The sequence below is a fragment of the Salminus brasiliensis genome, chromosome 2 (genome assembly GCF_030463535.1).
Source record: "Salminus brasiliensis chromosome 2, fSalBra1.hap2, whole genome shotgun sequence".
Lineage (NCBI taxonomy): Eukaryota > Metazoa > Chordata > Actinopteri > Characiformes > Bryconidae > Salminus > Salminus brasiliensis.
The window spans coordinates 8,512,986-8,657,164 of NC_132879.1; the positions used below are offsets into that span (position 1 = coordinate 8,512,986).

The window sequence follows — 144,179 nt, forward strand, 5'->3', positions numbered from 1 at the left end:
CATCAGAGGTCAGGAATAATGACCCAAAGCATACTTTAAAATAGCACCTAGAAGTGGTTTAAGACAAAGTGCTGAAGTGGCCAACATTGAGTCCAGATCTAAATCCTTTTAAACACCTGTGGATGGATCTCAAAACAGCAGGTGGGAGAAGGTACCCTTTAAATCTGAGGTCCAGAATTCGAGTAGAAAGGTGTACAAAACTCATAGTTACAGCAAGTGAGTGATTTCATTTATTGTTCCCAAAGTGTGCTCTAGTTATTGGTGCCAATAATTTTGTCCATTTCTGGAGTTCTGTATGGAATGATTTCAGAGTTTTGGACCATCAGAATTTAGGTGTGACATTATCTTTTGGCCATGACTGGATTTTCATTATTCATTATTTGTTAACTGTTTGATATTGAAAGTTAAAGCAGCATTATGTAAGAATTACAATTCCTTTCTCCTGGGCTCTCCCTACAGTTGGGAAGTGTAGTTTGTGCTTGAGCCACCTCTCATGGACACACTCATTGACACTTTCTTTATGTATGACAAACAATGCAACCACCACTGGCCACATACTGCTGTGCATCCTTCATGTTGGCATGTTAAGAAATACATCCACTAGAAATGTTTCTTATACTAACTAGCATGGCGATGGTGTGTGTGTGTGTGTGTGTGGGGGGGGGTGATAATGCACTACATAAAGAAGTGATGTATGCAGCAGTAGCCATGTTTAACTTGAGCAATTAAGCCCAGAAAAGCAACGATAAAGGGACTACTCTCCCTATTATGTCAGTAGAGCACTAGCATGATGTTGAAGCTGTTATTTGTTTTTGTTTTTTTGTTTTGTTTTCACCCATTTCCTCCTCAGTTTGGATCACCAATTACCCAAACCGTACATACTCCACCCCCCATCACACATGATGCCCCCAACAGTAGTGAGGGCAGACCAACATACGTCCCCTCCAACGCATTCGCAGTCGAGCCACTTATTTTTCAAACTGCAGCCATTGCAACATTACCGGGCAACTGCCAGTCTGCAGTGACGCCCCCCTGTATAGAGCAAGGCCAATTGTGCTCTCTCAGGGTCTCAGCAGCAGCAGCTTAACATTTATTAAATGTTTTTAACTTTTTAATATATTCACCTTTCATTGGCTTGTCAATAATGGATGATATACAGATACTATTTCTATATTTTTTATATTTATGTTTCTGTATATAGTTTTTTTTTCTTATCTCTACCTGTTTCTTAATTTTTAAACATGATATTTTTTCTTATCTTCTATCTTGTTTTATATGATCACCCAGCCAGCAGAGAAACTTATAGGAACATTCGGCAGCCTGTAATGTTACAGGAACGTTCTCAAAACATGTGACGTAATAACATAACATAACATAACATTACTGGAATGTTCACTGCAACACTAACATTTTATAAACATCTGAAGGAGTTTTCCCAAACCTAAAAAATACAATAAATAAAATTCAACATAATAAAAACTGATAAAACATAATACATATTTTCAATAATACATAATTTCAATAATGAATAATATTTACTCACTGTGTCATTAAACATTTTCCAAAATTAGAAATTAAAGCATTTATTGAAACACAGAATTCTATGAAACTTGTTGAAATATGAGTACTAAATGAAAATAAAAATCTGTTTAAATAAATGTAAACAAAAAAAGTTAAATAGAAACATTCTAGAAACCTCCAGAAAACTTGACAGATTGAATTTTTAAATCATAACGTTGAGAACGTTCTGCCTACCAAAAATGTTCAGCTTGGCGGACAGTTATCAAAGCATTTTACTATGTTGTCTCTTGTATGGCTATTGTATGTATGTATGTATGTTGTGTTGTATGTATGTGACCAATAAACATTGATTTGATTTGATTTGATTTGATACGCAATGAATTTGATTGCAGTTTGTGACAAAAACAAACTTAAAAAATGAAGAATTCTCGGGCTTGTAGCATTATATTTTACATCAATCAATGCATCAACACCTTTTCCGCACCCACCTTAATATAAGACATGTAGAAGGGAAACAGCCAGGGAAAGCTGGTATTGGTAGGCCTAAATGACCTGGTCCCAGTTTTCCAATAACATCTTACTGTTAGGATCTTCTTAACTGGAAGAGGCAGTGCTCAGTGTGATGTGTGATTTACCATTTACTTCATGTTAGGATGCTTTTGGAAAACCCAGCACTGAATGTTGGGCACATCCAGAAATGCAGTCTTACCGTGTGTGTATATATAAATGAGAACAGAAATGTCATTCAAATTTTTGAACACTAGTGTAACTTCCACATGGTCTTTTGCAGGAACTAGTGGAAACAGAAGGATCTGTGAGTGATGTGTTTACGACAGGACTCCTGCAGTGAACGGGATCCTCCTTGAGGCACGCCGGCATCCGTCTCCTTTTCAGATCATCAAATGTGATGTAATTGATACCCTATGAGAAGATTTAGGAGGCACCTGTTTTAAGGCCTATAGGGAAACACACTCCTGCATCTCTATCTGCAGAAATATGCAATTACAGACATCTTTAATCCCAGAGAGATTCTCTGACAGCCTCATTCGTCATTTTGACATCACAGACTGAATGATCATGAAACCCATTTCTCTGCTGTAAACATAAAAACCAAACCGCACACAAAGCCTCCAGTCTCCATAATTTTAAGGCTCCTCAACCTTTCAAGTCGAGCTGAGAGTCAGACGAGCTGCTGAATGAAGAATGCTGAGTGATGAGGGGAAAGAGCCTACAGTGGCCACCACAGAGAAGATTTACTACCTCATACCTTTTACTTTCTACACAATCACTTTTTCTGCTTTAGCCTATATTGTGGGTGATAAGCGACAGAAGTCGTTTCACATTCAGATATAATTTACCACATTTATGCAGTTTTTAGTTCATATATCATATATAGTAAAATATATAGTATATCATATTCTACAAATCCTCATGCTTGATACAAACAGATCAACAAAGCATAGTCAGGGAACCTCGGTCCTTCACTGGTGAGGTGCATTTTCGCTGTGTTTTTGCAAGGGTGAGGTGACTCACGCCTCATTTAGGGGGGCCGAGCTTGTTGTCACAGTAGCATATGAACCTCCAATGTTATCGCCAATTTTAATTGTTATGCTGTTCACGCTCACATCTGTTTAACGTGACCTATATCGGAACTGAACTCTTTTAGACTTCAGAAGCCTGCTTGCACTGTAGTCATTTACATTTACATTTACATTCATGGCATTTAGCAGACGCTCTTATCCAGAGCGACTTACAAAGTGCTTTGCTATTTACCCAAGAAAAGCCTTAGCTAGTTAGAATAGACTAATAATACAAACGATACCACCAAGCTTAGACATTGCTAAACACAATACAATAAGGCGTCCATAGAACTATTATGGACGCCTATTATGGACTACTACTAGTCACTCCTTATGCCCTCACAACAGATCTATGTACTCAAGGCATGGACTTCACAAGACCTCTGAAGGTGTGCTGTGGTATCAGGCACCAAGCAAACATTAGCAGCAGATCCTATCCAGATCAGATCCTATAGGTTGTGAGGTGGGACCTCCATGGATCGCACTTTTGGTGGGTACTGACCACTGCATACTATGAACACTCTACAAGACCTGCCTGATGCTGTGGAGATGTTCTGACCCAGTCGTCCAGCCATCCCATTTAGTTCTTGTAAATTGCCCATTTTTCCTGCTTTTACCTTCTTCATCGTCTTCAGGAACTGACTGTTCACTTGCTGCCTATTATATCCACCCCTTGACAGATGAAGCCACTGTAGATGAAGACAATCACTGTAATGAACTTCACCTTATTTTAACCACTTACCTAAAACAGAACCTAAATCATCATCCATCTCTTTAAAACTGGACCACAAGGGTGTGTTTTACACCAGAACACAACTAACACATGCTAACATACATGCTAGCATTGCTAAATGCTAACATGTATGTTAGCATTTAGCAATGTGAGCAATGAAAGCTAGAGGTTGCATGGAGAGACACCACACACTGTGCTAACTCCACTGTTCAGCTCTATGGAGAAGCTTATGTATGTGCGTATGGACTAAATTACACTATATGTCCAAATGTTTGTGGACACTACTTCTAATGAATGCATTCAGCTACTTTAAGTTGCACTCAATGCTGACACAGATGCGCGAATGCACACACACACACACACACACACACACAGCTCATCCAGACCCTGTATAGAAGTACTGCCAACAGAATAGGACTCTCTGAAGCAGATAAACATGAGCGAGCAACTGTTTCTACTGTCCAGTGAAGTCTTTCTACTAAATTGCTGTGAGGATTTAATTGCAATCAGCAACAAGTGTGTGTGTGTGTGCATTTGCACATCTGTGTCAGCTTGGGTGCAACTGAAAATAGCTGAATGCATTCATTAGAAGCGGTGTCCGCAAACATTTGGACATATAGTGTAATTGAATTGAGCTGCGAGAGACAGACAGACAGAGAGAGAGAGATAGACAGAGCTGGAGAGAGAGGTAAAGAGAGAGAGAGAGGGGGGGGGCGGTGCTGAAGACAGAAGGTGCTTCATGAAGAGGACAACAACTTGTGATATTTGGTCCCATGACTGCGCAGCTCAAAACCCTGTGACACTAATTCTCTCTTCTCTGCATGTGTGTGTGTGTGTGTGTGTGTGTGTGTGTTTGTATTTATCTCTTATGATAAGAACATGAACAATCAAATGTCTGTGATCATTGCTGAATTTGGACTGTGTGTGTGTGTGTGTGTGTGTGTGTGTGTGTGTGTGTGTGTGTGTGTGTTTGCATTTAGTGTGCTACATGGCTGCAAGTCAGAAAGGCCTGAACACCAGAACTGACTGATCGCTGCACAGGCCCTGTTGAAGCCCTCCACAGCCAGTCCTGAGTAGCTAATACTGAAGCTGAGGGAATTCCTCAGGAGTTGCAAACATACAAGGTGTACTGTCCATCTTTATAAGTGAAAAGAAAACCACCAGCTTTAACAAAACCATACATTTCTTATTTGAGTTTTAGAAGAATTGTTAACGTCAGCTGAGTTGATGATGGGCCGGCCTTTAATTACTAATGAAGTTTCCCACAGTCTTGGACATGAGCACAGACTGAAAGCCACATAATGTAGCAATCTTACCTTAAAATAGCAGCTTTACACTGTTATAAGTATAAGATCCTTAAGAAACCTTTGAGGTTCTTCAATTTAAAAACTGGATAATGTGCTTTGAGGAACCTTCCAGAAAAGGTTATTAAAAGAAAGAGGTTCCTTTTAGGTTCCTCAAAGCTCCTTAAAGGGTTCCTCTACAGATTAAATGGACTTTCCTACTGGAGAGTCCCAGAGCTGGATGCTACTGAAAACTTTCAGTATTACAATATTTATCAAACATAACACGGTATCACTGTATCATATCATGTTTAATAAAAAGTGAAAGTTACTGTTAATAAGAAAGACTGAACCCAAGCTATCTATGGTGACATGAATATGAGCTGATGGCTTTTAAAACTGGGTGATATCTAAACATAACCACATGCTTTCCAATACTTAGAAATATACAAACTGAACAGGCATTGTCTCAATGAAGATTTGCTACCCTAAAATATTACATCATAAATCCAAAATGACAGATAGCAGAAGACGTTATCATGTTACATCTATTGAGAAACTGGAGAAACCTCATAATGTGCTTTGAGGAACATTCTAGAAAATGTTTTTTAAAAGAAAGAGGTTCCTTGTAGGTTCCTCAAAGCTCCTTGAAAGGTTCCTCTACAGTTTTTAAATTAAAGAACTTCTAAAAGTTCCTCAAGGAACCTATTCTTTTAACAGCATGATTTAACAGAATCATGTTGATGCTCTACTGACTGTAACAGGGGGAATGTCATCTTTGTCATTCTCACTTTTAATTGAAATGCTGCTACTGGAGCCACTTGGGAACTTTGCTGGAGCTGCAGGAGACATATGTAAACATGTGTAAAATCCTGTAATTTTACTCCACCGCCTCAGTTCACATGCTTCTTTCACTTTCCAATGCCGGTCCCGTAGTTCTCAGCTTGTCAAAAGCGTTAAAGCATGATTTGTATTTACTGCAGTGGAGTAAAACTGAATTACACTCTCCAACTGTAGGGGGAGCCCGGGAGCAAAAATACCAATTCTCGCCTAATGCTGCTTTAAGTGCAATTCAGAAGGATTTGTTTGTATTCGTTATCTGTGAAACTCTTAAAGCAGCTGAAGCTGGTGGTGAAAGTCACTGTTCTCAGCTGTGTCCCAATACTTACATGAACCTTCCTTTCCTGTCGGTTTTCCTTGATTTGGCCTGATCTTGTGGCTACCAGATCAGAAGAATCACAGAAAGCAGAAAGGAAAAGAGAGGCAAAGAGAGGAAAACAGGAAAAGAGGTTTTGCTCAACTATTTTGACACAGTCCATAAACAGCCATAGATCTGCAGTGATGGGGGCTGTGACGTATGTACTGTACACTTATGAGCCAAAACATCATGGCCACCTCCCTAATATAATGAATTTTGTAAATAGATTAACACAAAATAAATTACCAATTATTATTATTATTATTAATAATATAATTATTATTATTATTAGTAGTAGTAGTAGTAGCAGCAGTAGTAGTAGTACCATTGTTGTCATTGGTGGTGGTGTTGGTTGTGTTGATGTTGTCAATGTTGTTGATGTTGTTATCTGAGTTGTTGGTGGTGTTGGTTGTGTTGATGTTGTCAATGTTGTTAATGTTGTTATCTGAGTTGTTGGTGGTGTTGTTGGTGCTGGTCTTGTTGGTTGTGTTGGTTGCGTAGGTTATGCAGGTTGGTGTTGCTTTTGTTATGTTTGTTGTGTTGTTGCTGTTCTTTGCTGCATTGTTGTTGGTTGTGTTGATGGCAGTGTTGTTGCTGTTGTTATCAGATTTGGAGGAAGGGTTGGCAGTGTTTGCTGCATTGTTGTTGATTGCATTGATGTTACCAATGTTGTTGATCTTTTTTTGGGTGTTGTGTTTATGTTGGTGGTGGTGTTGATTGTGTTGCTTATGCAGGTTGGTGTTGGTGGTTGCTTTCATTATATTGGCTGTGTTGTTGGTGGTGTTCTTTGCTGCATTGTTGTTGGATGTGTTGATGCTGTGAATATTGTTGCTGTTGTTATCTGAGCTGGTGGTGGGGTTGGTTGTGTCACTTGTGTGGGTGGATTTTGTGGATGTTGTTGTTGCAGTGTTGGTGTTATTATCATTATTATGTTTTGTTTATTTATCATACATGCCCAAAACAATCAATATTGTCATGCAAAATCAAAAGTTTTATTCTCTTCTTTAGAAAAATGAAATTGTCTTCTACATAAGTACACACACACACACACACACACACACACATTCACTCCCGCTGACTCATTATCACCCTCATTGTTGTTGCTGTTACCTGTGACTGCTTGTGTCTGCTGTGAGCTGGGATACAGGCGTCACTGTCACTAACGTCACTGTTGAGCTTCAGTCATCAGTCAGAAACGCCTGCCTGTGTGTGTGTGTGTTTGTGCAGTGTGAGGCTGTGTGTGATAGACTTTTCTCTCTGCAGCCTGTGGCTCAGAACACGTACCTACAGGAAGCTACCTGTGCAGGAGCAGATGGTGTGGGACACTGTGAATCACACGACACCTCACACACCTGATGGCTCCTGAAGAGCCTCAGAAAAATGATCAGTTCAGTGAGGGGGGGTGGGCAGCATTCATCAGATTACTTCGCCCTGAAATCAGGTCTTTCTGACAATGAAAGCCAATGGACTTTCCTACTGGAATAACTATCTGGTTTGGTTCCTCCACCTCACAAGAAAGAACCAAACTCCAGCGCATCATCAGGACAGCAGAGAGGATCATAGGATGTAACCTGCCATCACTTCAGCAGATCTACTCCAGCAGGATGAGGAAGCGGGCTGGCAAGATTACATCTGACCCCTCACATCCTGGACACCTCCTCTTCCAGACACTCCCCTCGGGTAGAAGACTGCGGTCCATCAAAACCAGCACAACACGTCATGCTAACAGCTTCTTCCCCAGAGCTGTAGCGCTCCTCAATCACAGTGGTCACCTCCCACTGTAAACCTCTAAACTTACAACTGAACTGTACCAAACCGGACTGAACAGTTATTTGCACTCTGCCTATTTTGCACTATGACTATTTGCACACCTGTACAGATGTTCTTTTCTTTTCTGTAAATATATTTTTCAGCTCTTTATTACCTTTATTACCTTTAGTACTTTCTACTTTTTTTTTTAATTTATCCCCTACCCTATTTATTGTTTAGTGTAATTTTCCTTTAGTTTAAGACTGTGTTCTGTGTTTCTTTGTTACTTGTCATACGTGTTGCTCTCACCAAGACAAATTCCTTGTATGGGTAACATACTTGGTGAAATAAAGAGATTCTGATTCTGATTCTGGAGAGTTGTGGAGCTGGATGCTACTGAAAACTTTCAGTATTACAATATTTATCAAATATAACACGGTATCACTGTATCAGATCATGTTTAATAAAAAGTGAAAGTTAGTATTAATAAGAAAGACTGAACCCAAGCTATCTATGATTTCTATGGTGATATGAAGAGCTGATGACTTTTAAAACTGGGTGATATTCAAACATAACCACATGCTTTCCAATGTCTTAATTAAGATTTGCTACCCTAAAATATTACATCACAAATCCAAAATGTCAGATAGCAGAAGACGTGATCATGTTCTATTCAATCATTTTACATTTAGATTCAGTCTGATTAATTAAATCCTAGAGTTTTACAGGTAGACACTCTCACTGACCACTGACGTTATGTTTATTTGGGTTTATTCTAATGTTATATAGAGTTTTACAGGTAGACACTCTCACTGACCACTGACTTTATGTTTATTTGGGTTTATTCTAATGTTATATAGAGTGTTACAGGTAGACACTCTCACTGACCACTGACTTTATGTTTATTTGGATTTATTCTAATGTTATATAGAGTTAATTACAGGTAGACACTCTCACTGACCACTGAATTTATGTTTATTTGGGTTTATTCTAATGTTATATAGAGTTAATTACAGGTAGACACTCTCGCTGACCATTGACTGTATGTTTATTTTGGTTTATTCTAATGTTATATAGAGTTTTACAGGTAGACACTCTCATTGACCACTGACTTTATATTTATTTGAGTTTATTCTAATGTTATATAGAGTTAATTACAGGTAGACACTCTCACTGACCACTGACTTTATGTTTATTTGGGTTTATTCTAATGTTATATAGAGTGTTACAGGTAGACACTCTCACTGACCATTGACTTTATGTTTATTTGGGTTTATTCTAATGTTATATAGAGTTAATTACAGGTAGACACTCTCACTGACCACTGACTTTATGTTTATTTGGGTTTATTCTAATGTTATATAGAGTGTTACAGGTAGACACTCTCACTGACCATTGACTTTATGTTTATTTGGGTTTATTCTAATGTTATATAGAGTTAATTACAGGTAGACACTCTCACTGACCACTGACTTTATGTTTATTTGGGTTTATTCTAATGTTATATAGAGTGTTACAGGTAGACACTCTCACTGACCACTGACTTTATGTTTATTTGGGTTTATTCTAATGTTATATAGAGTGTTACAGGTAGACACTCTCACTGACCACTGACTTTATGTTTATTTGGGTTTATTCTAATGTTATATAGAGTTTTACAGGTAGATACTCTCGCTGACCACTGACTTTATATTTATTTGAGTTTATTCTAATGTTATATAGAGTGTTACAGGTAGACACTCTCACTGACCACTGACTTTATTTTTATTTGGGTTTATTCTAATGTTATATAGAGTTTTACAGGTAGATACTCTCGCTGACCACTGACTTTATATTTATTTGAGTTTATTCTAATGTTATATAGAGTGTTACAGGTAGACACTCTCACTGACCACTGACTTTATTTTTATTTGGGTTTATTCTAATGTTATATAGAGTTTTACAGGTAGATACTCTCGCTGACCACTGACTTTATGTTTATTTGGGTTTATTCTAATGTTATATAGAGTTTTACAGGTAGACACTCTCACTGACCACTGACTTTATGTTGATCTGCGTTTATTCTAATGTTATATAGAGTTTTACAGGTAGATACTCTCGTTGACCACTGACTTTATGTTTATTTGGGTTTATTCTAATGTTATATAGCGTTAATTACAGGCAGACACTCTCACTGACCACTGACTTTATGTTTATCTGGGTTTATTCTAATGTTATATAGAGTTAATTACAGGCAGACACTCTCACTGACCACTGACTTTATGTTTATTTGGGTTTATTCTAATGTTATATAGAGTTTTACAGGTAGATACTCTCGCTGACCACTGACTTTATGTTTATTTGGGTTTATTCTAATGTTATATAGAGTTTTACAGGTAGACACTCTCACCGACCACTGACTTTATGTTTATTTGGGTTTATTCTAATGTTATATAGAGTTTTACAGGTAGATACTCTCGCTGACCACTGACTTTATGTTTATTTGGGTTTATTCTAATGTTATATAGAGTTTACAGGTAGACACTCTCGCTGACCACTGACTTTATGTTTATTTGGGTTTATTCTAATGTTATATAGAGTTTACAGGTAGACACTCTCACTGACCACTGACTTTATGTTTATTAGGGTTTATTCTATTGTTATATAGAGTTTTACAGGTAGACACTCTCACTGACCACTGACTTTATGTTTATTAGGGTTTATTCTAATGTTATATAGAGTTTTACAGGTAGACACTCTCACTGACCACTGACTTTATGTTTATTTGGGTTTATTCTAATGTTATATAGAGTTTACAGGTAGACACTCTCACTGACCACTGACTTTATGTTTATTAGGGTTTATTCTAATGTTATATAGAGTTTACAGGTAGACACTCTCACTGACCACTGACTTTATGTTTATTAGGTTTTATTCTAATGTTATATAGAGTTTTACAGGTAGATACTCTCGCTGACCACTGACTTCATGTTTATTTGGGTTTATTCTAATGTTATAGAGTTTTACAGGTAGACACTCTCACTGACCACTGACTTTATTTTTATTTGGGTTTATTCTAATGTTATATAGAGTTTTACAGGTAGATACTCTCGTTGACCACTGACTTTATGTTTATTTGGGTTTATTCTAATGTTATATAGCGTTAATTACAGGCAGACACTCTCACTGACCACTGACTTTATGTTTATTTGGGTTTATTCTAATGTTATAGAGTGTTACAGGTAGACACTCTTACTGACCACTGACTTTATGTTTATTTGGGTTTATTCTAATGTTATATAGAGTGTTACAGGCAGACACTCTCACTGACCACTGACTTTATGTTTATTTGGGTTTATTCTAATGTTATATAGAGTTTTACAGGTAGATACTCTCGTTGACCACTGACTTTATGTTTATTTGGGTTTATTCTAATGTTATATAGCGTTAATTACAGGCAGACACTCTCACTGACCACTGACTTTATGTTTATTTGGGTTTATTCTAATGTTATAGAGTTTTACAGGTAGACACTCTTACTGACCACTGACTTTATGTTTATTTGGGTTTATTCTAATGTTATATAGAGTTTACAGGTAGACACTCTCACTGACCACTGACCATGTTTATTTGGGTTTATTCTAATGTATACAGGTAGACATTTCGTTTAGCTTATTTTTATTTAGACTTAACCAATAAACCAATAAAATGCTGTAAAAATATATATTAACATAATATACGATATATAACATATTAATCAGAAACTCAGAGACGCGAGAGCTGAATGATAACCATGGCAACAACAGCAGCAGCAGCAGCAGCCGATATTTTCTTGAAATGATTTTTATTCCACACCCGTTTTACGACAAGACCCGCCTCTTCCTCGCCGGTATTGGCTGCTCGCGTCTTGCCCACTGTTCTAGCCCCGCCCTTTGCGCTCTACGATTGGCTAGCTTTTTATTTTCGCAAGCTCTCCGCCAATCAGCGACCTGCTCGGCAGAACAAACTCACGAATACGGGTGGGCTGAAGTCAAATAAATAAATAAATGAATTACGGCCGTTTCCAGTGAGAGAAGTGGCCGTAGTGGAAAAACGCAGCAGCTCGCCGTGACAAAAACGCCTTCCCCTCGGCTTTTGTAGCCTCCGGCAGCCGGCAGCCTGGAGCTTAAATGACAGCAGGGGGAGAGCCAGAAGACGTCGTCGTGTCGGGTAAGATGAGAAAACGGTCATTTCATTTTAATCCCCTTTGTTCATCTCATCGTCGAAGCGGGGAAATGTACCGTCAGCTGCTGCGTCCGGCGACACAGGCGTTAGGATGTTAATCCCCGGTGCTGCTGCTGCTGCTGCTGCTGGATTTACACACACTGCGTTTTATTGAGACACCCACAGAGATGAAGAGACCGTTAATGCGTTCATTTGCGCCTCTCCAGGCTCACATCTGTGTGGAGGCATTTGATCATGGGCGATTCTGTGCTCACCGTGACACCCCTTAATATCCCCACTGTCTGTTTTATTATTATTTTTATATATATAGAGAGAAGTGTCATTAGCTGTCAGTGGTCCTAACAATGGTATGGAAACTTTGTCCATTGTGGAAGAGGGGCTGAATGACATTGCGTACATCTCTGATATGACCATATGGGATGTGCATGCTGCCAGCGTAAAGGACAGGCCATCTGTCTCGCCCCGGCTTAATATCTCCCTGTTTTCCAGCCTGCAGACACCCAGCTGATGATGAGGCGATAGGAGTCCTAAGTGGAGGTAGTAGTAATAACACAGACACAATGCAGCCGGAGGAGCCGTCCAGTGTGATTTGTTTGTGGCATGGCACACTCAAGGCTTCTTCATGCACCAAAAACACTCAAAAGGTCTTGTTACTCATAATATGTAAATATCCTCTGTTCTGATTGGCTGGAATGGGAGGACAGACAGTAGGAAGACCTATTAGGTACACCTGCTCGTGCAGATGTGAACCAGCGGTTTCACGCAATTTTCAGCACAATCCAGATACCGTGCCCATGTGGGGCTTGTGTGGTTAGCTCAACTGGGAGCCTGAATGTACCATGTTCCATGTGGGCCCCACATATGGATGCCCACCAGGGTCAGTGACGGGACCAGGAGGGGTTAAACATGGGACTCGTCTGGGTTGTACACTGCACATGGGGCCTAGATGGGACCTTAGATGTGAGATTCAGGTGCACTGTAACATTGAGACCCATTTGGGAAACTCAACTAGGTCCCAGTCACAATGCATGTACAAGGCCATTTTCAGAGCCCATGCCCAACTGGAACACACCTAGCCCATGTTCCACCTAGCGTATGTTGGCTGAGAACTAGTCACTAGAGTTTTCTCAGAATGGTGGAATAAAGGAAACACATCCAGTGAGCGGCAGTTCTGCAGACTGAAACACCTTGTTGATGAAAGGTCAAGGTCAAGTGAGAGGTTGGAGCTGACAGAGTGGCTACAGTAACTCAGATAACCACTCTGTACACTCTCAAAAAGTCCAACCTCGAGGCGGATGGGCTACTACAGCAGAAGACCACCTCGGGTTCCACTTTTGTCAGCCAAGAACAGAAAGCTGAGGCTGCAGTGGGCAAAGGCTCATCAACACTGAGCCTGGTCTGATGAATCTGGAACTGTGGAGTCAGAATTCGGCACCAACAGCATGAATCCATGAACCCAACCCACCTTGTTTTAAACAGACCAGGCTGGTGGAGGTGGTGAAATGGTGTGAGGTATGTTTTCTCGGCACACTTTAGGCCAATCAGTACCAATCAATCATTGCTTGATGCCACAGACTGTTTGAGTGTTGTTGCTGACCATGGGCATCCTTTCATGACCACTGTTCACCCATCTTCTAAAGGCGATTTCCATTGTGATAATGCATTATGTTAAAAAGTTGCCTCGAACTGCTTCAGTGGCCTTCCCAGTCACCGGACCTGATTCCAGCAGAACGTGTATGGAATGTGAAAGTGGTAGGACTGGAGACTCTCGGTATTGAAAGCGCTGCTGCCTGAAAACAGCAAGAATTGCATGGTGCAATCATGTCAACATGGACCAGAATCTCGAAGGAAGGTTTCCAACGTCTCGTGGAATTCATGTCATGAAGAGTTATGAAGGCTGTTGAGAGCAAAGGGTGGACTTCCCCAGCATTACTGTAGAGTTCATAATTATTTCTGCTTTAATAGACCCAGCTTATTTTCCGTCGTACGGTTTGAATGGTCGATGCCACAGGCTTTTGTGTTTGTGTTCTTATGATTTGAGGCTCGCCAAAGGTGATTTTCTTTCTGCTTTGCTTAATTTAATTGTCTCCAGTTCTCATGGATGAGCACCTCGTGTCCATCAGAGTCCTGCGGTCGCTGATTTTCCAGCTATTTTTATACCGTGTGGAGTGGGAGCGCATTGAGCTGTCTGAGCTGCCTCAAACTGCTTGCTTCGATTCAAGAGCAGTCAGGAACTCAGGCTTGCATAATGAAGGGGAAAGGAAATCTATTCTGGCCTACAAGCTCTCAAACAGGAGATATTCATGTGGACGAGCCGTATTCGAATTTGCGCACCAGCTCAAGGCTGCCTCAGGAATTTGGTGTTAACTGTTCACCTTGAATAAGTCAAGCTGACCTCTGAGGAGAAGGACTTTATTATGCGTGGGGTATAATAAAGCACTGCTCGTTCCACTGCTGCGTTCAGCGAGATGATTTTGGAGTCCTTAAGATGATTTTTTTAATCTGTTACTGGATGGAAAATGCTGAGTTATGAGCAGGCCTGTTAGAACTGCACACTCCACTGTTGTTCCAGAGGTATCAAGAACACCCTGCCTAATCAGTGGATAAGCGTCTTTAAGGTGCATCCATAGCGGACATACTGAAAACACAGCTGTGTGATATTCAAAACACACACACACACACCTAAAGGCTCATTTATACTCCCTGTACATACTAAAAAGACTATGTCTGTTTCACTATGTCATTTTCCTGTGTTCTTTACGGCAAAAAAACAGCCATGGCGGCGTTGGAGGAGGCCGGGATAATGTACTTCCTACAAAAAAAGACATAGCAGTGAAAATGTTCCTAAAGGCAGTGTAAAAAAATCCACCATATGTGTCTTTTCTACCAGAGATCCTTTCCCCCATGTCCACATGGCAGCGGTCGTGACTCACGTGAACTATTGGCTACACTGCCCCAACGGTTTCCATTGGTACTGCTCTAATGCCATCCGTGTCCACAAGCTTTCACAGTGCGAGCACAAATACACACAAAATAAGCGAATCCGCTTTTAATGTAGAGCATAAACATGGCCATGAGTCTTAATACAGAACCACGGGCCGTGGGCAGAACCACACCACGGCTCAGATAAAGGATTGTAAAGCTTCTAGCTGGGACTGTGAAGCAGTCAGCCATATCTGAGGTGTTCAGTTAAGCCTCATTTTTCCAAAGATGTCCAGTGAAACCGTGTGAAAAATTTGATCTGTTACAATAAAGCAATTCATGCCGAAATGAGTGAACCTAATGGAATTTATTTGCAACCACTTACCATGTTTATATAATGTACATTTAAAGTGCCTTTTTTAAATGTGTAATTCTGTAGGGTTTTAGACTTTGGGATGGATCTGTATCAGCAGATAATTGTTTAAAAGTGATCTGTATCAAATAAATGTATCAATGAGGCTGGTATGTGAGGAGGTATTTATTAAACTCCAGAAGAACAGAATGTTCAGAAGATTCATTTTACTGTATTTGTTATCCTGAGTTGGAATGATGAACTCTTTTTTTTTTTTTGATGAGTTGGAGTGATGAAGCTTCACTGAATCCCTTTTATTTGATGAGTTGGAGTGATGAAGCTCCACTGAACTTCATTTTGAGATGAGTTGGAGTGATGAAGCTTCACTGAACTTTTTTTTGATGGGTTGGAGTGATGAAGCTTCACTGAACTCCTTTTAAATGATGAGTTGGAGTGATGAAGCTCCATTGAACTTTTTTTGATGAGTTGGAGTGATGAAGCTCCACTAAACTCCTTTTTTTGATGAGTTTGAGTGATGAAACTCCACTGAACTCCTTTTTTGATGAGTTGGAGTGATGAAGCTCCACTGAACTCCTTTTTTGATGAGTTTGAGTGATGAAGCTCCACTGAACTCCTTTTAAATGATGAGTTGGAGTGATGAAGCTCCACTGAATGCCTTTTATTTGATGAGTTGGAGTGATGAAGCTTCACTGAACTTCTTTTTGAGATGAGTTGAAGTGATGAAGCACCACTGAACTTTTTGAGATGAGTTGGAGTGATGAAGCTCCACTGAACTTTTTTTGATGAGTTGGAGTGATGAAGCTCCATTGAACTCCTTTTTTTGATGGGTTGGAGTGATGAAGCTCCATTGAACTCCTTTTTGTGATGAGCTGGAGTGATGAAGCTTCACTGAACTCTTTTTTTTTGAGGAGTGGGAGTGATGAAGCTCCACTGAACTCCTTTTTGTGATGGGCTAGAGTGATAAAGCTTCACTGAACTTTTTTGATGGGTTGGAGTGATGAACCTACCTCTGCTGAACTCCGCTGGAGTGATAAAGCTCTACTGAACCCCTTTGGAAGGAATTGGAGCGATGAAGAAGTATACATTGGCACGATAAAGTGATCTTCTTTTAGAACTTCTGTTGGAGAGATGCAAGTTCATTGAATCTCTTTGAGATTGAGTTGGAGTGGCATTTCTGAACCCTATTAAAACCCTTAATTTTAGAACAAATGTCGAATGATGGTTAAATATCTTTGGACATGCAGTGTGTGAACGTACTTGGTTAGCAAGGTTATGTCCCTTTGCTGGGACCCTAGTTCTATTCCCAGTGGCGCTGCAGACTCCATGAGAGTGCAATTAGTCTCTTAGTCTAAAAGAATATAATGGCTTAGTTTCTGTCTCGCTCTAGACAAATAGCAAGTCTAGTGTGTATGTCTGTTAGGTGATGTGTACAGAGTTGGACAGTTAGCACCTTCTTTCAAGCCTTCTCAGCTGGCCTACTACACATTGCGGGAGTAGCAGTTTGAAAAGATGCACATGCTTGTAGCTACAGTGGTGTAGGGAAGACCTACATAACAGGGTAGGCAAGGACTAATATTGTGGAGATCAAACTCAGCATGGTTTGGTAGTTAACCCTAAACCTAAAGTAGGTTCACATTTGTCTGCAGATGTATTTCATGAACTGAAACAAGTTTGTGGTTATGCTCATTGACACTGCGGTTTAGGCTCAAACCTGGTCGAGATTCATGTCTGTCTGTGGTCATGCATTTATCTTTGTGCTTAGCTTTTCTACAGAAACACATTTAGCTGTAAAATGAGCCTGTCTGTGTTTACGCTAAAACCCGCCTTTGTTTAGGCTCATATCTGTCCATAGTTTGGGCAGTAATACACTGTTGTTTGTGCAAATCTGAGACCATGAGACTCTGATATTATTCAGTCTTAATCTCGATTAAACTTCAGCAAGTCTGTGGTTCGACTACAACCCTTCAGTGGGTAGTAGGGGTGTAACGATGCAGCGAGACATTGTGATATTGCAGTGGAATATTGTGAGAGTGTGCATTGTGGAGAAGTGACAAGACATTTTTAAAATATGCATTATTTTTTATTCTAAGTATGGTATCTAATATAGCCTCCAATACAACCATCAGTTTTCTTCATTACACCAAAAATTTTTAATCCAGTATCATGAATCAACTCAATGAGTCAAATCAAGGTCTTGAGTGTATTGTTAGTGTGTTAGTAACTCCTAGTGGTAAATCTCATGTCTTTTGGTGGTTAAGATAAAAACCTGTTTAGTGTGTAAGAGTCTGTGGTTAATTACCCTGTGGTGTAAGCTATTGTTAATCTAAACCATTCTGTGGTTAAATCATCTGTGGTTAATTAGTCTACATCCATATCTGACTACCAGCACCTGTCTGTGGTCAGTCTGAAAGAGTCTGGGTATAGTTAGTCTGTGGTTAGAGCTGTGTTTATCTAGCTAAAACCTGCCTGTGGTTAGTCTGATATGGCCAGCAGTTAATTAGTGTATAGTCAGAGAAATTTGTGTCTAGCTAAAACCTCTTTGGTTAGTCTGAAATAGACTCTGGGTAAATTGTCTGTTGATGCAGCTACATTCGTCTAGCTAAAAACTGTTTGCGGTCATTCTAAAATTGTCTGGTCAGTATAAAACTTAAAAGTCAACAGCACCCTTTCTTTGGTTATCAGAATGATTGCAACTGCAGCCAGGCCACCAATAACAAATGCAGTCTAGTCTATGGTGGCCAGACACGAGCACACTCCACCCCTCCTTACACTAACCCACAGCACGTATTTACTTTAATAACACACATACTAACAGTCCAACCCCAACAACGCTCGGTTAACAACTACTTACGGAGTCCCAGCTGGTGTCACACTTTGTGTAGTAAGTCCAGGTGAGCGAAACCTGTTTGTGGTCAGTCTAAAACCATCTGTGGCTAGAGCTATGTTGCTCTAGCTAAAACCGTTCTGTGGTTAGAGTAAAACAGTATGTGTTCAGTTAGTCTGTGGTTAGAGATATCTTCGTCTAGATAAACCTGTCTATGGTCAGTCTAAAACTCTCTGTGTTCAGTTAGTCTGTGGTTAGAGATATCTTCGTCTAGATAAACCTGTCTATGGTCAGTCTAAAACTCTCTGTGTTCAGTTAGTCTATGGTTAGAAATATGTTTGTCTAGTTAAACCTGTCTGTGGTCAGTCTAAAACTCTCTGTGTTCAGTTAGTCTATGGTTAGAGATATATTGGTCTAGTTAAACCTGTCTGTGGTCAGTCTAAAAGTCTCTGTGTTCAGTTAGTCTGTGGTTAGAAATATGTTTGTCTAGTTTAACCTGTCTGTGGTCAGTCTAAAACTCTCTGTGTTCAGTTAGTCTGTGGTTAGAAATATGTTTGTCTAGTTAAACCTGTCTATGGTCAGTTAGTTTTTAGGGTTAAAGAGCTGTTTCTCTAGCTACAACCTGTGGTCTGTGGTCAGTAACTGTTTGTGTTTAGTTAGTTTTGTGGTTAGAGATATTATTCTCTTGCAAAAACCTCTGTGGTTAGTCTAAACTGTCGGTGCTCATTTGGTCTGTGGTTAGAAAAATGTTTGTCTAGTTAAACCTGTCTGTGGTCAGTCTACAACTCTCTGTGCTCAGTTAGTCTGTGGTTTGAAAGATGCTTGTATAGTTAACACTTGACTATGGTCAGTTAGTTTAGAGGTTAAAGGGCTGTTTCTCTAGCTACAACCTGTCTGTGATCAGTATGAAACTGTCAGGGAACAAATAGTCTGTGGTTAGAGCCGTGTTTATCTAGCTAAAACCTGTACTTGGTTAGTCCGTAAGGGTCTCTGTTTAGGTATATGAAACCCGTTAGTGATTAAGCACCTGTCTGTGGTTAGACAGATATGTCTGGTAGGAATACAACTCCCACATCACTTTCACAGGTGAACAGAGAACATGTCTTTGGTCATTTATTTTTAACTAGATCATGTTAGAGACTCCATTCTCTAACATGTGAACTACTTTTTAATATCCTCCCTGTCAGTCTTCCCCCCCAGGACTTACATCCTCCTGCTTTATGTAGGTTATTCGATGCAGACACATGTACGCTACATGCATATACACTGGCCCACATGTGCAATCAGAAATCTGCTTTCACGTCATGCGTTTGAGAGGGCCAGAACATTGGAGAAAATCAGCTTGTGGCATTTGACTCAGCGTCCTTGGCATTTACAGCCTGGTATTTAAAAAAATGAAATGTTTTAGAATTTGAACAGCTGTTTTGAATAATGCAATGATGGGAGGTTGCGCTGAATTACTACTGACATCCACATTAAGCATTGTGTGTCCCCCAAGACCTGTCCACTGAGTAGCATGCTGCCCGTGCCTCTAAACGCACACAGGTCACGCTTGCCAGTGCTGAAAAAGGCCACCGATACCAGCAAACCATTTCTGATGTGGGGAAGCAAGGATCAGCTAGGTCAGGCTGACTGCTTCGGGCAAAATGCCGACCAGTGTTGTGCTCTCCCAGCTGTGTTGGACCACACTACAGCACATGGTTTAATGTTTCCCCTTTCTAAGATACATCAGATCATCAGAGGCTTGATCATATCAGAGGACTACAAGATGAGTTAAGGCATGAGTGTCAGAGCATGGAAAACCTGTAACTCTGTAGAGCCGCGACCCTCTAGACCTAAAGTGAGGAAAAGCCCTCATACTCTGGATGTGCCGTGCCCAAAAAAAGGATTCTGGGCACTGTTTAATTCCTCAGTGCGCCACACAGCATGTTTTCATTATAACATTAAAGTGGCAAAGTGATTTTTTTGGTTAATAAATGTAATCTGTGTCCTGGTGGGCCCTTCTCTGCACCATCTAATATATTAATTTTTTTTAATTCGAGTGGTATAGTAGGTTTTCGCTGAGTTTTTCTGGCCACGTCACATGTCTTTACATACTTACGTCACATGCACAGCCTCTGAAAGAGGATCTAGCACCGTTTGCTGGGTTTTTGCAGAACTGTTACTACGAACAGGAAGATACCAGAGTGGCAAATTCAGTCTTCATCTGCTCATCCAACCACTGTCAGACCAAAGAAACATAGAATTAAAACTGAAGAGAGTGTGACAGAGTCCTCGCTAATACCAGGATAAGCACTGGCTAGGCTTTTGAAAAGAATTTGTATTACCTGTATAGCAACTTAGCTTGCTAATGCTGTCTGATATATAGAGCAAGTGAGCACACAGAGAGTGGTGGGCAGCCAACTCCAGGGCCCGGAGAGCAGAGAGGGTGAAGGGCCTTGCTCAAAGGCCCAACAGTGGCAGCTTGCCGAGCCCTGGTATCAAACCCACAACCCTGTCATCAATAGACTGGAGCTGTAACCGCTGAGCCACCCCTAAGCAGAATAACAAGAATAACAATTGACCAAAAAACAACAGTGAATTAAGAGCCTTGGCAAACATGACATCAAACCATGGATGTTGAAAATGAAATGTGAAATGTGAAAGTCCAGTCATTTATACAGCTCTGCAGTGAGGACCCAGAGCAGGACAGCAACGCTGTGGGCAGCAGGGTAGTGGAGAGCCAGGTCTGGCAGTACTGGGACAGAACAGTCGGAACAGGGCATATCAGTACACAAGAAATTGTAACTGGTTCGTTCCACCACTTTGTTGCAGGACAGAAAAAAGTCTGGACGCTTGTCTTCCATGGATTTTGAGGGATGGCGGGTCGAGCCGAGCCGTACTTGAAGCTTAAAGGGCTCTTGTTGCAGATCAGTTGTTGACCATTGCCATCAAGTACGGAGGCCCTCATGTTGACCCCTTTAATGTCCCCACCAATGTTGAAATCAAACCTACGCCCTTGTTGTCTGGTGTCCTGAACACTGATATAGTTTCTAGTTAGGAATGCCACAATCAAGGCCAATTGAGATAGATTGAGAAATAGATACAGAAATTTCTATGTTACACCCAATCTAAATCTGATCCTTAGTTTTTACATATAATTCACAACCTGAATTGCGAGGCATGTTTTTGATTACGAAGTAAAGTGGTTAAAAGTCTGCAGTGTGAAACTATATTACAGTTTAACATGAAAATCTGTAGTATCTACAGTTCTAGCGTTTTGACTGTATTTTAGGGAGCCACTGTTCTTCTAGACATGGGCGTGTAATCATGTGAGACAAGTCGCTCACCAAACATGGCTAAATTAGCGTGTGTGTGTATCTAACATGTGGTTTACCAGCGTGATGAAAGCTAAGATAACATAGTCTGCATGTCAGAGCAATATGATTGTAACTGCAGTTTAACAGATGCAGCCTATAAATATGCATCAGATCACAGTGTAGCGCACTACGCCTGTGGCCTATAAAAATGAATGATGCTATTGTGGCATGTTAAAGTGATTGGTAGCCTTGCATATTTAACCTAAATTGTTTTCATTTAAAGACATTAAGGTATGTCAAGGATGCACTCATACATACATGCATACATCTTCACATATGTGCGTAATTAAGTGTGCATTCTCTTTCTGAGACCCCAGTTTTTAAAAAACGCTCAAGCATCAAGATGTACATTATTAGATGTAGCATTTTCCATCTTCGTACAGTGCATTAAGAAAACCGGCTCATGGTGATGTCAGTGTATGAAGCTGTGGGCAGGAACAGGAGGTTTTGCGCAGTATCACGTTGCTGAATCTAGACAGCACAGACAGGTGGGATGTGGAGAATGTCATGTTTACCCTGACTGACAATGATCTCATGCTTAGTAATGATAGGTAGGACAAGGCCAGTCTAAGGATATTTCTGTGTGAAACTTAAGATAAAACACTGAAGCTCCATGCAAGTCTCTAGTATTAGCTGGGTCTATACTGGAAAGGTTGATTTCTAATTGTTCTGAGATATATTTTTAAATCCCTACCCTGACTCATATACATCTACAGCAGAGGTGGGCTTTTGCAGTCTAGGTTCCTGAACTGCTTTTCTTCACCTTATTCAATTCGCCTGTTAAGCCTGGCAGGTTTAGTAGGACTGTTAGAGCAGGAAAATCAGCAAGCGCTGCTGGTCTCCTGGCACCCGGTGCTCACCCCTGATCTACAGCCTTCTTTCTGAAGGCCTCAGAGAGCTCTTTGGATCTGGCCATAGTGATCTTCACCACTCATTTCAACAGTCAAGAGCAAACCAAACTAAACATCTGAGGGTTAAATAAGACCCTCCAAGGCTCCTCCATGTCCAATCTTCTCTAACTTTGTTCTAATCATTTGCAGTCATCACAGCTACTGTCTTCTCTTAGGCTACTGTTGTGGTCAGTGATAGGACTGCACAGTATATTGCTTGGTAATCACTTCTGCAATATTTAACTCATTAGGCTGCTCTTCCAGAGAGTTTCCAGGCTCCAGGCTAATTGTCCACTGTCATAAACGGTGCATTTTTTCGTGGAACCAGAAAAAAATGGCAGTAACTTAATAGTGGACTTAATACTACAGTTGTTTTTGGCAAAAACTATTGCCAGCCTTAAATCATGTTGTGTTATCCATTCTCCACCGCGTTCTTAAAAAGGATATGTTACTTTTTCGGTGTGCGTTCAAGTATCTTTTGGTATCTGGAGTGCCTATCAACTCGCAAACTGTGAAAGAACACAACCATGCATGGCATTCAACCTGCCAGCCTTGAAAAATAATAGAACTGAGTTGATAAAGTTTATTTTTAATGTCGACATCCAGCTACATTTAGCAAAGACCTCTAGGCTATGTGTGCGCTAACCAACTTCAGGACTGGCAACAAAGCATTTCCTAAGGAAGGATCAATGAACTGTCCTTGGCAAAACTGTGTCGTAATGAGAACTGATTATACTAGCTGTGTGTTTCTTTGGCTGTTTATTTGATATAATAGATATAATCATTATTAGTTTGTTAATAGAATGTCTGAACAGCTGTGGTCAACCTATTGCCCTGATAATAACAGGCCTAGTTTTATTAACATTAACATTAGCTTTCTGAGCTAATGTAGAACAGGCTCTCTTAGTGGGGCTAACACATAAATAAAAGCTACTTTCAAAGTAGTGGAGTTACAAGGTTTCTGTGTTACCTTCACTGTGTAATGCCGTGCTCGGCCGGCTGGTGGTCATGATTTATGTGACTGGTCATGATTTATGTGACTATATTTGGTCTTTTAGCGCAAACAGTCTTAAAAAGCTGAACACGTATGATCTGATCTGACATTTTTGACCTTCCCTTTGCTGGACACAACCACAACCTTACCCCACCCCCTCTCCTGAGACAGACTGCTCAATGAGAGCAGTTATTATTAATATACAAAATCAACAGTGAGAACTATAATAAATTGGCAATAGAAAAAAAGTGAAATAGGTTTCGTATCAGGTCTGCATGCAGGTCTGGTCCGTGTTGGTGTGCTCCGGGCTTTTGAGTAAATAAGGCTTGCAGAAGTACAGTCCCATGATTCAGCCTCTCATGTGATCTCTATAATCTCCCTCACTGGCACATCAAATCACCAGGGTTGAGCATTTGCCATATGAACGCTCGAACAGGGCCGTGGTCTGGTATAGTGACACTCGGCTCCCCTAGATGCTATTACTTTCTATTGTAATGCTCCACAGTGAAGGTATAGCTTTCACACAAGCAGAGTGAAAAAGCAATTTAGGAGCAAGAGGGAGTCTGTAAATAGAATTCATTGAAATAATATCATATACAGAGAGAGCGTATACTGTAAGGCCTCTTAGTCATTCGAAGTTGTGGACGTGTGTTTGTGACTAATGTCTCTAGAAACAGGTTTTGGACCAATGGGCTGCAGGAGAGAAGACAAAGCTGTTGTTGCTCAGTCGGTCCGGCCTATTTTTAGTGGCAGACATAATGAGGCATTTCTGCTCCAGCCGCTGTGCGTCCGTTGTTTTGCCGCCTCGTCTTCGTGTATTATCAAACCAAACACCAACACATTTCCATCCAAGTTTCCACTGGATTAGTCTAGATTAGCCAGACGCTGTCGTGTAATGCGTTTGAACCGCCGAACTGAAGCCAAGACACCCCCAAACAAACGCTTTAATGGCAGTTGTTTAGACAGTATTTTATATTAGTCCGTTTTTTGTTAAATGCAGGTAAAATACATTGTCAGGACTTTTTAATACATAATTAAAAAATAGAGTATTGAATTCGTTTGCAAATTGAAAATCAGAAAAGTACAGAATTCACTTTATTAGAAGCCCCTACCTTGTATTATCAAACCAAACACCAGCCCGCTCCTGTCCAAGTTCCATTGGATTAGACTCGGATAGCTGAGTGTCACAGTGTGAAGAGTGTTTCGTTCAGAGTCAAGAGGATTTGTGAATTCCATCTAACATCATTTAACATCAGCAGCATATATCCATCCATATAACATCAGCATGTTCATCTTAGAAGTTTTATATTAGTCCGTTTTTTGTGAAATGCAGGTAAAATACATTGTCAGGATTTTTTAATACATAATCAAAAATGAGAGTATTGATTATTTAGCAAATTGAAAATCAGAAAAGTACAGAATTCACTTTTTTTTGCATTTATACTTTAACAGGATCTATCATATACTGTAGATTAAGGCTGTTATGGAAATGGCTTCGTGTTTACATTTTAGGCCACTATTAGTGAGCATGTCGGCCATTTGTCTTAGAGTCTCTGAATCATGAGGTGGAATTTGAATGAGATTTTTGGCCATTGTAATTTATAGTAAACATCGGAGCACACTGAATGAATTTGAACCAGCATGCATTGCGAGTCTTTTGTTACTAAGCAACAGGCTGCGGGATGAACTGGGGCCGACAACATTTGCTCATATAAGCCAGCGATGGTTATGGATCACTGAACGCCGTGAACTTCACATATTTTCCCATGGAGTTTGTTAACAGGGGGTTTTACTGATTCAGAATTCTGTACGCACGATAATGTCGCGGAAGTGTCAGAATTCACTTGTGCACTACCACTAGTTAGTAAACGAAATAGTCCCTCCCTATGTAGTGTGATAACAATGAGGGAGTAGAGCTCCGTTTCGCTCACAGCCTAGGAGTAGAGATGTCTCGAATCGATCTGGTAATAATGATGATAACATTGAAGCATTCAGGACTATGTATTAATATGTATTGTTGTATTACATCATATTCTTCCTGACAGCTTTATTAGAACCCCCTATTTCTACGTACTGGCCACTTCATCAGAAACTCCTACGTTCTGCTTCCACTCACTGGCCACTTTATTAGAAACACCAGCCTTGTACTTCCACTCACTGGTCACTTTATTAGAAACCCCTAACGTGTTTTCATTCACTGGCCACTTTATTAGAAACACCTACCTTGTACTTCCACTCACTGGCCACTTTATTAGAACCCCCTACCTTGTACTTCCACTCACTGGCCACTTTATTAGAAACTCCTAACTTGTGCTTTCATTCACTGGCCACTTTATTAGAAACACCTACTTTGTACTTCCACTCACCGTCCACTTTATTAGAAACACCTACTTTGTACCTCGTCTCCTGGCCACTTTATTAGAAACCCCTTCCGTGTTTTCATTCACTGGCCACTTTATTAGAAACACCTAACGTGTTTTCATTCACTGGCCACTTTATTACAAACACCTACCTTGTACTTCCACTCACTGGTCACTTTATTAGAAACCCCTAACGTGTTTTCATTCACTGGCCACTTTATTAGAAACACCTACCTTGTACTTCCACTCACTGGCCACTTTATTAGAACCCCCTACCTTGTACTTCCACTCACTGGCCACTTTATTAGAAACTCCTACCTTGTGCTTTCATTCACTGGCCACTTTATTAGAAACACCTACTGTGTACTTCCACTCACCGTCCACTTTATTAGAAACACCTACTTTGTACCTCGTCTCCTGGACACTTTATTAGAAACCCCTTCCGTGTTTTCATTCACTGGCCACTTTATTAGAAACACCTACCTTGTACTTCCACTCACTGGCCACTTTATTAGAAACTCCTACCTTGTGCTTTCATTCACTGGCCACTTTATTAGAAACACCTACTTTGTACCTCGTCTCCTGGCCACTTTATTAGAAACCCATACCTTGTGCTTTCATTCACTGGCCACTTTAATAGAAACCCCTACCTTGTATTATCAAACCAAACACCAGCCCGCTCCTGTCCAAGTTCCATTGGATTAGACTCGGATAGCTGAGCGTCACAGTGTGAAGAGTGTTTCGTTCAGTGAAAGTTAAGAGGATTTGTGAATTCCATCTAACATCAGCAGAATCGGACTAAGCAGCTCTCGCGCAGCGCTGAGGAAAAACACTCATTGTTTGGCTCAGAATAAACAAAGACATGAAGTGATAAGATTTGTGAGTCACATCTAAATGTCAAACTGGTTAGTGTGAACACGGCTGATCAACATGTTCATCTTAGAAGTCGCAGACGAACTGCTAAATTGTGCTGATTCATTAGTGCTGCTTTACATTTCTGGACTCGTGGGGAAAGGTTTGAATAACTGTAGTCCTGTGTTCCAAGGTCCACAAATGAAGTGGAGCAGTAATCCAGTGAATCATTAGCAGACCTTTAAATGGAGGTTAGGTGTTTGTTAACAGGGGGTTTTACTGATTCAGAATTCTGTACGCACGATAATGTCGCGGAAGTGTCAGAATTCACTTGTGCACTACCACTAGTTAGTAAACGAAATAGTCCCTCCTTATGTAGTGTGATAACAATGAGGGAGTAGAGCTCCGTTTCGCTCACAGCCTAGGAGTAGAGATGTCTCGAATCGATCTGGTAATAATGATGATAACATTGAAGCATTCAGGACTATGTATTAATATGTATTGTTGTATTACATCATATTCTTCCTGACAGCTTTATTAGAACCCCCTATTTCTACGTACTGGCCACTTCATCAGAAACTCCTACGTTCTGCTTCCACTCACTGGCCACTTTATTAGAAACACCAGCCTTGTACTTCCACTCACTGGTCACTTTATTAGAAACCCCTATCGTGTTTTCATTCACTGGCCACTTTATTAGAAACACCTACCTTGTACTTCCACTCACTGGCCACTTTATTAGAACCCCCTACCTTGTACTTCCACTCACTGGCCACTTTATTAGAAACTCCTAACTTGTGCTTTCATTCACTGGCCACTTTATTAGAAACACCTACTTTGTACTTCCACTCACCGTCCACTTTATTAGAAACACCTACTTTGTACCTCGTCTCCTGGCCACTTTATTAGAAACCCCTTCCGTGTTTTCATTCACTGGCCACTTTATTAGAAACACCTAACGTGTTTTCATTCACTGGCCACTTTATTACAAACACCTACCTTGTACTTCCACTCACTGGTCACTTTATTAGAAACCCCTAACGTGTTTTCATTCACTGGCCACTTTATTAGAAACACCTACCTTGTACTTCCACTCACTGGCCACTTTATTAGAACCCCCTACCTTGTACTTCCACTCACTGGCCACTTTATTAGAAACTCCTACCTTGTGCTTTCATTCACTGGCCACTTTATTAGAAACACCTACTGTGTACTTCCACTCACCGTCCACTTTATTAGAAACACCTACTTTGTACCTCGTCTCCTGGACACTTTATTAGAAACCCCTTCCGTGTTTTCATTCACTGGCCACTTTATTAGAAACACCTACCTTGTACTTCCACTCACTGGCCACTTTATTAGAAACTCCTACCTTGTGCTTTCATTCACTGGCCACTTTATTAGAAACACCTACTTTGTACCTCGTCTCCTGGCCACTTTATTAGAAACCCATACCTTGTGCTTTCATTCACTGGCCACTTTAATAGAAACCCCTACCTTGTATTATCAAACCAAACACCAGCCCGCTCCTGTCCAAGTTCCATTGGATTAGACTCGGATAGCTGAGCGTCACAGTGTGAAGAGTGTTTCGTTCAGTGAAAGTTAAGAGGATTTGTGAATTCCATCTAACATCAGCAGAATCGGACTAAGCAGCTCTCGCGCAGCGCTGAGGAAAAACACTCATTGTTTGGCTCAGAATAAACAAAGACATGAAGTGATAAGATTTGTGAGTCACATCTAAATGTCAAACTGGTTAGTGTGAACACGGCTGATCAACATGTTCATCTTAGAAGTCGCAGACGAACTGCTAAATTGTGCTGATTCATTAGTGCTGCTTTACATTTCTGGACTCGTGGGGAAAGGTTTGAATAACTGTAGTCCTGTGTTCCAAGGTCCACAAATGAAGTGGAGCAGTAATCCAGTGAATCATTAGCAGACCTTTAAATGCAGAATATTGTTTTGCTAATGGCAGTTTCACTGAAAACCTTTGCCTTTCTGAACATACACTACATGGACAAAAGTATTGGGACACCTGCTCATCCATTGTTCCCCTAAAATCAAGGGTATTAAACAAAGTTCATCCTTATTGCTGTTTAGAATTTGATTGCATTCAGCGACAAGAGCATTAGTGAGATCAGAATGTTGGATAGTCACCACCACACCTCATGCCCAACTCCTCCAACTTATCTAAAAAAGTATTGGAAGGAGCACCATCCATCATTCCAGAGAACACAGTAGTTCCACAGTAGTTCCACAGTAGTTCCACTGCTCCACAGCTTAATGTTGTGTGTATAATTATTTGAAAAAACTGACCAACACGGCCAGGTCAGACCTAGCAACTCACAAGTAGACTTCCACTCACTGGCCACTTTGTTAGAAACCCCTACAATGTATGTCCTCTTACTGGCCACTTTATAAGAAACCCCTACCTTGTACTTCCATTCTCTGGCCACTTTATTAGAAACCCCTACCTTGTACTTCCTCTTACTGGCCACTTTATTAGAAACCCCTACCTTGTACTTCCTCTCACTGACCACTTTATTAGAAACAGCTACCTCGTACTTTCACTCACTGGCCACTTTATTAGAAACAGCTACCTCGTACTTTCACTCACTGGCCACTAGAGATAGACTGATTAGTGTTTTTGGGGTCGATACCGATCATCTCTCTGGTTGGCCGCTCGATCACCGATACTGATAGAGGGCGGGGCTGGACGCCACTTTAACCCTCCTAGGCAAACTTGGTAATGCATCATCGTTCAGGGCTTCAGTAATGTTACATGCACTGTCTCTCCAGATGAAATCTACTTTACTTTTTGGAATCAACTACATATAAAACGTTATCGAACTCCGGGCACTCGCTAAGAGAGCCCGACAATTCCTGTACATGCAGAACAGCACTGTGTAGCTCAGAGTGTCAGTAGCAATGTTTGCTGCCCCTGCTGTGAGTGATGTACTCACAAGAGGGGGATCCGGTTAGTGGTGTTTTGCTAGTTCGGACCATGCCGTCAGGATAGATGATTTGGGAAGAGACTGAAGAGAGGGGAGAGCCAGTGGAGCCAGGAATGAGAGATGATAGAGGTAAAAGGGTGGAGACGGGGCGGTGGAGGGTTGCAAAGACTTGTCATAGACGCAAAAGCAAGGCAGAAATGATGTAAATAGGACGTTAGATTGGGAGGAGGGGCTTTAGGCATGTTCCTCCTCTCAAACTTCATAAAAGCACTAAAAGCCCTTACTCTGCTTTGTTAGTTTTACATATTCTACAAATATGTGAGTATGGGTCGCAAATTGGGGTTGAAAAACAACCGACCCTACCATCTCTACTGGCCAATTTATCAGAAACACCTACCTAGCACTTCCACTAACTGGTCAGGTTATTAGTGAGTGTTTACAGTACAATCCCATATATATTCAGAGATAAGTGAGCAGTTTACCTGTGACTCCACATCGTTCACAAAGGTATGGTGTTTATTATGTAGGCTGATTGCCCTGACTACCTCGTTTCCTCTGTAGAGACATTATGAAGGTGATGTGTGCATTCGACTCCACGACTCCACCGCTTTAACCTTCCTGAGGTGAAGGCAGATGGTCCTTCAGTAATGACTAGTGTGTGATGAGTTTAGCTCTATTTGAGGGGTAATGCAATTAATGTGAATACAAGGGCACAGACAAGCTTTCACACACGCTTTCAAGGACTCGCGCACACACACACACACAAACAAGGACACAGACACGCGCACACAGAAACACCTAGAAGGACGCATGTTTATACACACACACATACCCTGTGCTTGCATAAGGACATGCAGACGTGCACACAACCATGTATAAACAGCTACTCACAAGGACACAGACACATGAGAGCACACACACACATTACTCATTATGCATACTCAGGCATCCATCATTCCACAAGCTTTACCTTTTCTCATGTTAATGTGGTTAGTACTATTTGATGCTGCAGATTAACCCACCCGTTCTTAGCCCCCCTAATACTAGCGATGCTCCTAGGTACACTAGGAGGGTAAGGCCTTAAACACGTCTCCTCCAATACATGCAAAGCCAGGCGCCGCTTCTTTTTCAACTGCTGCCGAAGCTATCGGGCCATAATGTGGCGGCACATTAGAACCCTGAGCCACTCATTGCCCATTCAGTTTTATGGTGGGTTTCGGGTTTTCCCATTTGTTTATCTGTTATCTATCTTTTATGACCTTTTATTAATGCAGCTCAAGATGATACAGTGGTGTCTCCCTTTAACCCCTTAAAAAGCCAGTGGTTCGTCAGCAATCCGAAAGCAAACTTCTATTACCAAAGAACAGCCCCACCAGAGAACAGCCCCACCAGTTTGTACAGCTGTTCTTGTAGTTACTGAGTAATACACCTTAGTTTGTAATAAGAGTGTAAAGGGGGATATAAAGGGGTGTGTGAAAATGTGCCCTATGTTTACGCCCCTGAGAACACATTTTAATATATTGGAGATTTACATTGAGGCTATTTAGTATTTTTGTATGAGCATTTTTAGCATTTTGAGCATTTTAGGATTTTATCATTTTATCATTTTTGTATGATTTTTGTATGAGACTAAATTCAGGTGTTAAGTGAAGCGTTCAGCAAAGTTTAAATCGAAAACACAAAGCAGAAATAGGATAAAACACTCCTCAAAAGTCACCAAAATGCTCTCCTCAGTCCTCTCTGAGAATGGCCCGGTCTTAATATTCTTATGATATTCTAACATCGATGGAAAATGGCAACACACACACAGCCTTGAGACAGAAGTCTTTAGCTATTCTGAACTGCGGTTATGGTTTCCCAGATCTGTAGCGTTTCCTAAGGTTCTGATATTATTAACCAAGTCACAGCCCATATGTAGCCCATCTATCATGGAGCTTGCTTCGAGCTTCAATCTTCAAGCTTGGACTTGACCTTACAGAGCTGCGTTACATCTAGACCCGTTTAAACCTGGTCTTTTTATGCGATCAGTATCTGGATTGTATCCTGATAAATACGATTTCAGCCACGTGTTTACACTTGGTAGACAAATCCAGTAATGCCGAGTTCATACTACATGACTTTAGCCCTGATTTGCCGCTCAACGCAGCCCGACCCGAGTTAAAGCAGTATCTAGCATGCTACATATCTGGACCTGTCGGGAGTCGAAATCCTACAGTATGAAAAGTGTCACGACCAGGTTATGACTGACAGTGAGTGCGATGTCGCGCTCCAGTCAATGAGAACGCAAGGGGAGAGGAAAGCCGAGAAAGAAGTGAAAGGACTCCCTAAATCCAGTCTTATCAGGCACACTACACTCTACATGAGTGTGTGTGTGTGGCGCAGGGGCATAATATAGTTTCTATCAGAACACACTGGCATACACTCAACCATAATACCTACGATTTCATTGCAAAAATGTGTATATATTTACTTCCAGCTCCCTCTCCAGAACAGACCATCCCTGCACGCTATCACGTCATCCTCCGTCACTTCACGCGTGTCAAAACGAGAGCAGACACTCATCTGTGATTGTTCCTGGAACAACGGCCGTGTAGTGTGCAAACCACAGCCACTTAAACATTCCCGATTACAAGAGATCGAGTTGTGTGGTCTGAACAGTGCAGCAACCTGACGATGCTACAAGACGGTAGTGTGTCGAAGCCATAAGTCAGGCTGAAATCTGATTGCTGTGTGGGAGGGAATATGTAAATGCGCTTGTTGTATGGCAGTTACTGGGAGGGGTTTTGCTTGTCGAATGACAAACTAAGACGGATGTGTTTACACTGCTATTTGTGGCTCAGATGCGCCTCAGGCCACCTCATGAAGTAGCACCTTTATTCTTAAGAGTGTGACTTGGTTCTCTTGGTCCAGACCAAGTAAGAAAATGACACAAAGTTTTGGTTTGCTTCTTGTTCATACTGACATACACATGTGAACAAAATTGTTGGTTCCCCCCCAGTTAATGAAAGAAAAATCCATCATTTTTGTCCAGGCCTATTTTATGAGTTTATTTTTCTAAATAATTCTGTTGAAGCATGGTTCAAAATACATGTCGTATTTTCATTTGTTCATTTTCATAAAATTTCTTTCTATTTTGTCAGATTTTATTAATTTCACTTATTTCTGTGACCATTGTGGGTTTTTCTTTCATTAACCGAGGGGTACCAACAATTTTGTCCATGTGTGTATTTGCAATCAAACCAAATGGGGGGGGGGGGGGTGACATATGAAACACAGAAACATAATTTTACCAATATTTTGTTGCCTAGATTTCATTTTCGAAGCCTTTCAAAGGGTTTTTTATGACCAGTATAATCGATACCCTGATTCTGGAGTGTAGGAAATTTTGAATATAACTCATTATATTAATTCATTATCATACCATAAACATTTTAAACCGCAACACCCCTAGAACAATAGCTTGTACCTAGAACCAAACTCCAAAATACACATTCCTCAAATGATTCACTGTGTAATTTCCTTACGCTGTTCAAAGTCCCGGGCTGTTTGTAATCCCATTTCAGCTGACGCAACGCTGCAGTGGCCTTCACTGGATCTCTGGCTTCAAAAAGTCACGGCAAGAAAAATTGGCCTTGTCCTGTAGCATGCAGAATCGTCTATTCACCAGCACTCATAAATATGTCCTCGCTGCGCCGGCCAACGTTCCGCTCGGCTTCAGACGGACTGCGCTGTTTGTGGGAGTGTCAGCAGCCTTTTAAATTAGCTGTAATATCAGAACTGTAGCCTCTGGACCAAATCCAAGCGATGTCCAAATCATGCTGCAGTCGCACGTGGCAGGGAAGCTTCTCTAGATTTTTTTGAAGGTTTCAGGAACGAAATTATGGCTTGCTTTCAGTTTATCATGGAGAGCCTGACATGTGTATCAATGCAGTAATGGCTATATCAATATATGTATATTTATGAATTTACCTTTACATGGACCATTTGCACGAGCGATAATGTGTTCAGGCCTTAGATTGTGTTGCTTTTGACATCCAGCAAATGTAAACATGCTGCAGTGGTTTGGAGTTTGCTCTTATTTATTGCTTATTTATTGTCATTTGTAGAAAAGGTGGGTCTGCACGGTGGTGCAGCAGGCAGTGTACACAACACAACAGTGCTACAAGCAGAGGCAGACCCAAATACGGCCTTTTATACACCAATCCATCCATCCAGCCTTCCATCCTATGTGCTTTTTCCTGGTCATGGTCAGGGTGGGTTCAGATTCCTACTTTCCTACTTACTGTTAGGCACGGGGCCGGAATACCCCCTGGACAGGACGCCAGTACATCACAGGGTATAACATAAGGTTGGGTGGGCTCATTCATGTGTATTAAGGAGAATCACAGGGTGGGGGAAACCAAGAAAAACAAGCCCACCATAGTTGTGAGGTTAGCAAAGTTCGATTTGAAGGAAAAGGAAGCAAACCTGGATGTACCAGTCTACTAAATATCACTCAGGTGCTCTCAGGTATGAGACTTCATCCTCTAAACGTGGGTGATTTAAGCCTCACAGTTGGCTGGAACATGGCCTGTGCTGTGGTGCTGAGCCTGCTAGCTCACTTATCTAGGCCTACATGGCCGGCTACGAGTCCAAACATGTATTTTGCCTTTCTTTTACTCCCAACACCAGTCACTCGACTTCGCTCTCTCAGACAGGAGGGTTTTTTTATCATGTGTCGGTAGCTTAGTAGTTCATCAATAGTAGCAATAGTATCATCTAAACGTTTAGTCAGCCAGGCTTGAAGTTGGTGAGCAGACTACTACCCTGCTATCTAAGCTAAGGCTAACCAGCCAATCTCTTCTGATTTTGCTGATTTAATGTTTGCAGTTGTTATCAGACTACTGCTTTAACATTTGCTTCACAGTTTACTCAGAAAATATCCCTAGTTAGTTTGTATAGGATAGGATCCAGTTGCTGCCGAATACTATACATACTACACTTCGCCTGAATGTCTACTAGCTAACTAATTAAGTAAGACATGGGTACAATTGTAAAATCTTAATAAGTTCAAGAGAACTGTTGATTTAAGAGGATTTGGGTCTTCAGTCTGAGTTTGAAGACAGCCAATGACCACTTTGTTTCAGGGACAGAAAGAAAGTCTGGGTGTCTTCTATAAAGAATTAAAGAATGATGGGTCAAGCCGAGCCGTACTTGAAGCCCAAAGAGCTCTTAGTACAAATGGGGTTTTGACCATTGCCATCGAGGACGGTGAGACTGGACCATTCTTGGCTTCGTAGGCCAGTGTTAGGGTTTTTGTGTTTGGGTCTGTAAGGAGAACACAGCAGAGGAGTCACATGGCTGAACTTTGAAACGCTGAAGACAAGCTGTGCTGCCGCATTCTGGATATGGATTTGCAAGGGCCTGATAGGAAGGGCATGTAGGAAAACTAGCTAGAAGGGGGTTACAGTAGCCAAGTCTTGAAATGACGAGAGACTGAATAAGCACCAGGCTGGCCTCTCTACAGAGAAAAGGTTGGATGTCGCAAAAGGGAAATTTCCATGACCGAGTCAGGTTTGCAACATGAGTCAAGAATGAGACTACACCATATACTTGAGAGAGGGAGGTGAAAGGGAAATTGACAAAGACTGCAGTTGCTATAGCAATAGCCCTAAACCACTACAGTTCCCATAATACCATTCCCACAAATCCATATTTCTTACAGCTTAACGCTGCATTTTATTTTCATTTAGGCATTTGGCATTGGAGTCTACCACAACTTGTTTGACAAACCTTTACCAGTGGCAAATCTAACTGAAATATGTCCCACTTTTATGCTCCAGGTTAACATTGTTAGTATTGTCCCATTGTTTGCTATAGTTTATAATGCATTATGCAGCATTTCGCACATCCAAACATCATGGGAACATGCCAGCACATGGAGGTTGGACTGTACTGTGTGCACAACTGATTTAAAGAGAGATTTAATAGATAGATAGATAGACAGATAGATAGATAGACAGACAGATAGATAGATAGATAGACAGATAGATAGATACATAGATAGACAGACAGACAGACAGGCAGACAGATAGATAGATAGATAGATAGATAGATAGATAGACAGACAGACAGACAGACAGATAGATAGACAGACAGACAGACAGACAGTTAGATAGATAGACAGACAGACAGACAGACAGATAGATAGATAGATAGATAGTGCTAATAAACTGTATAATACTTTTGTATTTATTACAGTTTAGGTGTAGTGCATCCAACTCAGATTTGAACTCTGGGTTTTGTATGCCTCTCCCATCTTTCCAAGTAGGAAATCCCACCTGTTGGGGCATTCCAGTAGAAATTTCGTAATTCTGACATCCCAGTACAAATGGAACGCAGCTTAGGGTTTCAGAGTGGCATGCACGCTTTCGAATGACCATATTTACTCTAACAGTGTGTAACATATATTCCCCATCTGCCAATACATGTACCGTTACATCCCTAATCGCTTCTGCAGTGTTTCTCGACCTTGGCCCTTGAACATTTTAGTGCACTCCCTGCTTTTACACACCCACTGCAACTCTGAAAGGGCTTGTTAATGATCTGATTAGTTGAATCAGTTGTGTTGGGAGCAGGGAAAGCACTAAAATGTGCAGGGCAGGACGCCTCCATGACCGGGGTTGAAAAACACTGCACTACTAAACGTGGCATGGACCTCAAAAACAGTCGTAGCTGCAGCGCTTCACTTTTGTTTAGCAGTTTTAAAATGATATGAAGAAATGAGAGATAAAGCTGCGCCACTCATGATTGAGATTCAAACGACATGTCAAGTCTTACACACACGCATGCACATGTGCTGCCTATGGGCCTGTAACACACCCTCCGCAGAATTAAACCATGGATCACTCAGCACAAAGCCGCAGAGCTTTTATTGATTGAGCCGCAGCTCAGGCAAGTATTTGGCATCAGAAAGAATTTTATTATGACATGCACGTACACACACACACACACATGCGCATAAAATATCAGAGAAGACATAGAATTTCATCATTCTCAGGTCGTTCTATATGTTAATCTGACCTGACCACAGGCCTGCTTTATTTGTAGGCCTAGTCCCAGTCCCACAACGCCCCTTTCAGCACTATTTGCTCTGCTTTAATGCACATTCAGATACATTGTTTACACCCATCAGCCATAACATTCAAACCTCAACATTAAAAGCTGATGATCTTGTTACAGTGGCTTTTATCAAGGGGTGGATGCATTAGGCAGCAAGTTAACAGTCAGTTCCTGAAGGTGATGTGTCTTCAAACATCAGGCAGGTCTTGTGGGGTGTTCCCAGTATGTACTAGTCAGTACCTACCACAATGCCCAAAGCTCATAGGCCCCACCTCACAACTTACTGGACTCGTGACACATCTTGTGGAGTCCATGCCTTGAGTCGAGCTTTGAGGCGACGAGAGCTATATAGTATAATTGTCTACTGTTCCTTTTTTATCCCAGTGCTTGTTAATGCGATCTGTAGAACCCCCACCTCACAACTTACTTGCTTCAAAAATGGATAAAAATGGGGCTCAGAGTGTCTCAGTGGTCTGATCCACTACCACTATGCTGCTTTACTATCATCGGTCAGAGTCCGAGAAAGCGCAGGCGATGTTGGTGGTACGGTGGAGCAGGGGACCCGGCGCTTTCCTGTGAGTGTGTCGGCTGTCGGTTTAAAAAAAGAGGCAATGGCAGGCTTCACAAGAATCAGAGGAGAAGTCCTTACTCTCATAGTGTCAGGAGCACTGCTAGTTATGAACAGGTGAGTTAATTGGACGTACCAAATTGAGAGAGAATGGGGGGGTCCTCAGACATCTCTGAAGACCAGTTTGAGAAGTACTGAGGTAACTAACTTCACAAACCTGCTGTTAACCAACTAAAACTGAGAAGGTGAAATAAGGATAGACTAGCAATGGCTAGCTCATATATTTTGTTCCTGAAGTGTTACATTTCTGTTTTGTAGTCTTTTGGTTAATAAAGTCCTTTTTGAACTTCACTCTTACATCCTGTATTCAAAGCCTCCAATTCGTGAAGAAGAACAAAAAGTACACTGGAGCAGGACTAAAAGGGAATCAGCAAAGGCTAAATGCAATCAGGACCTTGAGCAAGAAATGTAGACTTGCATTACAGCTAATAATAAACAAATGACATAGCTAAGGCTGAGTTAGGTTAGGTTAGGTTAGGTTAAGCTAAGCTACACTACATTAGACAAAGGTATTAGGACATCTACACTTTACACCTACAGGGGCTTTTTTGACATCCCATTCAAAATGCTTAGGCATTAATATGGAGTTGGTCCCACCTTTGCACAGCAGCTCCACTCGTGGCGGAGTTGCTGTGGTTCCCAAACACTTCTACTTTTCAATAATACCACTCACAGTTGATGGATTGATGAGAAGGAAAACCATTTCACCTACTATCTTGTTGTAGCAATGTTGGCATCCTATTACATACAGAACCACGCTGGAATTCAACGAGAACCACCCATTCTTTCACTAATGTGTGTAAAGGCAGACTGCATGGCTAGGTGCTTGATTGTATATACCTGTGGCAATGAGACTGAATGAAACACCTGAATGAAATGTATGAAATGAATGAAAGCCTGTGCTTTCTCGGACTCTGACCGATGATAGTAAAGCAGCATAGTGGTAGTGGATCAGACCACTGAGACACTTGGAGCCCCATTTTTACCCATTTTTCTGTACCCATTTTTGAGAATTTCCCCACTGCGGGACTAATAAAGAATTATCTTATCTTAATTGAATGATTCAGAACTGCGTAACTCTGTCCCAATACTTTTGTCCATACAATGTATGTTTAAAAGTAAACATTGCTCTTGGGTTTGAATGGCTCACCTTGACACCTCCATAAAACCTGAGTGTGTCGATTCTGGAGCAGGGGCTTCGTTCTTGGACGGCTGCCTCTCAAACCACAGTGTTGTAAAACTCGCTTGACTGTAGACAGTGCTTAGACTGTAGACTGTGCCTTGGTGGTTCTTGGGTTGATTCTGGCCATCTGAACCAATTTCCTATCATCTGAGGGTGACACTCTGGTCTTCGTCCAGACCTTGGTTCTCAGACCTTGACAAAGTAGCTACACCTCCCAATAACTGGCCCTGATTTTTATGCCCGTTGTGAGTGTATGCAAACCTCTGACCGCAACTGCGTACTCCTTGGAACTGCCAGTGGACCTCCTCACTATTATAACTTGTGGCTCCTGTTGGGTCGGTGTTCCCTTTGCTGCTTTTTGCGACAAGATCTGTGGCCCCCGTCTTGTCAGATACGTGCAACAGATAGTGGCAGGTTCTGGCAGCAGTTAGCGCAGAGTGTATTTCTCATTTCAGGCTGTGTTTAAAACAGTCACTAAGAGCATTCTTATGAAAGTTGAATCCTAGTTAAAATCGACCTGACTTTGAGGCGAACATCATCGCTACCTGATCTTCCCATCACAATCACTCGTTAAAAGACAACTGCCACACAATGCCGTTACTCTGCCGCTACTGAATATTTGAAGGAGATGATGAATGATGACAGCGGTGTGAGCGTTCAATACTGACGCAGCGAAGGAAACAAGAACTCCCGAAAGATGTTCTAGGAGCGGACTCCTCCTCAGCTGTCGCGGACATGAAGAACCGTAATGGGGACGAGCATTGTTAAAGCTGCTCCACTTCCAGAAGTGAAGAGAGCCACAGGGGTCATTAATCAGTTCCTCCAGTACACAATAGGAGCGTTCAGCAGTTCCGTAAGTGCTTTAGCGCTCACGGGTGTGTGAGATTTATTACAGGTATGCATTTTTAAAATCCTTGTGTGATGATATGTGGTATAATGACCACAAGCAGTTCTTGTCTTCTTCATAATTGATTCGGTACCTTTACCTGTAAAGCTACCACTGTCTGCAGTACAATGTAGACCCACCTTGCTGGTGTTCAGTTAGAGACAGAAAGTAGCTCATCTGTTGATGTACAGTCGGGTCCACCACCCAAAAACATCTGTGGTTTCCGACCACATAGCCAATCTTGTCTGGATGTTTTTGGGTGGTGAACCCACTGTCAACCTAGCAGTGATGCCTGTACCAGCACCTCACACATGCACTACCATTAACACTACCATGTCAGTGTCATTGCTGTGCTGAGAATGGACCACCAGCCCTCAACATTACCTGTCCACAGGTTTCTGGACACCCCGTTTAGTACTGTAACCCACCCAAAACTAGGAGGATAAGGACGCATGGCATTACGTCTGTTAGGTGACTCCAGCTGCTGATGGCAAAGCAGCATGGCTTAGGATTGTAACCCCCTCCAGGCCATACCATACCCCTCAAGGGTATTAACCTCTGCTGCAGTGACAGCCTCTACGTTTGTGAGAATGCTTTACACTACATGTTGGAACATTGCTGCTAGGTCAATTTGATTGCTTTCAGATTCACCAGAGCATCAGGTAGGGCGGGTACTCATCCTAAAAAATATTGGACGGAGCGCCAATCAATCAATCAATCAATCTGTCAATCCAATCCAAGTTTTGCAGTTACACAGCCCAATGCTGGGGAGCATTATAACTTTCTAGCCCATGCTTGGCACTGGACATGGTGACTTTAGGCTGAACTGAGAGATGATCTACAACCTTCAGCTCCAGCTATGATCTCATGGTGGGAGAGAGGATTTGTCTTCAGGCCAGAAGTCAACTTTAGTAGTTGCTTATCAGAAGCGAAGCAGGGGACAGAGATAAAGGTAGAAGTACGCAAGGAGAAACGGGCCAAAAGATTTGCGATTTGGTAAATAAGGAGAGCACAAGAGCACAGTAGAGAAGGACAGAGGGGACTATGTGGTCAGACACAATCTGAGTCTGTGTTTGATTGGAGATAAGCAGCTCTCTCTCTCTCTGTTCGGACAGATTTTTTCCCTCCCTCCCTCCCTCTCTGCTGGAGGAAAAGGCGTCCACCCAGGTACCTTGGGCCAACTGGCTCTTGTGCTCCATCTAAATGTCCCTGCTCTGCTGGCGTGTACCAGCCTGGACAGTTGCCAGTCCAGCAATATTGTGATTACTAACAGCAGCAAGCCTTTCAGAGTAGAGCTGGTTCTGGAGTGACCGTGGGACACAAAGCCTGCCAACCGAGAGTGCAGGGTACCTTTAAGCGCTGGCACCTCGGCAGGGAGACAGTGGTGTAACAGCTTTGTTGGCAGCAGGGGGCTATTGATCAGGCTCGAGTGTTCAGAGAAATGTGGCCCGACCCTGTAAGTGTATGTGTTTGTGCCAGTTTTCCTGCAGAATCAGACACTTATCTAAAGTAATCTGAAAAGATAAGCTTGCGTATGCTCTCATGTTTTTTCGTAAATAGAGCACGTGGGTATGCTTGCCTTTGTGGCTGACCCCGAGAAATGCAGGCTTTTAAAGCATTTTGCAAATCTGCAAATCTTTATCAGATCTGAGCCATGTTTAGGAATGGACCTAAACACAAAAAATGACAGGACTTGCTTCTACAGATGTCCATTAGCATTACGCTGTATGATAATGTGCAAGGAGACTGTGAGAGAGGGGAGAACTGAAAGAACTTTGAGCTGAGTTCAACCGGCTTCTGCCTTGTGGTAGAAAAGACCAGACCAGCCCCCTCCCATTATAACCTAGGAATAAGAGATTTGGCAGAGTTTAAGGAAGGTGACGGGGTGATGGGTTGGGAAATCTTTGCAGTAAATTCATGAACAAGGTAGAGATTAAATTTATTGGACTTTAGATTAGGAGCAGGAGGGGCTTCTGGCTTGTTGCTCCTCCCAAAATCCAGGTGTTCCATTACTCCACTTCTATATGTGTTTTAACAGTGCTTATATCTTCTCGCACTGGGTCTTGAAGGTTAGACTGGGTTGACACTGTGTCATGTGTCCTTCAGGGACCTTTAGTTTGTATTACAAGCCTTAGTAAGTAGAAACATCTTATTTACACATCTGTACATAAAGTGACAGATTTCTCCAGTATCTCAAATTATTCTAAAATATCATAAGATCAACCAGAAAAGGATGTACAACAGATTTACTGCATCAGTGCAGCGTGGCATGGAGGCAACTGGCTTGTAGCACTGTTGAGATGTTATTGAGGCCCAGGTTGCTTTGATAGTGGCCTTCAGCTTGTCTGCATTGCTGGGTCAGATGTTTCTCATCTTCCTCTTGACAATAGATTCTTTATGAGATTCAGGTCTGGTGAGTTGGCTGGACAATTAGGCACAGTCATATCATGGTCGGTAAACCATTTAGTAGTAGGTCCTGCTGGAATAGCATCTCCATAAAGCTTGTCAGCAGAAGGAGGCATGAGGTTCCCTACAACCCTTCTTGTAGACGGCTGCGTTGACTACATCAGCGGATGACATGGCACCCCAAACCATCACAGACTGCAAAAACATCACACTGGACTTCAAATACCCTGAATTCTGTGCCTCTTCAGGTTCTTTAGACCTTTAAAATGCTCTTCACACTCACAAAAACCTAGTACAACCATGGTTCTTTATTTTGCAGTCATCTCTAATAGACTTGCTTATGTGATTTCTGACACCACATGACTGACTGACATGGCTGTTATCTGTAAACGTGGATGGAAGGACGTTGCATAGCTGAAAACAGTAGCAACCACATTTAGGCTAGAATTGTCTCTGTGCTTCTGTCCGTTGTTCATTCAATGGTTCCATAATCTAGTAGAGATTACTTAAAGCAACACTACGTAGCATTTTTACCTTAATACCTCCAGAATCGTGTTGATGCTCCACTGACTGTAATAGGGAGCATAGCACTGCTATTGTTGCTACTCCAGGCTCTCCTCCTTCATATTGTCATATTGGTGTAAAATCCTGTAATACTACTCTCCCTTGCCTCAGTCCACATGCTTCTCTCAGTGTTCAGTGATGGTTCTGTATCTATCAGCTGTCCAGAAATGCAAGTATAGAGTAACTTTAGTGGCGGCTTAAAGCACAAATGGAAATTCCTGACAGTAGGGGGAGCCCATGAGCAAGAATTGCCAGTTCTTACATAGTACTACTTTAACTTTACACAGTTTTAGGTGAGTGTGTGATACATTAGCCATGCACTTTGCTGTTAATTAGACAATAGATTTTGTTACCAATATTGCTATTGAAACCGTAAGTCCTGGCTGATATGGATCAGGCAATTTTCTTTGAAAACTACCACACTCTAAATAAGCTGTTTTTAATCAAAGCTTAAGTAGAAAAGTAGAATAGATTTGTTACAGGACTGGAATGGATTCATTCCTGGACTCATTACTGATTTCCTGATAGAAAACACAGCAGCACTTAGAAAGATGTTGGTCCATTTTATTATGACCAGTGTAGACATGCAGCCCACCCACTACTCCAGGGACACGTTTAAGAGTTGTGTCTGAACGTATCGCTGGTGAGACATTCAGTTTGAAAAGGTTAATTGGGAGAGTTTGTTTCATTGAACTAGAAGCAAGACCTGGATGGCTTAGGCCTTCACAGGTGGACCCTTTCATTCATCTGATTGTTCCTTGGGCTGTGTTCTCCGCTCCGTTGCTATGAAGCAGAGCTCCTGGGACACGGCTGCATCTGTCAGGGCAAATATCCCCTTCAATGACTCATTGCTCCAGCAATCGGAGTCAGAGGCGGAGGCGGCCCCAGTCTGAGGCTGGACACTGTGTGTGCTGGGCCTGTCTCCTCATATGGCCTTTGTCCAAGCCATTGTTATTTCCGTAAAGCCAACAAAAGGTTGCTAAGGTAAACATACTCCTTAACGATGAGCAGACAGCGATGATGAAAGTGGCAGAACAGGCTGGCGATGGGCGGGGAGCGGGAGCGGGAGTGGGGGGTGCTGGGTTCTGCTAAGCATTCATAGGTTTACTTACTGCGACTTCTGCTTCCTCACATTTTTCTGACTGTGCTTCTGACCTGACCTGCTGGGTAGGTGATGATAAATCTTTTGTCTGAACTTTGGGTGTGAGAAAATTTGAATTTATGTTTTGCAATACTTTTAGTATTGAGTCTCAGAAACACATTGATGAGTGGTTAATATGTAAAGACTGGTGGCAGGCAGTGGGTCACTTCATGCAGTGCTTAAATCTAGCAGTAGCAGAGCTGGACACTGCCTTCTGATCTCACTGTGTCTGCAGTCTGATTTATAGTAGTCTTAATATTTTATAAAAATCTTAATATATCGCTATTTATTGTACCGTAACCCCTGTATCATATTACGTATTGTATCGCCAGGTTCTCTGCAATTCATATATATATATATTACCTGATATACCTGACTCTTATCGGTATAGCGTGTTGGGGGGCTTGTCCAGCTGGGGAATCAAACCCTAGTTTGACACAGGGGAGGCGGAGTTGTTCCCCACTACATTACACCAACAACAACCTCTCGTTAAAATCTACAACGCTTCGTAACCAAGTCAGATTTGTGTAAAATCCTGTAATGTTTACAGTGAAATCTGTAAAATCCATGAGAGGGCACTATAAGTGTAATTGGTATTTACTGCTGTGGAGTTAAACTGACTTACACTCTTTAACAGCAGGGGGATCCCGGGAGCACAAATACCAGTTCTTGCATAATGCTGCTTTAATATACATGATATGGGCAAAAATATTGGGACACGTTATACATACAGGAGCTTTTTTGACATCCCATTAGAAATCCATAGGCATTAATATGGGGTTGGTCCCCCTTTTGCAGCTCTAACAGCAGTTCTGGAGCTATGCAGTTATTGAGTGAGCAGAGCGCTGGAGACGTTTCACAGTCTGCTCTGAGCTCAGCACCCGGCCCCGACCCCGCTCTGTAACTTTACATGGTCTGACAGTTGGTGGCTGGGTTGCTGTGGGTCCTAAAAGCCTCCACTGTTCAATATCACCGCTCACAGATTATGTCCATATTGAAGAAATTTCACCAACTGACTTGTTGTTGCAGTGGTGGCTCCTTTTACACACAGAACCACTCTGGAGTTTAGTGAGCTCTTTAGCACCACAACCTATTCTTTCACTAATGTGTGTAAAGGCAGACTGTATAGGTGCATAGACTAGGTGCTTGATCTTATACACCTGTGGCAATGGGACTGAATGACACACCTGAATTTAAGGATTAAGAGGTGTGTCCCAATAGATTTGTCCGTATAGTTTGTATAGTAGCAAATATGTTAAGGATGGCAGGCTAGTATTTAGATGCTGATAGGGGTCTTCACAATGAAAAATGTGCATTGTGGACTGTATGACTGCGCTTGGTCAATTCATACAGCTGCTGTCGACACGATTATTCTAATTTTAATAGTTGGAATTCAACGACAAGTTAATTTGATGTTTTAAGTAATTAACAGTAATCATAAACCCCTCTCTCTCTCTCTCTCTCTCTCTTGCTATCTCTGTAGGTGATGGAATAGGTGATGTCTGAAGTACAGGGCACTGTGGAGTTTTCTGTGGAGCTGCATAAATTTCACAATGTGGATCTCTTCCAGAGGGGGTAAGTTCATCTACATACAGACCCACTGATATAAAAACACTGGCCTCTTTTCCACTGCAGGACTGAGTAATTCTAAACACGAGGGGAACCGTTCCAAGGGCTTATCTAGCTAACTGTATGTGGGTCCACAGAACTGTTCTGTGGGACGACTTAATGATGCAAGGATCCTCTGATTGGCTCCATCTCTCCACATCGAGATCCTGGGTCTTCATATTTCCAGTACAGAAAATGGCAGAGGCTGTATCTAATAAGTACAAGAATAGTTGTTCCAATTTAGCTTCATCAAGTGCACTGATCATTAGTGTGGCGACAAGTAGCATACATGAGTTGGTAATGGGCCTTGCCTGACATCATTACCGCAGTCCTAGCACAGCCTAGCTGCCTAGCTTGTCCAGCATCGCTGCCACAGTATTAGCACGGGCCAGCTACTGGGCTCGTCTAGCATCGCTGCAACAGAGTTTGTATGGCCCGGCTGACGGGCTTATCCAGCATCGCTACTGTGGCGTTAGCACCGCCTGGCTACGGGACTATTTTTACCTGCAGAGGAAAAAGGCCAATAAAACGGACTGGGACCAGTTTCAAAAGACCATATCTTACATTATTTTATATATTCATAGCTTATTGTATTGTTGTATACCCAAATATTTCATTTTCCAATTACCAATACTGATTTTGAAGTCCAAATATTAAATGTATTGGTCGATCTTGATCCTACTCTCCTAGGAGAGTAAGACAGTTTATCAATAGTGTGTTAATAGATAAGTGCTCTGATGTTTTTTTAAAGGTCATCAGGAGCCTCCTGCAAATTCAGTTGCAGTCGAAATGATTCAACCCCCACTACAAATTAGGTTGCTTAGCCAAATGTACAAACTTCTAGCTGTTTGCAATTAACCAAGCAAACAAGATCAATTTAAACAGCCCAACACAACTAATATAACAAAACAACGCAAAACTGCTTCTCTCAGAATTATTCAGCCCCTTCATGACAAGCATCTTTAGTCCTAATAGATCACCCTTCTGCTGATATGACCTGCTGTAAACATGGTGCACAGCCAGACACCAGGTTCTGGCAGCATTCCTGAAAAATCTTAGCCCACTCCTCATGGACGTCACGTAACCGCAAGACCACCCCCGGTAATACCGTCTATCGCTGTATTATTTTGAGACGGTGTAAGGTTATGAAAGGAGTGAAGGCCTTCAGCATTTACTATGCGCCTCGGTGCCGGCTGCCACCAAATCTTGGTGCAAGTCATATGCAATCACTCTAGGGTTTCTGACCACCTGTCTCCTCAGGAATCTGGCGTCAGCCGGTGATAGCTTCCCCTTTCTGCCATGTCCAGGTAGTGTAGCCAGTGTTCCTTTCAACATTGCTTCCAGCTGTGTCTCTACGAACATTCAGGGCCTTTTCCTTGTCTCTGCAATGCAGCGATCTCTGCTCTGAACTTTCTTTTGGACAACACTCTGGAATTGCCATATTTTTACATTCGATCAAATGTCACAGTCTGCAAACCCCAGTAGCCAGTCCAGGTATTAGGAGTTTTTAGCTCAGGCACACCTGATGAAGCCCTTGGTTTGCCACCTGGTTGGCAGTTGTGTGCTCTTTTCAGGGATTCTATTCAGGGGGTTAAATAATTTGGAGACTGCAGTCGTCATTAAAAGGGGTGTTTTGTGTTGAATTTGGAGAATTGAGCTATTTAAATTGGTCTTGTTGGATTGGTTTAGCTGAAGGTTTGTACATTTAGCTAATAAACTGTTAGCAAAGGATCTTTTTGAATGAATCCTTTCGACTGCAGCTGTATTCTGGCCTACACTGAGCTGTGAATGTATTTTAATCAAACGTGTCAGTTAGCTGTGTGTGAATAAATGTGCTACCTGAAGTCAGTAAACCTAAAGCTCAGTGGCTGTGGCGATGTTCACATTTACTTCCTGTGTAACCGACTTTTGAATCCTGTGAACTCAGAGCAGCAGTGTCTCAGTGGGGGGTTCTCCTGCAGTCTCGGCTTTATGTGCATAACCGATCCGCCCTGCAGACAATCGCATTATTATCTCTTTTTTTATTTGCGGTATTTAAATCCGTCCCGGTATAGCAGGTGTCAATATTACAGAATAGCACCCTCGAACAGTGGGTGTGATTTCCGGCGCGCTCCTCCTCCTTTTCTCTAGCTCTCCTCTCTGCTGAATCCAGGCCCTGTTCTCCTGACAGCTGGGTGTAATATCACACAACTGATGCAAACTAAAGGTCACCCATAATGCCATGCAGTGTGTGTGTGTGTGTGTGTGTGTGTTTGTGTGTGTTCATTCGTTCAGAGATTAAAAGCTGGCATCTAGCTTTGGCCAGACTCAAATACCAGCTCAGGAGAAATTTGAATGTATTCCCTCTCCCTCTCTCTCTCTCTCTCTTTCTCTCTCTCTCTCTCTCTCTCTCTCTCTCTATCTCTCTCTCTCTCTCTCTCTCTCTCTCACACACTCTATACCTATCCCTCTCTATATCTCTTTGTCTGTCACCCTTTTTCTGCCTTTCTCTCTCTATCTATCTCAAATTTTAACCTCTCTCTCTCTCTCTCTCTCTCTCTCTCTCAATCTGTCGCTCTGTTCATTCCTCTATTTCTCTACCTCTCTCTCTCCCTCTTTCGACCTCTCTCTCTCAATCTTTGTTCATCCCTCCATCTCTCCACCTCTCTCTGTCTCTCTCTCTCTCTTTCAACCTCTCTCTCTCTCACACTGTCTTTGTTCATGCCTCCATCTTTCTACTCTCTCTCTCTCTCTCTATCTCTCTCTCTCTCTCTCTCTCTTTACACACACATACACACACACACTCTCTGTCTCTCTGTTCATTCCTTCATTTCTCTCCCTCTTCCTCTCTGTTAAATTCTCTTTCTATGTCTTTCTCTCTCTCTCTTCCTCTCTGTCTGTCTGTCTGTCTGTCTGTCTGTCTCTCTCTCTCTCTCTCTCTCTCTCTCTTCCTCTCTGTCTGTCTGTCTGTCTCTCTCTCTCTCTCTCTCTCTCTCTCTCTCTCTCTCTCTATCTCTTTCACTCTCTGTCTCCCTCTCTCCCTTTCTCTAATTGGGAAAGCTAAACCGTTTATATGGTCAAATCGCCCAGAGAAAGAGAGTGTTTTTGACTCATTCTGCTCACTGTGTGTTTTTGCCCAGGAGCGTCGCTACAGTGGAAATGTAATATTCCTGATATGATTCCCTCAGTATAGCAGAACAAACCAGACTTGAATGAGGAATGCACCACTGAATGTGGCTCCTGATTTACAGCAGAGCAAAGCTTAAATGGAACAGATTGCAGTTTAATCTATGAAGAGGTATTGCAACCATGCACTGTGTGCTGTACATCGTGGTAGGCTGAATGACTGAAAAGTAATTGGACAGTTAACTGCTAAGCAGTTTCATGGTCAGATGTGACCTGTCCCTTCGTTATTTCATGAAAAATCAAGGAGATAAAATATCTGGAGTTGATTCCTGTGCTTGAATTTGGATTTGGTAGCTGTTCATCAGAATGTCGTAGCAATTATATTGTAATATTCATTTCCCAATTATGTAAAAACAATCAGAAATGTAATATAATATTGCATTTACCTGGTTAAAAAGTGTAATACAAGAATTATAGTGTATATAATGGTATGCCCATTATTGTAATACCATTTTTACCAATAATGTAACATCTCAGCCATAACATTAGTACCACCTACAAGCATAAGAATCTGAGCCAGACTGTGATGGGTAGACGACTGGGTCAGAACATCTCTAAAACATCTGGCAGGTCTTGTGGGGTGTTTCTGGTATGCAGTGGTCAGTACCTACCAAAAGTGCTCCAAGGAAGGACAACTGGTGAACCGGTGACAGGGTGATGGGCACCTAAGGCTCACTGATGCGATCCATGGAGGCTCCACTTCATTCTAAAATAGCAGAGCCTGCCAGATATCACAGGCCGCCTTTAGAGGTTTTTTCTGGAGTCTGTTGTGGTGGCACAAGGGGGACCTACGCAGTATACCTGTACTGTAACTACTGTGCTATGACTTTGGCACTCAACAATGTAGTAGTCTTCCCTTCCCTTCAGGTGAGAAATCTGAGTCTCCTTGATCCGACTCTTTCACTTTATGCCGATGTCAGCTCCGAAAAGCATCATTTTTTTCATCTGCTCAGTAGAGCCAAAATTCACTCATTCCTCTCTTCGTCTGCAGCCGAATCTCTCATTCATGCTTTCATCTTTAGTCCATTAGACTGTTGTAATTTTCTTCTTGCTGGCATCAGCTCTTCCTCTCCTCGTAAGCTTCAGATGGTCCAGAACCCCCACCTGACACCCACCTAATCACTCATACTCGCTGTGACAACCCCATCACTCCTGTTCTCCATGATCTCCATTGGCTCCCTGTCAAATACCTCATCCACTTCAAAATTCTCCTGCTCGCTTACAAAGCTCTTAATAGCTGTCTGTCGGAGCTTCTCCTTCCTTTAAACCCACCCGTACTCTGCTCTTCGCATCAGCTGATCCAGTAACCATCAATTCAGTCACATGAACATTAGCTTATTTTTGAAACCCTTACCTGGTGTTTTACATTAGTACTGCATTTATTGAACCTAACAGATGAGAACCAAGTCTGTTCTCATGTATTGGACTTTCTAGTGTTTGACCGTTTGCCTGGCTACTGACTCTGGATTTTGCCTGCCCTTTGATAGTTAATAGTTTAAATTCTCTGCTGGACCCTGAGCTGTTTCTTGGATATCCTTTTGTGATTTGAGGTTCAATAAAGCCTGCACTTGTATCCTGAAAAGTGTGAATCGTTACGAGTACAGGCAGATTTTGGTAGAACACAGGTTCTTTAGCCTGCCTCGACTTAGTTGGTCGGACTTGTAGTTGGTCAAAAAGGCTGAACAATCCATAAAAAGTGTTTTCACGCTACAAACAAACCAATCCTTGGTCAGTTGGTCCGAACGGAGACCACTGCTTTTGGCTGGGCCAAATTATGGTCCTTTGATCCAGAAGGTGGTCCACAGCACCTTTCACACCTGCTATTTTGGCTTGGCCCAAAATGAAAGGTTTAAAGGTCTGGACCAAACAAGCTAGATGTAATGGCACCCTAAACAGTTTCAGGTCTTAGCTCTTGGACTTCATCACCTAGCTCTGGTCTTCAACATACAAACTGTGATGTATTAGAAATATGTTCATATGTCTATGCTGATGTAAATGACTAGTGCAATAGCTGTAATATAGAAGGCTAGCACCAACAGTGCTGTGAAATGAGTCTAATTTCTTTGGTTAATGACCAGTGTACACTGCCTCAGTGTTAATTCGGTTCTCTGGTGCGTCGCATACAGTGGATTGGGTTGCTCTGTGGTTTTAGGTGCAGAAGGAAGTGATGAAACAAAGAGACAGAGTGGAAAAAAATCAATATTCAGACATTTCATGCTGACCGCAACGCAGTCCCAGACAGAGCTTGAGGAAATCCCTTTGGGGAGAGTGTGGTGAACCACTCATTATCCACACAGGCCAAAGAGCTTTCAGATACACCCATTTGACGTCAACCATCCGCATGCTTGGACAGCAGATCATTACATCAGTGCTGAAAAAACGTCATTTTAATTTACAGAATGACACTAGGTGTATATCCACCCTCAGACCCTTAGTGTCCCCTGATTCAGCTTATCGGCTAATTGTGACGGTCAAGCAAATGTGTTCTATTGTTTAGACAGGCAGATGCTAGGCTAACATTGCTAACAAAAGCTGGACTTGGTCACCAAAAACACCCTGGGTCAGTTTTTGAAATGTGAAATGTGACTTTGATTTTCAACCAAAATTCTAGACGATTTTGATTTTCAACTAAAATTCAACATCCATCCATGTCCAGTGTCACAAATTGACGACCAGAGCCTGCTGGGATTTCTGTTCATCAACTTGTTCATGAAACTGAAATGAGTAAAATGTCTATATACAAGCTCAGATGTTTGGACTTAGGAGTAAACGCACATTCACAGTTCACATAAAGTGTGAAGAAGTAAACTCTTTGCCCTTGCAGACTGAAGCAGTAATAGCACCTCAGTGTTAAGAAGTCCAGCACGGGCCGTGGTCTGAGCCTGCAGCCCCGCGAGAATGGGGAAAGTGCTTTCACATCAAATCACTTTCACTCCGCAAGAGGAGGTCACCCCTGCACCTTCCTGGCTAACTAGCAGCATACGTAGGACAGAAACGCAGCGGCCATCACTTTTTATGATTCAATTCCAGCCCATACAGGTACCATGGACAGTTCTACCGAGATTGCTGGTTTGTTCCTTGTCTGAGGAGTAATGTGCAGTAGTATGTATAATTCATGATTTATTGCCTGTAGGGATTAATAATTCAGTTGCATTTGTACAGTGCTTTGTGGGTTTGGTTTGCACATGGAGAAGTTCAAGGTCAGTGTCTTGTATTATGAAATGCAGTTATGTGAGCAGCGCTTTCTGTGGATGTGGGTTTACTGAGCAGTGGGCTGAGGGAACTGATAAGATGCAGCCATGGTGGAGCTAACCTACATATAAGGCCTTGTTTAACATTAGATGTCTGTTTGTGCAGCTCGCTCTCTCAGGAAGGTGATCTAAACCTAGACTCATCTTTTCTGTATTAGGTTCTGCTGTGCAGTCATGTGAAAAAAAATTAGGACACCAAATGAAAAATCGTTATCTTTTTTAATATATTTAAATAAACTGCGGATGCACTGCACCAGGATGATTGAGCTATAAATATCTGCGAGGTGTGCGATGGGGTTTATAGATTGAGAAGAAGTGGTACAGTGCAGTGAATGTCACGTCTGCATCGCAAAGCAGATGTTAATGATTGGCAAAAAGGAACAGTTGCATTTGGGCATGTCAAAAGCCATAGTGTGAAGGAACTAGCTGAATGTACTGTCATACAGGTCTACCAGCAGTGGCAGAAATCCCATTGTACAGAAAACCTCTAGCGGCGAAGTCTACAGGAGCCTCCTGTCAAAGTCAACTCAACTGAGAATCGACTCACAACGGAGAGTGATCCAACATTACTGTAAAAAAAAACCCTACACCTAAACGTAATCTCAATGTAAACTTGACCCACACCTTAATCTACACCCAAAACAGTCGTATCCCTTATTCTAACCACACTGAAATGATGAATCCTGACAATTTATCCAGTAATTCCAGTCCAGTAATTGTTTTTATCTTATATAAGATCATAAACAGCAGGATTTTCTCCATCATAATCTCTCAGTACTGTTTATCAATTCTTCTTCGTGCATGTGTGTGTGTGTTTGTGTGTATTCTGCTGAACAGTGCTACTAGTGGACTGTGAAGAGGTCAGCAGAAGGCCTGCCTCTTCACCAAGATTCTGCTTAATTGAACTGTGTTATTGGGAAATGAATCTACCTGGTCTCCCTGTAGGAGTGGCGGCCCAATCGGCTTCCTTCCTTATAGTAGCCGAGGGTCGTAAACCCATTTCTACATGGGCGGGTTAAAAAAACCCATATTATTTATCATATTTTTGGACTGAAACAATCTGCCTGTATGGTCACTTCTATGTGAGATAATTTTGGAATGAGCAGGTGTCCCAATACTTTTGTCCTTACAGTGTATCTGTGTGGTCTGGAGACTTTGGCCTATATTTATCACGCTTCTTAGAGTGAGAATGCTGATCTGGGATCAGTTAAAGTTCACTGAAAAACTTGTGTGAAATGTATTTTTGTCTAATGGCTTCAATTCCTGACCATTTGTATTACATTGTTTAAAAAAATGTTTAAGATCATGTTAACTAGGGATGTTCTGATCAGATTATTTTGCCCCCCAATCTGATCCGAGTCTCTTCATTCTGATTATCAGTCGATACCTGATCTGTGTGTTTGTATAAATGACATAGCCCCACAGTTTAGATAAGATGAGCTGCTAATTAATACTAAGGTACAATCACTTTATTTTGCCCACCATTGGAACTGTTCTGCACTGCTTACAACCATATGTACTGCTGCAAGATTTCTCCTGTACAACATCAGGAGAATTCGACCCTTCCTTCCTAGAGAGTCACCCAGGTGCTCGTTCAGTCTCTCGTCACTTTGAGACTTGACTACTGCAGCTCTCTTCAACGTTCCTAAGTTCAGCCATGTTACTCCACTGCTGCGTTCTCTCTTCACTGGCTTCCTGTAGCTGCTTCCCACATTAGATTCAAAACCCTGACTCTGGCCTACAAAGCCAAGAAAGGACCAGCACCTCCGTACTTGATGGCAATGGTCAAAAGCCGATCTGCACCAAGAGCCCTTCCAGCTTCAAGTACGGCTCGACTCGACTCGCCATCCCTCAAAATCCACGGAAGACAAGCGTCCAGGCTTTTTTCTGTCCTGTTTTTTTCGCTCGCTGTCTTCAAAAGCAGACTGAAGACCCTCCTCTTCAGAGAGTACTTGGGCGAATAGTAGAGTATTATGGTCTCCTTATTGTCTTGTGTTTAGTAGTAGTATTCTAATTAGCTGAGGTTTTTCTTGGGTAAATAGCAAAGCACTTTTGTAAGTCGCTCTGGATAAGAGCGTCTGCTAAATGCCTTAAATGTTAAATGTAAATGTAAATGCTGTAATAACCCCTCCCTATTTCTGTGATTGGTTGCAGGTTCTATCAGGTGAGGGCAGGGCTGAGGGTGTCTCCACGAGTGCCTCACAGGTTAATTGTCACAACACCTGGATACACAGGTAACAACATGATCGAATAATCTATCCATCCAACCAACCGTCTAATCATCCATCGATTCATTCATCCATCCATCTATCCCATCGTCCTTCTACCAATCCATTCATCAGTCCATCCATTCATCAATCCATCCATCCAACCAACCATTCAACTATCCACACATCCGTCCATCAAATTCATTCAGCACTGATCCATCCATCCATCCATCCATCCATCCATCCAGCCAGCCAGTCAATTCATCAATTCATCCGTCTCTTCATCCATTCATGCATCCAATACATCCATCCATCAGTCTATTTATCCATCCATCTGTCCACCGACATGGTATGTCCAAAAGGTCAATTCACATTGGTCAATGTAGCTGCTTTTAGGGGCTCTATTGCTGTGGTGTGCTCTATAACATGGTCTAGAGGGGTACTGGAGGCACTTGGCACTGGGCTGTGGAGTAGTTGAGCTGTGTTCTCTGCAGTGACCAAGCTTTTGATCTTCAGTAATCAATGATCTTGTGGCTGAATGCAGTAAAACCCTCACAGCAATACTGTCCCCTGTCCCTTTGTCTACAGTATCTCACCCTACCTGTATATTTCACACTTTTGTGGTGCTAATGAAATCAGGCGGTGTTCTGTCGGCTGGTGCAGGCTTGGTGGAGCGTGTGCCCTGTGCTACTGCAGTGTCTTACAGCTCAGCATGGTGCTGAGCGTGCACAGCTGGACCTGTGCGCTCCCTCCCTCCTCTCTGCTTTAAATGAGTGGCAGCGTACACACACCAGACCCAGCTTTACACACTGAGGCGTGAACACTGAGGAATAGCAGCCTTCAGTGCTCAGAGAATACAGCCACTCATACAGAGCCAGAGCTGACCTTGTCTGCCCAAGTTCTGGTACGGGTAAATACACGGCAATAAATGAAACCTTAGAGAGTAATAGTCATCTTAAATCCAGTCAATATATAGTTCTATGCAAAAGTATGGACACCCCTGTTGAAATGATGCGTGTTGTGGACAAATAAATATGTAAATATGTGGACAAATCTTCTGCGGAAAACAGTTTAATCTGTCAGTAGAGAGGCGTTTCTCTACCCTGGAGAACACTGCACTGCTGCACTATATGTCCAAAAATATCCAAACACCCCTTCTAATTGGTCAGTTCAGCTACACTACATTACTGCATATTTTTTGACCCAGGTTTTAGTTTATTTGCTGAATTAGCAGGCCAATGTGCTTGGTTCTATTATTATTAGTTTGTTATAAGAATATTATAACAATGTTTTATATATTTCTAGACACAGTTACTGAATTACTTATTCTGGTAGCAGATCATTTGTTTGTTTAGGCATTTTTTAAACAAGCATTATCAATCATACTGTGAACAAATCAGACTGTAAGTTATGATAACACACTTTTTTCATTCAACTTAACAAATTCATCAAGTTTGGTTTTGAGATTTTAAATAGATTTAATGAGTTGGCAGTCTTTCTAATTTTGTTTAATGATTTAAAATTAGTCAAATGAACCTGATGCTGTAAGTTTATGAATATACTGTACATAAGACTGGACATATCCCACATATTACTTAACTATTCTGAATTAGGTGAATATTTGTGATCATCATCCAGAACATTTTAGCCCATCTTCAAATCTTTCAATGACAAAACAGCCCATTTCCCATCTCATTTATCTCCTCTGAACTGTCTTTCCATGTCCTGTGTCAAAATCCAACAGTTAGTTTTCCTGTGCTAATATTGGCTTATATTTTATTTTATTTTATTATAATTTATTTACCCTTATTCTGCTAAATCGTAAGAAGGCAGGGTTAGACTCAGTAATGAAGTGATTGACAGACAACATATTACTTAACTATTTTGAATTAGGTAAATATTTGTGATTATTTTCCAGAAGCTTGCGTTGAATCAGCTTATAATAATTGAGTTGAGTCTGAGGCTTTGAGTCAAACTCACATCTTTCCTATTGGCTCCTGACACCATCTGTTTGCATAACGATGTGTCCTTCCCCCCGACTCACACCAGTGTGTGGTCATTCCCCCGGACTACTTTCTCTATATATATTATTTTCTATATATAAGACTGTCAATCTGACTTCAGTGTTAAAGTCTGTAAGAGCAAGTTATCCAAGGCTGTGCTACTGAGTTTGACCATACGAGTTTTACTTGTGCATAAACTTTGAATACTCTTGACTTCAGAAAGAATAATGAACAAGCAGGTGTCTCAATACTTTTGTCCATATAGTGTATTGGGCAAAAGTGCTCTGCACAGTTTGCTGGCTTATTTATTTTATGTTAATTGTTTTTGCTAGTTTCTTATAATAATCAGAGTGGTGGGTGGTCAAAATAGTAACCTGTGTGTGTGTCCACAGTCAGACACACACTCCACATTTTCTAGCCTACCCTTCCTTTGTCAGATGGGGGTACAAGTCTCAACTAAAACAAAATATGCTCCTGTTTTACTGCACGACTCTCTCTCTCTCTCTCTCTCTCTCTCTCTCTCTCACACAAACACACACACACACATTGATCTGGTACCCTATATTATCTGCACTCTGCTCATTATAATACACCTGGAAAAGGTGTGTTTGCGAGGCCAGAAATGAGCAGGTTTGAAACACACTCAGGAATTCGGTTCTGGGCTCAATGCAGCTCCAGGCTGAGGAAACACCTCTCTACTGACAGATAACAAAGGACAGACAGTAGTGTAAAAAGAACTGCAGAATAGAGGTGTGTGTCGCCAATTTTGCAACAATTGGATTCAGTTACAGTTCATTTGATTCATTTGATTCTTTTTGATTCTATTTCAAGCTTCATGAATTCTCTCAGTTTACCGCAGTTCAGTTGCTTTATTTTGGTACGTTTCAGAATTAGGTTTAATATTAGTTTAGCACAAGGTGGGAGAAATGGGAGAAATAAGCTGCATTGCTGTTTGGGGGGCAAGAGTGCCACTCAGCATTTGCTTTCATGAACTGGGTATCATTATTTTGGGTACACCTGGGACACCTACTTGGAAGGATTTTGCAGGTGGTCAGGTGGATTATCTTCATCTACAGTGGCTTCATCTGTCAAGGGGTGGATATATTGGGCAGCAAGTAAACAGTCAGTTCTTGAAGGTAACATGTTAAAAGCAGGTAAATGGGCACATGTGAGAATCTGAGACACTTAGATGAGGGCCAAACTGAGAAGGCTCGATGGCTGGGTCCGAACATCTCTAAAACATCAAAAAAAGACAATCATATTCATCATTCGTGTTGGACACAGATGAAATTTGGCCTTCGAACCCATGCGTGCAGTGAACACACACATACACACTAGTGATCAAACACACACAGTGACAGTGAGCAGCCATTGCTGTGGTGCCCAGGGGGTAGAGCTGGTGAAAGGCCTTTCCCAAGGGCCCAACAGTAGCAGCTTGCCAAGTAGGGATATCAAACCTACAACCCTGTTACTGCTGAGCCACCACTGGCCCCATGTAGGTCTTGAGGGGTGTTCCTGATATGCAGTGGTCAGTATCCACCAAAAGTGCTCAGAGAAAGGAACCACCTGTGAACTGGCGACAGGCTCATTGATGATCATGGAGGCCCCATCAAATAACTTACAGGACTTAAGGATCCGCTGCTACCATCTTGGTGCCAGATACCACAGGACACCTTCAGATATTTGGCAGGTGAAGCTAATGTTATGGCTGACTGGTGTAAACTAGTACAAAATCAAAATCAATCAAACTAAATCACTTAGAAATGATTGTGTGTAGTATCATTCCGTCTACAAGAACCATGTACAAGAGGTTCACCTTGTACTTGAAGAGCCAGTTAACCATCTAAACATTCAAATGGTTGTCATTGTTCCATGTAGCACTGTTGTCTTTGCTAAAGAACCTTTGAAGCCCCTTTTATACCATTTTTAGAAGATTTTATAAAATCATATCATATTGGAAAACTTTGAATATTGTTCTGTATTTAGTCCAATACTACACTTGGTACAACCGTGATACAGCCCCAGTTCTGAGTTGGATCTGCTTTAAACTAGAACTCCAAGATGGAAGTCCAAGAAGAATTGTAGGTGAAAACTCATCATAAGACCGATAGTGTATTTTTAGGTAGTTATCAGAGGATTGTATTTGGACAGCTGATATCACCGTAGGTTAAATATGAGCTTTCTCACCAATCCCAGTGTTTGTTTACTGGGAGCATCCTTGTCCAATCTGGGGCAGAACGAACTTTAGTGCTGCGTAATTTAGATGCACCTAGCCCTGTGTTGTTAGCAACAGTAGGTTAGGACACACATGCTCCCAATGGACAGTTGCAGTTTTTTTGTCCGCCTGATTAAAACAAAAAACAAAAACAAAAAACACTCTCTACCATAGCTGCCAGTGAACTCACAATTACGGAAGATCAAATCACCGCTGATGAACTCGTGATAATGGTCAGAGGAGGCCAGCTCTCAACCAGCAGCCCTGTGAGACACTTAGCCACAGACAGTTTCACACACAAATGGAGCTTTGCTAACATCTCTTTTTCCTTCACGACCATAGATGCAGGTCTTCTTCTTTGGAAGGCGATGGATATAACTTATATGGTGCTCCACAAAACTCCACAAAACTTTCAATTACCATAACACCCTCTAGCTGAGTTATATATTGTGTATATTTATTATTGCGGTAGTTGTAATCTATATAAATAGATCCGCTGTAGCACCGAACATTTTAACACAAAGTAAACATGCATGCCTCCTCATTGTTGTCATGAAAAATATAGTGAACAGTACTCAAAGCCTTCATTAAGCAAATGATGAAATGAAAACTTTTTAATAGTCTTTGTACTCCTAAAAATAGAAGAAGCCATAAACATATATAAAGTCTCATTATGCAAAGTAAATAAATAAATAAAAATACAGCCATTCATCATAAAACCACAAAAATCGTAAAAAAAAAATAATAACATTTTTTGCTCATACCACTCAGCACTACTGTCTTTAGTTTCCTTACTGTGTGTTCCCGTACTGAGAAACTCGAGCAAGAAAAATGCAGTGTCAGTCGTTCATTAAACAGACGCTCATTATAGGCTCCAAGCCATCAGCAGCCGGAGCCTGAGAGAGCACAATCAGCCTTGCTCACTATAGGAGGGTGGATGGCTGTCTCTTTCTCACCCACATCACTTAAGTTTGATGCTGGCTGGCACAAGTACCAGGCACTTTTCTTTGAGTGTGTTTGTTGCCTGGTGACGTTGTATCAGTGGCATCGGTGCCAGTTTGAAAAAAGGCGGTGGATCATTGTGCACAAAGGAGACGTGGCGGTCCTCTGTCTAGAGCATATCATGTGATACGAGGAGAGTACTAATGTATGGTTTGGGTTATTGGCTATTTAAGAAAATCAGTCAATCAATCAATTGCTTTAAAATAAGTAAATAAATAAATTCATTAACGGTCATTAATTAATCACACAAAATGTTAAATTAATCATGTATTGAGGTCATATTGCCCAGCACTACACCATCAAGAGAATCTTTTGATTAATCAAATCTCCTACCTGTGTGTGATTCAAATCTCTAAGGTCACTCTGGATAAAAGCGCTAACCAAAAGTTTGACTGAGCTGAACTTCAGTCTGGCTTGTTTTCCTCACACATTTCCCACATCTCTATAACCTGCTTTCTAGAAACTACATTAACAAACCTGTCTTTCAGAAAGCTAGCATCACTCAAAGGGTTTAGAGCCGAGAATTCCCACAGGACCACGCCGTGACTCGGAAGCATACATTAAGACATTAAAGCATCCCGTAGAGACAGGTGGAGAAAAACAGGCTATTGTTACAGAACTGATCCAGGGTCTGCACACACAAACACATGACATCTGGGAGACAGGCCAAGCCACACTGGTAAGTCGGTGGCTCGGCGGTTAGAGCACCAGGCTAATGATGACAGGGTTGTGAGTTTGATACCCGGACCTGTCTGAGGGGTGGGCAGAGTCGTCCACAATGCTAATGGCTTTGCGGACGCAGCATATGGTGTAAATGTCCATGATGGAGGGGAGAGAGACCACGATGATGTCTTCATTATTTGCTGTAGGGTCTTGTGGTTTGGGGCGGTGCAATTCCCAAACCAGACAGTTATGAAACTCATCAGGATGCTCTCCGCAGTCTCTCTGTAGAACATGGTGAGGATGGAAGGATTCTTTAGGCAGTAGAGGTGCTGCAGGGCGCCTCTCTTACAGTCAGCAAGGCTTGCAGGGTGCTCTTGGTCAACAGTGGTGAGTACCTACTGACAGCGGTCCAAGAAAGTAGAGAACATGAGCTAGCAACAGTGTGCAGTGCCTCTCCTACTGTGTATGAGACTGCGTAGCTGCCGACTGAGTGCCCATTCTAACACCTGTCCACCATCTACTCATAGCTTGTACAGAGCTGCTGTGCACGTCCACCTTACAACTTACAGGACTTAAAGAATCTGCTGAAATGTCTTGGTGCAACACACCCAAGGACACAAGTTCCTGTAGAAGGAGCCGATGTAGGACCACATGGAGGACCAAGAGCATATTAGTGAGGTGGTCAGATTAGCACTTTAAGCTCATGGGTGTACACATGTCACAGCCTCAATCTTATGTGCTGGCCTGTTGGGGTTCCATCTAATTTATTCCATTGCCTATGTCCATGTGACTAATATAGTAATAGTAGTAAATGAAGGTGACTTAATAAACGAAGGCAAGTTTTGGTCAAACTGAAGCCACTACACTTTTAGCTGTCCCTGCTGTTCCATGTCAATAATAGTGTAAAAGTGTAAGTACTGTAAAAGTAGTGTAAGAGTGTACAGATGCCATTACGGTGCATTAAGGAACACTGTAGCAGTGTAGTACATGTGATGCACTGTAGTACAGTACCACAGCAGAACTACCAAATAACACCTCTCTCTCTCTCTCTCTCTCTCTCTCTCTCTCTCTCTCTCTCTCTCTTTCTCTCTCTCCATACTTTTATCTGCATTGGTTGTTTTTCCCCCCTCATCCACCTCATTGACTCTCTCTCTCTCTCTCTCTCTCTCTCTCTCTCTCTCTCTTCCTGTCTCCCTTCCACCCCAAGGTCAGCCTCTGATCTCAGCCAGCTGGAAAGAGCAGCATAAGCAATCGCTCAATGTCTCTCTCTCTCTCTCTCTCTCTCTCTCTCTCTCGCTCTCTTTTATCAATGTTTTTTATTGGCATTAAGGTAATAAGATACATCACTGCCAAAGCAATTTGCAGTAAATATGAAATATAAATGATGCCTGTGTTTTATGTAAATGTAAGTTACAGCATAAGAAAAAAATTATTAATGATGAAGTAAAAAGACAAGTTGAGGAAACTGGATGAGTAATAACTGATAATAAGCATAGTAATTTGTAATAGGAGGTTAAATCGAGGTTAAAGCCTTTTATTTGATTTTGTATATGTGTTGTATTTTTTGGTGTGTGTCTCTGTGTTCTTTTGCCTGTGTGTGGATCGTGTAGACCCTGGTTATGTGGTTTCCTGGATTAACTGGTGTCTGACTAGATGCATTTCTTAGCTCTTTCCTCTTGTTTTTGCAATCTGGATCAAACCATTCGTCTGAAGGAGTCTTCTATGGTTTGCTTTTACTACAGCTACACCAACTCCACCATATTCTGAAGATTAGGTCTGACAGAAAAGGGTTGAGGAGTGTCTGGATTTTCTGCCTGTTTATTGCATGTACAGTAATACTGCAGTACTACAGTATAGTGGCACTATGCATGTTGTTCACTCACCTTTACACCTGTGTGGATGTTCGGTGGTTTTGTGTGGACAGGCTTTTTTAAACACACTGACATAACAGGGTTAACCTGTGCATGGCTGTTGCAAACTAACTATGGTAACTAGGTGTGAAATACATTTTATTCTTATATTACACTGTGACAGAACGTCCCCCTCTCATATTTAAAGAAAAAATAAAAGAAAACATCCACGTCTCTGTTTGTTCAGGAGTGTGTGAGTGAATCAGAGACGGCCACGTCCCACTGCAACATATCAAAAACCCTGTGCTACATTTCTAATCGGATTTTAAGCTTTTTGTCCTTGTCAGGTTTTGAGCCTGTGCGTGAGATTCTGTTATTGTACAGCAGTAGTGCAAAAGTACAGTAATACAGTTGTACAGTAGTGCAGTAGTACAGTAGTAGTTGCCGATTTTGACCGCAGAGCTCAGCGGTGGTGCAAGAGTGCAGGTCAGCGGTGTTCATTCAGTCGTCTGCTGAAATGCAGTTTCTCCTGTTTTCATTAGTTTAAGAGGGGAGCAGCGACGGGGCGGTAAAACAGCGTTCTGGCTGCACATGCCTGTTCCCTGTTTATTGCTTTTTTCCAAGGAATGTGCCGACCTGGTCTTCCTGCTTTACTGCAGACAGAGCCTCAGTTCAGACGAGTGTCTGATCCCAGTGTGGACAAATAAAAGCCCATTTTCTCTCTCTCTCTCTCTTCACCATTCACTCAACTGACCCTGAACCGACTGCCCTTCCGAGGTAGTACAGGGTGTATAGCAGAAAGTGTAAAGTGCATTACTGATTGTATGCATTTCTAAGTAAACCAGCTGCAGAGAAGGTGATGTAGTAGATGTGCTGCTGCCAACAGGACATTAAACTGGACGAGCAGCGTGTAAAACTGACCACACTGCTTCCACACTGGTTTTGCTTTTTGACATCAGTGAGAACTGTTGAGTAGAAAGAACTGCAGGAACAGGGTTTGTGCAGTACAGCCAGCAGCAGACACTATAGTATAGCTGCATGGTCGTATTGACGCTTTTACCCTTTGGTGAATCTGGTGTCTGCCAGAATCAGATCTGAACCTAACACAAACATTGCAGAAATGATCTCTGAACAAATGATTTCATTTAAAAAAACTACTCTAAATATGTAGGTTTTCTCGTTTTAAGATTATTTATTATTTATCATATTTATCATATCTATTTTTTTAGGGACATGTGTAGATGAAAGAGTCTTATGAGTCATTTTTTCTACTGAAAGACTCTTATTATGCATGTTTAAATAAGCATAATAAGAGTCTTTCAGAAGATCAAGTCAATAAATGTATTTGAACTGCTTTGATGGTTGGCCCTCATTTTCAGTGTAGCCGATCATATAGAAAGAACACAACTATTTAAGACTATATAAGACTAAACCTATTTAATTAATTATTATTATTATTTATGTTAACTAGTTTAATTTTTCCAGTCACAAATTACAGGTGATTAAAAGTCCATAATAATACTTTTTTTTATTTATGATGTTTTAATAGATATTTTTATTAAGTTACGTTCTTGTGAAGTTTTGAACTTCTGATGGCTATTTATGAACGGTAGGCCTTGTTGACCTGAGCTTTCAGTACAATAATGTACAAAGAGAGTAAGTGTGTGTATGGTGTGTGTATAGTGTAAGTTAACCCCTTAAAAAGCCTATGCCCCGCCGGTGGACCAAAACCTCTATTACCAAAAAAACAGCCCCACCAGTTTGCACAGACGTCCCTGTAGTTACTGAGTAATACACCTTAGTCTGTAATAAACCTTGGAGTGTTAAGTGGTTCATGTGTATATATTTTGTATTCCTATTTTGTATATTTGTGTTTTTACTACAGTGGGGGACTGCTCATGTTTTTCCACTCACCTTTACACCAGTGTTCATGTGATGTGACAGTAAATGTGATTTAATTTGATTTATACAACTCAACTTTGATCAGACTTAATAGAGTAACATAGTCATTTTTGTTTTATTATTAGTATAACAAATATTCAGATAAAACACACTGTGCTATTTATCAACAACAAAAAATAATAATTTATTTTAAAAACATACATTTTAAGTAGAAAAATGAAAAAATAACATATTTTGTGTTGCTGGTTAAAACTGACCGATTTGATTTTGTTAGTAAATAAAGGACATAGGTCCATAATTACACTTGAAAATACAAAATTAGCCAAATACAAAATTAAAGATTAAAAATGATGTGGAACGACCTCTAGGGAAAGGGGGATGACCACCGCGACCTGATTGGCAGCGGGGCTCAGAGACGACACCAACTCAGGGCTCAAGTGACACACATACCTTTATTTTAGGCACTGGTGGTTGCTATGATGTTGCTTGCTAGGCAGTTGCTATGGTGTCCCAGGTGGTTGCTAAGGTGTACCAGGTGGCTGCTTAGGTGTTGCTAAGTAGCTGCTGCGATGCCCCATGTGGTTGGTTAAGTCCAACTAGTGTATTTGTAACAAGTCCTGAATCTCACAGTCAGATGCAGCAGTGCTGCTGGAGTGTTTAAACACTCTGTCCACTCACTGTCCACTCTGTTAGACACTCCTACCTAGCGGTAAACCTTGTAGATGTAAAGTCAGAGACAGAAGCTCTGTATCTCTTGCTGCACAGTTTGTGTTGGTCATCCTCTAGTCCTTTATGAGCCGTCACAGGACGCTGCCCACAGGATGCTGCTGGCTGGTATATTTCTGGTTGGTGGACTATTCTCAGTCAAGCAGTAACACTGACCACTCAGCCACTCACACTACCAGCGCAACATACGCTAACATGCCACCACCATGTGAGTATTTCTGCAGTGCTAAGAATGACCCACCACCAAATAATATCCTTTCTGTGGTGGTCAGTCCTGTGGGGTCCTGACCATTGAAGAACAGGGCGAAAGAAGGCTGACAGAGTCTGCAGAGAAACAGATGGATACGGTCTGGAGTTATAGAGTTACACAGTGCTCCTGTATGGCCAGTGGAGCTGATATAATAGACTGAGTTCATTTTCCAAACGAGGGGTGGTCATAATGTTCTGGTAGGACTGTGTATTTGTTTTCTTTTTCTTTTTTTTTGTTGCCCAGATAAATGAACTAAAACTGAGAGATTTCACGCTGGATTGGATCAGGTGTTAATGAACTGACACTGACTTAAGTTCAGAGATTTACACCCCTGTTATTATCACCTTCTTTACCCTTGTCTGATCAGTATAGCAGTGCAGCAACGGCATGGCAGGAAAGAGAGCAGCAAACTGAACTGACGTAAAAAGATAGAGAGAGAGAGAGAGAGAGAGAGAGAGAGAGAGAGAGAGAGAGAGAGAGAGACAGAGAGAGAGAGAGAGAGACAGAGAGAGAGAGAGAGAGAGAGAGAGACAGAGAGAGAGAGAGAGAGAGAGAGAGAGAGAGAGAGAGAGAGACAGAGAGAGAGAGTGTCGCAGTGGGACTCAGTGTGTGTGCAGCACCTCTCTCTATTCTCTCTTCCTTTCCGATCTAAAGCAGCAGCAGTGAGCTCCTCTGTTCTTCCACCACATGCTGAGAACAGAGCCTTCCCTCCCTCTCTCACTCACACTCGCCCTCTCTCTCTTTCTGCAGCTCTTTCTCACTCTCTCTGATTCTCTCTGGTCATCTCTGTTCTGTTCTCCCTCCCTCTCTCACTCACACTCGCCCTCTCTCTCTCTCTCTCTCTCTCTCTCTCTCTCTCTCTCTCTCTCAAGCTTCAGGATTTACTGACAGCTACCTCACAAATGTATTATGTATAATCAAAGCACTGGAATGATCATGCATACCTACCATTGAAATCGTTATATAGATTATAGATGAAGGGAATAACATTAGTTATGTGGTCTGGGATCTTTGTTGGCCTGGGATCTATGTTGGCCTGCTGGTCTGTGATCTCTGTTGGTCTGGGCTCTCTGTTGGCCTTTTGGTCTGGGATCTCTGTTGGTCTGGGATCTTTGTTGGTCTGGGATCTCTGTTGGCCTGTTGGTCTGGGATCTCTGTTGGTCTGGGATCTTTGTTGGTCTGGGATCTCTGTTGGCCTGGGATCTTTGTTGGTCTGGGATCTCTGTTGGCTTATTGGTCTGGCATCTCTGTTGGCCTGGGATCTTTGTTGGTCTGGGATCTCTGTTGGCCTGTTGGTCTGGGATCTCTGTTGGCCTGGGATCTTTGTTGGCCTGGGATCTCTGTTGGTCTGTTGGTCTGGGATCTCTATTGACTTGGGATATCTGTTGGTCTTAGATTTAGGTTCTATTGATCTAGGATCTCTGTTGGTCTGAGATCTTTGTAGGTCTGGGATTCCTGTTGGTCTGAGATTTCTGTTCTATTGGTCTGGGATCTCAGTTGGTCTGGGATCCCTGTTGGTCTTGAGCCATGTTCTGCCACCCGCTATACCACAATCCCTTGTGCATTTAGAGGACTTGTGGCAGTGGTAGTACATACCAACAGTGGTCTGAGGTGGAACATAACACATCCAGGTGCAAGTGAATGGTGCATGTATACTGTCTGCCTGTGGACAGAACCTTAGTCTGACCAACTTAGGTTTTCAGAAGAAAAACATTGCTGTCCCACAAAAGCCTCTTTTACTTGTTGGCATTATTCAAATCTGGCACAGTGTGTCCAGATTTCACAATGAGTGGGCTAATAGAAATGCTCCAAAATGACTAGTAATTAAATCTTTGTACACTGACAAGTCCAGAAGTTTTTTCCTTCTCCTGTAAAGTTTGGACGTTTTGGAGATATGAGGTTTCATGGTTTCATCAACGAAATTCAAAAGAAAAAGAAAGCATGCAAAGACGTTTTCCCAAATGAGGACGAGCAAACTGTCCCTGTTTCACTAGAACATTCATATCGTGGACATTTGGTCCATAAAGAAAGTCAAAAGGAGTCACACACACCCACACATGAGTCCACACACACACCAAATCTCTCTCTCTCTCCCTGTCAGGATTTGTCAATAGAAGTGCTGTGGTGTGAAAACATGGAGTGGAAAAAGTAATTAACTCTCTCTCTCTCTCTCTATCTCTCTCTCTCTCTCTCTCTCTCTCTCTCTCTATCTCTCTCTCTCGCGCTCTCTCTTTTCTCCGTAGGCGAGTGCAGTTTCAGCAGTGCTGGAGTGCATGATGGGCTGGTGTTCAGTCGGATATTTCAGATCCTGTACAGGAATGAGGAGATTTCACTGGAAGACCGCATGAGCTTCAGAGTCCATCTCCTCTTGGACGGAGACCGGGTCAGTTTACTCTCACTGACCTCAGATCTCTCTCACTCACCTAAGTCCCCTCTTAATAACATACGAACTACCTTACTGACCTCATACCACTCTCACTGACTCTGGATCAGTCTTACTAACCCCAGACCACTCTCACTGATGTCAGACCACTCTCACTGACCTCAGATCAGTATCATTGGTCTCAGTGATCTCAGTCCTCTTCACTTGTCTTAGAACTACCTGGCTGATCATTCACTGACATCAGCTTGGTCTTACTGACCTCTGACCAATATCACTGACCTGAGATTGGTCTCACTGACCTCAGACTAGTATCACTGACCTCAGATTGGTCTCACTGACCTCAGTTCTCTCTCGCTTACTTTAAAACTACCTCACCGACCTCAGACCAATCCCACTGACATCAGATTGGTCTCACTGACCATAGACCACTTTCACTGACCTCAGATCAGTCTTAATGACATCAGATCAGTCTCATTGACCTCAGACCAGTATCACTGATCTCAGATCAGTCTTAATGACATCGGATCAGTCCCATTGACCTCAGTTCCCGCTCACTTACCTGTTTCACCATCTAAGCATAAAAAAAACACCAAAATCAGCCTGTGCGCACACACACACACACACACACACACAGAGGATGGAGGAAGAGAGAGAGTGTGAGAGAGAGTTCATCCCTGTGTTATTTTTGGATCATATTACTGTTAGAAAACCGAAGAGACACCTGAAAGAAAGACTCCTGTGACACCCTGCCTAATTTAGACACGTCAAATATACTCCACTTTTTTATCTCCGAGATGTGAATCACACACATACACACACACACACACACAGATACTGTGGGTGAGCGAGAATGAATATAAAAGCTTATCAGATCAAACAGAAGTCACCTTTTTCAACAGCCCCCTTCTGTCTCTTTATCTCTCTCTCTCTCTCTTTATCTATCTCTCCTCATATCTCTATTCCTCTTATTGCCCCCCCTTCTCTCTCTCTCTCTCTCTCTCTCTCTCTCTCTCTCTCTCTCTCTCTCTCTCTCTCTCTCTCGCTCTGATAAGGTAGCCAAAAATAGCTCTCCATTTTCCTAGAGTGTGTATTTAATCAATAGGTGTGTGTCAGTAATTGGAACAGAGCTCGGATATGTGTGTGTGTGTGTGTGTGTGTGTGTGTGTGTGTGTGTGTGCATGTGTTTGTGTTTCAAATGAATACATTGTTTGCTCTGATGGCTGATTTGTGCTGGACCTAGTTTATCTCATATTGTGTTTATTGAACGTTTATCAAGAATCCACAGTAGAAACTTTTAAAGACACACACACACACACACACACACACATACTCTGCAGCGTCAGACTTGTCAGCTGTCCTGTCTTTTGTTTTTTACAGTCTTAATTGCTACTGGACAGGTCGTTAGCTAATGTTGATGACGGAAGTGATGTTAATTGTTGTAAGTTTGAATTATTCCGAAATGGTCATTCCCTTAATGACCTGTTGACTTTGACAGTGGGTAGTGATGGTGGTGCAGGGCTGCAGGCTAAACTGGGCATTTCTAGTTGATTGGTAGTTGACCTCTTCATGCTCCTCCCACTGATAGTACATCCCCTTGTAGCTATTGTTGCTAGTAAGGCTGTACAGATCAATGGCGATAATCTCATTCAGCCTCTAGAGAAGCTGAAGCATACAACATGATAAATATGATCTAAAACTTCATCAGAACATCAGAACTTCATCAAGTCCTTAATGTAGATAAGGAGAACCCACTCAAACACATGAGAAAAAATTAGACATGAAATGATCCAATATTAAATATCAGTGGCAGCAACAACTGCAGCTGTGTAGCAATAACTGCAACTAAACATTTCCGGTAACTGTTGATTAGTCCTGCACATCAGCTTGGATGAATTTTCCCCCATTCCCTGCTAGAACGACCTGCATGTTTAGGGTCATTGTCTTGCTGCATGACCCATGTTCTCTTGAGAATTAGCTCACGGACTGATGTCCTGACATTTTCCTTTAGAACTTGCTGGTATAAATTAGAAGTAATTGATGAGGAGTTGTCCTGGCCCAGATGCAGCAAAACAGGCCTAAACCGTAATACTACCACCACCGAGTTTTATAGATGGCACAAGGTTTTAATGCTGGAGAGCAGCGGCCTAATCCTTGCAACACTGACACAACCTGTACCCACCTAATAAATGTTACTGGTTTGAGTATTAGAGTACTCATTTGTTAACCATCCAGCCTTCAAGAAAAATGCTGTTTGGGTCAGCCCAAGCAGCTAAGAAAGAACACATTTGTGGGCGGAGAATGGGAATGTCAGTTGTCACTACTAGTTTGATTGGTGGCTGCATGTTTGATTGACAGCTGGTCTGTTTTTGTTTGCGCAGGTGGAGGAGGCACTGAGTGAGGTGGATTTCCAGCTCAGACTCGACCTGCACTTCACTGATGTGGAGCAACAGTACGTACTGCTGCCTTTACAATAGTTTACACTGCACCCTTTACCACCACAGTTTACACGGCACCCTTTACCACCACAGTTTACACTGCACCCTTTATTACCACAGTTTACACTGCACCCTTTACCACTACAGTTTACACTGCACCCTTTACCACCACAGTTTACACTGCACCATTTACCACCACAGTTTACACTGCACCCTTTACCACTACAGTTTACACTGCACCCTTTATTACCACAGTTTACACTGCACCCTTTACCACTACAGTTTACACTGCACCCTTTACCACCACAGTTTACACTGCACCCTTTACCACTACAGTTTACACTGCACCCTTTACCACCACAGTTTACACTGCACCCTTTACCACCACAGTTTACACTGCACCCTTTATTACCACAGTTTACACTGCACCCTTTACCACTACAGTTTACACTGCACCCTTTACCACCACAGTTTACACTGCACCCTTTACCACCACAGTTTACACTGCACCCTTTACCACCACAGTTTACACTGCACCCTTTATCACGACAGTTTACACTGCATATTTTACCTGCACCCTTTACCACAGTTCACACTGCACCTTTTATCACCACAGCTTTCACTGCACCCACACTGCAGCTTCACCATGGGTTACAGTAAAGGCTGAGACTAATTATTTATTAATCAACAAAGGCCATAAAACCGATAAGTAGAGTGAATAGATTTTTTACTCTAGATTTGAAGGAGCACATCTTGCTTTTCATTTCAGTGATCAGGTTAACAGGTTTCACACAGCCTGAACGTCACATCCAGACACGCAAGGTCATACAGCCTTTTCACCTTATTTTCCATGACAACAAAGTGAAGGGGGTGGCGGTGGGGGGGGGGCTGTTTATTTTACGTTAGAACCTCCGGTGCTACATCGGCTCCGTTGATATAGATTACAACCACAGTGATAATAAACATACAGTCAGTGGTGTAATATGCTCTGTGTATTGTGCACCATATAACTGATATCCACTGCCTTGTAAACAAGAGTATCTGCATCTGTGGCTTTACATCTGCTCTTACCAGTTTGTGGAGGACAAACCAACACCAGAACATCCTTACCAAGAGAAATAGCTCAGTTATGAAGCCCCTAGGTAACCCCTTAGGCTAACGTCTTACCTGGCAGCCTCACAAGCACCTGACACGTCCATTTCATCATAGCTTCTTAAACCAACTTTTCCCTATACAAACTGCTAAGAGCAGACGTGTGGATGCTTGGGTTAATGTTTTGAATTTAGTGCCTTGGACCATAGAAGCAGGTCTTTGTCTTCTTTGGAAAGTTATATGGTTCCTCACAGCACTCTGATCTTTTTGCATTGTGTTATAACACCATTTAGCTCTAAATAATGTTAAATAACCTGGTGAAATGTTGGCTTAGTGTAGCTCCACAGCAGTACCCTACTTTAGACTGCATTCACTTTCAATACAATACAATCTTAAACCATCTGATACGAAAGGCTGACTAAAGGTAGTGAGGGATCAAGGTTAAAGTAGCAGTGCTTTTTGTACACTTACAGTTGTGCTCAAAAGTTTACATACGCAAGCAGAATTTTTGATTTCTTGGCCTTTTTTCAGAGAATATGAATGACCAAATATATGAACACAATAACTTTTTTTCCACTCATGGTTAGTGGTTGGGTAGAGACATTGTCAAACTACTGTGTTTTCTCTTTTTAAATCATGACAACCAAAAACATCCAAATAACCCTGATCAAAAGTTCACATACCCTGGTGATTTTGGCCTGATAACATGCACAGAAGTTGACACAAATGGGTTTGAATGGCTACTAAAGGTAAAATCCTCACCTGTGAACTGTTTGCTTGTAATCCAGACAGACTCTTGCATCTTTCATCCAGCCAATGACGTTTCTGGATTGTGAGTCATGGGGAAAGCAAAAGAATTGTCGGATCTACAGGAAAAGGGCCCCTTTTAAAACACTTTACTAATCTTTACATTAGTTGGAAGTGGAACTTTTCTCTAAAGCCCACATCATGTCTGCCACGGCCACTCCGCACAGGCCGTGACCTGCTCAGTTGCCATTAAAATCGCTGTATTTGATCCAAAAGGCTGAGGAATCACACTTACTGACAGTCCTCAAGCCACCATATTGCGTGTTGCCTCCTCCACTGTCATGGAAAACCTTCAGTTTTGCTGGATACAGAGTCCGAAACTTTATGTTGTTGTCTTATAAGCCCGGCGCGCCTCTGTGTACTGTACCGTGTTTGATGAGAATCCTGGATGCATAGTCCCCAAGTATATTTTAATCAGTATATTTAACAGTGAGTGTTTTGAGTTTGTTGACTCCTTAACTCTTAACACTCCAAGCCGTATTACTCACTTAGGTGTATTATTCAGTAACTGCAGGTACTTCTGTACAAACTGGTGGGCAGTTCTTTGGTAGTAGAAGTGTGTAATAACACATGGACTGTTTAAGGGGTTAATCTCCCAGTTTAGTGCTAACAATGACATCACCAACACAACTCAGTTTTAAGTATTGTCAGCTGAAAATGCACTTAGGCTGGTGCTTTGCATCAGTACCACTGTGGGCCCGATGCACTAAGACCAAAAATCTGAGCCATTTTGCAAAACACTCTTAAAGGATGTGTGTTTCTGAGAGATGTCCGTTAACCCTGTGCCTCACAAGCCGTTAGTAAGCATCTGGCCCTGTGTGCTTCAGCTTTTCATGCTTTCTTTGTCTTTATCTGCCTCTGTTTTAATTCTCTCTTACTCCCTCTGTCTCTGTCCTCTCTCTCTCTCTCTCTCTCTCTCTCTCTCTCTCTCTCTCTCTCTCTCTCTTTCTCTCTCTCTCTATCTCTCTCTCTCTGTAATGAGGTGTGTTTAGTGTTGGGAGAGTGTGGTGGGCCTGGAGAAAGGACAGGGTGAACCATAATGAACCGTATCTCACTCACACACACACACATGCACACACACACACACACACACACACACACACACACACACACACAGTATATGTATTCCCAATCCCCTAACCAGTACAGAAGTAGATCAATTACAGCAACATCTCATTCCAAACTATTCCCAAAACCCCTCATACACACACATACACACATACACACACACACACTTCCACTTCCCAAACAGGTTCCAAATCAGGGTAGTTACTCTAAACTCTCTACATATAAACACACACACACACACACACACACCGTACACTTCCACACTTGTAGGTCTAAAAATTACTAAATAGAGGTGTATGGATGCATGTGTGTGTGTGTGTGTGTGTGTGTTGTCAAGCCTTTGAAATAATAGAATACTGTGCTCATATTACGCTTATGTGTATAAACACTGTGTGTGTGTGTGTGTGTGTGTGTGTGTGTGTGTTGTGTTTGTTTCAGGCTGGCTGACATCTCCTCAGTGCCTGTAATCAGCAGTCGGACACTAGGTCTTCATTTCCTCCCTCAGAATGGCCTGCACCATCACCTGCCCGTCATGTTCGACTACTTCCACCTGTCTGTCATCTCCATCACTGTCCACGCCTCCTTAGTGGCCCTCCACCAACCACTGATCAGGTAACCACACCAAGCTGTGAACATCACTGTGAACAATTCCGACCCTGTACATTTCTCTAGATCAGAGCAGCTCACACCAAACCCACTCTGACTGATGTTGATATGAAGTTTTAATGATTATATTATGTGTATTATGTGTTTTGAAAGATCTGTGGAATTCCCCTGTTCCCTGCACTCTTAACAGTAAAGGTGCCTCAAATGGTTGATGCCATAGAAGACCCTCTATCGGTTCCATAAAGAACCATGTTTGTAATAGAGATATGTGTGTAGAGTGTTAAGTACCCTTCAAATGTCTGAGGAACCTGCATTTCATGTAAATGTTTAAACTCACAAACATTGTAAAAGAGATATGTCAGACAGTTGTTCTTCTATGGCTTCGCTCAAAGAACCATCTAGAAGGCTGGTGTTTGTGGACAAGCTGCTTTGTGACAGTCAGTTGTAGAATGTGCTATAAAAATAAACCTAAACTGATTGTCTGTTTTCTGCCTGAAGCAACACTGTGTAACATTTCTACCTCAAAATAGCAGCTTTAGAATCATTGTGATGCTCTGCTGACTTGTAATAGGGAGAGTAGCATCGCTGTCGTTGCTACTCCAGGCTCAGTAGACTTCAAATCTTCAGAGATTCAGATGTAAAATCCTGTAATATTACTCTACTGTCTCAGTTCATATGCTTCCCCTGCTGTTTTTCTCAGCTCGTCCAGAAAGACATGTTCTTTAGTGGTGGCTTACAGTGCAAATTCCGGCAGTAGGGGGAGCCCGGGACCAAGAAATGCCTATTTTCCAAAGTGTTGCTGTAAGAAGGACCATACAAAGCTGTCAACATGAACGTGCAGATCTAGAGAGTGTGCAAGTCAACACTTTTCAAATAAAGGCAGACCTGTGCTGCTTCTAAGCTAGTATGAGACACAGCTCGCATAAGCATTGTGTTCATCATGCACTGGCCAATTTTGAGATTTTGGCCTTTATAACATATCTTCCTGCAGACGTTTGGAAAGAAAATGTCCAAAATATACGTTGTCCTTTTTCTCTTAAATTCATGAAAGGTTTGCATTTAACGCAACATGCAGTACTGTGAATATTTTCTGCAATATGTCATCACAGGTATCGTGGTATAGCTCTCTCTCTCTCTCTTTACTGCACAATGTTATTAGTCCCAAATATGGTAATTTCTTTTTTTATCAGCAACCAATCGTAAAAAAAAAAAATAAATTTTAACCTACGCATGAAATTTCCTTGTCTAGTGTCAGTATCTTTAAAGTTTTCTCAAAATGTTTTTTTCTCTATGAATTCTACATTTTGATGGTTTTGTAGCTGAGAGGATTGATATCAGACTGATATTATTTACATTTACATTTAAAGGCATTTAGCAGACGCTCTTATCCAGAGCGACTTACAAAAGTGCCTTACTATTTACTTAAGAATAACCTCAGCTAGTTTGAATAGACTAAACTTCAAAGATACCTCTAAGTTAAGACACTACTAAACACAACTTAATAGGCTGACCACTCTGCTATTCGCCCAAGATATCAAAGTTCCTTGAGGAACTTTTGGAGATTCTTTCATTTGAAACTGTGGAGGAACCTCTCACGGTGCTTTGAGGAACCTTAAAGAACATCTTAGCACATCTGGTTATATGAAGAAGCATGTTTGTAAAAGCGAAGTGTGAAGTGTGAAGAACCTATAAATTGTGGTTCAAAAAATGGTACTTCTATAGCATTGCTCATAGAAGCATTTGAAGCACCTTTGTTTTTTCAGGGGTGTACACATTTCTCTTTGGGCTGGGGACATGAACTTAAAAGGCCGTCTTCGCAAAATAAGTCAGAATTCTCCACTTGCAAGTTTACATACACCAAATTCTATATTTCGAAGGTTTTGGAGCTGAGAGAATTGAAATCAGCATTTAATGAAAAAAAACAAAGAGAAAATGATTATATATCATTATTATGACTATTGACAGTATTTTCTAAGCCAGAATTATCTCAATATTAAAACAATAACAATGTGACCTTGACTTAATTCACTATTCTGATTTTAATGCAAATGTGTGCCTCATTATATAGAAGATGCCTCATTTGCATATGTAAACATATGTCACAATTGTCAGAATACAAAAAGGAATTGTATTAGTGTAAGTAATCAGCTGGAGAAAGTGTGAGAGTGGTGATCTCTTTGGTTCAAATGTTCACCCTATTCTCCTGTAGTGTCTTGCTTTTAAATGTCTGTTGGGGATGTTAAGATATCTTTTAGCCTGACAGTCGCTTTCCAAGTGGTTGAAATTAGAACTGGCAGGCCAGTGGATGTGCCCATTATAGAAGACCATTCTGAAACAAATTGGCCTACTGGTGTTTCATACCAATCAGATGGTGGTTTTGGCGGCGTTACAGCAGAACCCTTGAGCACTCTTCTGCATTCCCCTTGTGGCATGTTTTCTTTTTTTCCACTAAAAGGCACACGTAGGCTCTTAATAAATGGTTTTCTGTGCACTGGTCTGATGAATCTCTGTGCCGGTGCTCTCCACTAACAGCTCAGACAGCCATTTAACTGATTAGGCAGAAGAGCATTGATCAGCCTCAAGAGGGTGATGTTTGTTTTTCCTCAGTTTGCATCTCTCTCTCTCTCTCTCTCTCTCTCTCTCTCTCTCTCTCTCTGTCTCCTGTAGTTTTGCACGCAGTGGTAAAGGGGCGTGGCTGGGGAAAGGCTCTCCGGAGAGCGAGGCTGCATCCTCAGTCATGTCTGTGGAGAACCTGATGTTCGGGGCTGGATACTGCAGACCTGTTCTCACTGAGGTAACCACCTCACCATTCCATAACCGCACCTATCTGTGATAATACTGTTATGATATGAGCATGGGGGGCCCCAAATAAAAAATCTGCTTAGGGCCACATAAAGGCTTGGGGGCGGCTTTGGATGCAGGGCTGTCTTCGCCATTCATTTTTTGCTATAAATAAAGCTAGAACTGCTGCTCCCTCATGTTTTTCATCAACGGTAAGAGTTGCACTTTTGCTAGCTGGCTGTTTTAATTAGCATATAGATCAGCAGCTAGGCTAGCAATCAGGGTTAGTTCAGCACTGCAGGGATTGTTAATGGTATGTATGGTAATGTATGATGATTGTAGTGAGAAAACAGACCATTAAAATCATCAGAATGATATAAAATCATGCAATTGTCGAGCCGAAAAGCTTGAGGGATGCAGATCATGACAAACAACATCCCTGCTGATTTCAATCTAAGCTAGTCTTTGATGGTCAAGGACCCCCTGCCCTGCACATTTTAGTGGTTTTCTGTTCTCAACGCACTACCTTGAACTAAGGAAGTTAATTAGCTGATGAGAGTTAATTAGCTGATGAGAGCAGGGTAAACACTAAAATGTGCAGGACCATGGTTGAGAACCATTGCTTTAGACCATTAAAAGGTTCTTCACACTCTATTCACAAACATGGAACCAAAAGTGGTTCTCCTGTGGCATTGCTTAAAGAACCATTTGAAGTGTTTCTACTTTTGGGATGTTCAGGTTTCTCTAGCTTTCGTTCGAGTGTCCAGCCACATCTGTTGTAAACACACTCGGCACTGCTCGTCGGTAATATCACACATAGCAGATTCCAAGCACACAGAAAACGCAGCGTTCTCAGCCACAAATAAACAACTTTGAGAACATCCACCAGCCCTTTCACAGCCAAGTCCAGGACGAGGCCTAATCCACGCCTGGGAAAGCGGCCAGTGAAGTAGTGGTGTAACTGTATGTGTATTCATATCAAACCTTTATGGTACAGACGTCATGGCTCGGTGCACTCAGATATGTATAGATAAGATTGTATGTTAGTTATAAAACATCTCTGCTGACAAATCCAGTTCAAGATCAGCTTTTACAGATAAGCTAAACTCTTGGCCAGTGTGGCATATGTTCGTTTGAGTTTAATGGACTAGCTGGTCTATCAGTATCACCAGCTTGACCAAGCTGGATGACATGCTATCATACTGGTCAACCAGCTTGGTCATACTGGTCAACCAGCTTGGTTATACTGGTCAACCAGCTTGGTCATGCTGCTCGAACCGCTTGTTCATTCTGGTCAACCACTTGGTCATGCTTCTTGATCAGCTTGGTCATTCTGGTCAACCACTTGGTCATGCTTCTTGATCAGCTTGTTCATGCTGGTCAACCACTTGGTCATGCTTCTTGATCAGCTTGTTCATGCTGGTCAACCACTTGGTCATGATTCTTGATCAGCTTGGTCGTTCTGGTCAACCAGCTTGGTCATGTTGCTTGATCAGCTTGGTCATATTGGTCATGCTGCTTGATCAGCTTGGTCATGTTGCTCGATCAGCTTGGTCATGCTGCTTGATCAGCTTGGTCATTCTGGTCAACCAGCTTGGTCATGCTGCTCGATCAGTTTGGTCGTTCTGGTCATACTGGTCAACCACCTTGGCTGCACACTGCTCGACCACCCTGGCCATGCTGGTCATACTGGTAAACTAACTTGGTCATACTGATCGACCACCCTGGCCATTCTAAGCATGGTGGTCAACCAACTGGTTAGGTTGGTCATGCTGGTAGACCAGGTAAACTATTGAACTTAACTAAAAACTTCCCTGTTATTGGTCAAATGCTAGTTTGGTCAAGCTGGTCATACATACATAGCTTGTTCGTGCTGGCGGTGCTGGGCTCTAAATTTGGACCAGAAGCCCCTTATGAGATCCTGCACATAGTGTTCTATACATAAGGTCCAATATCAATTGAAGGGTCCGTCCAAGCCAGGAATCATTTAGAAGCTTGCAAGACAGAGCTATAAATAGTAGGAGAAGGAGGAAGGGAGAGAGAGCGAGAGAGAGAGAGAGAGAGAGAGAGGGAAGGGAGAGGGAGGATCTTCTGTTCACTCCTGGAATAGACAATTAGGCCTGGTTGAAACAGCCAGTTCCGCTGGGGAAATGAGTTGTGCTCTCACAGATCTCTTATTAAAGTCCAATTAACCTTCTGGAGCCGCATATCCCTGCTCAATAACAGAGCCAGATTCCTGACCTTGAGAGTGTATGTGACCCCCTCCCCCCCCAACACACACACACATCCTATCTTGAATGTGATAGTCCGGAGCTGTGGGGCTTCGCTCTCATTCTGCTGGAGACCTTTAGCTATTTCGTAATGACACGGGGTGTAATTGGCTCTAGACCCAGATTAAATATGAGTTCTGCAGATGAGAGCAGTGGGATGTTAAACGCTGGCCTAAATCGACAGAAGGGCTTCAGGTGCAGAGAATCTTTTTTTATGTTGGTAAATCAGTTTTTATGCAGTTTTAAAGTTACAAACTGTATCTCTGTTATGTCAAAGCAGGTATCGCCTCACTGACCATGTTCATATTTTTGTGCAACGTATTAATGAGAATTACACGCTGTAAAAAGTCTGCGGTTGTGACGGAAGTAACGTGACGGGGTGGAGTGAAAAGACTCTGGCTTTCTCATGGGGGTAGACATGTTACATTCGATGGACTAAATACAAACATCTCTCTCTCTTTTTAACTCACTCACATACCCACTATCACTCAGGCACACTAACAAGCTTAGATCTGCAGGAGATACCCATATCTCTCTCTCTCTCTCTCTCTCTCTCGCTGAATTTTTTAATTAAACATTTATATTCAGAATCCAACCTTAGAAACCATCGTCTTTCTGATGTCAGATTCAGTGCCTGCTGGGTAATTAGCTTTAAATAAAAAATGCATACCCCCTTACGTACAAAACATTAAGACATCCTTTCAAACAATGTAACCGTCTCTGTCTACATACTATCATGCGTCCTTTACATTGGCATGGATGTTAAGCAGTACATCCAGTAGAGGGCAGTTTAACAGCAAAGGATTCTGACAACAGAAAGCAGCAACGGTGTGTACGGCTGTAACCAGTGTAAAACACGTTTGCATAAGCAGTTTCTTTTCACTGTGTCCGTATAGCAGTGATTGTGTTACACTTACAACTATTGGCTGCACTACTACACATTTCCAGTGGTACTGATCCGTTCCGTCTGTATCCGCTTTCAGAAGATTTGCCCAAAATATGGACAAAAGTCCATCCGTGTCCGTAACCGTATTTAACGCTGAGCATAAATAAATTAATAATAAATTAGTAAATAACTCAAATAAATAACTATATGCGGTGTCTTTAAAAGTAATTATTTTGCCCAATATGTTCATTTAAGTAGATAAAAAGAAACTGCCTGAAAAAACAAATAATAGTATATTACGTCTCCTGTATTAGAATTTTTCAACACATTTGAACAGGGGTGCCCAAACTATTGCACACTGCTGTATCTATGCATAGAAATAAAAATGACACCAATTTCAAGACTTTGTCATTAAATTGCATTTAAAAGTGCTATTTTATTATGATATAAATGTTCAGCTTTGATTCTGAGGTTTATCAACATTGTTCATTTGGCCGAGCTTTTGGTGCAGCGTCCAGGACTAAAAAGGGGGCGGCTGTGAAATCACTCCTCATAAATTTTTACACTGAAATGATAGGCCTCTACACTGGTTTTTAATTGGACGGCACTGTAGCCCCTCCCTCTCCTGATGATCCGATTGGCTGTGTAGTTATTACTTGCCTGAGGATGGTTCCGTTCGAGCAGTAAATGTTAATCCGGCCCCTATGGGCTCAGTGTGGTTCCTGTGTTAACACCCCCCCTGCAGGGTGCTTTAATAAGCGCAGCGTTTAGCCTGGTAGGGGGGAGGGGTGTAAGGGGATGGGGGGCGGGGGGTGCGTGTGTTTGATCACAGTAACGAGCTCGGCCTTAACAAGCTCAGACCTGCAGGAGATACCCAGAGAGCATGCAACTCTTCATCTCTCTCTCTCTCTCTCTCTCTCTCTCAATCTCTCACTCACTCACGTACACACTATCACTGCCTGCTCCTCTCACACTCTCTCTCTCTCTCTCTCTCTCTCGCTCGTTCCACTAACTGTACTTTTTAATTAAACATTTCTCTTCAGAAGAAGAAGAACACACACACTTAATATACTTATATAATCGTGGATAGAGTATTCACTTTTTTCTTCTTAGAATAAACACCTACACCAATCAGCCATAACATTAACACCACCATCAGCTATTACATTAGCCATAATGGTGAAGTGAAAGACATTGATTTTCTTCATCTACAGTGGCATCTGTCAGGGGGTGGATATTTTAGGCAGCGAGTGAACAGTCCGTCCTTAAAAGCAAGAAAATGGGCAAGCATAAGAATCTGAGCCACTTTGACAAGAACCAAACTGTGATCCTAGACGACTAGGTCAGAGCATCTCCCAAACATCAGGCAGGTCTTGTGGTGGGTTTTCCTGGTATACAGTGGTCAGTACCCACCAAAAGTGCTCCAAGAAAAGATGCCCGGTGAACCGAAGACAGGGTTATTGACATCTGAGGCTCATTGATGCAATCCATTGAGGCCCCACCTCACAGCTTACAGGCCTTAAAGGGTCTCCTGCTCACGTCTTGGTGCCATTGTTGTTCATGTTCATTAAAAGAGTGTATAAATGAGTCTTTAGTGAACGCTGGTGGGAGCACACTTTTTTATGATGGTCCACATCAAATCAGGGATGGGATTTCAGCGCTGCATTGTCCACTTAATCTGCCTGTTTAAAACTGGGACTCTTTAGAGAGTTAAATCTTCTTTCTTGCAGCAGGAGCTGATGCTCATAACACGGCACATAATTGATTTTGTCACACAGAACAGTATTTCTGTTGAAAGCACGAATGCTGGATTCAGTTTATCTGTAACCTGTGAATCTATCAGTCGTTCTTCACATAGTTTCAAAAGGACCAGTAGAAATGCTCCAAAATGACTTGGAATACAATCTTTTTACATTGACTTCCATTGGAAGTTAGGAAGTTTTGGAGATATGCTGTTTTTTTGCTAGTCTGGTGCTGGTTGACCAGCATACCCGTGTTTGAAACACTACACATGGTTAATGTCATGGAAGAACCCTGAACCTTGCAAAACACCTTCTTAACTGTGAGCGAAGCATTTCTATTGGTCCATTTGAAACTATGTAAAAAACACATTGGGCCCTATCTTACACCCTGCGCAAGGTGTTGCGATGCTCATTGCTATCTTACTCCCTGCCAACACACTATTCCTACGCCTTCAGTCTGCGTTGTTAAAATAGCAACAGTGCTTGTGCCGCTGGGCCTGGTGGTCTCGAAATGAGGTTTGTTCAGGTACATTTCTGAAGTATTGCTTACTTGGCCTTGGAAAACTCAGGTGCACCACTGAGTGAAAACAACCTCGGCAGAGATCAACGGTCAGACGTTCATCGCTATCTTGGCAGTGACAGGTCAGCACCCAACACGCGTACACCCCCGCTTTGCACCATTGAAATCCGCCAAAGTGAGACCGCACCTGGCTCTTAAAGGGAATGGCGAGAGACACGCTGATTGGTTTATTGCTGCATGTTAGGCCCAAAACACTCCCATGATTAATTAAGAGACTTAGTACATGTGTTTTTCCCGGTTCGAGCCATGCAAGGCCAACTCTTCTGGTCATTACGATAGCAAAGACACACTGACGCCCTAAATCAAGCTGCACAGGGGCACGGCTCACCTAAAGACCACTAAAACAGGGCTTATTGTGTCAAAAAGTGAAAAACAGGAAAATTGAGATACCAGGTTTTGGTTTACCAGCACACCAGTGCTCAAACACATGCTGTTTTGCTTATGATCTGTTTTTGATTAGAGCAGGGAACACTAAAAGTGAACCAAATTAAGCAGCTTTTCTTCATTTAATGCTACTTTATGACTCTCCCTAACATACACAATCTCTCACTTTTCTTATTGCTACACACACATACAGGATGCAGATGTGTGTGTGTTTTATCTAAAAGAGAGTTGTAAGACCCTGTTCAGCACTTTTACTTCTTGATGATGCGTAATCTCCTCCTGTCTCTGAACCTGTCCCGCTGCCTTTAAGACCTCTTCAGCTGAAATATGCGGAAAATAAAATTTGACGGCCTTCTTTTTCCTTATTAACACAGAGGGCATTAACAAAGGATGCCAGATCCTTTCTTAACTGATTTTATACACAGGTAGTGTGTTTTCGTTGCTGACAGAAGGTAACCATAAGAAATTGTGGGACGATAGTAAAGTTTTAGAGCTGGAAATAGAATCGCTTGGTCATTAAGACCTGCTAAGTGTACCTTTCACTGATATTTCAGCAGTTTCTTAAACTTCAGATTTACACTTTTTCTCCTTTTACCCCAAATTTAATCACTCAGCCAAGACATGTTTGCTATCTGAGGTTTGCTTCCTTAGTGTGCATTTAAACTAGGAGACCAATACACCATCAGCCATAACATTAGCAGCGGTCATTTATGTTTAAAAACATTGATTATGTTCATCTACAGAGCCATCTGTCAAAGGGTGGGTATATTAGGCAGCGGTTGAACAGTCTTGAAGATGTTGATGTATTAAAAGCAGGAAGCTTAAGGGCAAGCATAAGGATCTAAGCCACTTTGACAAGAGCCAAACTATGACGCCTATCACCGCTTACAAGACTTACAGGATCTGCTGCTAACGTCTTGGTGCCAGATACCACAGGATGGTCCATGTCTCAAATGGTCAGATCTGTCAATATAAGGCAGGTGGTATTAATGTTATGGCTGATCAGTTTAACAGAACAGATCTGACCATTTGAGCAACACAGACTAACACAAAATACTGTGAACTACCGAATATGATCACAAAACACAGATCACTTCATTATACCAGTGAATATACCAATAAACCAAGTTAGTCAAAAAAAAAAGGTCTATGCAGACACTTTTATATCTTTTTTTCTTACAGAGTAAACAGGTCCAATTACACACATGCTGAGATGATAAAGTATTGTATAACATTTCACTCTTTACCGTAAAACTTTTTACATTTAAGGGATTTAGCAGACAATCTTATCCAGAGCGACTTACAAAAGGGCTTCACTGTTTACTCAGAAAATAGCTAGTTTGTATAGACTAGGATTCAAATGATCCCTCTAAGCTTAGACACTACTAAATACAAAAGTCAGTATAGAGACCACAATACTCAACATACACTACACTATACTCTTGGATAAGGTGGGTCTTTAGTCGGCATTTAAAGACAACAAGCATCTCTTTAGACACCCAGGGGAAGTTCATTCCACCACTTCGGTGCAGGACAGAAAAAAGCCTGGATGCTTGCCTTCCATGGATCTTTAAGGATGGCGGGTCAAGCTACTTGGAGCTCAAATAGCTCTTGGTACTGATCAGCTTTTGACCACTGCTATCAAATACGAATAGGCTAGTCCATTCCTGGCTTTGTACGCCAGCGTCAGGGTTTTGCAGCAGCTACAGGAAGCAAGTGAAGAGTTATGGCTGAACTTAAAAACAGTCTTAGTCTCTGAACTTAGAAACTGAAGGAAAAACAGTCCTGTTCTAACCTTCTTTTGTGCTTGTTGTGCAGATTTAGGCAACTCGCTCATGATTATGTGATATGTTAGAAGTGTGTATCTGCCAGTTTCACCCTGCTGAGAGAAATCAGTGTGAACTCTGCCATCAGGAGCAGATGTCCACCAGTTACACCACCTCCCAAGAAGCTCTGCAGTACTTTTGCACACACTAATAATAATAATAACTTCACACACAGCTCAGTGTACCGAAAACCCATGTGCCTGCCTGTCAAACAATATCTGAAGATGTTTCGAGACCCCTCAGAGTCAAGTCTCAATTTTCCTTCTGTTCCATTTCAAAGTAAAAAATTAAGCAAACGTTGGATACAGTAGCCATACAGTAGCCATGTCACTTTAAACCAATAATTACCAGCCTAATTAAGTCTAAGGCTTAATAAATGGTACTGCCAATTAACCACCCTTAGCACTAGCAATGCTCCTGACACTGGGAGGGGAAGGACACTAGTAGGGTAAGGCCACTAGGAGGGTAAGCCACCACGTATTTTCAGAACATTTTCCTGGAAGCAGGTGGTTAAATAGCTGGTTGAAGTGACTGATTAATAATGCCAAGGACATCCCTGGAGAGTAAGTCAATGACTTGTTTGAAAGATGTACAGGTGGAGAATGAAAAGTGCAGTTAGTAGTGTTCAGACAGGACATGACTATAGTTATAGTTATAGTGTTTAATAATTAATTAATGTGAAGCTGATATAGTACTTCTTGCCCCACTGTGGAGAGTTTGGTTGATAGCTATGCTGTCTCTAATGGAAAGCATTGTACTGCCAAAGAATCAGCAGACTCTTCACAACAACATTGCAGCGTTTTGTTGGAGCTTAGGGAGAATGTTTAACCAGCCTATCAATTGTGGAGAAAAGGAATTTGAAAACACAAGCTGAACTCACCATCATTATGTGGTTATTGATTTTTATAAATGTGATGATGGACGGTGAACTAAGTGTGTCATAAGATAGCTAAAATCCTATGTATACCTAGAAGCTCCAAGCTGTGGTCATCTGACTGCTGTGAGTACATACTAGAAGCACCATGTTGGCTTTATCTACTCATAGCCAGTGATGGGCCAGTGATGTGAATGTATTTAAATTTTTAGTGAGTTTTGCTACACATGTGTCAAATAGGCTCAGTTAAAGGAGAAAGTCAATGGTTAGAGAAAATTGTCAGTAAAATATCAGTAAAATATCACTTGCTAACTGTTTTAGACATAACGCTGTTAAGATACAGTCGTGATCTCAAATTCCCACATCGTGTTTGCCTCAAGTCTAAAGTATGACCAAGTTTGTGTATAGAGCCTGATTTATGCTGAGCAAGGTCTACAATGGTGGATAACATAATAAATTTATTAATAAGAGTATTCAGGGCCTTACCAGAGTGAATGTTAAAGTCACTGGTGATTAGCACATCTTATAAATCTGATAGAATTTTAGTACTTTACTGGATTCTTCAGGAAGACCTGGGTGATGCCAGGGAAGATGATATATTCCCAGCATTAGAGCAGATTGCAAGCCCTGTAAGGAATGAATTTGCAAAAAAAAAAAAAAAATCCACAATTTGTCCCTTACCCCAGATATAGTTGTTTAGCCAAGACGTGCTTAATGTCCAAATTCTTCTTCTTTAGTTTAGCACCGAAGCTATGAGGCTAACTTTGCTAACACTAGGCATCATAGTCACTCAAATCCTTTCTGTAAATACATGCTCATACACTTTACTCAACTTGCTTAAACCATATCCAGCTCTTCTTTAGGGTCCACAAACCTGTCAGTGAGGTTTAGGGCACACTGTGACTTAGTGAGAACTATAAAAATAAAATAGCTGTCCCTGGCCTTTAGCCACACTGTGAAGTTTTGTTTATTTTCAGGCCACAGTAAGCCATAAACATCTTACAAAGTGTGCCTGTAAACCAAACCACTGACTTAAAGAAGAGCTGGGCGTGATTTAAGAGAAGAGTATAGGCCAGAAATTTCAAAAATGGTTCGAGTGACCACTGACTTCTAGTGTTCGCCAGCAATGTTGGCCTCGTATAGCTCCAGTGCACACCTGATGAAGCAAAATTTGGACTCCATGCATGTCTTGAAACTAATTGATCTCGACCATTTATTTTCTTTGGGTGTAATGGCAAGAACTGGCATTGACGTGGAGAAATCTCAAAGAGATTGTTTACAGCATGACCTGTTTTTATACAGACAAGCCACTCCACTACCTTTCTTATTAACTCTAGGAACACTGAAAACAGTAATGAGGACCTGCTGCCTCATTTAGAACAACACTGCCATCGTCTACTAACCCAGGTTTCTGGTCATCCTTGATTTATTAAAGAGTCACTGTAAAACAGCTGCATACAAGCTAAAATGCATGTTAATGTCTTTTACACACCTCAATTCCAACATGGAAGGTGTTTCGCAAGTTTCATATGTCTGTGTTTAATGTAGAATGTGCTAAGTGCTAACATCCTGACTGAATTCCATTGGAGGGCTTCACAAATCCAACAATAATGTTTCATTTTCAGGATCCACGCTCCTCCAAACCTCAAACGTTATTAGCTTTTGAAAAGCTGAGCAGCAGAGTAACAGTACAGGTCTGTCATTACTAGGACTTGAACTCATGATTATGGGGCTAATGTACAGACAGCTGTGCTACCCCGAAACACCTGAAGTTATTGAACTGAACAGTGTTTGTTTTGGCTTAGAAAAGTAAGTTCATTCAAGTAAAGGTTCAGTTAAAGTTCACTGAAAATAAGGTTTGCTATTATTAGAGACACATATGATGTGAACAACAACACAAAAATCTGAATGACTTAAAGTGTTCAACAGTGAAGCAGTAGTCTAGGTATCTGTGTTGTGATTAAGAGTTTGAGTCCCAGTAATACCGGATCAGTAAGTCATCACTATTTGAACAAAACTTAACTTTCAATGTAAATACATTTTTTGCTAAATCGTCAAAAAGTGAAAAACAAAGAAAATGGAGACTTAATAGAGATGCTACAGAAATGCATCTCTAGAAATTATATATATATATATATATATATATATATATATATATTTGTTTTTTTTTTGTTTTTTTTTTGTTTTTGTGGAGAACCATTGAAACCATTGATTTTTTAAAACCTTTGTAAAACTTCTTCACATATAGTGTACATTACAGTACAAAATAATTGTTTTTGGTCTTGGGAAACCAGAGAGGATTTCAGCGTGGTCTTCTGCTGTTATAGCCCAACAGCCTTAAGGTTTGATGTGTTGTGCATTCTTACATGATGAAGAACCAGAAGTGGTTCTTCACCAGCACCACTTTTCAAGAGTTGTTAAGAGGAACTGTTATTGTCAGCCACAATAAGGTATAAAAATTTACTGACGATCATTTATATGATTCCAATGTTCAGTGTTCGCTGTTAGGTGGTGAAATTGATGAAGACCAAAGGCTGGAGGATGGGGAAGTTCTTAGAATGAAAACAAATTGTTTAAAGTACATTTTCCCATATCAATCAAAACATAATATACTCTGTTAAAACTTACAAGTGGAGTTTTAAGTACAGCAAAGTTTTAGAAAGGCATGTCTAATTGAACAACCTTGAGGGAGATGTGCTACAGCAGCAGAGGACCATGTAATATTCCGCTTCTGTCAGCTAAGAACAGAAAGCCAAGGACAGGTCCGGCCCAAGCTTTAATGGGGCCCTAAGCAGATTTTCATTTGGAGCCCCCTCATACCACCACCTCAGGACCAGATGCTTTATCATCCCATAGGCTACACTGTGTGTGTAACGCACCCACTATCATTAGCATTATTTGTAATTAGATCACATCATACCGGTGTCATTCTGGCTATTGTTTTTAACCTTACAGGGATACAAAACTCACAACAATGTTCTAATTAATTTTCACTTTTACATACAGAGGGGTGTACACGTGTTCAGTGACATCAGCAGACAAGACGCTGCATTTACAGTAAACAAGTTAATCAGTTTAATTTCTTTTGTTTTTAATGTTTGAACAGATGTGCAGAAGTGTGAGAAAGGCACCTATTATCGACAGGTCCCCTAACTCATACCTCTGCATGTTGCGCAATTCCCTTTCTCCCTGGGTCAGAAAAAAACAAAATACATAAAGGAAGTGGAAGGCCTAAGGTCTAAGAGCAATTTGCCTAGAGAGAGATATTGTTCCATACGCTAAAGCGCCCGGGCCTTTATTTACTGCCCAAGCGGAGCATATCTGCATTTGCGCAACAGTGGCAGCCGCCACCAGCAGGAATTGATTAAACTAGTATTGGTGTGCCAATATAAAAATTAATTAATATAAAATCACTTTTACCGGTGAAGTACCATTTTCTTTTATTATTTCAATGTTATTTCTGAAATACATATTTTTATCATGATATCTTGGTGCTCTTGGGGGCCCCCTGGTGGCCTTGGGGCCCTAAGCAGCAGCATAATTCAAGTATATTTTGGGCTGGCTCTGGCTGAGGATGCAGTGGGCACAAGTTGACCAAAGCTGGACAGTATCGTATAGAATCTGATCTGAAACTAAAATTCTCTGGTAAAACACCTCATTCAGCTCAGCACAGTTTATTCAAAAGGTTACTGCAGTGTTTTACATTTAACACGCTGTGTATCTGCTTGGTGTACATGGTTCACTGTGAGTGTGTGTGTATGTGTGTGTGTGTAAAGTATTGCCGTGTAGAAGTTCAGGTTTTTGACAGTGGCTATGCATGCAGCTGTTCAGAATTCTGTTAGAGCTGGCAATTACCGAGCTGTCTCAGTTATGATGAGAGAGCATTCTGCTTTTTTACTGCTTTACAGACAAATTACACAACACACACATGTTCTGAAGCTCAGACATGCACACGCATGCACACACAGTAGGTGCATGTTTGTGTGTGTGTGTGTGAAAAAGGTCTGCTTAGGTCTTTCTTTTTTATATATATATATATATATATATATATATATATATATATATATATACAGCTAATAAACAATAACTTAACTTTTAAAATCAGGAATTACATGTAGCTCAAAATCATATAGATATGGGCCTGCATTCCGATGATGTTCACATGAACCTTCAGAATGGGGACCATGACAGATTCAAGTTCAGGTTTGTTTTTTATAACACGTTTAACAACAGATGTTGCCACAAAGCAGCTTTACAGAGACCCAGGTCCGATCCCCAGGCGAGCAAACCAGTAGAGACAGTGATAGGAAAAATTAACCTTGAGAGAAACCAAGACTCAAAAGGGGAACCCATTCTGCTCTGGTCAATACTGAATAATAAAATAAATAACAGCATAAAAGCATAAAATACTGCATGACAAACTACTAAAGAAATAGAAGTGAGTCTAATATTACATAGACATGCTTACATGTATGTTAGAAGTCTGATCAGGGGGAAGAAGACCTTGTAGAGAAGACCTCAGTATGATTAGTTAGGTAGAAGAAGTGGTTTTAGTAAGAGTCTGTGCAGGGATCAATCTTATCCGTGGATGAGGATCCACTCCTTTCAGTCGAGAACAGAAAGCTGAGGCTGCAGTGTGCACAGGCTCCCCAAAACTGGCAGCTAAAGAGCTGAGAAATGTAGCCTGGTCTGATGAATCTCCCCTTCTGGCACATAGATGTCCGATGTATTGTTATGTATTGTTATTGCAATGCTGATATGGACTCTGAACTTCCATCTTCTATACAATGTCTTGTGTAGAACGTTCTCCTCAGTGAGGGATGTGCCAACATGTTGGTTTGTGAGAGAAACACAATTTCACTGTTTTTAGACCTAGCGAACATCAGCCAAAGTTGTTCATTTCTAACTGACATGTGCTAGAGAGGTTATCATGTAGCTAACATCAGCTAGTGTAGTTAACATCTAGCTAACATCAGCTACAAGAACTTTACAGTTACAATAACAACATCAATTAAAGTGGTGGGCAGTTGAAGACTGGAGCAGCATAGCCTGGTCTGATGAATCTCCATTTCTGTTTACGGTAAGAATTTGAATACATTAGATTATTCATATTTGCAGCAAAATACTCATGAGAAAAGCACCCCCTGCTGGAGAAGAGGAGAAACTGAGAGAATCACATTCTCTCAGTGGGGCAGTGGAGGCTCCGGGCTATTGATAACAGGGTTGTGGGTCCGATACCCGGGCTCGGCAAGCTGCCACTTTTGGGTCCTTGAGCAAGGCCCTTCACCCTCTCTGCTCCCCGGGCGCTGGAGTTGGCTGCCCATCGCTTTGGGTGTGTGTGCTCACTGGCCCTAGTTCACTAGTGTATTTGTGTGTGTGTGTGTTCACTACCACAGATTGGACAAATGCAGAGGACACATTTCGCTGTTCACAGTACAGTGACAGATACTTGCCACATTTATTATAGAGCAATTTTGTGATCCGTGTGGGTTTGTACATGGCTTTTTTTGGTCAGATGACATGGCTTGTTAATGCAAGGTGTAATCAACCTCATTCCCAAACTGCAACAGCTGCATTTAAGGGGTTAAAGAAACGTCAGTATCTACAACTGAAAATGAAACACACACAGTGTGTAGACCAGCTTGTGTGTGTGTGTTTGTGTGTGCGAATGTTTCCACTGAGACTGCGTACCTGTGAGTGTAGTTCCTGCCACTGGGACGTCTAGAGGTCACACTCCTCCACAAGCGAGCGCCACGTCCTCACACTCGTGTGTTTTATAGCTGCGCTCTTGCTGAGTTTAGAGCTTTCCTCTGCGTTTGATCTTCACATAATTATCCAGCTCCAGACCCAACTCAACTCACACACACACAGCTGCAGTGTCAGAGCCCCTGCCGCATCCACGAGATCAGTTACCTAACAGTTCAGACGAGAGAGAGAGAGAGAGAGAGAGAGAGAGAGAGAGAGCTGTTACAAATGTCTGCATTTGTTTAACTAATGACTGTGGTCTACCCAAAGGACCACTGCATTCCCCTGACATTTAGCTGTATTTGATGTTACTGCATTGGTGCTCTGCTGAGTGATTAAGGGATTACTGGTTTACACTGCTTTAAATAACAGAGAGAGCATCCCTATGTGTTGTTATTGCAATGCTGATATGGACACTGGACTTCTGCACAAGATCTTTTCTCCTCAGTGGGCGATGTGCCTACATGTTGATTCGTGAGAGAAAAAATACTTCCACTGTTTCTAGATCTGCTGAATGTCAGCTAGAGTTGTTAATAACTGGAGGAAATAACATCTAGCTAACATCATTCAGAGCAATATCTAGCTAACATCACATAGAGTAGTTACCAGCTAGATAGTTAGATTTACCAGCTAGATAGTTACCAGCTAGATAGTTAACTTTTAACAGACATTGGCTAGAAAGGTTATCATCTGGCTAACATCAGCTAGTGTAGTTAACAACTAGATAATATTATCCGCAGTTGTTAACATCTAGCTAACATCAACTTGAGGAATATCTAACATCACCTAGAGCACTTACTAACTAGATAGTACAATATTTAGTAATAACATCTAGCTAACATCAGAGAGTAGTTAACGTTTAACTGACATTGGCGAGAGAGGTTATCATCTAGTTAACATCAGCTACAATAGTTAACAACTATTTAAAATAAGCCTCAGTAGTTAACATCTAGTGAACATTAACTAGAGTAATATTTAGCTAAAATCACCCTGAATAACAACTAGATAATATAAACATCAGTAGTTAACATCTACCTAACATCAGCTTTAGTAACATCTAGCGAACACCAGCTAGAGTAGCTAACATCTAAAAAACACCAGAGTAGTTAACATCTGATAACATAGGTTATTACATGGCTGTTATTGTTAAATGAACACTGATAAACCTAGTGATAAACCTAAAAACGGACGCTCTTGACTCAACACTGGCAAATATGTAGTTAACATCTGACTAACTAGCTAAAGTAGTGGTTCCCAACCCTAGTTCTGAAGGACCCGCTGCACATTTTAGTGGTTTCTCTGCGCTAACATACCACCTTCAATCCAGAAAGAGCTTATTAAGAAATTAGATGTTGAGTTGAATTAGAGTTGTTACCATCTAACTAACATCAACTAAAACCAATGAGCAGCCATTTACTCAGAGAGGGTAAGGAGACAGAATTAGTTCTGATTGGATCATTATAAATATCCAGATGTTTACATGTGTTCAGTAAGACATAGGTCTTCATGGGATGTCTTGATAATTCCACATGACCGCAAAAGCCTCCTACTGTTAAAAATGCTCTGTGCCTCCACGCGGACATTGCTGCGCCAGGTTGGTGTTTATGCTTTTCCATCTAAATCTTTAGGGTTGTGTGTTTCACCAACCAGCCTGTTCAGTAAAGGTGTGTGCAGTGTGTGTGTTTAACCTGAGAAGACCCAGGTTTGTTCAGCGTTTTATGAAAACCGGCTTCTGTTCTGACGCAAATGACAGGGCAGAACTTTAACAGGGGACAGTAAAAATGTGACCTACAGCCTCTCTGCTCTGCTAACAGTGTGTGTGTGTGTGTGTGTGTGTGTGTGTGTATGTGTTTGTGTGTTTTTGTATGCACACAGGGCAGTTTTTACGTGCCTTCGGAGAACTGCCTGCAGAGAGCTCATACGTGGCACCGCTCTCTCTGTCGCCTCCTGCTGGCTGCCCATAAGGGACTGCGCTTCTACTACACGGCCCTGATGAACGACATCCCTGAGCTGCAGCATGTAGAAATAGGCACGCTAACCACACACACCACTCACACGACAACACACACAACATCTCAGGATTGCATTATGAAGGGTAGTTACTTTTTGTAGTAATACATATACAGCATATGGGTCAGTGGGCTAGTGGGTAGTGCAGTACTAGTGAAAGGTTTGGGCACATCTGACTGAAGACATCGTATACCTCATATATTATATCTCCAAAATAAAACATTTAAAAAAAGACTTTTTATTGTCTTAAAAGCATTGTAATCTTCATGTTTCTGCTTAAGTGCTCTGAATGCAAAGATAAATAGTCACATAGAAGCTAAGCAGTACTTATTTGGTCCTGAAAGAAATTGCAGTTACAGTAGGAATACATACAATTGCACAAACAGACACACATTAGGTAAAGAGTGAAAGGCCACTACAAATATATATGGCCATACATATAATATATATAGTATATTATACTGTATGGACAAAAGCTGCAGCCCCCCCTTTGCAGCTCTCACAGCAGGATTGAGTCAGCAGAGCATTGGAGACTTTTCTGCACTGTGCTCTGAGCTCAGCCCTGACCCTGCTCTGTAACTTTATGTAGTCTAGTACTTCAAGGCTGAGTTAAACAGTTCCACTTTTCATTACTACCCATCACAGCTGATGGTGGAATATCTAGGAGAAAGAAAATTTCACCAACTGAAATTCAGCATTTACAGACTTAATAAAACACCTGAATTCAATTATTAATTCAGTTATTAAGAGCTATGTCCAAATACTTTTCACCTACCCAACCCATACATACCCCCCCCCCCCCCTCAAGTGCAATGCCCTGACACCAGTAAGGGCAAGATCAAAACACGCCCCTCTGACACATGTGCAGCCAGCCACACCTCTTTTAACTGCCTGCGATACTACCGATCACCAGGCAAGCTTCCAAGGGAAGCGTTGTATACTCGGCTAGCAGACGCCAGTGATGGCCAGTGCCGTACTAGTGGGATGAGGGGGAGAGCAACATCTACCCACCCTAGAGAGAACAAGGCCAATTGCGCTCTCTCTGGGCCCCGGCTGGCGATGGCTAGCAGCTTGATCAAACCAGCGATCCTCTGATCACAGTGACAGCATGTCCCAATACTGTCCATATAGTGTATGTACATGAAAACGTAGGACTCCCAATGAAAACTTTTGTCCCTTTAAACATATTTTAACCGAGCAGACATCGGATCTTTATTTTTGAACAATATTGAGAGATGGAGGTAATGTAACTAAACACACAGAACTGAATACGTAAATATAATTTTTAGAAATGCAGTTTTCTTGTGAAGAAAAAATTATGACACTCCCACATTTATTAGTACTGTAAATGGCTAAGATTAGAATCAGCCATTAGGATTCAGAAAGTCTTGCCATCGTTCAGTATGTGGGCTGGGTAAAAGTGTATTTTTCAGTCTGTCTGGGATGTCGACAAACAAATGAGGCATAAAATATTTAAAATCATACCTAGAAATACATTGTGTTTTTGAGAGTACACTTACAAATGCATTAAATTGCGTTTAAAATTCGTCATTTAAATCAGTCAGTTACACCTGAATAAAATCAGTGGCATCAGGTAACTGAACTGAACACCACACACAGTACTAAAGGTTCCACCAGTACTGAAAAAGGATTCTTAGACCAGGCAAGAAACCATTTAAGCATCCAAATGGTTCTTTACGACTGGCCTGGTTCTGTATAGCTTTTACTAAAGAACCCTTAAAGAGAACCTCTCTGTTTTGGGAGTGTAGTAGATGTGTTGAATACGTAACACATTCATGAGGAGGCGACAGGCAGGTTTCATTCAAATCTGAGCTGTTTTTTTTTTTCTTCCTGCAGAGGATCTGCCGATTGAGGAGACGCTGAACAAGCTCACCATCGAACTGCAGGTTCGGAAGCTTCTCTCTAGAAGACCCAGTTCAGAGAGTAACACAGTAGTAAACTGAGAGCGTATCGCAGGGCCTTCCTCTGCATTTCAGCTTTTCATTCAGCTTCAGATAAGCCTGATAGATACTTATTCTTATACTCTCTGCCTTCTCTCTCTCTCTCTCTCTTGCTCTCTGTAGTTACAGGGTGGTCATGAGAAGGTGGCAGAGCAGATATCAAGAGATTTGTCTCAGCTGTGTGTGAAGATGGCGTCCCTCTGGGCTCAGTTTGTGGAGGCCGCCGTCCCAAACCCGCAAATCCGCAGCTACCTGGCCCAAGACCACCACACACTCAGGGTGGGTCAGTCTTATCGTAACACACCGACTTGTGCGAGATGGGCTGTACTCATGTTATGAATTTCTCGTAGGTAATAAATAAGTCGATTTTGTGTCCTGGAAGTTCAGTATAGAGAATCTTATTAACACTCTTGTGCAACTCTCTTTTTTAACTGTTATACTGCTCCCATACCTGTATTTGCTATGTCTATAATAATTCTATATTTCAGTTTCCTATTATTATTAGTTCTATATTACAATATTTATTTCTTCTACTTTATTTACTACTTATACACTACTATATTTATTACTGACATATTTGCTACTTTACAAATATATTTACTATTGCCTGCTATTATATTTGCCATTTCTGTATTTCTATGTTTGCTACTTCTATATTACTGTATTAATTTTACCTTATTTACTACTTCAATACTACTTTATTTATTACTTATATATTTGCTACTTCTATAACTCTATATTTATTATGTCTATACTGCTTTATTTAATACTTCTGTATTGCTAATTCTGTCTTACTTCTATTTTATTTACTACTTTTATGCTACTATACTTGGTACTTTTATATTTCTATATTTGCTAATTCTATCTTACTAGATTTATTACGTCTACTTTATTTACTACTTTTATATTTCTATATCGCTATATTTACTACTTCTATAATAACATTATTGTAACCAACTGAACTGTTATTTTACTTTGCTTCATTGTAATCATTCATTTGAAGTAAATATTTCTAAAACATTCTTATGAAATTAAATAATGGACAGATAACAGATAGATAACTCAGTATTTCATGTTTAGGTTCAGGTGAATTCTGCATTAACACCAAGAAAACTGAATAGTTACTAAGAGTAATAAATACATGCTGATTAAGAACTCTTTGTCTACTTGGATATCTATAATTACAATACACAACTTTTAGAGAGAATTGTTAAGGACACATTTATGCAATATGGCAATATGATCAATCACAATTAACCACATTAACCAAACATTAACAGCCAAATATTCAGAGAGATTATTTTGTGTTCAACATGAGTTGTAATGCATGTCTTCTCCACAGGTCAGGAGATTTTCTGAGGGCTACTTTTTCACTGAACACCCCAAAGAGTCTTCACTCACGTTTCAGGAGGAGCTGTGAGCACTCTGTCTTATTCTCTTACAGAAACACACACAAATAAAGACCTATGTTTACCAGTTGTATCTGAAAGTTAGATTTCACACTGTTATACAGTAATACAGTAGAAGGTGTAGAAGGTCCTTATGAATAAACTATAACCTTGTCTGCAGCCATTACTGTAATAGAGTGACAGATGTTTTTTATGAAAGTCAAGGTTTAGACCAGAAGTGAGAGAGCTGGCAAGAAATGTGAACTAACTATGGGTTTATTCTAATGTTATATAGAGTTAATTACAGGTAGACACTCTCACTGACCACTGACTTTATGTTTATTTGGGATTATTCTAATGTTATATAGAGTTTTACAGGTAGATACTCTCGCTGACCACTGACTTTATATTTATTTGAGTTTATTCTAATGTTATATAGAGTTTTACAGGTAGATACTCTCACTGACCACTGACTTTATGTTTATTTGGGTTTATTCTAATGTTATATAGAGTTTTACAGGTAGACACTCTCACTGACCACTGACTTTGTGTTTATTTGGGTTTATTCTAATGTTATATAGAGTTTACAGGTAGACACTCTCACTGACCACTGACTTTATGTTTATTAGGGTTTATTCTAATGTTATATAGAGTTAATTACAGGTAGACACTCTCAACTAACCACTGACTTTATGTTTATTTGGGTTTATTCTAATGTTATATAGAGTTTTACAGGTAGATACTCTCGCTGACCACTGACTTTATATTTATTTGAGTTTATTCTAATGTTATATAGAGTTTTACAGGTAGATACTCTCACTGACCACTGACTTTATGTTTATTTGGGTTTATTCTAATGTTATATAGAGTTTTACAGGTAGACACTCTCACTGACCACTGACTTTATGTTTATTAGGGTTTATTCTAATGTTATATAGAGTTAATTACAGGTAGACACTCTCAACTGACCACTGACTTTATGTTTATTTGGGATTATTCTAATGTTATATAGAGTTTTACAGGTAGATACTCTCGCTGACCACTGACTTTTTGTTTATTTGGGTTTATTCTAATGTTATATAGAGTTTTACAAGCAGATACTCTCACTGACCACTGACTTTATGTTTATTTGGGTTTATTCTAATGTTATATAGAGTTTTACAGGTAGACACTCTCACTGACCACTGACTTTATGTTTATTTGGGTTTATTCTAATGTTATATAGAGTTTTACAGGTAGACACTCTCACTGACCACTGACTTTATGTTTATGGGTTTATTCTAATGTTATATAGAGTTTTACAGGTAGACACTCTCACTGACCACTGACTTTATGTTTATTTGGGTTTATTCTAATGTTATATAGAGTTAAGTACAGATAGACACTCTCACTGACCACTGACTTTATGTTTATTTGGGATTATTCTAATGTTATATAGAGTTTTACAGGTAGACACTCTGACTGACCACTGACTTTATGTTTATTTAGGTTTATTCTAATGTTATATAGAGTTTTACAGGTAGATACTCTCACTGACCACTGACTTTATGTTTATTTGGGTTTATTCTAATGTTATATAGAGTTTTACAGGTAGACACTCTCACTGACCACTGACTTTATGTTTATGGGTTTATTCTAATGTTATATAGAGTTTTACAGGTAGACACTCTGACTGACCACTGACTTTATGTTTATTTGGGTTTATTCTAATGTTATATAGAGTTTTACAGGTAGACGCTCTCACTGACCACTGACTTTATGTTTATTTGGGTTTATTCTAATGTTATATAGAGTTTTACAGGTAGACACACTCACTGACCACTGACTTTATGTTTATTTGGGTTTATTCTAATGTTATATAGAGTTTTACAAGTAGACACTCTCACTGACCACTGACTTTATGTTTATTTGGATTTATTCTAATGTTATATAGAGTTTTACAGGTAGACACTCTGACTGACCACTGACTTTATGTTTATTTGGGTTTATTCTAATGTTATATAGAGTTTTACAGGTAGACACACTCACTGACCACTGACTTTATGTTTATTTGGGTTTATTCTAATGTTATATAGAGTTTTACAAGTAGACACTCTCACTGACCACTGACTTTATGTTTATTTGGATTTATTCTAATGTTATATAGAGTTTTACACATAGATACTCTCACTGACCACTGACTTTATGTTTATTTGGGTTTATTCTAATGTTATATTGAGTTTTACACGTAGAAACTCTCACTGACCACTGACTTTATGTTTTTTTGGGTTTATTCTAATGTTATATAGAGTTTTACACGTAGATACTCTCACTGACCACTGACTTTATGTTTATTTGGGTTTATTCTAATGTTATATTGAGTTTTACACGTAGAAACTCTCACTGACCACTGACTTTATGTTTATTTGGGTTTATTCTAATTATTCAAATTTATTCTGCAGTATCAGTAGGCATGCTCAGGTGGCTGTGGAGTTGAGGAGTTCAGACTACATGAGCCGGATGCCCCCTCTGCCCATCGAGTGCCTGGACATTGACGGCGACTGGAGCAGCTTGCCAATCATATTTGAGGACAGATTTGTGGACGCACCCTGCTTAGGTCTGTTTTTAATCTTAATCTGATGCTGTGCTACATAACGGAACACACTCCTTACTGTTCAAAGGCCCGAATTGTCCTTAGTTTATTTCATTTGACAAAATGTCCATTACGTACAAGTCTTCACATGACCTGCAGACACTGCACCTCATAACGCACTAGATAAACATCGCTTAAAGCTTTTAGAGAGTAAATCTGGAGCAGTAGCCTAGCCACCTCAGAGTCCAGACATCAACTTTATTAAATACATTCGGGTAAACTTTGAGGATGTTGAGAAGCAGAAAACTTCTTGAGGTGAGGATTAAGTCTCCTTGCAGATTTCTGCAGAAACCCTGAAAGAGATTCTCCTAAAAAAATGGAGGATCCGAGGACAATCTTATACTTGATGACAATAAATGATGATAATAGAGTAAAGAGTCTCTGGCACAGTATGGTACACTGTAAGCAAAAATGGGTTCTATACATTACTGAAAATGGGTCTTTGCTAGCAGTAGTGGAACTCTTTGGTAATATATAGAACCAACTATTTTACTTGTATCTTGTATCTATATAGACCCATTGGCTTTATTAAAAAGCTTTTGAGGGGCCCTTTAATATGAGTATACTTGTAAATCTCCAGTGTTATTGCCTACAGCCTTCTGTACCCATCTGTGATGCCCTGTACACAACACTAAGAAGTTGAACTCACGGTGCAACATCATAGTCTGTTACTATATGTATATATAACATAGCAAATATAATTTAAAGGGTATTTCTGCTTTCCACAAAACATGTAAATGCTTTTAGCTCTTCTATAATGAAGCACATTTGGTTTCTTTCAGATTACAAAACACATGTGCCAACCCAGCCCATCTCAACCTCTCAGCAATCTGCTGAACCTGAAGAGACAGTAAACCAGACCATCACACCAGCAGAGGGGAGTCCATATTCTCACACACCAGCAATAACCCCTGAAGATCCCTCTTGTGAGGACTATATGGACCTGCCCACTTACATGGCTCTGATTGGACAAGAGCGGGACTTTGTCATAGACAAGGAGGGAAATACAACCAAGGCTGAGCATAGGATTGATGAAGATGAAGATGGGACGGTGTGTATAGACAGAACTGAAGCTGAGTTTGAGTCCATAGCCAAGTTAGAGAGTTGCTCAAGATCTGGAAGTAGAGATGAAGCAGTTGACCAGTGCCAGAGCATGGAAAGTGCTGAATTAGACTCGGAACTACAAACGGAAGTCCAAACCCTTGAAAGTGCTGATCCTGAGCCTGACCCTACAGATATTACAGATATAACTGTGGGGTTGTCCTGTGTGGACAGTGGCTTGCAAACGTTGGAGTGTCTTTCAAGTAACGGTCTGAGGCACATTGACGTCAGACCCAGTGATTCAGACCCATACAGAGGAGATGAAGTACTGCTCATCCAATCAAACGTGACAGAATCCGTTAGCCGCATGAACTCTGATGGCCCAAAGCTCCTTAATCACAATGAAGATGCAGACACAGTACTCGATGACTCCTCCACAGGGGCACCAGCATCTTTGACACAAGCGAAAGATGGTGGGATCGAAGATCCTAGTGGGACAGTGTTGTCTGAGTCAATTACACAAACCCCTACAACCGACCCGCCAATCACACCACCCCATAACTCACACAACATTCAGCATCCCGAGACTCCGCCCAGAGGTGGCTTCCTAGGCAGATCAAATAAGGTAATAAAGCGCTCTTCCTCCGTAATCTCTGACTCGGGCATCGAGAGCGAGCCCAGTTCCGTGGCCTGCTGGCCCCTGGACGGCCGTGGTGGGGTTGTAGGTCGTGACTCTCTGCAGCAGCAGCACCTTAGCCGTCGACGGGCTGCCCACCGCAGTTCCCTTGAGGGGCTTCAGACGGAGAGCCACGGCAGCCTGCCCAGCGCCACGCAGGCTTCACTGACCTCTATCAGCTCCCTGCCCTATGAAGATGAGGAAGAGGAGCGGCAGAGGCAGCTGAACACCCTCACCAAATCCGCCTCTGCTCCGCAGATTAGCAGCCCCGACGACAGCGAGGACAAGCAGGAGCTAGCCAATCAGCAGAGACGGAACACTGAAGAGACCGGGCAGAGGAGTGTCGTTCTGGAGGTGGCCAGTCACACAAGACGAAACCTAGAAGGCGACTCTGAGGGCGTTCCTAATCAGGACACTAATCAGGAGGTGTCTGAGGAGGCACTATCCAATCAGGAAACAGCTGCAGATATCGAAGCTGATGCCAGCTTGTTAAGTGTCGTCCAGGAAGTACTGCTCTTTCAGCAGTTTGTAGCGCACAAAGATGCTCTGGACGTTCAAGTCAACGAAGACAGCAATGGCGTGTTGCATGTGGAAGACTCAAGTTCGCTTGACGATGACACTAAAACATGTGCCTGTGAATCTGAATGCTGTGAACACAAGGGGGCGCCAGAGTCAAACACAGATTTGGTTAACAACCCAGATAACCAGGATTACGACGATGTTAGTTTCCATCACATTCATCTGAATGAGCTTGAGGATGAGAGGAGCTTTACAGACACACAAACCAACAAAAAGGAAACCCATGTCAGCCTGACTACCAATGACAAGGAGAGGCCCAGTGACCTCACAGGGCTCCTATCCAATGGCAGAGAGCAGAAGGGACTGGAGGGGCAGACCAGAGCCAATAAGGCACAGAGTTCAGGCCTGGCTTTCGTCAATAAGAAGGTAGTGGAGGTGGTAAACCTGTCCGTGTCCTGCGCTCCAACCTGTCTGCCCTTTTCGTCCGTCCTCCGCGATTCGCCGTCCGTAAGTGGACTCTCTGCCCGCCAGGCCACCTCCCCCATTACCCATCAGCCCCTGGGCTCCTTTGGAATCATCTCCTCCTCTTCCTCCTCCCTGTGTGCTGAACAGGAGATCAGTGAGAGGATGCTGAAGTAAGTGACATGAGCTGGGTTTTGATCTACTTTGATTTATTGAGGGTATATATGTTATATATATGTAGAACCATTTAATAGCTCTTCAACAAGAGACCAGAGACCTCCAACCATAATCAGTTCAATTCAATACTAGTCAAACTTTCCAAAAGTGTCCCACTGTCTTAGAATTTGGGTAGGAGTTGGAGCTTGGAATGTAAATCCAGTCTCTCACTGCTGTGTATCTGTGTGTCTGTGTATGTATGTGTGTGTGTATCTGTGTTTGTGTGTGTGTGTTTTAGTTTTTATAAAGCTAAAGAGGCGTTTCTGAGGGAGTTAGCATTCAGAGCCACTCTCTACAGCGACCTTCCTCTCCTGGCGTCTGATCATCCTTACTTCCCCCCTGAGGAGGAAGAGGAGGAGTTTGAAGATGGAATCCACTTGGTGGTGTGTGTCCATGGTCTGGATGGTAAGTACCTGTAAACTTTGATCTTGGAGAACCCCTGCTCTTCACAGTTTGCTGGCTTTCCTTCCTGCTCTAACACACCTGATTCGTTTAAAAAGTTCATTAACAAGCCCTTTTGCTGTTGGAATATGTGTGTGTGTGTGTGTGTGTGTGTGTGTGTGTATAGCCTTCAGCTATAGCTAATGCGAAAATGTGGCTCTCACTCTTAGGGAGTTTTTTTTCTCTTTAACAGGCAGCTCCACTCATCCACTGCACAGCCTGCAGTTCCTTTTCCAGCTCCTTACATACAACCCCTGGCAAAAATGATGGAATCACCACTCTTGGAAGAGTGTCTTTGAATTGTTTCCATTTTTAGCATGTCTATATTTTGTAGCATGTGTAAGTTGTATGGCATATCTACAAAATAAACAATTACTTAATATATAAATATTAATGACTTATTATTCTTATTAAATAACTTCCTCCAAGAGTGGTGATTCCATCATTTTTGCCAGGGGTTGTTGACCCACTTCCTACTCATGTTTTGTTTATTCTTGTTATTTGCTTAAGGCATTTGCATTACTTATTGGTTCATTATATGATTTATAGCAACAGCATTCAATGAAGTGATACAGCTTGTGTGGCCCGGAACTTACTGTTGTATAAAACATGCTAGCACAAAGGAAGCTTCATCACATTATGAGAGTGGATCTACAGGGAAAATACTCCACTCTGCAGGAACGGGGTACTCCAGGAGCAGGACTGGGAAACACTACAGAAAGGAAGTTTTGTAGAACCCAGTTATGTTCAGCTGTAGGCAGTCTGTTGTTTTGTCTTAGGCTAAAAAAGTAAAGGGAATGGTACAGTGAAAGAACCCTAATTTACACCTGGTTTACATTCAAGACTTGCATGTGTTCTAAGCAGGTTCTAGCACCTCAAGAGCATACTGTATATGTGTTGGGTTGTTCTGTGAATACCTCAGGCCTGTATGTTTTGGTTGCTTTCAGGAAACAGTGCAGACCTGCGTTTAGTAAAGACCTTCATAGAGCTCGGCCTGCCAGGGTCCAGACTAGACTTCCTCATGTCTGAACGCAACCAGGTAATTATGATCAGCGCTCTCACTTTAGCCTTAACATTCAGGCCACATAGTAGTAACAGCCCAACCACTGGGAACTACCTCTACCACTAGTTTATCAGCTAAAATAAACCTAATAGACTTTTTTAGTGATTATGAGACTTTTCAGTCACTGCTGGTGAGCTGCAGTTGGGAGTAATGCTCTCTCTCTCTCTTTCTACAGACCGACACGTTTGCAGATTTCGACACCATGACGGACCGCCTGCTTGATGAGATCATTCAGCACATCCAGCTCTACAACCTCACCGTGGGCAGAATCAGGTTTACAACTTTGTTGCACACATTCACTTAAACCCGTCACATCCCCAAGTCCGAAAAACATTAATATCCAGAATAAAGTTCTAATAAAAAATTAAGGGGGAAATCTCACCAAGTCTGTTGTTGAGTCTGCTGTTACTGAATGTGCAGGTCTTGTTTGACCACAAGGTGGCAGTGTTGTAGTGTTGAACTGTCCATAAGGGGGAATTAGAATGAGACCTGGGTGTATGTATCTACATTTCCTGAATCCTCACAGTCACAGCAAACAGCAGGCCAGCCAGAAAGAAGCTTCCCCTACAGTGAACCTAAGCACACACACACACACACACACACACACACACACACACTAAAAGGAACCATACTTTTCCAGCTATTCTGGTAGCCACATGTTCCATCAGAACCTTTTCATTGACCAATTTTTGGCCAATGAAAAGGCATAGCAGGTTCTTCCCCATGTTTCTCCTTGGTCTTGGTTCTTATTAGTGGCTGTTCCTCGTGTTTTTAGAGAATTTTACCCTTTGAGTCTTGGTTTGTCTCCATAGTTCTTAATAATGTTCTTCGAGAGTTTTGGTTCCTCAGTAGAGAGTTTCTACGTTTGAATCTTGGTTCCTCTCAGTGGTTCCTCCCCATGTTTTAGAGAGTTTCTCTTTTGGGTCATGGTTCCTCCTAATGCACATAGAGAGGTTCTCCCTTTGCACTTTCCTCTCAGTTGTTCTTCCTCATACTCCTAGTGAGTCTTTTCCTTTTGGGTCTTGGTTCCCCTCAATGTTTCTTCCTCTACTGAGGTTCTTCTTGGTTCCTCTCTGGGTTCTTCATCATACTCTTAGAGATCTTTTCTGTTTGAGTCTTGTCTCGGTTCCCCTTAGTGGTTCTTCCTCATGCTCAGTTTTTCTTGACTCTGTAGCCTTTGGCTTGAACACTTGGGTTCTGTACCATTGGCAATACTACGAAGCTGCTTTGTCACAACAACTGTATAAAAAAATAGAAAAAATCAAATAAACTCACATAAATGTTGATTTTATATTTGTATTAGCTGCCAAAAGTAGCTACAGAACCCACGACTACTGGGAGACCCCAATAACACAGAACAGTGGCTAACAGTGGTAATCCACACTTTCCACCGGGAATGCAGGATATGTTAATAAGCAAGTAAACAAGCACAGAGGGCTGATGCAACTACCACAACACAGAGCTGTTTACAGCAGTGCTTTAACCCTTGAATGCCCAGAGTTATTATGTAGGTCTGTATTGTCATTTAATGGTAAATATAATTTATGTTTCTAGTTAATAATGCAGTTAATTGTGTAGTAACTGGCTACAACAAAACACAGTTAAAATCTGAAGAATGTTTGTGTTTCTGTTATAAAGGTAGTTTGTTTATATCTGTGTGTTTGCAGTTTTATTGGTCATTCTCTGGGAAACGTCATCATTCGCTCAGTGCTGACCAGACCGCGATTCCGCTGCTACCTCAGCAAACTGCACACCTTCCTCTCTCTGTCTGGACCTCACCTCGGCACGCTGTTTAACAACAGCACGCTGGTCAGCACAGGTAACACAGACACACGCCTCTTTTTCAGTTTCTCACTTTTTGACATAATCTGTATCGAGCAGCAGTTCTTTATATTGTGTCAGAAAATTTCATGGTGAGTCGACCAATAGAAAGGAGCTCCCAAATGAGCTCTAAGTGGTCCAGCGGAGTAAGGCGCTGCCACTATGACCTCCAGCCAAAGCCCAAGAGAGCACAATTGGCCTTGCTTTGGTGGGATGCTGGCCGGCATGGACGTATACTAGCCGATGCATCAGAGCTGGGTACATTGCGCTTTCCTCCGAGCATGTTGGTTGCCCAGTGACTTTGAATAGAAGTGCTGGCAGGTTGCGCATGTGTCAGAGGAGGCACATGTCAGTCCTCACCCTCCCAGTGTCGGAAACATTACATGTGATAGGGGGAGAGTACTAACGAGTGGGTTAGGATACTCTAAAATGACGTCCATTAAAAGTCTAGGTTAGGGTAAGGTTTCCCTCCTGTTGCCATGCCATGTGTGTTTAATATTTCAAGGAGTGTTAAAATGACAGCATTCTGTGCTCTAAGGTTTGTGGCTGATGCAGAAGCTGAAGAAGTCTGGCTCCCTGCTTCAACTCACCTTCAGAGACCACCCGGACCCTCGTCAGACGTTTCTCTATACGCTCAGCCAAAAACCAGGTAAAAAATTACTATGGGGTGTAATGCAATGTCATTTCTGCATATTATATGCATTCATATTCAGCATATCATTACAGCTGTATGATTTACTGACAAATATTTATTTATTGGAGCATTCAGCTACTTTAGGTAGCCAATAGAATAGGACTCTTAGGAGGAGATAAACAGGCATGGGGTAGAGTATACACAGGTAAAGCCAGTTAAAACTCAACCACACAACCCGTCCACTATGCACTAAATAACCAGCATATCAAGTATGCAAGTGGTACACTGTGTTGATCTGAGAGACTACACACACACACACACACAACAGGACCTGATGTGTTTCTATTGTGTTGCAGGGCTGCAGTTCTTTCGGAATGTGGTGTTGGTGGCCTCTCCCCAGGACCGCTACGTCCCCTTCCACTCAGCTAGGATAGAGATGTGCAGGACGGCTCTTAGAGACAGAACCACAGGTCAGTCTCACCAAACCCACAGCACACCCCAGTGATCAAGAGTAGCTTAGCAGAGTGTCTCAATCTTCTAAACTCCAGGATATGTAGAGTTTTCAGACCTGAGCTCTGGTGTAAGAAGCTGTTCACAGTTAGTAGGTACTAGTAGGTACTAGTAGGTACTGCTACTTGGGCATGAATCTGAAGTTGGCTTCATGTTTCAAGTTTCCATTCCACCTTAAATGGCGTAGCTTTGCACGGTGCTGGTGTACAAGAACAGAACTGCTGCATCATTTAAAAGAGGCCTAGCATGGGAAACTGTATTGATCTTGGCATGGCTGAATAATGAGAGTTCAGCTCTCAGGAAGCAACAGGCCATGAACCTCAAACACTGTTGTTCCTCCTTCAAAAAAAAATCCAGCAAAACCAAAACAGAGCTGTAAGACCTTGTGTAGTCCTGGTAAGGAAGATCTGCCAATAGAATAGGACTATCTGGAGTAGATAAACATGAACCTATTGGCACCATGCTGCTTAGTGCCAGGCATGGGCTAAAGGGGTATTGAGCTGTGGGGACTGTGTTCTCTGGAATGATGGATGGTGCTCCATCCAGGACGTTTCAGAGTTGAGGATGGGGTGGGATGGTGATCATCCTACATCCTGATCTCACTTTTGCTATTGTTGCTTAATGCAATCATATCCTCACAGCAATGCTCCAAGATCTAGTAGAAAACCCTTTCTGGACAGTAGAGACAGTTACTGACAGAAAAACTATTTTTTTAAAACTCTTGATTTTAGCAGAAACAATGCAGTGAATGAGCTGGTGTCCCAATACTTTTGTCTATATAGTCTACTTACCATTGATACATTAATCAGCTGAATTAAATGCATTTAAATACTGCATAGATTCATTCTGCAGCACCTTTGGGACCATTTATATAAGAAGCCAGCTTCAGGGTCATTACTTGGACAGTTCGCCGAGCTTTAGATGCTTACAGGTCTAGGTTGTACATCATATTTGGTATTGTTTTGGCAAAATATTTAAATATAAATGTGAGACTTTTACAGTTCTAACCGCTCTTCATTTATCTGTTTTAGCTAACTATCGATTGCATAGTCCACATAGCTCCTCCATCATCGTATTTTACCATCTTTTGGCATACTGGACTGTGATAGGTTCAAGTATGTTAGTGATGTAGAGAAATAAGTCGCTTCATAGGGCCTCACAAATCGCTTTTTACAGGGATGCTACTAGAGCCTGTGCTCTCAAATGGAAAATGAAAAGATTTCACTGTGGAAACACGTTTGACACAAATACCAAATGTGTGTCTAATTAGAATAATCCACCCTAGAGTAGTAAACTATTGGGCAGGGTGAGTATTCATCCTGGACACCAAAAAAACAAGCATGCACAACTCATAGACCACTGCTTTAGTGCCCCGAGGATGTCACCCTTAAGTTAAACTGCATGAGGTCCAGTTAGATGACCCTAGGGTGTAGAGGAGATTATGCAGATTAACCAGAGTAAAGTAAAGGTTGTGCTTCCTGTCTCAACAACAGGCTCAAATTTGGTCTCAACCTAGTCTTAAACTTGATGAATGAAACATGTGTGACATGTGTGAGATGTAGTGTGTTGGCAGGAGAGAGAGAGAGAGAGAGAGAGAGAGAGAGAGAGAGAGAGCAGTGTGAGCAGTGATCAGAGTTTGTTTCGGTTACTCTGTATTCTTTATTGCCACCTTTGAGATGGCTACGCTCTCTCTGACAGCTTTTCACAAAGGTTTAAGGAGCAGATGAAAGAATTTAGTCACGGTGTGTCAGTGTGACACTGCTGAGGAGATGGTGTCAACACATACACACAGATATACACACACACACACACATACACACACACACACACACACAGACAGAGCTGTTCAGGTAGAACTGAATTCACCAAGGAGCTGTAACCGAAAAGTGAAAAACAGATGGACTGTTTGTGTGTGTGTGTGTGTGTGCTTTTATTTCTGATTAATCAATCATAATAATGTAGTGAACTCAGATTTTTCTTAGCGTGACAATGTTTTTCCTAAAGAATCTGAGGTGATGTTTCTGTGACTTACAACAGTTCTATACCTTTAACCCTTTCGTGAGTGAGATCTGGCTGTCTGTGACGTCCACACAGGCAGTTTTTACAGCAGGATGTGGCTGTTGCTCAAGACTCCATTGTACGCCACCTGTAAAATGATGTGTAATTCAACAGGAAGTAACTGTGCAGACAAGAGCAGATCAGGAATCCTGTGGTATTATTTATAATTATAGCTCTGGAATGATGGGATGAGTTGGGCATGAGGTGGGCTGATGATCATTCAACATCCTGACCTCACTAACAGTGTTATCGCTGAATGCAATCAAATCCTCACAGCAATACTTTAAAATCTGGACAGTAGAGAGCAAAAGCAGTATTTGGAAGAGCAATGAATGAGCAGGTGTACCAATACTTCTGTCCTTATCGTGTATGCCTATATACACAAGTAAAGCCAGTCAAAATGCAACCACACATCCCTTTCACTATGCACTAAATAACCAGCATACCAAGTAAAGTTCAGCACAGAAGGACCTGATGTATTACTTGGCCTTCCAAATTTGGTAGAAATTGTGTTGAAGATGGAGTACAATTAGGAATAAATTAAAGAAAAAAAAAAAAAAAAAGTTTTATGCATGCATTTTTGCATATGTAGCTTCTGCATCATTTAAGGTGGAACAGAAAGCTCCAGTAAGAAGCTAGAGAATAACTCCAGCCTCATGAAGGTAGGCGTTTTTGTTTACAGTGTCATAAATCAGCACTGATTTTATGCCAGAAATGTTCTACTGAGGTGACGTGACATGGTGGTTACATTATCATAGGCACGGGACACTTTTCTGTGCTGTTTTAGCAAATAACCAGGGTTTAAACCAGCACAAAGAGTTCGTAAAAAAATTTAACGAGCTCACTGAGCTTAAAATTGAGCAAGTGTGTGACCGGTATGGCCGGCAAACCTGTGTTGATTAGCAGCTTAGATGAATGAGTGGAACTAAAGCATGATTGCTGGGACTTGCTAAAGGGTTACATTGCCGATCCATGCCGGGCACCTTTGAACTGATCCGACTGTACAGTGTGTTTTCCTGCATCAGTGTATGACTGTGTGTGTCCGTATCTCTGTCCTTGTGTCCTACACCAGGTCCGGTGTACACAGAGATGATAAACAACTTGCTGCAGCCGCTGCTGGATGCTCCGAACTGCCGGCTGATCCGTCAGAACGTGTTCCACGCTTTGCCGAACACGGCCAACACACTGATCGGCAGAGCCGCTCACATCGCCGTGCTGGACTCCGAGCTGTTCCTCGAGAAGTTTCTGCTCGTCACCGGCCTCAACTACTTCAAATAGCGACTTGGGGCGTTTCGCTCTGTGTAACAAGCCAGCTACAATGCTCCAGCGAGTTTCAAATGGCCAATCAGATCACACCTCAGAGGCCACATTCAAAGGTTTGTTAGATTAAACACAACAGGTCTCCAAGAGAAGACCAATCAGAAGCTGTTTGACAAAGCAATCCGATTAAGCAGAACAGGTTGCATCAGGGCTCCTCAACTTAAAATAAAAGGCTGATCAGATCGCTCCACAAAGCGCTGGTGGGCAGATTGCAGCGGGGCAAGACGATCTAGCAGTATATACATATATAAATGTTGTACAGTATGTATAGTAAGTATATAGTGAGAAGTATATAGAGGTGAAGATAATATCCGGAGGCTCGAACAAGCCTTAAACCAGATGATATTAACACAGCTTTGAGAATTAGCTCTCACAGTGTTCTGTTTCCAACCAGTGTCGTCCGTGTCCCATCCGAATGTACGTGTCGTATGTACTAACAGATAGATGTGTCCACTCATTCAGCCATGTTTAAGATCCCAAGCATTTTCTCATCGCTGTTCATGACTTGAAGCGGTCGAAGTCACTGGACCCTCAATACTTGAAGAAAGAGGTTTGATCAGCAGGGTCACGTTTGTAAATCTGTTCTGTAAAGTTCTGTTTGTTTTTGCCCATAGAGAACTGCTGTAAGACTTTCTGATGAGTTCCTGAGTTCCTCCATGTGAAGAAAGAACTATTTTCGTATGATTTTATTTTTTAACGACACCGTTTGTGTTCTGCTCCACTTTGTCATAGCGTTTATGTAGCGAGTCGGACAAAATGTCACCGTGAAGCCAAACCATCAGTGTTATTTGTACAGTAATGCAATGACGTGTGTTCTGTAAACATCCCCATGTCTGTCCATTTCTGGTGTGTGTAGAGAAACCCGAGATCTTTTGTCTGTAAGTGTTGACGATATATTGCCTTAATTTATCAAAAAGGCTTGTATTTATCAGCGTCATCTTCTGTTAGTGTTACCCTGTCCTGTCTCAAACTCCCACTGTTGTTTTTAATGTTTATTCATCCCCACCTGCGGAGACTGAGGCAAAATCTGATAGCTTGAACTGTTAACTACTGATATTGTTTTTCACAGCTTGCTATGTTTTTGTTTCTGGACCATATGATTCATATACGTATTTATTTTTGTGCATTTTGTATAAAATCCAACATTTACATGCCGAACCATGCCGCTTTGCCATCAGCAGCCGGAGTCCAAAAGAACACAATTGGCTGTGCTCTCTCCGGTTGGGTAGATGGCGCTCTCTCCCCTTATCTCTCTTAAAAGCGAAGTTGGCCCACACGAGCATCTGATACTGTGGAGCTGGGGACCCGCCGCTTTCCTACAAGCGTGTCGGCTGCGTTGAATTGGCGGCAGTTTGAAAAGAGGCAGTGGCTGGCTTTGCATGTATTGGAGGAGGTGTGTTAAGCCCGTACCCTTCTAGTGTTGGGAGCATTGCTAGTGCTAAGGAGAGTTACATACAGGTGAGTAGGTTTGGTAGTACCAAATTGGGAAAAAAGGAAAATTTTAACCCATGAATATATAAATAAATAAATAAATAAAAGCCATCATGGGCCTCATGGATACTGTAGTCCGTTTCACACCATGGGTGTTTACAATGTCAACAACAGTAATAGGGAATTATAGGGATTTTGTTGGCGATCCTGAAGTCGATTTAGTGAGATATGCAACACATCCGTATTCACATCAGCAGTGTGTAGTGGGACCTTATCCATAGCCAAGAATGAGCACATTTCCTGATTGATCTAGCTCACCAGTCAGAATGACCAGTGTCCAGCTAGAAACACTATCTATCCATTCACCCGTCTTTGCATCTGCTTCTCCTTGGTCAGGGCCGCAGTAAGTCCAGAGCCTACCCAGAATCATTGGGCTCAAGGCAGGAAATAGAAATGCTGGTCTAAATAGTGAAGTAGACTGAACTCTCTGGTTGGCATCATGTGGCTCTATTCTTAGTGCTTTGATGTTATTTCCACTTGATGTCCTACATCGAAACACAAGCCCCAGATGATTATAGGGAAATGGGAAGGAGCCTCTGAATGTTAGGCTACGTTCACATAGCATCTGTAGTGGCCCAAATCCATTTTCTCATCAAATACACATTTTTCAGGCTGTTCACAATATCTTTTTAATGTGACTCATATCCGGCCTTGTCTGTCTGAACAGTTCAAACTCCTAAACTGACACACATGCAAAAGGGCATTGCTTCAAATGAAGTTTCGTTTTCATCTTCGCCAGCATCACAGGAGCTATCAAGTTTCAGAGCTGTAAAAAGGGCATTATTTAGCCACACCCCCTTTTCCTGGTTTGCATCCTTGGTTTCTTTAAACTTTGCATTTAAACTTTGTATTTTCCTTGGACAGTGCAGCAGCATCCTCCTGTGGCTGTGGATTTCTGTAGAAATCTCTTTAAATACAGAGCGGTTCTGTCTCTCACTAACTGCTGTCTGTCATTGATTTTCACTTCTCCTCAGCGAATGTCGAGTTGGACTGACGTAAAAGCCGCATGAATTTTGTTCTAGGTGTTTAGACCCAGTCACATTGCTGGGTTTCAGATTTCAGTACCACATATGAAAATGGCCCAAATCACCTGTGTGTGAACGTAGGCTTAGTGTGAGCGCATTGAATTGCCCTGTTTTTTTCTGAGTACTGGGATGCTTGTTGCAATTATTGTCCTTGATAATTAGCTGAATGCTACCAATGAGATTAGTCTAAAGAAACACTGGAGTATTACACTTGGTACACTAACTCAGCACTTTAGAGACTGAACTAAAATAATGATACATTGAATTTGCTTGATTCAAATGCGTACAAGTCATTCTATGAAACAGGTGCCAAACTTCCTGTTTCCTATTCCCAGTAATATTATACCTTTTCATTTAGACATGGGAGACATACTCACAATAAAATGTGACAGGGTGGTAAATTTCATCCTAAAAAGGCCGCAGTTCTACACGTTGTTCCTGACCTTGCACTCAGGTCAATCAAATATCAGATAACATGAAAAAGGAGGGAGACTTTTCCTTTCTATTTTGTGTGGTAAATTAGTTGGCCTAACCTTGATGAACGCAGTGTAACATGAAAAAGCAAGAAGTAAACAATGTAACAGAATATCAGAACTCCCATTTTCATTGTTGTTGTTTCTGGCTTACTGCTTATGAGATAACTGAAAGCAACAGCACAATATTCATAAATAAAAAAAATACTGTGTGACGGGGTAGTAAGTCAAACTAAGAGATGCATCCAAATTCTAACATTAGTACAAATGTGTTTGTTATTAATTTTATTATTATTATTATTATTATTATATCATATTTAAATCATCAATATAATCCTGAAAATCATTAAGGTTTGATACAAAATGTAATTTATTTGGTTATTTTAGATCCAAATGCCATGTTGGTCTATACAAACATTTGAAAATGGCCATGTACTGATGAAACAGGATAAATAAATAATGTTACTCTTAAAGAAATTATATTGTTTGGCAACAAGAACACTTTAATTAATAACTTTAATCTTTGGAAACAAACTTAAGCACTTTTTGTGTGCTTAATGCATCTCATCACACGTTGCGAACACAAATGCCACCCGTTTCATAGAAAGACTCATAATAGCATTTCTACACATTTCAAGCAGATCACAGCAACACAATCACCAGAAGCAGACTGAAACTGAAGGACAATGTTATGATGCGGTAACTTGTATTCATATGGAAATCGTGTACACGCCTCAATCCAGGAAATTCAACACATTAACTTTTTTCAGGAGTGCTCCTGTCAATCACAGGAACAAACTCGCCCATCCTGGCCTCTCTCTCCGTCCCACCGCCCTTGTCAGGAATGTCCATCTCAGCTCTTTTGTCCCCCTGATCCTCTTTGTGCTTTTGTGTTTGCACAGACTGACACTGATCGGTCAGTAAACGTGCTGCTAGAGCGATTGATGATAATTAAACTCTTTAAGCACATCAAAGAGTGACAGAGGTCACATGATAGGTCACATGACTCAGCTGCTGCGTCAGCACTTAGAGAGACCCTACACTCAATACTTTGATTCCCAAAATGTAGGCCTACTGCTGCAGACAGGCCTGTGTGTGTGTGGTACAAGCAGTGATGGTTATGTTTATCCATACAAGACAGGCATAACAATGAAGAGAAGAGGCCTGATTTTACTGTTAGCATTCGACAAGGGCAAGTGTGTGTATGTATGTATGTGTGTGTGCTCGCCTAGAGAGTACTGCCAAAGGAGATATGGAGTATCCAATGAAGGTGGAAAAGACTTTCCATTGCACAAAAGTAGAGTAACATTAACTGCAGATCTACAGCTGAACAAACGCCTCTAATAAGAGTTGCATATTTGTGAATTGTAGGCGAAATGTTTGCACTGAGAGGACAAATAAAGGCTTTTAAGTCCTTTACTTTTTAATGTTTATTTACTTTATGATTGGCAGTATGTTGAGTTTTTGGCTTGTTTTGAGCTGTTTGTTGAAATTTCAATTAAGTTAGGTTGTTAGGTTTCTAGATTGTTTGAGTTCTTAGGTTGTTTAGTCATTTTGAGTTGTTAGATGTATTGATTTGGATGTTGTTGGATTGTTTGAAGTTCCTGAATTAGTTTTAGTTGCTTGTTTTGAGTTGTTGGATTGTTTAGGCTGTTGGATAGTATGTTTTTTTGGGTTGTTCAGGGTTGCTGGATTGATGTGGGTTGGATTGATTAGGTTGTTGGATTGGTTTGGGTTGCTGGATTGATGTGGGTTGCTGGATTGGTTTGGGTTGGATTGTTTGGGTTGCTGGATTGGTTTGGGTTGCTGAATTGGTGTGGGTTGGATTGTTTGGGTTGCTGGATTGGTGTGGGTTGGATTGATTGAGTTGCTGGATTGATTTGGGTTGCTGGATTGGTTTGGGTTGGATTGTTTGGGTTGCTGGATTGATGTGGGTCGGATTGTTTGGGTTGCTGGATTGATGTGGGTCGGATTGTTTGGGTTGCTGGATTGATTTGGGTTGTTGGATTGGTTTGGGTTGGATTGGTTTGGGTTGCTGGATTGATGTGGGTTGTTGGATTGGTTTGGGTTGGATTGTTTGGGTTGCTGGATTGATTTGGGTTGTTGGATTGGTTTGGGTTGGATTGTTTGGGTTGCTGGATTGATTTGGGTTGTTGGATTGGTTTGGGTTGGATTGTTTGGGTTGCTGGATTGATTTGGGTTGTTGGATTGGTTTGGGTTGGATTGTTTGGGTTGCTGGATTTATGTGGGTTGTTGGATTGGTTTGGGTTGGATTGTTTGGGTTGCTGGATTGATTTGGGTTGTTGGATTGGTTTGGGTTGGATTGTTTGGGTTGCTGGATTTATGTGGGTTGGATTGTTTAGGTTGTTGGATTGGTTTGGGTTGCTGGATTGGTGTGGGTTGGATTGATTTGTAGCTGGATTGTTTTGTCCTCACATTCATCTTCATCCAAAGCTCATTTATATCACCTCAACCCCCTTTGCATGAACATGCATATACAAATGGCTGCCTACCTTGTTTTCTTTGATTTGCATATCCTGCACTGTCAAAAGTTTGAGGACACCTTGCTTTCCAGAAATATTTGATTACATTTTCTTTGTTGGTCAGCAATAACTTGATGTATTAAAGGCTCAGCAGGTTTGTTGGGAATGAAGCCAAAGGCCACGTTTTATTCCCTTGCACTCATCAGCACTCAGACCTTTCAGGTTGGACAAAAGAGTTTTAATCTGTGCTTCTAAAAAGTAGTTTGGAAAAGAAAATTGTTGAATCACTCTCCGGGTGACAGCTGCTCTTCATACCAAGAGACTTTGATGAACATGAAGCTGAGTGGTAAAGATCAATAAATCCAAAAGACTGGCACAACCTTTCTAGTTGTTTTTGTCTTACTTAATTGAGACGCAACAGTGAAAATGAAATATTTCTCAGCAAATTTCAGAAGAAGGCAAAGCTTTCCCAAACTTTTGATGGGCTGTGTAGTGTCTATATGCGCGTGTGTGTGTGTGTATATGTGTTTGTCCTCTGAGAGGCAGCTATGGTTCATGTTAACAGTTTATTACTCATCCTGTGAGCTAAACTTGCCCTTCATTTTGACAGCAGACTTTTGCCACATCTCTTCATGTGTGTTTTGATCATGAATGTAGAGAAATGACTGACAAAGCGATGTATTCACTGTGAGAATGTGTTTGATCTCTCTGATCTACTGTGCTAGAGATATTATTGACCAGATCATCCGTGCCAATGATAGTCTAATATTTTTCTATGTTTGCTTAATGTGTTCCTTGTAGCTTTTGCCCAAATGTATAAAATATAAATAACATATATATATTCATTATATTTAAACATGTATTACATTATATACAGTATATATGATTAGATGAGAGAAAATAAATATTCTTCTTCTTTTAAACTTTGACTTGTTGGATTGTTTACAAAAGTAATCTTGACCCCTCCATGCTTATGCAGTAATTACAGGCCAATTTAAAACCTTCATTTCCAGGACAAGATTGTTTAAAAGGTGGTATCTATTCAACTGAGTGATTATTTATTACAATTCCAACACTTTAAATGAGCCATTTCAGTCTGTTTATTATTGGGCTATAGAACAGTACAGAAATAGCTCTTCTTAAAGTTTGAATGACCTTAATGATTATTAGTATGCTACTTTTCTGCATTGGTTCTTTCAGACCTTAGAGCTGTTTTTGACTCAGTTGACCACAAAATATTTCTTAACCATTTACACGATTCGATTGGTCTCTCTGACTCCTCCTAAATTGGTTCCTGTCTTACTTGAGTGGCTGTGAATGTCATTTTACATGAAATTCTTAGTCCAAGCATCCCACTTTGTTCTGTGGAGTGGACCCCTGCTATTCAAAGTCTTTATTCTCCTGTTAGTCAGAGTATTCAATAAATATGATATTTCTATACATTGGTTTGCTGATGATACATAGCTGTTATAGACAACTAGCTTTTGACCTATTACCACCTTGCTTAACTGCTTAAAGGACACCACATCCTGTACGTGTTGTAATGTCCTGTAGCTAAATAAGGATAAAAGTGTAATCATTGTCATTGGAAATGGTGAACAGAGAGCTGAGAAACTTGAATATCTAGAATCCCAGTTTACAAAGGCTCAGTGCTCTGTCAAGAACCTCAGCTTGTCTATCCTTCACATACTGATGATTACACAGTGTTCATTTCTCTGGTGAAGCTTGAGAACTAAGCCTGTTCTGTAATAAATCCTGGCTGCTGCTTCTGTCAAAGTCTTAAAGCAACTTTCTACACAAGGAAATGCAAATCCTATCATCCAAGGGCCAAACAAGGATGTGGACAAACAATGCAGGCTGGTCATCACATACTGGTCCTCTCAGCTCATACATTCTGCTTAGCCAGCCCAGAGTAATTCAGGCGATCGATAATGGGGGCCAGTCTCTTCTCTGCCTGTGGAATTGTACATTAAGCCAGAGATTTGTCAGGTCTTAAACAAGGCTCATGATGGAACCGAACAGTAAAGTGGTCTTTCTTTGAAGTAATAAAGCATCCCTCCGTCCCACAGCAGAGTCTGGAGGTCCCTCAGACACATGTCTGTGCACAATGAGCACTTTTCATTTGTCCTTGTCGTTTACTTATGCTCAAAAACACCAGCGCAAGAAATTAAGCAAAGCCAAGAACGCATCTCGTATTTATTCACCACGGAAGGAAAAAAACCCTGATTCAGCCCGAGTGGGTTTACTGCTGGAAGACAAACAGCAGTTCTTTCTGTGTCCTCGGGGACCCGTGAGATTCTGCTTATGCTGTTTTTTTCCCCCTCCCCTCTGTTGCCAGAGGACGGGGAAAGGGAAGATGAGTTTTGTCATTAAATCCATCACGCCGCCTGATTGAAAGTGTATTCGTTCTCTGTTTGCGGAGACAAGCGGCCCATCATGTCTCCCAGAGCGAATGTTTAGAGGAAGACGTCGTCAATAAACAAAGCTCCAGCGGGAGTAATTAGCCGCTCGTAAATCTGCCTGTATGGACAGTTATAGAATCTCTTAAGGCCTCATTATCCAATACAGCACCGATGGCGCGCTGATAACCCACCAAAGTAGGACGAAGACTCAGACGGGGCATTATGCCTGGCACAGAGTCCTCCTGCACGAGAAGATGACTGCTTGCTCTCAGAAGTCGTAGTTCAGAGGCTGTCATGCCGGCGTGAGCAGGTTTTTAGATTAGATTAGCTCGTACTTTTTTCCGTTGTTTGCTTCAACGCAGAGATTTACAGCTATAGACTCTCACAAAATACAGCAATATAAATGCAAACACGGCCCTAATGGGTTTTGAAGCCAGCCAAAGCAGATAGCAACTAGCAGTTGTGAAACAGGACTGTTAAGAGTTTAGGCCTTCACTTCAGTTCAGGCCACAATTTTCAAAGTTGTATGAAATTGTATAAAATATATGATGGAACACCTTGTTAATGCTCATTTCCACTAGCCACCCTATGGGATTCTGGTAGTATGTTATTAGCACTAAGCTCAGAACAGTGCACTTGAACATTTGTTGGCTGTTTTACATTAAACACAAAGATGAGACTGAAGGCTTGTGAATAGATCCCATGTTTGGTGACACGTGAGCTTCTCTTATCTGTTGCAGTTTTATAGTAAAGATCCTTTTAGATTCTTTAAGTGGTACAGATCTGCCCCCACTGGTTCCCATCGCTAACAACTGCCTGAAACCTGGCCATCCTACCACTATATAGTACACTATATAGACAAAAGTATTGGGACACCTGCTCAAAACATTTCTCACAAAATCAGGCTATTAAAAAGAGTTTATCGTGCTTTTGTTGGAGTAAGTAAAAATTAGTCTCTACAGGAAAGGCTTTCTAGTCAAGTCAAGTCAAATTTATTTGTATAGCGCATTTGTCACAAAGCAGCTTTACATAATTAGTAAAAGACTGAAGAAAAGAAATAACATAAGAAGACATGAAGGATCCAAGACCCCCAGTGAGCAGCCAACAGTGACAGTGGCAAGGAAAAACTCCCTCAGAGCTGGAGGAAGAAACATTGGGAGGAACCAAAACTCACAAGGGGGACCTGACCCATCCTCCTCTGGTCAGAACTATTTATAAATTATTGATACAAATTATCAAACCATCTATACTGTTGAACTGCTCTGATCATAATCATAATAATCATGGTGTAGTATAACTTAATATAGTCATGGCAGTGATGGTCAGAGTAATGATAGTTAATAGTGTAATGATAGTTAAGAGTCCTGGTCATGGTCATTAGGCAGTAAGCAGTGGTAGGAGGGTGTGCCGCTGGTCCAGCATCTCAGTGTACTACAGTGTTCCCTGTGTCCGTGAATTTTCTTTATCTAAGGGAAAACATTACTTACCAAAAGCTAAACTTAACAGATGAGTTTACTAGATTGTGGAGCATTGCTGTGAGGATTGAATTGCATTCAGCCACAAGCCACAAGCTCAGACATTTGGTTTGGTTTGCTCTTGATTGTTGAAGTGAGTGAAATCACCATGGTCAGATCCAAAGAGCTCTCTGAAGCCTTCAGAAAGAACAATTATTTTATTTCAATTTAAGCCATGCTGTTGCTCCAAGCATTATAAATCAAATCAGTGAGGGGATTCATCTTGTTGGATCAAAGCAAATAATGAAAACTGATAATGAAACCGAGGACTGACTCATGGATTGCAGGTTGGACGATGTCCATCAGTGCAGTATGATGCTAAACTGTCCACTTTCACAATAGCAAAAATTGTGTAATTGCTTATGTTATAACACACCCCTAATGCGAAATTATATATCCGCGCATGCATGGATGCGCTTTCAGATCATAAAATGTGTTCTCTGTAGCAAGCCAAGAACAAGAGAAATAGAAAGAAAGAGAGAGAGGGGTAAGTCAAGAAACCATAAATATGCATTGTATGCCCTCACAGGCAAGCGTGTCAGCAAAATATACCACCTCACTTAAAATAATCAATTATTCGATAGAAAAACATGCTTCTACAAGATGGATATTGATTCTATAGAGCTTGAGTTAGCATGTGGTAAATGTTTATAGACGCATGAATATATAAGGGATGTCCACATACTTTTGACACACGCTTTGACACTGTCCCAAAGCAGCTTGTCTCAAAATCTGAGTGCAGCCTTTTAATGAGTGTGAATGAGAGAGATTTGGGGTGGACTCTTTAAGAGCATGAGAAAGAACTTCTGAGAAGAGCCATTGCTGGAAAGAAGAAACTCTCTAAGAACCTGAAGGAGGACAACTGGGACGAACCAGGACTCAACAAGAGATCATAATCATGGAGAAGGATTTCTGATTAGAACCAAGAACTCAACGGAAAAAAGAAGAACTGAGAAGAACTAATTTTAAAAAAAAAGAGAAACCCTCTAAGAGAATGAAGAAGAACCGAGATTTGGATCATGAGGACGAGTCACTGATTGGAACCAAGGGCTCGAATCAGAAATCCAAGAATCTAAATTTAAGAGCACAGGGACGAACCACTGAGAAGAACTAATACTCAAAAGGAGCAATTATCTGAGCATTAGGTAGAACCACTCAGAAAAACTGGGACTCAAAAGATGACGCAGAGGAAGAACCACTGAGAAGAACCAAGACTCAAAAGGATAAGAAACGCTCTGAGAGTATGAAGAAGAACCGCTGAGAGGAACCAAGAGAACTTCATCTCCTCTGAGCCATACAATAAAGCAATAAAGTGGAATTTCTAAATTGCAGAACCTCATTCTTTGGTCATTACAGAATCCGAATAAATCTTACATAAGTCTTACATCAGCTTTCATTACTGGAGCCCTGGGCTGGGGGGTGAAACCACACTGAGAGTGCCATTTAGCAGCACAGGCCCAGCTGCATCTGTGGAGGCCCAGCTGCAGTGAATGAGGAGCTGAGCTGGAGCCCAGTTGTTTATTTTACATGGGCATCACTAATTAAAGAACATTTTCCTCAAAAGGGGAACATCAATGTCAAAGTGCCAGAGTTAGCCTCAAGCTAATTTTCATCTGAGAGACCTGAGGAGGATATCAGGCTTAGGGAGGAGGTGTGGTCAAACATAGCAACATGCTACTTGTTTACAGTGATTAACAGAAGACTGACTAGCCGTCAGGCTCCTCTCACTACGAATGAGGGTCACTGATTTACCTTAAGAGTAGTTTGTAGCGTTCAGCTTAATAATATACCTGTTCTGCGCTTGTGCAGATCTCCATACCGAGTGGGGCTTTCCCTGCTAGCACGTTGACCCTTCTCTGCTCATGACGTAACCAGCAAGCTGATTGGCTTTAAAGGGTGTTGAAAGGTGGGACTTTATCTGCAAACAGACCCCATGTTGAGTGTTATGAGAACTTGAGCTCGTGCCTTCACAGCCGTTCAAGAGAACACACTCCCTCTCATGTTCTTCTGCTTAGAAAAACATGGTTACATATGCTTACTGCTAATATCTAGAAGCTATATCAACAGAGGTTCATAATAAAGTGGCCAGTGAGTCAAAGCGCAAGGTTGGGGTTTCTAAAAAAGTGGCCAGTGGGTGGAAGTACAAGGTTTGGGTTTCTAATAATGTGGCCAGTGAGTGGAAGTACAAGGTTGGGGTTTCTAAAAAAAAAGTGACCAGTGAGTGAAAGCACAAGGTTGGGGTTTCTAATAAAGTGGCCAGTAAGTGAAAGCACAAGGTAGGGGATTCTAATAAAGTGGTCAGTGGGTGGAAGCACAAGGCTGGGGTTTCTATTAAAGTGGCCAGTAAGTGAAAGTACAAAGTAGGGGATTCTAAGAATGTGGCCAATGAGTGGAAACACAAGGTAGGGGTTTCTAATAAAGTGGCCAGTGAGTGGAAGCACAAGGTTGGGGTTTCTAATAAATTGAACAATGAGGGAAACACAAGACTGGATTTTCTATTAAACTGTCCAGTGATTGGAACCATCCCTGAAATTATGAGTCGGAGTTCAGTGGGTATTTGTAATTCATCTTTGAACTGTAATATAAAAACCTGGCTCTAATTTCTAATTAAACCTTTGATTAAACAGAGTACGAAACTCACTGCTAAACTTGCTGTAATGATGTTGTGAGTAAATGTACCAGCAGATGGCGCACATATCTCCTTTATGGCATCAAGTGCTTTGTGCTTCATCTCCAGCACCCTTCCAACGGAGCAAGCATTGATACCATTCGATGTGCTGATATCCAGTAATGTTATACCACAGGCAACATACACAGCACTGTTATCACTGAAACCATCACTGTGTTTCAGTCAAATAAGCTGCAGCTTCTCCAGAGATTGGTTAGATCTGCACTGTCTGGCTGTGTGACCCAGAGCTTGACTTCATGTTGGTACACCTGTTCTAGTGTGTTATTGGTCCTTATTGCACATTTGAAGCACTTGGTAACTAGGTAGTGCAATCTGTGATAAGAGGAACTATGGTTTTACATAGCACTGTAATGGTTCCTCTATTGTTTCAATGCAAAGAACCTGTTTAGGTACTAAATGAAATCATTTTGTGTTAGAGTGTAGAAAAACGATTCGTTGAATGATCAGATTTTTAGTGACCCATTTTTGTAAACGAAAGTGGACCTTTTTGAGGTTTTAAGAACCTCCACCTAAACTAAAGGTTCTGCATTTTAAGCACCGTTGCAGCTAAAAGTAAAGGCTGCATTGCTTCTTCTCATTCTTAATATCGAGGGTTCTACCACCAAGAACAAAAATCAGCTGAAAACATCATGGCCATTAAGAGTTAGTGAATCATTTATAGCAGTTACTGAATCATTTACACTCTTAAAAATAAAGGTGCTACAAAGGTTTCTTTGAGCGATGCCCTAGAAGAACTGCTTTTGGTTTACAATGACTTTGTTAAATCTCCTCACACATATATCTAGTTTACAAAAATGGTTTAAACTCCAAAAAGACCCCTTTGTAGCATCTTTAGTTTAAGGTGTGGTAGATACAGAATCATTTTTATTCATTGCTGAATTATTTGTAGTAGATGCAGAATAATATATATATATATATACATATATATATATATATATATATATATATATATATATATATATATATATAGCCGTTTTTGAATAATTTATAGTGGACACAGAAGGATTTGTAATAGATACAATCATCTGTAGTACATACAGATCACTTATAAGATACTAAATTATGTATAGTCGTTTCAGAATAGTAATAGATACAGAATCATTTTTATAGTTATTGAATCATTTACTGCAGTTTCCGAATCATCTGTAGTACATAAAGATCATTTTAAGATAATAAATTATTTAAAGCAGTTACTGAATCATTTATTTCATTTACTGAATCATTTTATGGTATATACAAATCCTGAAACAAACTGAATTCTGGGAGAAGGACCATGCCCCAAACTCCTTCTTCTGGCCCTCAAGTCCCTTTTACAACCCCTGTCCAACTCTGTTTCCAACAAACGTTGCATGTTTGTCACTCCGGGGCAAGGGGGTGGATTCACACGCAGACCAAAGGAAAGCCATTTTTATTTAGCATGATCCTTACTAGCAAAAAACCCATATACAATAGATACATAATTGCTCATGAGCAAACTGCTCCAGTTGTCTCAGGTTTGAAGGGCGCCTTTTCCAGATGGCATGTTTCAGCTCCTTCCAAAGATGCTCAATAGGATTTAGGTCAGGGCTCATAGAAGACCGCTTCAGAATAGTCCAATGTTTTCCTGTTATTCATTCTTGGGTGTTTTTAGCTGTGTGTTTTGGGTCATTATTCTGCAAGATCCATGACATGCGACTGAGACCAAGCTTTCTGACACTGGGCAGCACATTTCTCTCTAGAATCCCTTGAAAGTCTTGAGATTTCATTGTACCCTGCACATATTCAAGACACCCTGTGCCAGATGCAGCAAAGCAGCCCCAGAACATAACAGATCCTCCACCATGTTTCACAGTAGGGACAGTGTTCTTTTCTTGATATGCTTCATTTTTCCGTCTGTGAACATAGAGCTGATGTGCCTTGGAAAAACGTTAAATTTTTGTCTCATGTGTCCATAGGACATTTTCCCAGAAGCTTTAGGGCTTGACAACATGTAGTTTGCTAAATTCCAGTCTGGATTTTTACTGATTTGTTTTCAACATTGGTTTCCTTATTGGTTGTTTCCCATGAAGTCTACTTTGACTCAAACAACGACAGATAGTGTGATCTGACACTGATGTTCCTTAAGCTTGACGTTCACCTTTAATCTCTAGTTTTTCTGTTACCATTCGTCTTATCCGTCTCTTTGATTTGTCATCAATTTTCCTCCTGCGGCCACATCCAGGGAGGTTGGTTACAGTCCTATGGATCATAAATTTTACAGATATCTGTATTTGTATTCAGGATTTAAACTGGAGGTGTCCCAAATCTAAAGGGCGTTCCATTCTGACTTTAAGATTTAGGAGCAATAAACAGCAACAAAAACTTTAATGTAAAATTTGTTAAAAAATGTTACATTTAATTGTTTGTGCGATCCAAGCAGAGATCTACTGCCTACAGATCAAAAGCTAGAAGCTACTCGATAAAAGAGCGGACAGTGCCCCTCCTATTCATATCTGTTTAGGACATGATGCAATCAATTCGGTTACATACCTCATCTGTGCCCCTCTTGCTCATATTTAAACAAAAATTCACAAGATTTATGAATATGAAGACATGCTGCATAAATCAACAATAGGTCACTGCTACATTTCAGGGCCGTCAGACTCAGTGTGTGTTTTAGTGGTAAATGCCAGGACCATTTTTCTTTTTTAGTTTTTTAATCCATGCCGTGCAGCTCCAGCAGCTCCAGCAGCTCCAGCAGCCACCTGCTTGACCTGTGGCTGCTGCAAGGGTCACTGAGCTCAGCTTCATCCACAGCCTGGAGAAAAAAATGACTGTGCTTACACACTCCAGCCAGGACAGGACCAGAAAGGGACCATGAAAACTACTGACGTCTGGCTGGCGCCTGCTCCGGCGACTCTCCTGACCGTTTCATATTCCTCAGTGTTGCTGTTGATACGGGCAATAACACATTCAGGTGCAGCAATATCATAATATTGTGTACATGAATATTGAATGAAGAGTTCACAGAGGCTTTATGAATGATGTATGACCGGCTACACACGGCAGTTATGAGCATTTTCCATGAGTGGAGATGTGGACACAGCCTTCGTTTTAGCTGCAGGACAATTTACCTTCTATATACTTACACTATATAAAGTATTGGGATACATGCTCATTCATTGTTTCTTCTGAAATCGGGAGTATTGAAAAGAGTTTCTCATGATTTTGTTGGAAAAACTGTCTCTACTGTCCAGGGACAAAGGCTTTCTACTTGATTTTGGAGGAGCATTGCTGTGAGGATTTGACTGTATTCAGCGACAAGAGTGTTAGTGAGGTCAGGATCTTGAATGATCACCACTCCACCTTATCCCCAACTCACCCTAAAAGTACTGGATGGAGCACCATCCATCATTCCAGAGAACACAGTTCCAATGCTCCACAGCTCAATGGTGGGGGGTGGTTTACCCAGATAAACATAAAGTCAGTGGTCAGTGAGCGTGTCTACCTGTAATTAACTCTATATAACATTAGAATAAACCCAGATAAACATAAAGTCAGTGGTCAGTGAGAGTGTCTACCTGTAATTAACTCTATATAATATGACTGGAAATGGGTAAGGTAACACACACACACACACACACACACACATTTCTAATGCATTTACAGTTTGTCTGTATTTATTGTAAGGTTACTGTATGAGCAATTAAACTCTCACAGTCACGATCAACAGCTTACCACTAAATCAAATGCAAATGGAACTCACTGTAATTACAATGTAATTAGGTAATTACATTTAAATGGTATAACAGGATGAGAGTAATAATTGTGTGGCGGGTTGAGATGACAGGTCAGTAGGCGGTGAGGAGAGAGGAGATGGTAATTGAGTGGAGGTCTGAGAGAGCTGTGCTCTGAAAGTGCCACTCCAGCTCTCTCTTCACCTTCACATTATTCTGAAGGTGAGGAGAGCGTTCAGCGGGAGGAGAGGGGTGTGTATGGCCTTAAACCCCCCGCAAACACACTCACACACGTTCTGATGGATTCACACACTTATATACGCTCAAATTATCCCCCCTGAGCTAAGCTATGACCATTATTAGCAGCTCTGAAGAATATTCTCCCCTACAGGAGAGGAGGAGGAGGAGGAGGAGGAAGGAAAGACGGGGAAATAGAGCGAGAGAAAGAGAGAGGAGAAACAAAAATGGAGAGAGAGAGAGAGAGAGAGAGAGAGAGAGAGAGAGAGAAGGACAAAGATCAAGAAAGATAATGAGGAAGAGAGATAGGGAAGGAGGGGAAAAACAAGGAGAGGGAAGAGATAAAAGAGGGGTGGAGAGAGAGTGGTGAGTGGTCACCTAAACAATATTCGTTTTTAGAGATAGAGAGTGGGGTTGAGAGCAAGAGGGGTGAGGGGAAAGAAAGAGAGAGAGTAGTGGGGAGGGAAAGGGGGGAGCTAGAGAGAGAGAGAGAGAGAGAGAGAGAGAGAGAGAGAGAGAGAGAGATACAGAGATACAGAGAGAGAGATACAGAGAGAGAGATACCTAAATAATGTTAGCTTTTACAAACAAGGAGAGGAAGAGCCAAGAGGAAAGAGAAGGGGGGGAACTAAAGAGAGAGACAGAGAGAGAGAGAAAGAAATAGAGACAGACAGAGAGAGAGAGAGAGAGAGAGAGAGAGAGAGAGAGAGAGAGAGAGAGCAAGAGAGACAGCAAGAGAGAAAGGGAGAAAGAGAGAAAGAGGTACCCAAATAATATTAATTTATAGAGATAGAGAGTGGGGTTGAGAGTGAGAGGGGTGAGGGGAAAGAGAGAGAGAGAGAGTAGTGGGGGAGGGAAAGGGGGAGGGAGGGAGAGAGGAAGAAAGAAGAAGAAAAAGAACAGAGAGTAAAGCAGGTGAGGGAGCGGCGAACGGAGAGGGAGAATGGTAGAGAGGAAGGTGAAGAGAGGAAGAGAGAGAAAATTAGGGAGAGAGAGGGAAAGGGGGTAAATGAGGGTGAGGGAGATAAAGAGAGGGAGAGAGGAAGGTATACAGAGAGAGTGTGAGAGAAAGGGGAGGAAGGAGTAAAGAGAGAGTGGTGAGGGGAGAGAAGAAATAGTGGGAGAGACAAAATAAAGCGAGAGAGAGTGAGAGATAGAGTGTGTGTGTGTGTGTGTGTGTGTGTGTGTGTGTGTGTGTGTGAGTGAGAGGAAAAGGGAAGGGGGATAAGGATAAAAGAACAGAGAGGGAAAGAGAGAGGGAGTGGGAGAGACATGAGAAAAGACAGAAAAAGAGAGGGAGAGAGGAAGGTAGAGAGAGAGGGTGAGAGGTAAGTGAAGAGAGAGTGAGGAAAGTGAGAGAGTGAGCAAGAGATAATGGGAAGGAAAAGAATGAGAGAAATAACCGAGAGGGAAGGGCGTGAGAGAAGGGGAGGGAGGGAGGGAGGGTGGAAGAGAGTCGAGAGGAGAGTGAGAAAAATAGATGGAGAGGGGACGTTTTTAGAGAGAGAGTGGGGGGGGGCAAAGAGAGAGTGAGTGTGTGTGTATGTGTGAGTGAGAGAGAGAGAGAGAGAGAGAGAGAGAGAGAGATGCTCAGTGTGAGTTTTGCCTCTTTTACACCTGAACTCAAACGACTGCTGAATTCAGTTCAGTACAGTTTACACTGCCATCACTAACACTGATCCCAGAGCAGCACTGCTGGTAAACACACACGTCCTGGTGGGCTCTGAAGACTCTCGTGCTGGAAACTACAGAGGGAGGAATGCAGAAAGGGTAGTTGGGTACAGCCAATCCTCTTATAAAGATGTAACATCTGTCAGACAGCCCCCCGGTGCTCTTAGTACCCTTAATATCAGCACAGCGCTGAAATGACCCCACGTCCTCTCTCCTGGTGTGGACTGAACCAGCCGGGCTGGAGAGTGAGGCTGAGCCAGTGTCTACACCTCCATCTTTAACACATCCATGCAGTGAACACACACACACACATATGCACACACAGTCAGTACACATGCCCGGCACAGTGGGCAGCCATCGTTGCAGCACCTGGGAAGCAGAGAGCGCGAAGGGCCTTGGTAGGTTGCCAAACTCAGGTATCAAACCCACAGCCCTGTCATTGATAACCCAGTGTTCCAATCACTGAGCCACCACTGCCCATATAATAGACCTTTCTCATACCTGGAGTCGAACCCAGGCCACCTTGGTGAAAACCAGGATTCCTAACCATTAGACCACCATTTGTTTTTAATTTTAGAATTATTTTTATCTTGGGAAATTTTATTTTACTTGTGAAAGAAGGTTGCGTCAAGTATAAGCACCTATTGCAAACAGAAGCACTACCTGTAAGACAGTGCAGTCATGGACCAAGAATTAATTGTGGAGCCTAATTTATATATATATATATATATATATATATATATATATAAATGACTTTTTTATCCCTGCGCTTTTCAAAGCTTTACGCTGTGTGTTCTGTCTGGCTCAAACCTGAACGCTGGTGCTTTCACATGACTGATCAGGCTGATTATAAGAAAGTGTTCGAATTCATTTATTGATTCATGTTTTCTACAGTGATTTAGTTCCCCTGTATATGTATGCAATAATAATGAGGGATTAGGCGTCTGTTTTGGACACAGATACGCTTTAGACCCACGAAAATCTAATTAAAATAATATTAACCCTGGAATTGCAGACAGTATAGGACTGTTAAGATCTCAATGAAAAAGCCCGTTCAAATATTAACAGAACGCCAGAAACCCAAAATCTTATGGAATTTGCCATTTTACATCATTTACATTTACATTGGCGGCATTTAGCAGATGCTCTTATCCAGAGCGACTTACAAAACTGCTTCACTATTTACTCAAGAAAAACCTCGAACTAGAATTCAAAGAAACCTCTAAGCTTAGACATAACTAAACACAAGTCAACATGGAGACCACAGTACTCTACTCTACTCTACTCATAATGAAGTCCAGTTTTGTCTTCTCAATAATAATGTTAGCTGCTAGCTTTCCTGCTGATGTTCGACTTGCCAATAAAAGACACTTACCTTCCTTTGTGGGTTTTGTGGTGATGGATGGAGTTGGATGTTTCGGTGGTGGTCGTGTCACTCCATCATTAGTAGAATAAGCCTTGAATCCAAACATTATTCTTTTCCTGGGAAAAGTCGCTTCCATGATACGAGCTTCTTAGTACACTGGTCTCTCCTGGTCTGCTGCGTTCGGACAGGTTGCCAGGTTTGCACACATTTTAACCCTCTTAATCCCTCTTCGGAATATCTAGAAAAAAGCTGACATCAATTCTCAAATCATGAATACCAATTCAAAGTCAAGCCGAGTCATCAGTGTAAGTCAAGCAAGTCTCAAGTCTTGTCAAGTCATGTGACTCGAGTGCCCCACTTCTGACTGAATGATATATAGCTTATAACTAAATCTCAAAAGTTTCCAGCTGTTAACTGGAGAATCTTTTTTTAACTTTAAACTTGAAATGTTGTTTGCTTTCACGTTTTTTTGCTTGTGAAACACACACACACACACACACACACACACACACTGTGCCTACAAGCTGTATGTTTCTGCATCTTCAATTACCCAAGTACCCAAGTGGAGGCTCCAGTAAGTAAGCTTTGGCATCCTCCCCCTGCTATCCTCCTTTGAACCTTCTTTCCTTTTTTATGTAAACAAGTCCTGTCTGGGTTTAAGAATCTCTCCTCTGAGGTTTTGAATATGAACTTCTGTAATCTCGAGATAATCCAGCGAGATCAGAGCATGCAAGGCAACCCTAATCCTGGCCAAATGATTTCTGATCCTACTGAAAGTGCATGACACGCTCTGAAAGATGCATAAGGCAGAACAGACTAAATGTGGGAAGGAAAGGGATGGTGGTGGTGGGACGGGGGGTGAGGAGTTAATTCTTCTGCTGCTAATGACCAGCGCGTTAGAAACACTGAGCCACACTGAGTGCTGATGTGCCGAGGAGAAAGACGGATTTTGTGGGGTATTTGCTCAGGAAGAAAATCCTAATGTAAAACAGATTAACCTTGATCCACGATAACTCTAGATAACTCCAGATTATCCCTCCCAAGACAAATGTATATGGCGGATTTGGATAATTCATCTTCCACGCAAACACGCCTTCTTTGAACTCTTCATTCTCTTAGACATCTGCTCCACAAAATAGACCTACGGCGATCTGCCTCACCGGTCAGGCTGTTTCTAATAACGGGTGTAGAGTAGAACTGAATACATTCAAATGTACACTCTCCATCCACTTAGAACTCCTACCTTGTACTTCCACTCACTGGCCACTTTATTAGAAACGTCTACCTTGTACTTCCACTCACTGGCCACTTTATTAGAAACGTCAACGTCTACCTTGTGCTTCCACTAACTGGCCACTTCATAAGAACACCATTCACTGGCATATTATTCCATAATAATAATAATCATCATCATCATTTGTGGTTGCTATGGTTTTGGTAGAGTGGCTTTGGGTAGTTGCTATGGTGTCCTAGGTAGTTGCCATGCTGATACGTGATTGTTAGATGGTTGGTAGTGTGCTGCGATTTAGTCGCTATGCCATGTCTAATGGTTGCTAGGGTGCACCTAGCAGGAGCACCAACTGGGAGGGGAGTTGAGAAACGTCAACGTCTACCTTGTGCTTCCACTCACTGGCCACTTTATTAGAAATGTCTACCTTGTACTTCCACTAACTGGCCACTTTATTAGAAATGTCTACCTTGTACTTCCACTAACTGGCCACTTTATTAGAAACGTCTACCTTGTACTTACACTAACTGGCCACTTTATTAGAAACGTCAACATCTACCTTGTACTTCCACTCACTGGCCACTTTATTAGAAACGTCAACATCTACCTTGTGCTTCCACTCACTGGCCACTTTATTAGAAACGTCAACGTCTACCTTGTACTTCCACTAACTGGCCACTTTATTAGAAACGTCTACCTTGTACTTCCACTAACTGGCCACTTTATTAGAAACGTCAACGTCTACCTTGTGCTTCCACTCACTGGCCACTTTATTAGAAACGTCAACGTCTACCTTGTACTTCCACTAACTGGCCACTTTATTAGAAACGTCTACCTTGTACTTCCACTCACTGGCCACTTTATTAGAAACGTCTGCCTTGTACTTCCACTCACTGGCCACTTTATTAGAAACGTCTACCTTGTACTTCCACTAACTGGCCACTTTATTAGAAACGTCTACCTTGTACTTCCACTAACTGGCCACTTTATTAGAAACGTCAACGTCTACCTTGTGCTTCCACTCACTGGCCACATTATTAGAAACGTCTACCTTGTACTTCCACTAACTGGCCACTTTATTAGAAACGTCAACGTCTACCTTGTGCTTCCACTCACTGGCCACTTTATTAGAAACGTCAACGTCTACCTTGTACTTCGACTCACTGGCCACTTTATTACAAACGTCTACCTTGTACTTCCACTCACTGGCCACTTTATTAGAAACGTCTACCTTGTACTTCCACTCACTGGCCACTTTATTAGAAACGTCTACCTTGTACTTCCACTAACTGGCCACTTTATTAGAAACGTCTACCTTGTACTTAGTGAAGCACTTTATTAGAGACGTCAACGTCTACCTTGTGCTTCCACTAACTGGCCACTTTATTAGAAACTCCAACGTCTACCTTGTACTTCCACTCACTGGCCACTTTATTAGAAACGTCAATGTCTACCATGTACTTCCACTCACTGGCCACTTTATTAGAAACACCAACGTCTACCTTGTACTTCCACTAACTGGCCACTTTTTTAGAAACGTCTACCTTGTACTTCCACTCACTGGTCACTTCATAAGAACACCATTCGCTGGCATATTATTTCTTAATAATAATAATCATCATCAGTATCATCATCATTTGTGGTTGCTATGGTTTTGGTAGAGTGGCTTTGGGTAGTTGGTATGGTGTCCTAGGTAGTTGCTATGCTGATACGTGGTTGTTAGATGGTTGGTAGTGTGCTGCAATTTAGTTGCTATGCCTAATGGTTGCTAGGGGAGTTAAGTTAGGGGAGCTATGGGAGGGGAGTTAAGTTAGAATGATTCTGAGGGCTTGTGACTGACAGGGACCCCAAAATGTATTTGAGTATTTTTGCAGAATTGTTAGAATTGCAGAGTTGTAGGGTCCAGAGTAATATCCCTTTGCAGCAACTCAACTGTAACTGTTCTCAAAACTCAAGATTTTTTTCTTTAATTAAATATGTAAACTCATTTAGAAGAATTTATATTGATTAACCGGTTATTATTATTACTATTACTATATTTTACAATTGTACAACAATTTCTGACACAATATAAAGAACATCTGCCAGATTAAAATTGTCAAAACAAATGTTTTTTTATGAGAGTGATCAGTGATAATCTCAGAAATATAGAGATTTTACTGTAAAAACTCCAGATCACATGAGATCAAATGCAGGTGAACATAAAAACAGTTAAAAAGGAACAGGAACTTATCATTCTGTTTTCAAAAAATTGTCTTTCATGAGGAGCGCTTAGGAGATTTAATGTTTTAATGAACACAGTTATGTAAAACCATGACTTTTTTATATTAGTGAGTTAAACCTTTTGCACAGTACTGTATAGATTGTTGTAATATTTAAATCACATCTACATATAGAATACTATAATATTAGAATATATACTATAATATTAGGTAGAACTACCGTCTGTAGTTGTATTCATACTGGTTCTTCCAGAGGCATCAAAATCTGCAAACGCCACAGTTATAGACACAGAAATAAAAAGTAAAGCATAAATTGGTGTCCTTACTGTCATACTGAGTATTTTACCCATCCAGGGGTCATGCTTTAGATTTTCTGTATTTCTCTATTTACCTGCTTCTCACCAGAAACCATGAAAGCACACGCCGCTCCCTCCCTCTCACTCTCTCTCTCTCTCTCTCTCTTTCTCTCTCACCTTATGGTTTTGCTTCCTGCTACCTTGCCTTTCAGCAGCTGAAGTGTGTAACCACAGGAGCGTGTTAGACACAGCCCTGAACCTGCTGCCTGACTTTGAGCCTGCTGCTGCCCCTCAGTCCCCTCAGGTGAGCCCCAGGCTGCAGCATACCGCTAGGCCCGAGCACAGAGAAAAGAGCAGTTAGACCATTCCCAGCTTTCCGTCTTTTTTTTCCTGCTGGATCCGGATACGTAATGCACTGTTGGAGGGTCACACAAATAAATGATTAATCTATTTAACTTGTTGTTCGTACTCTAAAGTTAATTAACATGTTGACAGATAAAAGTCAACCTCGTATGGCTCACAGTTTAATTTATCCATTAAAGAACAACAGAGGAAACATCATTAATTCTTAACACGCAAAATTCCCCGGCCGATGCTGTTAATTAAACTGAATTATGGTGAGTTCAAGAGAGGGATGTGCTGAAAAAGAGGGTTATTGAGGGTTATTCATTCAGCGGAAAGATGGATATACGTCTTGTCCGTCCGTGGAGAAACCAATCAAACTACTGATTTATATAGAACTAACTTTTAAATTGCAGACTCTTTAAAGCATCCGTGCATGAACTTTCTATTACACTGGAGAGATCAGAAAGTCCTCAGACACTCAAACAAACTTAAAACTAGTCCAAGTTTGAAACTGTAGACTGACTGAAAGCTCAGTAATCTGATAGTGATCCGTGGTATCGTGTTTTGAGTTTGTTTATCTGTAAAACGTCTCAGAACAATAGGACAAATCGCTTTTTTACTTGGGAAGGTTCTGTAATTTGATTATCAATTAAACATTAATCCAGTATGAATCTACAGTGTGTTTACCGTTTACAGTCAAACTCTAATAATTATGATGTGAGTTTAATGCAGCATGAATCTGCAGTGTGTTTAGTTTTTACAGGTTAAAGTAATGATGGTGGAGTGATTTCATCCAGTATCAACCTGAAGTGTGTTTGATTTTAATTAATCTGCTGTGTTTAGTTTTTACAGTTGAACATTAATAATTATGGAGTGGTTTTAAACTAGTGTGAATCTGCAGGGTGTGTAGGTTTATCAGTATTACCAGTAATAGTGAGTGAATCTGCAGGGTGTGTGATGTGAGTTTTTGCTGGACAAGTCCATAGTGTAATGCTGACATGAACATCAGTTGACATGAACAACTGTGGGAATTTGGAGAATTACACTGATATTTTATTTTTATAACAACCAGACAGTTTAATTCTGAGAAATGAAACAACCTGTCATAGGACAATTAATCTCCAACATGGCTTCAGTTACACATTTAAAAAGCAATATATTTAATTTATTTGTTTCAAATGTGTACATCTTTAACACACACACACACACACACACACACACACATTCTATACATATTAACATTCATTCCATATATATCAGTGTTCAGTCCATGTATATCAATGTTCATTAAATATTTCCTTTTATATAATGGCAGATAGGCATCTGCTTCATCTGCTTCATAATGATCCTTGTGCCACCACAACAGATCTGACCATTAGAGACATGGACTCCACAAGATCTCTGAAGATGTCCTGAGCTGGAGCCATCAACTCATGAGTAAGCCTTGGGTCCCTAGGACCCTGCACTGTTTCACCGTTTGTCCTTTATTGGACCACTTTTGGTAGGTACTGACCACTGCCTCCTGGGATCACTTCACAAGAACTGCCTGAGGTTTTGGAGATGTTCTGACCCAGATGTTCTGCTGATGTTCTAGACATCACAGTTTAACTCTTGTCAATGTGGCTCCGATTTTTACGCCTGCCCATTTACACCACTGCAGATGTAGATAAGCAGTGTTTTTCACTTCACTTGTCAGTGGTACTAATGTTATGGTTGATTGGTATAAACCACACTGTGAGTCCAGGCCTGAGAGTCCAGGACCAGGCTACATCTCTGCATGAAAAATAGTCATAGAGCATTTGAAAATCCTGAGAATGGAAAATCTCTGCATGTGTTCGGAGGATCTCCAGAATGGACTGAGATGTGGATCACCAGCTGAGACGACCAAAGAGAGTGAGAAACGGAGGGTGAGAAATGATGAAAAGGAAAAGAGTGTTGGGAAGGCATTAAAGAGCCTGAACAGTGGTGTCATGATGACGGCTACATCGTTATATCTGACCACACACAGAGCGAACACTACCTGGAGCGTCGGCTTCTCTCTCACTTTCTCTCACTTCTCTATCAGGGGTACTGAATAACGATGCTGAGAGAGAGAGAGAGCGATAACTCAAGCTGAGGAAAAGCAGCAAGCATATACTTTTATTACATATTCAGATCATCCAGGTCCATTCGAGTATTCATAAGAGAAAAGTAAAAGCAGGCCGAGACCCAGAGAGAATGATACAGACTGTAGACCATCTGTTTCTCTCTATACTTTGTTAGCCTCCTTTCACCCTGTTCTTCAATGGCCAGGACCACCACAGAGCAGGTATCATTTGGGTGGTGGGTCATTCTCAGCACTGCAGTGACACTGACACAGTCATGGCTGGGCTTTAGAAATACCCGGACTCTGATACTCTGACAATCAGCCGCCATGGGCTCCTCTAGGCAGCTGTCTAGCACTCTACAAATAAAAAGAACTGGTGTCCCCAACACAAGAGCTGTAAGAAGAAAGCAAAGAATTTTCAGGTAGCAAGAAATGCCAGGTAACAGTAACAGTGGAGGTCAAGCTGAGGTCTGGAAGGCCAGAAAAAAAATTCAGAGACAACCGACAAGCAAAAAAAATCTCCTGTTGGACCCTTAGGAAGATTTAGCAGAACATTTAAAGTCTGAAGTGGTGGTGCACTGTTCTACTGTTCAGCAACACCTGCACAAATATGGCCTTCAGTCCTCAGACGAAAACCTTTCCTGTGTCTTCATCACAAAACTCACTATTTAAAGAAAAGAGGAGAAAAGAGAGCGGAGATACAGAGAGAAAAGAGACAGAGATAGAAGGCAGGAGCCCCGCCAGGTGATGCACTGAAGACATTGCAGTGGAAGGTGGTTAATATAAAGGTTGTAGAGAAATGGACGCTGCGTGTGAGTGGACAGGGAAGAGGCAGGCAGTCCGCTTTAATTGAACAGAAAATGCTGGACGGGTGGGCAGAGTGGCTGTGGGGTGCTTTGAAGCTGCTGCTCAGACAATTAATGAGTAAAACAGAAAGCCGGCCCAGGCCAAGAGCGGGCAGACAGGAATCAAAGAGATATTGTATTTTCCAGAGATTACACATCATTTAGAATTTGCTGGCAGCGTGTCAGCGGTAAAGCCCTGTAAGGATTGGCTGTGGATGATGGTGATGTGTTTTTCAGCGCAGTAGCTTTGATGTGAGCATGATCTAGGAGGCTGTTAATGGAGCTGACACTGACTAAGACAGGCCAACATATTCTGATCACAACTGAGAGGAAAACAAGGAGGGAGAGAAATAAGGGAGAGAAGAGAAAAGCAAGGAAATGAAGAGAGATGAAGAGAAGAGAAATGAAGAGAAGAGAAAATGAAGAGAAGAGAAATGAAGAGAAGAGAAATGAAGAGAAGAGACATGAAGAGAAGAGAAATGAAGAGAAGAGACATGAAGAGAAGAGAAATGAAGAGAAGAGCAATGAAGAGAAGAGAAAATGAAGAGAAGAGAAAATGAAGAGAAGAGCAATGAAGAGAAGAGAAAATGAAGAGAAGAGAAATGAAGAGAAGAGCAATGAAGAGAAGAGAAAATGAAGAGAAGAGAAATGAAGATAATGAAGAGAAGAGAAATGAAGAGAAGAGAAATGAAGAGAAATGAAGATAATGAAGAGAAGAGAAATGAAGAGAAGAGAAATGAAGAGACATGAAGAGAAGAGAAATGAAGAGAATGAAGAGAAGAGACATGAAGAGAAGAGAAATGAAGAGAAGAGCAATGAAGAGAAGAGAAATGAAGAGAAGAGACATGAAGAGAAGAGACATGAAGAGAAGAGAAATGAAGAGAAGAGACATGAAGAGAAGAGAAATGAAGAGAAATGAAGAGAATGAAGAGAAGAGAAAATAAAGAGAAGAGAAATGAAGAGAAGAAAAAAGAAAAGAAGAGAAGAGAAATGAAGAGAAATGAAGAGAATGAAGAGACAAGAAATTAAAAGAGAAATGAAGAGAAGACAAGAGAAAATAAAGAGAGGATAATTTAAGAGACGAAAAAATGAAGAGAGGAGAAGATATGAGAGAGAGGAAAAGAGAAATTCTGAAACATTAAGATAAGAGAAAAGAAGAGAAATTATGAAGAGAAATGAAGAACATAAATTGTGAGAAATTTAGATAAAAGAAATTATGATAAATGAAGAGAAGACAAGAGAATTGAAGAGAAGAGAAATTAAGAGAAAAGGGAAGAGAAGAGAAGAGAAGAGAAGAGAAGAGAAGATAAGAGAAGGGAAACATAATTTGTAAAAAATAAAAAGAAGATGAAGGAAAAGAAACTAAATGCAAAGAAATAGAAGTAAAGAAAAATAATAAGGTGGAAAGGAGTGAGGAAAAGACAATTAATATACAGTAAGATACATTAGGAGGAGAGAAAGGAGAACTGAAGAACAGATGAGAGAAATAAAGAGAAATTTAGACAAGAAAAATGAAGAGAAAAATAAAATACATAAACAAAGCAGCAAAACCAACATTATTATTATTATTATTATTATTATTATTATTAATAATAATGATAATAATAATAAAATACTAATAATAGTCATATTAAATGTATTATTTTTTGTAGTAGTAGTACATATATACAGTAGTACTATATAGTTGTTGTTGTTGTTGTTGTTGTTGTTGTTGTTGTTGTTGGTGATGTCAAGTTGGAGAGGATTTATTAGAATAAATCTGAATATATTAAGAAATAATTAGTAGGTTCTGGTGGTGGTTATTTTTTATACCTCTAATGAAATGTGAGGTGACATATTTATCAATCAGAATATTTACAGCCCTCTTAGCAGCAAATCTACCACCGAGAAGAGAAGCACAGCAGATGTTGAACAGTGTGGAGCTGCATGTACTACTTTTGGATTCCTGCTGGTGAGCCTTATCTACTGCTGCTCTCAGTGCTCTACAGCTCACACTCACACCATCCAGCCTGGATCTTCAGACTGTTAGAAACACTGGTCTACAGAAATGCATCGTATTTCTACTCAGGACTGAAACACATTCATAGATAACTTCCTATAACAGCATATAAAGAACTGTCCGGCTTCTTTGTAAACGTGCTTCTGTATGGACCTTTGCATACAGCTTTATGCTCTGACCTGCGGTTGCAGGAGGAAAGAGTAGGGTGAGAAAGTCTGTGCACACTTCAAATGTCACAATGCTGCAAGTACACTAGTAACACCCAACCAACCACATGAGATACTAGAGCAACCACTGGGCAACACCTGAGACACCATCGCAATGGCAACAAACACCTAAAAATACTAAAAATAGCAACCTCTAAGCAATAATATAGCAAACACCTGAGATGCCATAGCAACCACTAAGTAACATCATATCAACCACTTGGGATACCTTAGTAACCACATAGCAACACCATAGCAACCACATGGGATACCATACCAACCAAATAGCAACCACTTGTGATACCATAGCAACCTTCTAGCAACATCTAACAATCACCTGAGAAACTGTAGCATCCACCCAGCAATGCCATAGCAACCACCAGGCAACCACTTAGCAACACCACAGCAACCCGCTTGGATTCCATAGCAACCACCTAGTAACACCATAGCAACCACCTGGGATGCCATAGCAACCATCTAGCAGCAACATAGCAACCACTCAACAACACCATAACTACCAGGTAGCAACACCATAGAAGCACTTTAGCTGCTACTTCAGGAAAAGCCCTTTTTCTAGTTGAACTCATGTAAACATACGTTTTACTCTTTTTTTTCATTTCACTCTTACTTTTTCCATTTTTAATGAAACCCACAAAACACTCCCTAAACATCTCCAATCAAATCCATAACAGCGTAAATGAATCTGCTCATGACTATGTTCATTATTCTTAGTGCAAGAAACACTGCTGCCATTTAATCACAGTTGTGGGCCTCACTGCATGAAGCAGAGCATGAAGCATGAAGAAGAGCTGCAGGAGAGCAGGTGATAGTGAGGAAGATGAGTGTGTAGCTGCAGGACAGAAGCAGTGCAAGTGATTAGACTGACTAATGTAATGGTAAAATCACTGTGTGTGCGCAGAATTTGACCAACATTTATTGAACAGGGTTATGGCATATATAATAGTTATTGTGATAGTGGGATTGTTATCAGATATAAGTTACGGTAGTATTCCTCTTTTAAACCTTAGTTAAACCATGCTTTTTACATTTGACCGGTAGTGTACTTGAGTGTGTTAAAATTTTCTAATTGCATACTTGAGTCAGTTCCTACAAGATTGTTACCAGAAACAACCACCTCTATTGGTGTGTAAATATAAACGGTGAAGTGTCTGTGTATACAAAAGTAAAAACTGGTGTCCCACACAGTTCTGTTCTAGGGTCTCTACTATTGTCAGTAAAAAGCAATCACTGTACGGTAAAGTTATCTTCAAACGTAGGGGCTGTTATCAGGTTTGGGTTGAAAGTGACCTCCAATTGGAATCCATCAACTAAAATAACCACCCCCCTCCATTAGAACCAGTTTTACTGAACTGGAAAAATTTGCTGTTAGCTACAGCGCACCAGTGAGATGAAATTTACTAGATGAAACTCTTGAGATTTTACTCTTTTTTTTTATCCTACTTATTTTATAAAATATGAATTTCTCTTTTCATTTCTCAATCTATATTTCATATATCAGCTTGAGTCCATTGTAAATGAGGGTCACCCTCAATGTACTCCAAGTTTAAATAAAGGTTAATTGATTGATTGATTGATTGATTGATTGATTGAGATTTTTGGTGTACTTTTGGAATTAAAGGACATAAAGTTTTCTAATAAACTGATACACTGGTGCCGTCAGCTCAATACTCTTAAGCATTTACGCAGGTTTATAGACTGTGGTGCAATTTTCGTAATGCTATTCTTCACAAAATAATCATGACTGTATGCTAGTCAGACAGGCTACAGTTACTACTCTGCACAAAACATCTTAAAAGAAGAGCAGATTCCAACTGATGTCAAATGGAATAATTTGAAACAACTACCTTTTAAAAGCTTTATACATTTTCATCATCTTTTTCATATTTATGTAGTCATTATTCTGTGCTTTTTAAATATTTCCCTGCTGTTCTTTGAGGCTGGAAGAAAAGGCCTGGAGCAGATGAATCTTTGCCTCCAGCTCTGAAACCAACCACAAGCACACATGCAAAACTCCTCCAGGAGCATAACTGATGAAACACTGAGAGCAGGAATCTATTAACCCTCTAAACCTGTTATAGGCTGTTATAGTCAGACCTGCCGGAGTCGTCAGACACACTCTGATACTGCCCAACATTCTCTGCTCTCCATTAAATTCCTCTCAGAATTAACCCTCTCTTTTTACCTTCTCTGAGTAAATGGCCACCCAGCCCGACCTGCTGGAAGATTGCCCGCTGAGGTCCCCTCTACCTTCGTCAAACCAGCTGCCACCTACCGGTCCAACCAGCAGGCCACCCACCCACCACCACCCATAGTAGACCAGCGGCTCACCCTCCTACCACTGCTACCTGTTTAGTGACCATGTTAAAACCATTTTTAACTATCTGTTATACCTGGTTTGGTCATTTTTATCATTAATGTTTAAATAGTTCTGACCAGAGGAGGATGGGTCGGGTCCCCCTTATGAGTCTTGGTTCCTCCCAAGGTTTCTTCCTCCAGCTCTGAGGGAGTTTTTCCTTGCCACTGTCGCCGTTGGCTGTTCACTGGGGGTCTTTGATCCTTCATGTCTTCTTACGTTATTTCTTCTTTCTTCTTTGTCTTTGTCTTTTATTAATCACTAATTATGTAAAGCTGCTTTGTGACGACAACAGTTGTAAAAAGCTATACAAATAAATCTGACTTGACTTGACTTAAACATCAGAATTATTGTTCACTTATTAATATTAACACTTTACAGTTTACTTCACAGTCAGTAGTGAAATAGTTGTTCTGTGATTTATCATCACCATCATCACTTTAGCACTTTAGTGAGTTTAATCCAGTATGAATCTGCAGAGTGTGCAGTTTTTACATTCAGGTAGTAAGAACTGATGAGTGAGTTTAATCCAGTATGAATCTGCAGTGTGTGCAGTTTTTACATTCAGGTAGTAAGAACTGATGAGTGAGTTTAATCCAGTATGAATCTGCAGTGTGTGCAGTTTTTACATTCAGGTAGTAAGAACTGATGAGTGAGTTGAGAGAGTCTGTCTCTCTCTCTGCAGAGCTCATGCTGGGGAGGATGTGTGTCATTTTGCCAGTCACTCCACTCTGACATTAGTGCACTGGAGCTAATTTAATTTTAATAATGTTGAGGCCTGACAAGCATCAAACACACACACACACACACACACACACACACACACACACACAGATGCTACTACTACTGATCAAAAACTGAGTGCTACCTAGTAAAAAAAAAAAACAGTACTGGATCTCCTAAGACATACAGATGTTCATTCTACATAATGTATTCATAATGTTATTGCATCATTAATACTCACATTCATACACACTTATACAATCAACAATCTATGTTTAAGAGCTGATTCTTGTGGAGGGAGTTGTAATGGTACAGTGGGCAGTCTGGGGACCCTAACATTGGATAATTACCACAGATTGTTTTTATAGAAATTATGAGCTTATTGTAGATATATTTTGTTTTACTCATAATATGTCTTAAGACCTATTTTATTCTATTTGTTATTTGCATCTGTTTTTCCATGTCATATTTTAAGATTTTTTTAATTATTTATTATTATTTTTTATATTTATTATTGTATTCTCTTTTTATTTTGTTTTTTTATTAATCTTTATCTGTTTAATTGTTTATTATTGTTTTTATTATTATGTTGTGAGACACTTTTAGCTGCATTCCATATATGAAACATGCTATTTAAATAAAGTTAATTTTTATTATCATGATTATAATAATAATAATAATAATAATAATAATAATAATAATTATTATTATTATTATTATTATTTCTTCTTCTTCTTCTTCTTCTTCTTATTATTATTATTATTAATATTATATTGGACACTATAATAGCCATTATATTATACATTTATTATTACAAGGACGCTTTATAAATTAGCTTTTGAGACTTTTATGAGGTTCAGTGAATTAATTGTTTCACACTGTTCACATACTCAGATATTATATACCCTGTGATCAATAACCCAGAGCTCTAAGCACTGAACCACCACTGCATATACAGAAGTATACAAAGCTGTGAGTGTGTATTCAGTGCCCTCCATAAGGTTTGGGACAAAGACACTTTTACCTTGATTTCCTAGATTCCTTCAAATGAAAACAATAAAGTATTTCAGACATTAATTGAAGGGTTTTGTATTTGCATGTTGAAATTACATAACTTTTTCATACAGTGCCCCTCATTTTTAGACACCATAAGGTTTGGGACATTTGGCTGCACAGGTGTGCAGATTACTGATTACTCAGGTGTGTCCCACTGTGTTGTTACTGCAGGCATAAGATACCTAAACTTGCTTGTACATTTTTAAACACTGTAACTCACCTGGTCTTATTGCACAAAGTGTGACACCAGGGTGCTCTGTGTAAGCCAATGGAAAGAGCTGTGTTAGCATGCTGTGAATGGAGCATGCTGGGTAGTTCTTAACCGAGCGAGGTTGGGGTTGCACTGTTAGTACGTGTGTTATTGAAGTGAATATGTGCTGTGGGGTAGTGTAAGGAGGGATAAGTGTGGTGAGCATGGACTAGGCTGCAAGTATTATTGGTTAGAGTCATTCTGATAACCCAAAAATGAGTCCTGTTTACTTTAAGCTCCACCCATTCTGGACTGAGCTGTTGAACAAAGAGCTAAAATGTATAAAACAATCCGCCTCCACTGTGTCGACATTTTGTTGAAATTGTTCAACATGAGGACAAGAGCTGTGCCAATTAAAGGCAAATGAGCTATTATGAAGCTGAAAAACACAAAGAAAACCGTTGGGAAAATTGGTCAAACCTTGGGATGACCAAAACCAACTGTGTGGGCTAAGAAGAAAAAATACAGCTCATTAATTGCAAAGAGACTGGTAGGCCAAAGACATTATGAGGGGCTCTGTATGTGATTGTGCATGTGTACATGTGTGTGTACAATGTTCTGGAGAGTCTAGAGATGAAGCACACTTTTAGTCCCCATGTTAAAGAAGTTAAACAAACTTTCCACAGCCATTAAGTGAGGAACCCCCAGAGATTCTCATGCAAAGACATCCTTTGTATTAAATAACCCAGCGTGGGAAAAGTGTGAACTGTATAGCCTCTTATTTTTGCAAACGAAACATCACATTTGACCGAACTCCCTCAGAGAGTGAACTTATATACTCAGTCGACTCAGTTGATGGAGCTCCTTCTATTCTGGTCAAGGTCTTGCTTTTCAAGAATAATAAAAAGCTCAGCTTTTTAATTAAGCTTTTGCTCAGCTTTCAGAGGGAACACTGAAGCAAATGGCTCACAGAGGATGACATCTTTCATTCAGAGAAACGACTCTGTGTAAAAGTGGCCATTATTTAAAGGCCTATGCGGCCACAAAGGCCGACTGAAGATACAAAGACGCCACAATCCGCTGTGCATTAGCAGCAGCTGAACTTTGGTGCAGAGCAATTTTGGTGCCAATGCAGATCACAAACAGTCTGCAGACTTTTTGACACTTGAATTTCTTTCAGTCCATCACACTTTTCTAAACCTCGTTTGGTCACAGTCCAGATTGCCCTGGTCCATTGTACCTTTTGGCACCATGCCTAATGCCAGGCGTGGGCTGGATGAGGAATAAAGCCCCCCCTCCCTTAGCATTAAGCTGTGGAGCAGTGGAATTGTCTTTTCCGGAACGATGGATGGTGTTACATCCAATACATTTGGGTTGAGTGCAATCAAATACGCAAAGCAGTGCTACTCCAAAATCTAATTGAAAGCCTTCCCTGGACAGTAGAGACAGTTAGTCCAACAAAAGCAGGATCAAATCTTTTCTATTACCCTTGATTTTAGAAACAATGAATGAGGTGTCCTAATACTTTTGTCCACATAGTGTATATTTTTAACTTAAACATGTTTGGGATAATATTTTCCCCACATGATCATCACAGCAGCACTAAAACATCAACAGCAACAACCTGTTGGAAAGGTCTGATACACTACATGTCCAATTCTATGTGGACAGCCATGCTAATTAATGGATTCAGCTTCCCAAAGCTTGACCTCATAGACAAGCATTTCCAATCGAATGGGATGCACTGAAGCAGCTGGACACGAGCTTAGATCATACGCCCAAAGCTGAGCGTGGGCTAGAGGGGTATGAAAGCATGGTTTATGGTTTCTCTCAGTAGTTCTTAATCATGCTCCTGGAAAATTCCTGCTTTTGGCGTTTGGGCCCTCTCAGTGGTTCTTCCTCAGGCTCTTAGTGAGTTTCTCCATTTGAGTCTTGCTTCCTCTCAGTATTTCTTCCTAGAGAGGTTCATGTTCTGAGTCTTGGTTCCTCTCAGTGGATCTTCCTCAAGCTTTTAGAGAGTTTCCACTTCTGCATCTAGAATCTTCTCATGCTCTTAAAGCTTCTCTTTGTGAGTCTTGGTTCTTTTCAGTGGTTCATCTTCATGGTTTTAGGGAGTTTCTCCACTGGTTTCTCTCAGTGATTCTTTCTCCTGCACTTATGATGTTTATCTGTTTGAGTTTTGGTTCCTCTCAGTGGTTCTTAATCAAGTTCTTAGGGTGTTTCTCCTTGTTGTCCTTTTGAGTCTTGGTTTCTCTCAGCGGTTCTTTTTCAATCTCTTGTTGAGCTTCTCCTTTTGAGTGCTCAATTGTCTGCCTTTGCTACACTCATTAGGAAGTTGAATCCACATTTAAGAACAAGCTCTTGCTCTGAGTTTATCTGATCTCCTTATTCAGTTATTTCTTTATGTTTCAACTGTACAACGCGCTCTGAGGCAGAAGGAGAGAAGAATTACACCGTCAGAAATAGGGAAAAGGCTGAGATTGAATTCATTGCTAGGCTCCTGCTGCTGGTGATTATTGTTTCCTTGTTTTAATTACTAATATTTGTTACCACTCACATTCCCTATGTGTCAATTAACTCATCCAAATAGGGTACAGTAAATTAATTATTACATTTTCAATTAATTAAATCTGAAACAACAGTTGAGGCTCGCTGGAAACATAATTAACATGCTTTTATGCCCGCTCTCTATTGGCAGGCAAATAAATACCAATTATGCATGGGTAAATTATTCAACTGTAGGAAATAACATTAAAATTACCCAGCCTTAACCTGGGTCGGCCCTTAAT

At 41.2% G+C, this 144,179-nt stretch overlaps 1 protein-coding gene across 1 annotated transcript; it reads left to right on the forward strand.

The window, feature by feature from the left end:
* Positions 1–12,117: 12,117 nt before the first annotated feature.
* On the forward strand, positions 12,118–115,169 carry fam135b (family with sequence similarity 135 member B). The gene is made up of 20 exons (XM_072674283.1): positions 12,118–12,252; positions 45,185–45,276; positions 53,880–53,959; positions 66,787–66,926; positions 69,305–69,375; positions 72,767–72,940; positions 75,602–75,728; positions 91,898–92,051; positions 93,890–93,939; positions 94,117–94,272; positions 95,336–95,409; positions 97,823–97,977; positions 98,796–100,884; positions 101,166–101,332; positions 102,316–102,407; positions 102,607–102,704; positions 104,099–104,250; positions 104,791–104,901; positions 105,243–105,356; positions 108,527–115,169. Exons 2-20 carry the CDS (start codon positions 45,200–45,202, stop codon positions 108,730–108,732), a joined length of 4,287 nt encoding a protein of 1,428 aa, XP_072530384.1. The 5' UTR covers positions 12,118–12,252; positions 45,185–45,199; the 3' UTR covers positions 108,733–115,169.
* The last annotated feature ends 29,010 nt before the right edge of the window (positions 115,170–144,179 follow it).

Excerpts from the sequence above, each read along its gene's own strand:
- fam135b (XM_072674283.1), top strand. The coding sequence starts at position 45,200 with ATGTCTGAAGTACAGGGCACTGTGGAGTTTTCTGTGGAGCTGCATAAA. Across the intron at positions 102,408-102,606 it reads TCATGTCTGAACGCAACCAG|ACCGACACGTTTGCAGATTT; the intron begins GTAATTATGATC and ends CTCTTTCTACAG. Across the intron at positions 104,251-104,790 it reads CAGCACGCTGGTCAGCACAG|GTTTGTGGCTGATGCAGAAG; the intron begins GTAACACAGACA and ends CTGTGCTCTAAG.